The following is a 144,179-nucleotide window of genomic DNA, read 5'->3' on the forward strand; positions in this document are numbered from 1 at the left end:
AGAGCACCCGCTCTATCCCCTAGGCCACGCTCTCCCCATGTGTCTGCTGTGTCTTGGTTTGATGCATTTGCTGATGTACACACTTTTGCCCACATGTGTCTTATCCCAGCTGCAATAGGAGATAATCTTCTCCTCTCCCTGTATATCAACAGCTGCACCTCCATTCACCAGTCCGTCAAACTCCTTAAGTTCGTGGATGACACCACCCTCATTTGGCTCATCTCTGGTGGGGAAGAGTCTGCCTACAGGAGGGAGATTGACCATCTGGTGACCTGTTGTGATCAGAACAACCTGGAGCTCAATATTCTGAAAACAGTCGAGATGGTTGTGGACTTCAGAAGGAACCCAGCCCCACCCACCCCCATCACCCTGAGAGACGCCCCAGTCGTCACTGCGGAGTCCTTCAGTTTCCTGGGCACCATAATCTCCCAGGACCTCAAATGGGAGCTGAACATCAGCTCCCTCAGCAAAAGAGGTCAACAGAGGATGTACTTCTGCGGCAGTTGAAGAAATTCAACTTGCCAAAGACAATGATGGTGCACTTCTGCACCTGCATCAAGGAGTCCATCCTCACCTCCGGGGTCACAAACTCTTTGAGGTTCTTCCCTTGGGCAGGAGGCTGCGGTCCATCAGGACCAAAACTGCCCGCCACAAGACCAGCTTCTTCCCGGCTGCAATGGGCTTATCAACAAGGCCCGGGGCCAACACCTGACTCAGACTTTTATTCCGCACCCACACCTCAAGGATGTGTAAAATTAACACATTATATTATATTATATTATACTGCATTACATTGCATATTGCAATCTGACACTGTTCACTGTTTTGCATTTCACTTTTTATATCTTTTATCTTTTATATATTTTTATTTAGATATGTTTATGTCTAAATAAATGTTACTTATAAATATTAGAAAAAGTGAGTAAATAAGAAGTACATAGTGAGTAAATATATATTGTTTCTTTTTATTGCTTTTCCTATGTGTGTTGTATTTATTGTGTTTTTATGTTTCTATGTTCATTGTATGCACCAATAACCAGAGCAAATTCCTTGTAGGTGTAAACCTACTTGGCAATAAATACTTTCTGATTCTGATTCTGATTCTGATTCTGATGTGGTTTCAGATCTTTTTCTCGTTCGTTTTGATTTCTCATCATCAGCTAACAATGATCATCAAATTCCTATTATTGTTCATTCGCTGCTCCGGACTTAATGTGTGATTTAAAACAACACCTTTGTAGTAGCACACCAGTGATTTATTGATAACCTCCTACTCTCTGTTGGTTTGTGTGTTTGTGAACACAATTACACAAAAACAAATAACCAGATTTACACAAAACTCATTGAAATCTGTTGTGGATGCAGGATTGCAATGTACATGGACCATGAATCCTTTGATGCTGAGCCGTCAACACTCAACTCCACTCCTGCAGTGACGCTGTCTCTGATCATAGGAGCAATCTTTGATGTCTTGCGAAGGTGACATCGCTCTCTCTCTCGCTCTCTTTCTCTCGCTCAGAATTGGGACATTTCCTCAAACCGTGTAAATATTGAGGTACGGCGAAGGTTCTTCCTTCGCCAAAGGAGCCGATGTCGTCATAACTCCACTGTGCATTGTCCTATCACCACCAAACTTTTGTCTCATGATCAGAGTCCAAGCCTGAACAGCTCTATGTGTCAAAATTTCCTCAGGGTCATAGCGCCACCTACTGATTTGCCATGAAGATGAAAATACTTTGTAAATCCAATCGTTATCCAACCGGCCCCGAACTACTGACCTAGAATTGCAATCCTGACCTGTACAGCTCCATGTATTAATATTAGTGCAGGGTCATAGCGCCACCTACTGATCAGTTTGAAACTTAAGTTGTTGTAACATTGTCCAATTAACAAATAATTGCTTACGCTACATCAGAGCCCCTACTAGAAAATATCTATTGGTCTGTATGTAATAATACCTACTCGCAACAGGAAATAAGTTTTGTTTTACAACTATCATTCGATTTATATAAAATGTTCACAGTGTGATGTGCAATTGATAGCGTGGGCCGTAATGAGCAATTAGCAGGCAAGGATCGACATCACGTGACTGACGCAGGAAGTGAAGTGTTTATCCTAGCCGCAGTGCGCAAAACGCTTGCAACGCAGAGACGTGCGCTCTCTCAACTAACCGCAACAGGCTTAAAAATGCATTTGCTCTGGCCCGTTCAGCGCTCCTTTGCAGCCCTATTTATTGTTGTAACCCAAATGAATTGGCTTTTTGAGGGCTTTCATTTTAGCATTTTATTCTATTTATTATTTGTATTTTTTGAGAAGTGTATATTTGTTAATTATTTTAGTTTTTTGTGTTTTCACAACTTTTTCTACTCAGCTGAGAGTCAACTCTGCTTTAGACCTCCATTTCTTATAACAAATTAAGACTTGTTCATTTCAAACTTGAGACTGGGTGGATATTTTGTTCATTATTCAAATTCACCCTAGAACACTAACTTTTTTTTTTTTTACCCGAGCGAGTGTGGTCATGGGATTTTCATTGTGTCGATGCTGTCTGAGTGGTGTGGGTCCTTGGTTAGCTTCAGTCTGCTTACCGACGTCATGGAAGGTCGGCTAGTTTCCCTGCTCCCATCCCTGGTTTTTAATAGGCACGTGTTCGGGTGATTTTTAACCAACGTTAGTGATGGAAGGTAAAATATTTGTTGAATATGATCTAAGTTTAAATGATGCAGGGAGACTGTGCCTTCACCGGACCAGTCCCAGGAATGGGTGGACTGAGGGACAAGTTCCCAGCTCTCCAGCTCTATTATGTTTTTTTATTGGAGTTTTTCTTTAACGATTCCCTAATTTTTCACTAATTTTAGAGCCTCTTCATAGGGTCCCCCAAGGATACCTTTTTTTGGTTTTGTGAGATGTTGTATCGGGGAAAATAAAAGAAGGGTACTTCAAGTTGCCATGTATTGTTGTACATTAATATATTTTTATGAGAAGTTTTGCTTATCGGGTATGTTATATCGGGTTAAATGTACCTGACGTTAGTGATGGTGTAACTAATTTTACGTTAGTGTTCTAGGGTTAAAGGTCCAAATATACATTTATAAGAGCTGAAATAAAATGAAAGCTTATGGTTTTAGTAAACCGTCAGGAAAAATTAGGCCATTACTGGTTTTCTACATTTATTCTGTAATTTGTATTCGTTTCATTTTTTTGCTTTATTCATTGATGTCCTGTGTTGGAACTCTTTACTGTGTCCCTGTAAATTAGCAAAAATATTTAATGCAAGCTGAGTCCTTCTCATATCTAGAGGCATTTCTTCCATTTCTACCTGTAATGCTGCTTTTCATAATCTCATCCATTGACATTGAATTCTATCTCGTTTTTTATAAACTCTTATTAACTAATGCCAATGAATCTTACACAAAAGTGAGCTCTATGGTCGGCTCTGTATCTGTTTTCATTTTAAATCTTGTCCCACACCTTTATTTTATCCCCATTAATTCTTCAATCACCATTCCATTATCATCATTAATACTATCCCATAATTTGCTTAGCATTGAAATCTTCACAACATACCACTTTCCTTCTAAATGTATTGCAAGTTTGTCTTGTAATGCCATTGATATTCTATTGAACAATTAATATGAGTTAGCCATTCTGATAGTTCTTTCTCTTGTCCAATTTCAATGATCAAATACCCCTTCTCTGCTCCTTTCCCAAAACCTTTATAGTGTACTCCTCGTTTTACAAACCTCCACTGTGTTGATCGATAGAATTTATGACATATACGATAAATAGAATCATCTTATCCACTGTCAGAGCTGTGTAGGTTTTTTCTCTGACTGACCTGCCTCAGCTCTTAAAGATTGAAACGGTAAGGTGTTTTATCCCTTTCCTCTTGTCCTTCCGTCTTCTCAGCCTCTGCATAGCTTATGTTGTTAACTGCTTTGACCTGCTTCCAACAGCCCTCTTACTGACTTCACATAATCCAGATGTAACTGTCTTCTCCACCAAAATTGCAACATTTATCCCGTCCATGATCCTTACAATCCTCAAACCTATGATCCCATCTACACTTGGAATACCTCTGTTTCCCTTTGCAAACTGCTTCAATATGTCCATACCTCTGGCATTTAAAGTAGCAAAGTGGTGGCGGGATGTAATGCCTTACAAGAAAACTCATGCATCTGACTTTGACTCGTTCAGGTCACGTTGAATCCTGAAACTCAATTAGTACCGAAAGCAACCAACTCTTGCTCCATTAACAGTTTTAGCAATCTCTTCATTCGATTCACCTCGCACCCATTACAACTTTGTATAAGTTTTTCCAAGTCTTCATCTGTAGGAAACCCTGTTATCATTCCACGTGTCACTCGTTTCTCACCAAAAGTTCTTCTTTCACTTATCGTTTTTTTTTCTAATAGAAGGATACAATATTTCAAGATTATAGATAGAAGAAGACAAAAACTAATTGCTAATTTAGTGAAGTAACACCATACACCTGGGAAGGTCCTTTCTATGAGTGCCTTTTTAACCTATGCAAACTCTGAAACAGCAAAAGTAAGAGAACATTATATTTGTGCAGGACACAGGCTTTTTTCTGGCCCTCCCCTGGGTAATTTTGACTTCAGACATTCTAGTCTAATTCTAATCAGTTCACTTCAGTGGTCCCTATCGTGTCCAAGAAAAAGTAGGTGATAATGATGATCTTAATGCTACTCCGGGCAGAAGTTGTAGGAGTAGGCTGTGCCACAATAATATGTATAATGTGAAACTGTAACATGCACAGTAATCTGACTCTGTGGAATCTGTAGCTGTCACTCCTGTGCCCTCTGGGGAGCTGTCCAATGCTGAAATGGGTGAGCCTGTAACTGCCTGTGTGGTAGCGATCTCTGCTGATGATAGTGTCAGGCCTGTCAATCGTAGGAGGGACTGACACACAGAAGGAGGAAGAGGATATTATGGTGCTGTCAAAGAAAGAGAAGGTGTAGTTGAATAACTCTGGCCAGTTGGGCAGCGACCAAACCTGACTGTTAGCTTTTGCTCACAATGAAAGACTGTGTCGACTGGGTTAGCAGTGCTTCTTACTGAAAAATTTGCGTTGACTGCTTGCTAGCGTAGGTAGCATGCTTCGTAGCAAATTGAAGGCTGATGTTCTACTCCTTGAAAACAGGGACAGTTTCTCGGCATATCAGGCATACAACCTTCGATTGGACTTCAGTGAAAAAGTATTTTGTTGTCTACTTCGTGTTAAACACTCAGCACTCATTGTCCAATTTTCGTTCTCTTGATCTGCTCATTTTTACAGAAGGGCTCACAGGGCAAAGCGAAAAAGTGAAGGGACATCATGTGCCCTTTCGAGCCCTATACACCACACTACCGATCAAATTTAATTTAGCTGACGCTTTCATCCAAAGCGACTTACAATAAGTGCATTCAACACCGAGGGTTCAAAGCCAGAACAACAAGAAGCAAGAAAGTACAAATTCCTCAAAAATGAAGTAAAACTACAAAGTGCTATAAGTAAGAACCATTTAATTGCTACTAAATTATTAGTTAAAAAAAAAATATATTAGATATTATTGTATTCTTTACTTAAAACAATTAATATTTTTTTAAATAAAACAACATTTTAATATTTGAACAAGTTCGGCGGGCCGGATTAAATAGCCCAACGTATATGGCTTTGCCCATGTCTGGGTTAGTAGGTACCCTCACAGTATGAAAACAGTCAGTCAATTGACTTTTTCACTCAGTCCTTGAATAAGCTTTTTTCTGTAACTGAGTGATTAAACATTTACCATCTAATACAAGATTTCAGTTTTAGCCTGATTTGAATGTGTCAGGGACTTTATTTTCTTTGTGTAAGTCAGTGATTGAAAAAGTTACCATCTTAACCTACTCTGCAGTTTTGGTCTTTATTTGTAGTTTTGGTCTTTATTCCAGTATTCATTATTTCCCAGTTCTTTGTGGACCTGAGTGATAACAAATATTCAGCTTAATCAAAGCTGCAGTTTTCATGCTTATTTCCTGTTTAATACCATTAAGACAATGTCAACATAGCTCTGCAAACCATTCTGGGCCCTATTTTCTTGGTTCCCTCTCTTTTCCCTCTTGTGGCACATCACTCTCCTGCCCAAAAAGCTCAATCAATGCACGACCGCTACCTTAATTGATATGATTAAAATCATCTTATTAGTAACATATCATGTCAAGACAAAAGCAATTTGGTAGCTAGAAAATAAAATGAATGGGCAGAGCATGGGGGAAATGGTTAAGAGATTAGGGTTATGTGATGATGTCAATTGGTTATTGGAATTGAAATGAAAAATAGTTATCAGAATTATTATATTACTTGGGAAAATAATTTGTTAATTTAATGTAGTTAAATTAACATGATTTTCCCACTTTAAATGCACTGGCAAAAGTTGGAACTTTTGTTTGAGGAATAAATTATAAATTAGCATTCAACTAATACTGGATCTTAGTGACCACTTGAAGCTCTATGTGGACTGAATATGGAGAAGCAATACTTACTTTTCAACCCTGAGTAATGCATAATAAAGATATCCCCAAATGGACCATCTGACTATTTATAGCAAATTAACCATGTCCAAAACAAGACAATGAGAATACCAGAAAAGGTGAGGCTGGACTCACTTAAAATCACATTTGTAGAAATTTCTCAGATTGTTACCTTATAGCTTGTGAGAATCTAAATGGCAACAGGTGTAAAACTATTATATGTATTATATGTATGTATATGTATATGGGATTTAAGCAATTACTAAATCCACGGACTCTCAGTTAATAGCATTTGTATCCATGCGGATGGGTTCAGGTAGATCTACGATGCGTACATCATTTATGTAAATGGTGTGTTTGTCTACACTTTAAGCACCGACTCTGATGTGGCCTGTACATCATGTGATTAAGAGAAACATTTCATCCAAGAGGCTTCTTCAGTTCAATTCTTCAGGACTTGTTAGTAAAAAACAAATTAAGTGTCTTGTGGCCCTGTTTTATTTATCCCGTTCCCATGGGTGGGTGATTGGCATATGAGTCAAGCATACCTGTGGATGTCGTCAGAGTCAATCCGGGCATCTCTAGCAAGTACACATTTAAAGCCAACCCTCTACAAAATCACCTAATTTGGCCTCAGATTTAAAGGAGTTCAGGTTTTTTAGATCGAAAATCTTCAATATTAAATTCCCATGATTGTGTAATCAGTATATTTAGTTATTTTTTTCAAGATTGACATTGTATGAACATATTGGGGTTTGGTTATTATGGCAGAAAAAATACACAAATGTGAACATCTTTTAATGGAAAATAGCCTTTATATCAGTGCAAGACAAACCTTCAGGGCCTTGGAGTTGTTTGACTCAGTAGTTAGGGTAGTTGTGTACTGGTGAGGACAGGTGTGTGGTGTGAATATTTATAAGAAGACTTAAGCTTGTCTTCAGAAAATTGCATGAGATGATGATGTCAAAGAGTGAACATGGTGCAGTGTAAGGGCTTCGGATTAATCCTTTATTCCACACCTTTCATGAACTCCAGAAATTCTGTCAAAGAGAACAATGAGGGAACAATGACCCACAAAGTCAATTTAAAAATGACATATGTATATATGAATAGAGGACAAGCATATGAGCATTGTTTGTAAGACAGATGGTGACAATGACAGTTGTGCCCCTAATGTGCTTGTTAACGTACCGTCATAATCAATTTTGCCATCATTGTTTTTGTCTCCATCCTTCATCAGTTCCTCAATATCGTCTTCCGTGATGGTTTCTCCAGTAGACTCCAGCATGGTCTTCAGCTCCTCTAAGTCTATGTAGCCATCTCCATTCCTCAACAAAAAATAAAGGAATCAGCTAATACTCATTTGGAATGTTTGCTGAGTTGAACCCTGTTAACCCTGTGTACAGTGTGAACAATTTATTTCTAACATGGTAAACAACCTGATCCAGTGAAGTTTGGGTTGTTACCTGAAGTCAAGACAGTTCTGTTTGACTTAAGTTATATTTCAAACATCATCTGTAAATCTACTAATGGGCGTCAGCACAAATTTATTTTATATAGTAGAATTCCTATGAATTTTATGAAGGCTCTGCATGGTGCGAACAGACAATGAAGAGAAACTTACTTGTCAAACATGCGGAAAAGTTCAGCCAACTCCTCCTCTGATTTTCCTTTGCTCTCCTCCTTCATGCAGCGGACCATCATAACCAGGAACTCATCAAAATCAACTGTACCACTGCCTGTGAATATGCATGATATGATATGATTAAGACTGAAAATCTCAATATTGTATGTTTAGTGATTTAATCTCTCAAGATCCAGTTTTCCGCCTCCATGTGGTAAATCAAATTATTACAATCCATGAAACAAAAATGCTTCTGATGTATTTCGTGCTGTGTTGTGATTTATTGAAAGATGATGACATACCATCCTCATCCACCTCGTCAATCATCTCCTGTAATTCTTCAGGAGTGGGGTTCTGTCCCAACATTCTCATCACCTTCCCCAACTCTTTGGTGCTTATGCAGCCATCCTCTGCATCCTGGATGAAGATGTCAAATGCAGCCTTGAACTCTAGAAGAGACATAGCAAGTGTTAATCTCTGACAAGAGATATTTACTAATAACAACAAAAATGTACAAAAGTTTACATCTCTTCAGAGAAACAGGCTTTAGTAACCCATTGGACCGAAGTATCTAAACCCAGAGTTTAATTTTAAATAATACATTCACTCAAGCCTTTATTAGGAACATCTTTACACCTGAGGCGTGTACTACAGAGCAGGATATGCAGTTCTTGAAGTAACTTCAGATTCAACTCATGACAATACTGTCCAGTTAGATTACTAGAAAACCAAAGTCATTATTCCTACATGATTTGAGACGAATGAGTTTGAGGTTACAAGTGGCAAAGTGAGAACTGATAAAGATCAGCAGATAATTAAATGAATGGACCATTTTGCTTTTCCACGCTTTTAACGTGTGCCCTCAAAACAGAGGTTCTAATGTGTGAAGGGGGAATTTATCACAAAGAAGCCTATTTGATTTCCCGACAGAATCTCTGACAGTGATAATGCTTTTACTGCCTTATTCTCTCACTGCAGCTCGGGATACAGAATACCATAAGAAGACTGTGTGATGATAAAGATAAACTAGAAAATTCCCCCTGCCGAGAAATTTTGAATGGGTGCCTAGAATTTTGCTGGCTCGAAAAGAGATTTTTGAGAGAGAGAGAGAGAGAGAGAGAGAGAGAGAGAGAGAGAAAAAATTGACCAGTTTCAGAGAGAGACCCAGAGATAGAGAGAAATAGAGAGATAGATATCGAGACTGGTTTGAGAGCGAGAGAAACTTGATCAGCAAGTGGCGCTATCGCTTACACTGCATACACACTCAAAGATCTCTTCAGGACAGGGCACTGATCATGTGACAGGATTTTGGCGGCGATTGCTCAGACTTCATTTTCACACTGACCACTAGGTGGCGCTATCACTATCACTGCATATGCACTAACATATGTGATGAAGTGTGTTCAATTTGGGACAGAATGGACAAACTTTATTTTCACATCGACCACTAGGTGGCGCTATCACTACTAGTGTTTATACAGTAATAGTCTTGACTTGATCAGGTCAGGACTCTGATCATGTGGCCGGATTTTGGGTGTGATTGATAAAACTTCATTTTCACACTGACCACTAGGTGGCGCTATCACTATTAGTGTGTATGCAGTAATAGTCTTCTTGACTTCAACAGGACATGACTTTGATCGTGTGGCCTGATTTTCGACAAATTACATGTAATGTAATGTAATGTTCCTCCCTTAAAGACAAAGAAAAAAAGGCTGTTTAAGTACTGGGACTTGAACCCACCACCGCTGGGCCACTATCCCTCTGCCCTACTGACTGCACCACCTAAAAGAACAGTTTGGAAACGTACTTCTCGTTTCATAAATTCTCCTAAAATTGTCATTAGTTTTAATGGTAGAGACATTTTTTCACACACTTACGCCGTCATCAAACAAATACTTGTTACTCAAACACTATAAGTCCTATCTGGAAAATGAAAACATTTTGAGAATCACAAGGCTTGACACTACAACCAGATATATTTTTTTACTGGTTGTAGATTCAACGTAATTCCGCAGGTTTATTTATAGGTCTCGTTATTGTGCGACAAAATTTGTGGGAGGAGAAGCGCGCCGAAATAAAGATTGATTAGGAAGTAAGAATAAGAAGCACCACGGAATAATAATATGTAGTGCATTGCATGGCCCGTTGCGCATGACGTTGCGCCATGCAATGCAATGCCTAGTGGTGCCTGCAAACTCTCTGACACGTTTATAAGTTTAGAGATCATCCCAGCAGTAGGGGCATCATTTATAAAATGGTGTGTATGAATCATGCTAAAAGTGTACATGCGCATATAGTGAAAGTATAATGGCATGCGCAATGGCATGAAAGCAGTTTGGTCGGACAACTCACATTCAAACATATATTGCAACAGCAGAACAAGTTTAGTTTTTGGCATTTAGGCTCCAACTGAATCCCTCCCCCATATGATTACACAGGAATGATGGGAGTGATGAGCAAATCATTGTAACCCCCGTCTCAGCCTACAGGCCGATGCTGGGGTGGTGGAGGTGCTGAGGGAACTGGTAGCAATACTGCACCAGCAGTGCAAGCAAAGGGGATGATGGGAAATTTCTCTCTGCTTAAATAGATCACCTGATAAGGTGGGTGTGTATTATATATGGTTGTAGGGGGTGAGGTATATCACATGAGGTATGTCACATGATTGGAGAAGCCAAGCTCGAGTTGGATGCCTGAACTAGCTCCCTGGCGTCACTCCATTAAAACATTATGGTAATATCGTAAGATTACAACAAGACTGCTTGATTTACAATATGCCTACTAACATCTGCCATCACTGACAATAACTCAATTTTCATTGCTGCTACCTTCCTTTCTACTAGACATTTTTCGGTCAATACATTAAACAATGACACACCTTTCAATATGTAATAAATATTGTAATTATGTTGATGTGCTCAAATACACTTCTGTCCATCCTGAGAGCGGGATCCCTCAAATGTGACTCTCTAAGAGATCTTTACGTTTTTATCCCCTGTTAATATATACATTTTTGGGTATATTTTCTTTTATCTTGTGGAGAGGATGACGCACCTTGTTAAGCCCTATGAACACATTTTTTATCGGTGAGTATGGGATTTTTAGTTTTTGCCACTCCCCCATTCACACACAAATTCATACTTTGCATCTATGTATAGAACTTTTTTTTTCATAAAATATCACCCTTCACCCCTAGAACAGCCATCAGGGACAATAATGGATTCAGTAAGTAGCCCAAGAACACTTTGGGAGCACAGAACAGGGAAGACTTGGAACAAACCGCTCTACCTCCTCGGCCACAGCTTCCCATAGTGTTTGAGATGTATATGAAGAATATATTAATTTGAAGCCACAGCATTGGTATCACTGATAAAACCAAAGAAACCTTTTGCAGCTGCAATAAACACAGTGAGTGTGATAAAGAGGACAGTGCCTGAAATAATTAGGGGTCAGAGGCGAGGTAAAAAGTATTAATTTGTACCATCAGAATGTGAGGAAAGTTGATGTCTTAATCATTTTTGAATATGATGCAAAACTTTAGGCATTATTAAACTCAGGGACAACTGCAGCATCCGCAAACTATATCTTTTTGGATGTCACAAAGTGACCAAAGATCCACCGTAGTAACCATGGGGACGACTATGTGCTGTCTTTGTACAAGTAAGGCCTGATGGCACAGTGTGGGATGCATACAAGTGGAAGTCATACCTCCGGAGATGATGCCTTACTCTGCTAGTCTTTTAACTAAACAGCCCATACTCACCATGCACCGCTGCAGCCTGTCTCAATGGCTGATGGGTCATGGAAGAAAACTTGGTCTTAACATTGTTGGACCCTTTAACGCCCTACGCCGACTACAATTTGAAATAGTCTGATCTTGCCTTTTAACATAGTGCCACCCCTGAGGACTACACACTTCCTAGCTGTTGTCTTAACGTTTTGTCCCCTGCATGACTTAGGGATAACTCATGGGAGAATAGCAGATAACCTCCCAGCTGCTAAATTTTAGGTTCCATCGTGTTCTCTGTATTCAATCTGCAATCCAACAGTCACATCCATGGAGAGAGACTGTAATAAACTGGCTCCAGGTACCATGTACCATGTAACACCACATGCTACAACTTTTACCTCACCCTTTTTAACAGAAAAATGCATTCTTATGTCAAAAGTCTTCCCCAGTGCATGTGCACAAGCACACCCCAGATTTACTCCCCAGAAACTGTGAGAAAGAGAGTAGGCCCAAATACTTTCTTACTAAGCTTTTGAAAGAACTGGAGCACCTCCCACCTTGCTCACCTTCCCTCTCCAACCTGAACCCTAACTTCTGCAGGCCATAACTTCTACCATAATATAAGAAGCTGAGATAGTTGCAATGTAGTTGTTGTTGCTGTTAATTTGGTTAATACAGTTTGAAGTATTAATGGTAATGCACTTGAAAGTGAAGAAATTGCACATGTACATTGTTATATGTTTAATGTGTCTTATGTAAAGCTATTTTCGTCCATTGCTCTAGTTATGCTAATAGCCCCAAAAGAGAGTGTCCATTTCAATTAATTAGTTAAGACAATTATAGTCTTGCCTTGCTGTAATAAGATTTGATTTAAATCTGACCTTCTCTTTCCTACTAGCACCTGTTTGATCAGAGAGTGTAATCTTTTGCAGAGAGAAATGGATTTATAATTTAAATGTCTACTCCTTCATAGCGCTAGGAGGCACTGTCATAGAAGAAGAGAATAAGTACTAGTTGAGACCTAGAGAGAAAGAGAATGCCAGATGGCAACTGTTGAGTGTTCACTAAAGCTGTTTAATGTAACTTCAGCCTCTACTTGTTCTTGACACCACACTTAAGTCATACTTGTTGATAATGTTTTAATTTGTACAACAGAACAGATATTGGTAAATATAGATTAAAAAAACCCTATCAAATAGCAATAGCAGTTTCCTCACCATTTTTTTGTTCCTCTGTCAAATTTTCAACCTGAAAGAAAGAAGAATGACGATGAACATTGTATATATCAGTTATTATTTTACCACTTCACAGTAAATACAACTTCAACTCAGCAACTACACTGATCACTTCAATTCTGTACTATTCTCAGCGCAGTGGGACAGTAATGTTACACTACTATGGGAGTGGTTGGTATCGGGTGTCACCCATTTGTTTTAATAGCCATCAGCTGTCCCTTCTCTTTGCTCCCTGAACTGTTTGTTCTTATTGTCAGGCACAGCAATGTGACCTAAATAAAGCCGCCTGTTCCTGTGGTCACTGGGCTTTTCACAACTATAGTTTCAGTGACATAAAAGCTGTACAACTTGTAAAAACAGCAAATTTTGGGCTTTCAAACTTACTAATTATGCATTTTTTTTAATAAAAAAAATAAAAAGATATATATATCTTCTTATTTTTTACAATCTTGCTATTTGTGAATATATGTATAATACAATATTGCTATTTGTATATATATATATGTTAATGTTATAAGATAAGATACATATAAAAAGTAAGAATTAATTCCAGTTTGTTACTGTTGCAAATAATCACAAGCAATAGTTTTCTAGAAAATGTTGAGCATCACAATTTCAAAGCTCTCTTACACTAATAATAATATGATTCATAAAAAAAATTATAGAATAAGACAATATAACAATGAATCCTAATGTTGTTGTTTTTTCTAAAAAGTTTAGTTGAATGTAATCCTTAAGGGATTAGGAGGACCACAAGGATGTGACCTCTGTATTTTGAGCAACAACTACGAGGAAGAATATTCAAGGATATAATCATCCAACGGCTTAGTGATCATTGTATGCTTTAGAAATTACATAATCTAGAAAAATAATATTGCATATTACACTTGGCATATTGTGTACTCACCGCTGCTTTATAGACATCATCCATGGCTGCTGATCTGTTGTTGAGTCTGACACACCACTGAATGTACTGGTGCACTCAGATACAATACAAATGCTTGTATCTGGACTGTGGTTGACTGTGGTACTAAAAAAGCTCTTGACTCATCCCTCAAAATTTAAGGGGTGATAAAGAGAGAGACAGACAGAGAGGGAGAGATCTATAAATAGGTACAACGGAAGGCACCAGACAATAGGCTGTTCTTAGTCATTACTTCATACTGTTTGCGATGATACTTACATTTATTCATAGATTAAGATTGATGGCTTGTATGAAGGTAGACATGATTTAGGTTACTGTAAACCCTGACATCTCTCCTTGGGGAGTTAGTTTGACAAGGGCAGATGGTCCCTAACACAGAGCCCTGGTCACAATTAAGATCCTTGCATCTGTCTCCTCATATTCCACTGTGCCCATGTAGTGTGTTTACGTTTATAGGGGGTTTATAGGGGCTGTCATGATATATGGTGTAAATTACGCGGTTTTGAGTCAAATTTTAATATCGGGGTATTTTAGGTTTTTTTCTGTTGTTTTTTTCTGTTTGAAGAAGTGGCCGCCAGTTACTTAAATTGTTTTGGATTTGGCTGCAACACTGTTTACCTCTGAAACACCAAACGTTTTTTGTGGACTCAAACCCTTCATTGTCATAGTGGTGAGTACATTATCAGTGAAACATTTGTTGGGGGGAACCATCCCTTTAAGGTGATTTATGAGATTGTTGTTAGTATAGACTACGCACTTTTGGCCAAGCAGATGAACTTTTCATCCATCATAAAATATGGAAAATGCACCTCCTTATGAAAAGTTTTTTTTCATGTGCTCCTGTGGCAGCAACACAATCCAGGTGTTCATCTACTTTATAAGTACAAGTAAGGACTGACTGCTCTATCAATCACTGAAAAGTGTTTGACAGCTAAAATTGACATCAAAGCAAATTTTTCATCTTGTATATTTCTGCAATGGACACTTTTTTGTCCATGCAAGCCTAAGCCATGGACAAAAAAAACCTTGCACCGGACACTGTTCTCAAGGGATTCCTTGATCAAGTTAAAGGTATTCCAGGAGGCAGCACACAAGCATATACTTTCAAGAAAAGATAGTGAGGTTGCCTGCCTGACATTTCCAGGCATGGAGTTCCAAAGTTATGGTGTCAGCATAGCAAAGGCCTGGTCACCTTTAGTGACCAGTAGATATTTTGGAACTGTTAATAGGGCTCCGTTGGAGGATCTCAGGCAGTGTTCAGACTGATAGGGGCTTAGTAAGTCACGTGTATAGATAGACTGAAGTGGCCATTCAGGGCTTTTAAAACAAACAGTAAAATCTTTAAATCAATTCTATAACTCACTGGTAACCAATGAATGGCAGCATGGATTGGGACAATGTGGCCACTTCTCTTAGTGGACATTAAAAGCCTGGCAGCAGATTTTTTAATTAACTGTAGTATTTCAATATTTTGCTTACTGATGCTTACCAGAATAAAGTGCGTTGCAATAGACATGCCAAGAAGAAATAAAGCGTGGATGACCTTTTCTAAGTCTGTGGAGGACAGGAAAGAGGTGATCTTCTTCAACTTTCTCATTTGGACAAAGCAGAACAGCACCACTTCGGTCACCTGATTGCAGGCCTCTTTATAGACTTTATTAGATAAGGTACCCCACCTAGAGACTGGTAATGTACTGATGGGGGTATTATGATGACATCTGATTTGGAGAGAGTGTCACCAGCACAGAATCATTCCTGTAATAGGTTGGCCCACAAATAATCCACCCATTGAATCCCTGTTTGGGAATTAATGAATCAATCAATCAAATTATATTTGTATAGCCCATATTCACAATTCACAATTTGTTTCATAGGGCTTTAACAAGATGTAACATCCTCTGCCCTTCACCCTTAAGAGTAAGGACAAACTAAAACAAAAATGAATGAAAGGATGCATTTCTTAGCAGTTAGTCATGCTGCTGGGACCTGTCTTCTAATGCAGCCTCTAAAGGATAAATTCCATGACTTGCGACACAGATGCTATTTATGAGCTAACATTTAATAACAAACTTTTCTGATAGTGACCCCTGACATTTTGAAATCAAAGGATAGTGAACCCGATGCAATTTTAAAATTATCTTGTCGATGTAATTGCATGTAATGCCAATAATGTGTAACTGCACAAATTCTCTTAATCATATGTTTTGTACTGATACTTTCACTTAAATGGCATATATTGAAACTTAACATATCTGCATATAGCTATGCATCATCCAATGTATTCATCAGTCAAAATACATTCAGAACTAACAGGGCAACATGTCAGCAAATGGATGGCAAACAGAATGCTTGTTAGGTCACTCATATCCATTTCAGCTAAAACATATCTGCCCTCCATATTTGAGCATTTTAAAGGGCAGCATAGGTTGACAAATTGAAGGTAATACAAATTTTACATTTTCATAACTATAAATAATCTTTATTTATTTAATTTCTTATATGTGGAGTGGAGTCAGCTGTCTCTCAGCTGACAAAACACCGGCTATTTTGAACATCTGTCCTTGACTAGAAATACAAGACCTCTACCAGTAGAGAGGGTAAAAAAAGCACTGTGGTCATAAATCTGTTGCAAAGCTACATATTCAGGAGAGGTTGCACCTACTATTATGTGGCAGCTTTAGAAATTAGTTTGATCCATACATATACATAAACAAATAGGTAACTGGTGGGCAAAGTAAAGAAAATGGAAATTCCTTAAGATCCTAATTATACGAGTAGTCATCAGTAATAAATAAATAGTCAACAAAGACTAAAAATCATAAATATCCTCTGCAAGTCTGTGCAAGAGGGTCAGATTCTGTGGCTGGGTTCCAGCAGATGTCTGGTTCTCCGGCTTTCATGGTGCACAGGTCGGTGTCCTGTCTGGATTGAACCACCTCTGTTTGCGATTAACTGCTTTAGACACTAGCAGTTTCACTCCATCCAATTTCAAACCATCCTTGACCATAAGGGTCACTTCCTGGATGTTAATGTTCGCTTCCCTGGCTCTGATGCAAGGGTCCTTAGCTGCATCTGCATCTGCAGTTTATGTTCATAGGAGGATGCCTCATTGATGACGGAGCGTATCCCTGTTTGGCATAACACATTTGCCAGATGACTCCGTTCAGAATGGTGTTAAAGGGGACATATTATGCCCATTTCACCACATTTGATATGGTTCCTTGGGGTCTTAATGAAATGTCTGTAACATTTATTGGTAAAAATACCACAAGGATCATTTAAAACAGCACCTTTTTACTCTGTCTAAAACAGATCTCCTCAGATCGACCTGTTTTGAGGGCCCCGCCCCCCTCTCAGCCCGCCCCCATCTTACCCCACCCCCTTTCACCCCTCTCATCCCTCCCCCTCCTCACCCCTCCCCCTCTCTTGGAGGTGTAGGACATAACGTTTTTACCTCCATTAATTAGCCTGTGTGTTTGAATGTGTTTTCACTACAGAATGCATTCAACATCTATAGGGCAGATTATGAGCCTTTATGTCTAAGAGGAATAGAGCAGTAAGTTTTGTTTTTTTTATGCATGAGATATCAGTCATTTCTGCAATACAAATATGACTGAGGAATAAAATACATAAATTACTCTTCCCTCTGTATTACTTTGCTAACTGCTCATCTTACACGTGTCAATTGTTAACATGTTACATATCAAACATTAAACGCACACAACTGTTTCTATAAACTTTTATTGTCAGAAAGATTGCTAGAAGAATGCCACAGAGCTTTTTAAAAATAGTTATTAAATGTACTGGCTGGGACAGAGGTAACAAATACAAAAAATACCAAGTATAATGAAAACATTGATTACAAAAATACAATTTGTGCCATCAGTAGCCATACTGTAAACAAAGGAACACTTTATATTTGTGTGTCACCTTTATTCTCTAAATACAATGTCAACTTTGCTCAGCCGTTACAGGTATTTGTCGTAGAGAAGCTTTGTTAGCTGGTGTTGAGGCTATCTGGGCCGGAGAATCAGGGTGGTCCTGCCCTCCTGCTCGGTGCTCCAGATACGCAGAGTGTTCCCTGATGCTCAGGGAAGTTATACAGGGTTCAGACCTGCCCTTGATTGAAACTCGACACATAGCTGGCTATAACTTCCTGCTTGTCAGGTTTCTCATACTTGGCAGAGAGGTCCTCAGGTTTTGAGATCTTCAGCACCTCATTCACATACGGGGCCGGGTCCTGAAAAACCTCGCGAAAGATGAGGTCCAACAGGTTATCCACATAATCTGTAATACAAATTGAGGGGAAAAGTTGGACATTTTGCACTTTTTGTATTTATCATTTTCTTTTTATAATTATTTTATTCTATTTATCGTGAAGACGATAAATAAGTGGTCTTTAAATCGTGAAGATGATTTAAAGACAGCAGTTAATCGATATGTTATTTATGTTTCACATACTGTTTGTACATTGTTTGGCTTTTAAATAGAGCCTGTGAGAATCACGGAAGGTTGCATCTGCGTTCACCCGCTTTGCTGTGCACTCGCCCTTCTTATATATTACATCTGTCCCCCGCCGACACACAGGACACACCTCAAACAGCTCCAGGAGGCAGTTTTCATAGACAATATATGTGGGTGTCTTATGAACAGGGATACAAGGGCACATTTCCCCAACTAGGGCTAGTAATGAATAATCATTCTAGTCCCGCACATTATGACAACAACATACTCCGGTATCTTGAACGAGCGGCCGTAGCAGCAGCTGTAGCTGGAAGTTAGGTTTGTGAGTGTTGTGCTCTCCACGCTCTTTGCCTCCGTCCGCTCGCGTGTCCTCCCTGGTGTACTGTGCTGCCGATTTTTTCCCACGGCAGCACTGGGCTGGAAGTTAGCAACAGCGCCAGTAGCAACCTTAGCAGCTACTGAAGGCCGGCGCAGCTACTGGCGGCCGCGGGCTGTGGCAGCTACGGACGGCCGGCAACCTTAGCAGCTACTGACGGCCGGCGCAGCTACTGGCGGCCGGTGGCCGCACCAGCTACTGGCGGCCGGCGGCCGTGGCAGCCGTGGCAGCTTCAAAGTGGTGGCAGGAACGTTGCCATCATATATGAACTCAATCCATCTCAATCTTGTGTCTTCTGAAGCTGGAGTCACATGAAGACATTTGTGCTGATTTGTGCAGCCGACCACTGAGCATCTCGGTTGTCGAAATTGATTCATGCTGCTGTTAGCTTATCCAAGTGTTTCCAAGGCCAAGGCTTGCAAGAATGAAATGGCGGACACCCGGTGGACCGAGCTTCTATAAAGTGGGAGGGTCCATCTAGGGGTGGGTCGAGTGGTAGTGGGGGAGTGCATAGAGCTATGGGGGAATGTACTACATTTTTCGACTATGACGTCTATTTCGGGGGAAATTCCATTGGACACACTTTAGCACATAGTTTCTGAAATAGAGGAACCACAACAAATCGCGGGAGTGATTTTTTCCAGAGTTTTTGCGATGGTAGACATGCCAGATACCCAAACTAATGTGTAGAAGCACTACAAAAGTGGAATTTTCATAATATGTCCCCTTTAAGGCAAGATTAAATACAAGGTTTTCCAGGTCAAGGTGTTTGGTGAAGAGGGCATTTGAAGTGCAGCAGACCATATGGTACTCCATCTTTCTTAAGGCACCAGAGGTGAAGGAATTGAGTGTGTCATAATCAACCATCTTTTCCTCCTCTACATCTTCAACAGGGACATTTTGGAGCCTGACAAAGGTGCTGATCATGATTACTGGGATAGTGTGGAATATACTGTGACCATGCTAATGAGCCAGTCCAGCAGACTGGGGATACCCTCAGAAAAAAATAATACATTACATTTACCCTAGAAGTTGTAAATGCTCTTAAGTTCAGTATACAATATAAGTGGCCACAAGGTTATGAATCTGTAGTTTACTAACAAGACCTGGCAAACTGAACTGGAAAAGACTTTTGGATGGGTGATGTTTCACTAAACTGGATGTTGCCTTTAGTTTAGGGTTTTACTTAGATTTAGATTTTTACTTTTAATGATGTACTTTTTTACCCAAATTATTTTACAAAATATGTATGCATTTTTAGTAGATTAGCCCTTTAAAATGCCTGTTTCTTTTCTTTATTTTTATATTTCGAAATCACAATTTTTTTTTTATATTTTCCATATGGTACATGAAGACGAGATATCTTTTGGTGGGTTAACACAGCCTGGCACATGTCACTGAAAACATAATTACTTTTTGTGTAGTGTTACATAAAAAAAAAAAAAAGGACAAATACGCCACATCCCCAAAAAACTGATATAAAAATATTATGAATTAATATTACTTTCAATACTTATTCAATTATTTTCTGTATTTTAACCCTATGAATACCAGTTTATATGCTACCAACTTTGTTTCTAAACAAAGCATTTATTTTCCATGCCAAATAAAGCTGCTTAATGTATTTTTGCTCTAGCTCCACCTGCAGCTTATAAAGCTGCTTCAGCATTAATGATCTAGTCAAATAAATTAGAAAAATTATGTAAAATTCGTTCAAACGGGTACCTTTGATTTAAACTTTAATTTAACATCAAACTGTTTATGCAGATCCGCATCAGGAGAGAGATATTAGTCTCAGATTGATGTAGTGGTGAGTGTTTGTGGCTCATGCAACATAACCTGCAAACATAAAACATAGAACTGATACATTGGCACAAAAAAACATCACAAGAAATACATTACAAAAAAAAACAATAAAATGCACCATGGTGAAGAGCAAGGCACATATTGTAAAGTACAGATAGACCTGGGTACAATAATATGGTCATGATTGGGTATAATATTCAAGGTTTGACATCAGAAAATAGAAAGAGATATAGAGGAGGGTTTGAAGTTATAGTGTGGTGAGTTATGGTGTGTTTGTGTGAGTGCTTATTTATGTAATGGTATGGAAGATGGAAAGACCTTGGCATCCGTTCAGAAATTCCTGACAGTTAACGATGAGAGGTAAATATGTACAATGTCTTCCAGTGAAACATGTGGTAAAATTGGGCCTGGACAAGGGGAACTTGACAGAGGACTAAATACTCCATGTACTTTTAGACTAAATTGAAGGGGGAAAGGTCACTTTTCTCATATTGACTTCAAGTTGAGCAAGTTGATAAAACGTGACTATTCTTACTAAAACCACTAGAGGTCATGGTCAATTTGAGTCACCTATGATTTGCTAAGGAAACAACAGTGTTTGGTAACAAGAAGACAAGAAGGTAAATATCTGTTTAAACATGGCTGTTGGCATGAAATGAAATGATACAGCATGAGATGTGAGCAGGCAGTTGCGGTTCTACATGGAATGCGCCCCGGGCAAGACCCCCTCCGAGCGCCCCCACCCGAAAAAAAAAATCAATGCAAACAATTCTGCACAACGCAGTATAAGTTACAATGCCCAACTAAATTAAATAAAGTGAATTCAATACACTTCCGTATTCTTTTGTTGATTCTTTTTTTTTTTAACTTGCCATTGAAATAGGCCATCACTTCTCAAAATAACTTCATGACTTTAATGCTGTATCTAGACCCACATACATAAATCGATTTTGTCCTGTATTATTAAATGTTAGAATATCAAATTTATTCAGTAGGCTGTTATGTGGGGTGGAACTTGTAGCCCTAGGTCCAACCATCCTCCTTTGATGTGTGCTGCAAGATGATGTGCGCTGCAGGAGGATGTGAGCCTCAGGACGAAATGCGCTGCACGATGATGTGCGCCGCAGGATGAAGTGCGCCGCAGGACGATGTGCTCAGCAGGCCGATGTGCGCCCCAGGATGATGTGCACTGCAGGATGATGTGCACTGCAGGATGATGTGCGCGGAAGGATGATGTGCGCCGCTTGATGATGTGCGCTGCAGGACGATGTGCACAGCAGGACGATGTGCCCCGAAGTGTTCCCCAGGATGATGTGCGCTGCACGATGATGTGCAGTGATGATGATATGGCGGCAGGATGATGTGCGGCAGGAATATGTGCTCTGCAGGATGATGTGCTCTGCAGGATGATGTGCGCTGCACGATGATGTGCAGTGATGATGATATGCGCCGCAGGATGATGTGCGCAGCATGATGATGTGAGGTGATGATGATATGCGCCGCAGCATGATGTGCCGCACGATGATGTGCGGTGATGATATGCGCCGCAGAATGATGTGCGCGCATGATTATGTGCGGTGATGATGATATGTGCTGCAGGATGATGTGATGTGCACCGATGCACGCCCCAGGATGATGTGCGCTGCAGGATGATGTGTGCCGCACTGTTAAGGGGGGCGGCATTGCTATCTCTACGTCCAACCCTCCTCCTTTATCCAGGCTGGGACCATCAAAATGATCAAAAAGAGACACTCAGGCAGAGCAAGTTTTGTTTTTCATAAGTTCAGGGACCTGAAAGGGTTCAGTTTCACCACGTTCCACGCTAGAGGTCTGGAAATGTCTCGATTCTTAGGTGCATCACGATGTTGACACTGCATCGATGAAGAAACTTAACTCAATGACTCATGAGATGCTGTCATTTGCCAGCACCTCGGCACACAAAACACACTGAGGACGCTGCTTAGTCGTGCCAGTGACGGTGAAAAAAAACTGCAAATAGCTCTGGTCATATTTGCAAAGCTTTTGCTTCTTCGCAACTGGCGCATCGGTTGCCTGACTTTTACGAATCAGAAACTTGTCCATGGTTGTGTTTGTTTGCTGATACAGTGTGTGTGATGTTAATAAAGTTGTAATTGCAACGTCGTAGTCTTGTGAGTGTGTTTGTATGTGTGGCTGGAAGCGACTTGCACACGAATAATGAAGTGTGTGTCTTTGAGAGAGTGAGCGGAGCGGGGGGGCGGAGCTCCGGCGCCTGTGTGTGTTTTCTGTCCGCGACACACAAAACACTGTTCAGGAAGCCACTGCCAAGGGGCGGCTCTTCAGCTCTTAATCTGATTTAAATATATGTATTCTCAGAAACGGCTGAGAATCCCACCCATTACTTAGACAGCTTCTCTCTGATCACCCGTGATCAGTTTATCAAATTAATCTCAGGTTCTAAACCAACAACCTGTATCTTAGATCCCATTCCTACCAAATTACTTAGAGAAATTCTGCCCCTAATTGATAGTTCGTTACTTAACATTATCAATCTGTCATTATCATCAGGTTATGTACCACAGTCTTTTAAAATAGCTGTCATCAAACCCCTACTCAAAAAACCCACCCTAGACCCAGAGGTTTTAGCCAATTCCAGGCCAATATCTAATCTCCCCTTCATTTCTAAAATCTTAGAAAAAGTTGTTGCCAATCAGCTGTGTGAGTTTCTCCAGCAAAATAATATATATGAAGACTTTCAATCGGGGTTTAGAGCCAATCACAGTACAGAGACAGCCTTGGCAAACGTCACTAATGACCTTTTAATAGCCTCAGATCAGGGACTTGTGTCTGTCCTCGTTCTGTTAGATCTCAGTGCAGCATTCGACACAATTGACCATCAAATTTAATTACAAAGACTCAAACAGTTAATTACATTACATTACATTACATTTCATTTAGCTTTTATCCAAAGCGACTTACAATAAGTGCATTCAAACCCGAGGGTACATACCAAGGATGACAAGAATCAAGAAAATACAATTTCTTCAAATAAAGCAAAACTACAAAGTGCTATAAGTAAGTGCCATTTAAGTGCTACTAAAGTGTTAGTTTCAAAAAGTTTTTTTTTTTTTTTTTTTTTTTTATTTATTCAAGGTAAAGTCGGAAGAGGTATGTTTTTAGTTTTCGGCGGAAGATGTGTAGACTTTCTGATGTCTGGATGTCAATGGGGAGCTCATTCCACCATTTAGGAGCCAGGACGGAAAACAGTCGTTTTTTTGATGATTGTTTAGCTCGCAGTGAGGGAGCAACGAGCTGATTGGCCGAAGCAGAGCGGAGTGAACGGGGTGGGGTGTAACGTTTGATTTGTTCAGGCTTTATTGACAATTAATTAATTAATTAATTAACATTAATGGAACCGCCCTTAACTGGTGCACCAACTGTGCGCACCAAAGTTAACCATGGTGTTCCACAGGGCTCTGTGCTCTGCCCAATTTTATTCTCATTATATATGCTTCCACTAGGAAACATTATCAGGACACACTCGGTAAATTTCCACTGCTATGCGGATGACACCCAGTTATATTTGTCAATAAAACCTGAACAAAGTAATCAATTAACTAAACTTCGAACATGTCTCAAGGACATAAAAACCTGGATGACCCGCAATTTTCTCTTATTAAACTCAGACAAAACAGAGGTTATAATACTTGGCCCCAAACACCTTAGAGATGCATCATCTAATAATATAGCTGCGCTAGACGACATTGCCCTTGCTTCCAATGAAACAGTCAGGAACTTGGGAGTGATCTTCGATCCTGATTTATCCTTTAATAGTCACTTAAAACAAATTTCTAGGACCGCTTTTTTCCACTTGCGTAATATTTCAAAAATTAGACATGTCCTTTTACAAAAAGATGCAGAAAAACTAGTCCACGCCTTTGTTACATCGAGACTGGACTATTGTAATTCATTATTATCAGGCTCCAGCAGTAAGTCGTTAAAGACTCTACAGCTTGTCCAAAATTCCACAGCACGTGTCCTGACGAGAACAAAGAGAAGAGAGCACATTTCTCCAATATTAGCATCGCTACACTGGCTTCCAGTTAAATCTAGAATAGAATTTAAAATTCTCCTCCTCACCTTCAAGGCTCTTAATAATATAGCGCCTTTTTACCTTAAAGAGCTGTTAGTACCTTATAAACCAGCTAGAGCACTCCGCTCCCAGAATTCAAGCCTACTTGTCGTCCCTAAATTCTCTAAAAGTAGAGTAGGAGCCAGAGCTTTTAGCCATCATGCCCCTCGGCTGTGGAATAATCTACCACTTTCAGTTCGGGAGGCAGTCACCATCTTTTCGTTTAAAAGTAGGCTTAAAACCTTCCTTTTTGATAAAGCTTATAGTTAGAGCTAATTAGTGCGCCAGAACGTTACTTGTTCTATTTTATGACACATGACACACAGAGCTTCTCTTTCCAGCTTCTCCTTCCTCTTCTCCATCCCTATCCCCCTTCCCCGGAATCCCTTTGCTTTATCACCCGCAGATCCAGGGCCTCGGTGGCCGCACCATGGATTGCGGTTTGTGGATCGCGCACCGGGGGTCACGGTGTTGGATCCAGTGTGGCGGATTCTGAGTAATGTGGGCTGATCGTGGTGCTGGTGGAAGAGCCTGTGTCGCGTTGGCATTGGGCACGGGCGGTGGACCAGGACCGCGGTGGTGGCTTGTGATGGGTCCTGGTGGGCGGCGGTTGACGGTGACTGAGGACTGGAGTGGCGTCTGGTCTGGATGGTGGATCGTGGTCTAGATGGTTGCTGAGCATGGCTGTGCTTGCAGCGGGACTTCTTGGCATTTCATGTTGGGGTTGTCCTTCGGGATGTCTACCCTCATCAAATGCTGCTAGAGACTTTGATTATTGATGATGTTCTCCTGCACGTGGCATCGATTGCACTTCTGTCCGTCCTGGGAGAGGGATGCCTCACATGTGGCTCTCTCTGAGGTTTCTACATATTTTTACCCTGTTAAAAGGGTCTTTAGTAGTTTTTCCTTACTCTTGCTGAGGGTTAAGGACAGAGGATGTCACACCCTCCTGTTAAAGCCCTATGAGATGAATTGTAATTTGTGAATATGGGCTATTCAAATAAAATTTCATTGATCTTAATCTTAATCTTAATCTTAATCTTAATGTCAGCTAAGGAGGAGTGCATCTCATACTTAGTGTCCCAAATGTTGCTTAACCTACCCTACGAACCTGTTAAGCATAAAAGGATAAACTCTCAGCCCTGGTCATCAGAATGGCTTCAAACACCAAATGTGATACTGCATCATGGCAGACTAACTGGACCAAGTGTTGCCTCTGTCAAACAGAGGCTCAATGTGTGTTCAGTGGAGACCTCAGAGTCCACAATTCCAGTTCTGGGATCTGGTTTTGGACATGGAGCTGGTCGTGCTCCTGTTGATACTCTCCTTCAGGGAAGGAAACTTCGACCTTTACCGTGAAGCACTCTCAGAACTGATCCCCTACTTCTTCGCAAATAACAATGTAAATTATGCTTGGTGGCTTGGTGGCATCTTGATGCTGTTTCTCTTGAGAAACAGCATCGAGATGTAGTCAGAGAGTTTCACAAAGGAAACTTTGTTGTCCACAAGTCCAGAAGTGACTTCTCTGCCATGGCCATTGACCAAGCCCATGAACAGAACAACGCAGCCATCAAGGGTGATGGAGGAGCCATTGGACTAACAGAGGACCCAGGGGCACTTCGGAGATGGATGGTGGCTGGACCTGAAGTGAGCCATCTAGTCGGTGCATATGAGGCTATTTCTGGTGTGAAAGACGCAACCATCAGCACCAAACACCATGAACAGACATCTTCCCTTGACAGGGTGTAGGCACTGTTCAGAGTGATAAAAGAGATGGGCAACCCTTTCCAAAAAGAGTCTGCTGATTTGCTGGTGCGGGACACAAAGAACATTGCAGATCCAGATCAAGCTGAACTGGTTGGTAGTCATCATGAAAGAGGCAAGGAGAAGTTCCAGTCATTTATTGAGGCCTTGGAGAATATAGAAGAATGTACATTCTATCAGCCAATCAAGAATAACAAGGCTTCTTTCTTCAAGCACGAGCAGGCAGCCAGAAGCTCCAAGGAGAAAGTGCTTAAAGATGACTGTCACTTGTTCTCCCGGTTCTTCATCTCCTGCCAAAACAGACAGTGTGACTTGCAAGAATTCTTCAAGTATTTTTTTTATTTATTTATTAAGATGCACTTATTTGTCCCAAACACATGCACAGGCACACTCATGCAGGTAGGGAAATTTAACCTCTGCTTTTGACCCATCTGGTGCAGGACACACAGAGCAGTGAGCGACCATGTATGGCGCTTGGGGAGCAGATGTTGGGGGAGTAAGGTGCCTTCCTCAGGGGCACTAGACAGGGTAGGGAGACACTTGGATTTTTTGGACAGGTCAATCCAGGTTCCTCTTTTGTTGTCTCTCCATGGAGTCGAACCAGAGACGAACCAGAGACCTTCTCTGCCCATAGTCCAAGTTTCTGCCACTAGACCAACCGCCTGAGAACTAGTCAGCACCCGCATCTCTCAGTGACAATGGCAGGCTTCGTATATGCCAGAAGTCATAGCTAACTGAAATTCTTCAGGCACTGGTGACATTGCCTGACAGCGAACCAGAGGGAGACACCATCATCATAGATGGATCAGCCCTCATCAATTCCCTGCCTCCACGCAGCCCAAAGACTTTCGACTATGCAAAAGAAGACATCCTTCCAAAAGTGGAATCCTTTGCACCAAATTCAAGCGAGTCGATGTCATCTTTGATGTGTACAAGAAGACTAGTTTGAAATCTGAAACCAGGTAAAAAAGAGGTCAGGGGATCAGAAGAAGAGTGACTGGTACCAGGACCTCAATAAACTGGAGAAGCTTTCTGCGGGATGAAAACAACAAAACTGAGCTCCTTCACTTTCTCGCAGATAAAATATGTCAGGCTGGAACAACAAGTATGGCCATTGTGACAAAAGGAGAAGATGTCATCAGCAACACAAACAAATCCCTCGATGCTGTGGCCCCATGCTGTCATGAAAAAGCTGATACTCGTATATTTGTATATGGAACAGATGCAACTGCAGAGGGTAGCAAGTCACTTGTCATCTAAGCCAATGACACAGACGTGCTCATCATAGCAGAATCTAAGCTGTCATCCTTGCAGAGGCTTGGCTTTCAAAAAATGGAGGTAGATAGATAGAGGTGGCCGCCATTCAGTCCTGGAAAGTTAAATGATGCAGTTGAAAACTGATTCAGTGCAAGATTCACCAAAAATATGAGCACCTTCAATAAGTGGTTCTTTAAGCGTGTTCATGCCCAACACTGACCTCAGTAGTGGTACCACTAATAAGAGAAAATTAAACTTGGTGGTAACGTGTTGTTGCTGCTGTGGTCAATGCAAAGAACGAAAGAGATGACAGTGTCGTAAATTCAAAAAAATGGTTTTATTATGGCTGTATGTTATCCTGTACATTGTCCCTGCTCCCCTCCTGTCTCACCTGTAGATCCGTCCTGATTCAATTGTCATACACATATTGTACCTAAAAGACATTCAATAATAATTCGAATAATAATATTATTATTCAGCTAAATGTAAATTTCTCACAATGGTAAAGAAATTAAAAAAATCTACTAGATCCACCCCCTGATTTAGATCCATGCCAACATTTAGTTGCTTATTTCCTGACCCATACCACATTCTTTCAAGTTTCATGATGATCTGTTCTATAATTTTTACATAATCCTGTTAACTAACAGACAGAAAGCAGACAGACAGAAGAAAACATGACCTCCTTAGCAGAGGTACTGAAATATGTAAAAAAAAAAAAAAAAAGTTCAAGAAAATAAGGACTTTTTTGTAGTTTATTCCCTTCCCCCGAAAGTTGAAAGGAAAATGAAATATTCTTATATTAATAATTTAGTGGGAATAACTGCAGTCCCTCTTCGATAGTATGAAGAGCTGTCAAGAGTGAAGGAAGATACATACAGTGTTTCTTAAAATTCTATTGTTACTGGGTAAATTATTCATTTATACTTTAGGAGATATTTTGGGTCAACATAAACGATGTTTGATAGATTGGAAGAATTGTGTTTTTTTACTTTTTAAATAAACTTTTTATTAGATAGCTTCAAATTGATATGCTGTGCATAGAAGCCCTTTAATTATATCAATATTTATCAGATTTTTTTAACTGTTTTGTGCTCTTTATTATTTCGGTTCTTAACCTGGGGATGAAGATAAGAATGTTGCCTTGACCATTTACATTTGTCAACGTGAAAACAAATTCCAGCACCTTTCCGGTCACGAGACCGTTTCTTTTGGTGTATGCTGGGAAATGTATTTCTTGGTTCATAATTCTTCAACTGTTCTCATGAACACTAGGTCGAGAGGAAACACCACCTCCCAGAAACACCGCCGTGGTTCTCCCTTTTTTACTTCCTCCCACACGGAACAGGATCTGCGGTACCACTTGTGTCATGTTGGGAGCACAACTCAGCTTCAGTTCCAAAACTCTCACAAGTTTGTCTGTGGCAGGACAACTGTAACAGTCGCGAAGTGTCAGCGAAGTGAGGAGTGGGAGCCTCGCTAACGAGCTGGTAGCTAACAGAGGATGGGAGCCGGTTCTCAATCTTCGTCTCAGTAGAAGCGTATATGAGCTAACATAGTGTTTTTAAACCAGCCAAGCAGCGTCAGATGTTATCATATAATCCAGTCTGTTAGCTAGTTGTCTTCGGAGAAAATACATCCATGGAGGAGGTTGACAAAATTTTGATTCACGCCCTCAAACAAGTCGGCACGTAAGTGTTTTGTTGTTGTTGTGTACACAGCTAACCCAACATTCAGTTACTGGAATGACGGTAGCTGACTAATTTCAAGTCTGATAATTAGAGACATGGCTGCCTTGAACCATTAACATGGAATGACCACCATGCTATTTTTCTGTTGTTCACATGTGGGTTTAAGATCAAAAGGTGAGGATAATACAAATGCTCAGAATTTCCACCTTTCCTTTCTGCTGTTTACATCTAGATTTTTAACATGTTGCACAAAGTACAATTAGTATGTTAGGTGAGCAAAGTAAAGGCACAATATTCGGTTGCATAATCTTGTTTAAAGTAACTGTATCAAGCCTTTGACACACTTACATCACATAACTTGCATAACTTTCTTCATTTGTGAGGCTTTTCAACCAAAGCCTCTCAGGTTCTTGTCTTTCTCCCTTCAGTAACGTCTTTAGATACAATATTCTTCTCTTGGTTTAAGTTTCAGCGATTGACTTGGTCATTATTAAATCCTCCCCTCCCATTCAACTTCTTTGTTGTGTGGGTAGTTGGTGTGTAACAATTCCTGCGGCCTGCACTACAAAGCAAAGGTACTGGTAGTGTAACTTCAGGGCTAACTTGTGACATCCAGAGTATCTTCATTGTTAATCCTAACTACCAAATGGTGATTAGATTTATCCCAAGTTATGCCCCTGCCCATGAAGACCACCTCCTTTACTGGCTGGGTAGACAGCATCCTTGGCATTGCACTTTGTAGAAGGGTCCTACCCACTAATCTCACTGTTCTACATGAAAATAGTTGACAACTACCTTATTAATTGATTAGTCGGGTTTGTTATAATTCACGGCACAGACTGGCAGCGCCACTTTGGTTGAACTACAAAAACTAAGTTTAGTGCACATGGCGACGGTTTAATCCAGATGCTTGGAAAATAAAAAACAGTAATTTAAATAGATTTGAAACCTGCTTAACATTTTTAAGAAATTATGTTGTTAAAAATAAATTTACTGACGTGGTGACTTGGTTATCAAAGCTGACCCTTTTGTGTAAAATGTTCTCCATTTGAGAGCATTTTATCTGTATGTGTTTTTTCAGTAAAAATCTACAAAAGTATTTGAATTTCATGTGTATGTGAGTGGTCATTCTAAATAATATCCCTTATGATCCAATATATCAGAATTATACTGTCAACACATTTTCTTAGCGAAATGATCAACACCTTTTTAGAAATTAAACCCAAACACCCAAAACAAAACTAGTGGTTAGAATAATACTTCTTTTTTTTATCAACAATTTCACAATGAAAATTATCATAGTTCTTCAGAGTTTTTTTTACTATAGATGCAACCTTGCTACTCTGCAAAGGCCTCTGAAAATCATGGTTCAGTTAAGACCTTTTTGAGACACAGGTTGGTTTACAACGATTTTACCCCGAAGAGCCTATTGTTTTAACTTTGGTTTGTTATTATTAATTGTAGTATGCCTCCTCAGCTCAAAATGAGCTGGAATGAGCTAGAAACATGAAACTTTGCACAATAACTGGAATGCAACTTTCCCTGAAACATGATCTCATTCAACCACATGGTGGCATTGTAACACAATGCCTGTAGACTGGAGGTACGGGAGCGAACCAGCAAGCTTCTGGTTAGTGAATAACCTGCAACTTAATTGATTATAATTCAATAAAATAGTTGTATTATTTTCATATTTGACTCATGTTGATACCAGGAAATAAACTGTGAAAAATTTGGAACACTTATAATCTTCAATTCGAGGGGACCTCAAAATTGTCTTTTTTACCGACAGGGAGGTGAGTGAGGAGATTGACAGTGTCAGACAGTTCAGCAGTGAGCTGATCGTGCAGGCGGTGGTCCGATGTATCCAGGTGATTGATCAAGGCCTTGGCAGTTCGCTGCCCACCTCCCTTCCTCCAGGCATGTCTGCTCGTTTCAGAGTAGGAATGAGCCTGGCACAAGCCTGTCAGGTAACATGCTTCTTATTTATTTATTTTGATTGAAGTGAATTAGAACTCAAATGTATAACCTGAAAAACAAGGCTCAAATAATAATGATGAATAAATAATACAAATAGTTGTAGACAGCGTCTCGCTCTTCACACGACAACTATCAAAAGTGCTTGATTTGAGTCTGGTGATATTGTGCAACACAAACACCTCCAGCATTAACAGGAGCACAAACACTTTGTTTGCATCACTTAGAAGCAAATGGTGATAAGACACCTGGTAAAACTGCCAGAACGGTGAAGCTCACGTTGCAGCCATTGTCATGTTTAATCTATACTGCACATGTTAAAGATGCCCTCACTCGTTAGCTATTCCCATCAGCTATGGAATTTGTTTTAATTATATTTGTTATCAAATAACTCCCTAAGTTAGTAAGTAAGTATTTAGTGAAGAAAAAATGATAGAGCCATCTAAATTCCTTCTCATCTCTTTTTTGAGAGTTCCACTTCATAAGTGACAGCTCTTGCCTCATCTGATTGGCTCCTCTGATCAGTGTTTTGAAGATTCTAGCCATTTCAAATTTGAGCAATTCCTAAATATTTATCTTGTATACCAAATGCTAATTTCTCTGCACATCCACTGAATTGTGCTAAAAAAGATTTTCAATTTCATCAAATTCAACCTCACCCTAAATATTTGGCTTTAATGGAGTTTAATGGATATGCAACTTTTAGCATGAGTTTTAGCAGCAATATCTTTGACCGTTTTGGACCACAAATACAAAACATGGAAAACATAGGGACGAGAAATCAAAGGCAACAAGCTTGCACTGTAACACACAAAGTGATGTTATATATTTTAATGGAGAGTCCAAGCACATAGAAAATCGGTCTTTATTTTGAATACAAATATTAGTAACTTGAAGCAATCAAATAATATAAAATGTATGAATAGAGTACACCTCAGTTCAGTGTGAAAATTAATAATAAACATTATTGAAATACTATAACTACAAGGCTACCTCAAGAACATTTTTTGGATAGATGGCTAAACTTGATTTTACAGTGTTTTGATATTCCTCCAGAAAGTTACTTGGATTTTACTGAGGTTTTCAATGATTTTGTTGGACAGCTTAGTATAGATTGATATATTCCTTTAACTTGAATAAAAAGACAAGCTCTTGCACAGAATTAATTTTGCAGAGATATGGAACTGTAAGAGGAAAAATGCCTTGGAGTGCATACTTTGTTTGTTTTCAGATTTTTTTGTATTTAGGAGAAGATGATTAAATAAATATAAATGTATAAATTAAAATGTATATTGTTGATAAATGCATTATTATATAAATCAAGAAATAAAATATAATCGTTAGATTAATCGGAACAAAGTCAATAGGTGCAGCCCTAGTTCAATGCACAATATTTAGCTTTTCAGTTAAACAATGTTTTCTGCAGAGGAGCTACTACTGCAGCACATTTTCTTTTTTTTTACATTAGCTTTGCCTTGAATATGGCCAAACAAATGACTATTTCCATATATAAAAGTAGTCCTGTGTACTCAAATAAATACAAGTATTATACGGTATAAAGCCTGCATCTTCTGCTCCTGCAAATATTTCACAATAAAAAAAACTATTTGAAGAATGGATTCCTTCAACAGCAACGCTTGATAGTGATTAAAGGTAATCGTATTGAGCTCTGTAAAGATTGTTATACGCCCTCTTTCGGAAACTGTAAGTTGAAAAACTACCTCAGGAAGACTTGAGCATGCTAATGTGTCCGTCTCTTTGTGTCTGTTGATGCATCGTGTGTGTATTATTTTTGAATAATAGTTGAATATCATTATTTATAGTACAGTTCTGAATGTAATAGAATAAGATAATCTATATCCATCTGCCCATCTTTTAATACATTCATTAATTAATAAACTCATTAATTAATTTATTCATTCATTGACCTGCCATACTAAAGAGCAAATGTTCCCTTTGTCATTTTGGTACCCAGGAAATTGGTTATAAAGGAGAGATAGGCTATCAGACTTTTCTGTATAGTAACGAGCCGGAGATCCGCTCCCTGCTCATGTGCCTGGTGGAGAAGTTGCCCAGAGAGGGTGCTGAAACCTCAGACCAGCCAACAGGTACAGAGAACTCCATTCTATCATCCACACAGTTATAACTCAACATATTTGTAACCAGTTAGCCGACGGGATTGTGTCATGCTTGCTATCGCAACCCATCACTACTTTAAACCAAAGACTCCATGTTATGATACTGTATTATGTTGCTTGGCTCGCAAATGTTTTCAAGTCTATTTATAGGGAGTGTGTCAGCATTTATCAACCTTTAAATTGTTTATCCTGCTTGAGTTTTTGAACTTTGTTGTAACATTAACTGCTGTCACTAAAGAAATTTAAGGTTTATTAACTCCAGAAATCAACCAGAGAAATTTTTCTCACAAACAAAATGACTGAAATGTGAAAAAAATTTTAATGTCAGAAAATAATTATGTGTGAGTTGTGAGAGAAATCAACCTACTACATTGACTCAACTTGTTTGTCGCCACAATATCAACAGTGATGATCACATAACGATCGAGAAATTTTTGTTTAATCTTTGTAAAAGCAGCATATGCATTCATCAGACACTTGCTCACTCTTTTCCCCTCTCTCTCTCTTCCTGCGTCCTAACCAGGGACTGTTTATGTTTATTTATCACAAGTCAGATCTTCATAGCAATATTCAACAATGTTTCTTCTCCTCTTATATCCCAATCCCCCACTTTTTTCGTCTGTTTCTCTCCTTTTCTCTGCTTCACTCCTGTTTCTCCACTTTCTCCGTCTCTCTCCTCTGTTTCTCTCCCTTTCTCCGTCTCACTCCTCAGTTTCTCTAATTTTCTTCGTCTCACTCCTCTGTTTATCTCCCTTTCTCCGGCTCAGTCGTCTATAGCTCTCCCTTTGTTTTCTCTACCTTTAACGCTATCTTTCTTTTTCTTTCTACCATCTTTTCGTGTGTAACTGGCCTCTAACTCTCATCCTTCTGCACTGTAGAGTTGCAATGTTACCCACCTGGAATGCACAGACTTGATTGTCTGAGTAGTATCACGTGGGACGGCTTAACTCGCATGCAATCTGTCTGTGCGTTTCCTCATCCGCTAAACCACTACCGTAAAGACTACAAAAGCTACAACACTTACTAAGCGCCCCGTCAGGTTTTAAATCATAACCTTCTGTTTTGGCTTTAGGTCCGGGTCCGTACGGGACGGCTTCTAAGTCCGGATGCGGACCGCGGTCCGCTTGTTAGTGACCCCTGGTCTACAGTCTTTACTGTTACTAATACACATGCAAACATATATCAAATGACCTAACATGTATACTGGGCATGTGTATGCTGGTGTAAAAGGAGGCAGATTGTGGTGTAATGGTAGATGGTCTGTAGATAATATAGTGATTTTTTTCCTGGCTAAATGACCACTCAAAGCGCTTTACAGTATAGTTTTACATTCACCCGTTCACACGCACATTCATACAGTGCATCTATGTACAGCACTTTCTCTATGAGAAGGGGAAATTCAGGGTTCAGTATCTTGCCCAAGGACACTCTGGCATTCGGAATGGGGAACACTGGGATCGAAACGCCAGGGCTACTGCTCTCACTCCTGACCAACACCCGTACTAAGAGTAAAGTTAACTTTTGAATTTTTGGGATATAAAATTTCAGTCTCTAGTTTTTGGGCTGATTTTGTGGTATGGCATTTTGTCATCATGTATTTATTATTTGATGATTCATCCCAAGATGTGTTCTCTTTTTGCAGGTAAATCAGTGGTTCTCCAGAGAGGAATTGCTGCTGCAATCAAAGCCCAGCTGGCCGTTCCCTGGCTGCCTACGCACTGCCGACTACCACTGCACATCGAAACACAAGTAATCTCTTCAAAGATGTATTTAGTTAAAAAAGAAAATGCTGTAATATATGAGGATATCTCCAGTTGATCAGCAGAAGTGGGAGAATAGCCAAATCAAGCATATTTGAATGAATAAGACTGCTGACATATTGTTTATTGGTCATTGAATCCATCTTTGGATGTTTTTCTTTTGCCGATTGTTTGGCGCGCACTCACTTGTATACTAATTCATTCATTCAGTCTGCTCGCTCAACTTTCTCTCTTTCCTTCTCTCTTACGCTGAGGCGTCGATCCACACCGACACTGACTCAGCTGCCGTCTCCTGACACACTACAGTTAAAATGTTGATTTTTTTGTAACAACCTTTACAATATCATCACTGACTCCTTAAATAGTCAAATCTTTCATGCATTTATTCACAATCTCCTGACTCTGCTCGCTTTCTTCCTCTCTCATTCACTCACACACACATTCAGACACACTCACATCGGAAACATGTGTAAACTCAGACAAAGTAAAAACAACATAATTTGGTCTTCACCAACACAAATGATGAATGTGTTTATTCGCACACAGAGAGGTGAAGTGAGATCTGATCACGGCTCTTCCTGAATTGCACTCGCTGATGCTGACGTGCACAAATATATTCTCAATCAGTGGTTGCGGGCAGTCGATTGCAGATTCGAAAATGTTTGCATATTGCCCAATCCAAATGAACATAGAACTACTTCCAGTTCCCGGTTTATTTGACCTTTTGACATTTTGCATCTGACGTCACAATGTCTGTCCAGCCAAGGGCCAACCCTCTACCGGACTGCAAAAGGGACATGTAACTTGCTGGATGCCAGTGCAAAACTAATACTCTCATTCACACATTTCCCCAAGCCAACTGTGTAATCTAGGCCTATATTCAACCATGGTTATCTCCTCTTCAATGAATCATCAATCAAATTTGTTGTTGTGCAGTGGGCTGTACTAACAGGCCAGGCATGGATAATATAGCCCTAATCATATGCCAAAGTCATGAAAAGAAGGCAGAAGTGGCTCACAGCCATACATTTGAAGAATTGGCAACCATTCAAATACACAAAACTGTGTAGTGCACATTTTGTATGAGGTAAGTTATTGTTATTAGTGATCTTAATTAAAAAGATTGAAATGACAGTATTAGATACTTGCAAATAATTTTATGAAGCGGAAAGCACAGCATATTCCATAGCATCATCTCTTTTGCAACAGACTCACTGAATGAGCTAACGCTAGAAAATGCCACCAAATCCAGGAGGAATCACATATTTGTACACCATCTGAGGTAATCACTTTATGATTACAAATCAAACTTCTGCAAAGTAATATCCTTATTGCATTCTTTACCCATTTTCACATGCTTGTTTCTCTTTTGAATAATTTATGAAGTACACCACAACATACTACATATGAAAATAATCAGCAGAACCAAAGCTATCAATTGCTATGTTACTCTTTTATTTGTGTAATGCATCAGCTAATTCCGTTTTGAAATCAATCAGCGAATTTCTCCAATATAGAGCTGGCATTATCCAACATTTATTTCCATCTGGCACTAAGCACATATTTAATCAATCAATCAATCAAATTTTATTTGTATAGCCCATCTTCACAAATTACAATTCGTCTCATAGGGCTTTAACAGGGTGTGACATCCTCTGTCCTTAACCCTCAGCAAGAGTAAGGAAAAAACCCTTTTAACAGGGTAAAAATACGTAGAAACCTCAGAGAGAGCCACATGTGAGGGATCCCTCTCCCAGGACGGACAGAAGTGCAATAGATGCCACTTGTAGAAAAACATCATCCAGATTAAAGTTTTTAGCAGCATTGATGAGGGTAAACATCCTGAAGGATAACCCAAATATGACATGCCAAGCAGTTCCGCTGCAATCACAGTCCATGGTCAGCAACCAGCAGGACCACGATCCACCATCCAGACCAGACGCCACTCCAGTCCTCAGTCATCGTCCACCACCGCCCACCAGGACCCACCACGAGCCGCGGTCCTGGTCCACCGCCCGTACCCAATGCCAACGCGGATATGATCATGCCAAAGCAAGATCATATCTAATGATCGAATCTGTGGATAGTCTAGACTCTTCTAGCAGATAATATGATACCCTACCGACATAGGGTTAATATCTCAATTGGCCTTACAGTGGTTTCCATGGGGAAAAACTGATTTTAATGAAGACTATACCGACGGGGGTTATACCCCTGTCAGGTACTACCAAGCCAGGTTTTCAGTTCAGAGGCCAGTCTAAAAGCAGCTTGCCATCACCCATTGGCAGTAGGATTATTGGATGAAGATTGGGCCGATGTATTTGTCATATATATGAATGATTCTCCCTATGCAAAATAGGACATATTCAATAAGTGTATAGCTCATTTGCATATTCAAATTCATTTTCAAAGAAACTTGTAACAATTTTTTTTTAACTTTTCATGGGTACTTTCATTGTGTAAGGTTTCATTTTGATAGGAGTAAAGGAAAAAAATAGCCCCAATGAGGTGTATTGTTGCCTGGCCTTATTTGCACAAATCTCGGATTGATGAGAATTAAACATATTTCCTCAACTAGGATTTCTTAGGACTTTTAGTATGTTGTTCTGGACACCTCCATATCATTTTTTTTTACAATTAGTCGGTCGTAAAACGCTACTTTGCCTGGACTATTAGTGTAAATATAATCATTGATATACTCTCAGGGATTTATTTTATTCCATTTCTTTTTTTTTTACATTGTAAGTTAAATCAGTTGGATGGCTGCTCAGGGCGATGGGCAGTGTTGGGATTCCGCCACACATAGCGTTTTGCATTGAGGCCAAAAAGTTCAATTTTGGTCTCATCTGACCAGAGCACCTTCTTCCACAAGCTGGCTGTGACTCCCACGTGGCAAACTCCAAATGGGATTTATTATGGTTCCCTTTCAACAACAGCTTTCTTCTTGCCACCCTCCTTCCATAAAGGCCAGATTTGTGGAGTAGACTACTAATAGTTGTCCTTTAGACAGATTCTCCCACCTCAGCTGTGGATCTCTGCTGCTCCTCCAGAGTAACAATGAGCCTCTTGGTTGCTCCTCTGATCAATTTTCTCCTTGTCCGGCTTCTCAGTTTGAGTGGACGGCCTTGTCTTGGTAGGTTTGCGGTTGTGCCATATTCTTTCCATTTTCTGATGATGGATTTTATGGTGCTCCGTGAGATGTTCAAAGCTCTGGATATTTTTTTATAACCTAACCCTGCTTCATACTTCTCCACAACTTTATCCCTGACCTGTTTGGTGAGCTCCTTGGTCTTAATGATGCTGTTTGTTCAGAAATGATCTATAACAAACCCCTTCACAGAACAGGTGTATTTATACTGAGATTAAATTGCAGACATGTGGACCCTATTTACTAAGTATGTGACTTGCAAATGTGACTTGTGAAGGCAATTGGTCGCACCAGATTGTTTTAGGGGTTTCACATTAAAGGGGGTGAATACATATGCACTCAACACTTTTCAGATTTTTATTTGTAAATAATTTTGAAATCCATTTAATATTTCCCCCCACTTCCAAATGATGGACTATTTTGTTTTGGTCCATTACATAAAATCACGATGAAATAAATGTTAATCTGTGGTTATACCATGACAAAATGTAGAAAAGTACAAGGGGGGTGAATACTTATGCAAGGCACTGTATATATACAGATATGAGCTATTCCATTTTCTCAACGTTCAAGGCAGCAACTTTACTCTTCATATTTTGTGTCTGTGGACTGTGTATATGTTATAAAGTTTGTCTATCTGGGCATTTATACTTAGCCAACATTTCTGGTAACATTCCACACATGCAGAAGGCCTCAACATAATTGATTGCTGCTGTGAAATGGTCAGCATCAGGTATAAAAACCTGGTCCATACCAAAAAGTCACAGTATTTTTGTTAATTAGTAAGAGTCAGGGTGCTGCTATACAGTAGCTTAGTTTCCCCTGTGCTTAGTTTCCCCTGACTTATTTTTTTAGCCTTAGTCATTGAGTAGGCCTGTTTTAAGCTTGTCCTGTTTGTCAGTAAACAGCAACATATTCCTACAGAGAAAAACTGTGTGATTGCTACAATATGTTAGCACACTGCAATCTGACCTGGAATCACAAAGACTAGGTAACAGCAGACTGATGGCAGCAGGCTTCATTAAACACTTAAATAGAACATGTAGAATAGAATGGGTGCTCGTAATGGAACCACTGGCTACAAGTTCAAAAAAGCCAGGACTTATGCAAAGAGGCATTGTGAATATATATTACAGACATCTCTACACTGTCTAGATGAAGTACAGATATTATCAAAATTGTATCTTTATAATTCATTTTCTCACAGTAGAAGTAGCGAGCAGCCCTGCTAATGTTTATTCAAGAAAATTGCCCGGCAGATTCTGACAAGTTACATTTTCCCTGTCTAGAGTCCAGAAGCATTGCATAGCTTCCATGCGCTGCCCCTACGTTTATCACACTTCACTAATGGCCCAGAAAAGAAGCAGCTAAAAGGTAGGCGTCTATGACACATACAGGACTGTACGTGCTATATGATTTTCGTTGATCGCATGTATTTCAATGCACTGTCAATCTGCTCTATCAATCAGGTTGACCCAACTAGAAGAGTGGACCAAAAATGTTTGTTTATATCACTTGCTTTGGTAATTCCTATGGATGTAAAATTATCATTGATTGCAAAGCCTTTTATGTTAAGTATTTCTGTTTATTAAGAAATCTACTTTTTTGTGGAAATTATGTGATGGAAAAGCCCTTGTAAATATAGCATCATCACTGTGTTAACACGTTGTCGATAATATGCTACAGAATTGGAATAAGTGTGTATGTTTGTGCTGTAATTTCAGTTAAGAAGAACTACCAGCGAGACATTCTTCCGCCTGTAACCGCCCAGCTTTCCTATCATACCTCTTTGATGGCATCCTTACTTGAGAAGCACACCGATGAGTTAAGTGCTGCTCAGGAGTGGGACAATGAGTGGAACAGTCAGGGACTCCTTTCTCGCCTCAGTCCAAAGGTAAATCATCACACTTGCTACAGTTAGATATACATCTCGATCTGTAAACATGTTTATTATAACATTCCCTGGTAAATTTCTATGTTTCTTAAACAGGAGTATCGATCAAGAAAACTGACTCGACTGCGGAAACGTGTCAAGGAGCAGCTTCGTGCTGCTGAAGTACCTGCTTCTGAAAGTGCCTTTGGCGGTACTCGCTCAAACACTGACCTATTTGAGCTACTGCAGACCTTCAAGGGCTCTGCCCCGTCTGACCTCATCCTGACCAAAGGGACCCACTTCACCCACACTAAAAAGTTCACATTTGAACAGGTGAAAATCTTCACCAGCACAATGCTGCAAGATACTGTGTGCATTCTTTATCTCCTAAGTATCCATGCGGCTGTGCATTTGTTCTCCAGGAGTCAGCACCTGTAACCAACCCCATCCCATCTGGGCATCAGTCAGAGAGTGACCTCCAGGACCGTCAGCACATGGAGTTGGCTGCACTCCAGCACCAATTCCAGCAGCTTTGCAGTGATGGTGACCAGCTAACAGCGGACATGAAACACATTAGTGTCACTAATACACAGGTGAAACACTGAGCCAAATGCACAGATGTACGTTACCCACGTTTACCTGACTGTAAGCCAATGATGCCCATGTTCCCTTCAACAGTTGCTATTTTTAAAAAGTAATATATTGTGATCAAAGATATATGTGTAAGATTGACATCAATTTATATATCTTGAATTAGATTCTTGTTTCCAATTTTGAATCTGTACTTGGACTCAAACATACACTTGTTTGTCAAGATGTTTTGATAATTTGTCTGGGCTGCTAAACTAAACTAAACTAAAATGTTGTAGTTTTTTTCCTTCTCAAATGTGTAAATTCACATTCAAAGTTTCCACTATCTACATTAGTTTAATGGTGTCTATTTGCAAAAAGCACAAAAGGGTTTTATTTTAATATCTAAGTTCATGGGCTAAATCACATTGGTGAAAGTGCAAATAGGGCAGTATGTACAATTAATTGCCAGAAAAGGCTGTGTGGTTAAAAAAGGCTGTGCTTAGCCTAAAGTAATCTTCGTGTTTTGGATATAACATGCGATAAACCAACATGCCATCTACCATTTCCTTTAAATGCCAGGTGCACTTACACTTTGTTGGACTGCTGTTATAAGATCAAATTTGCAGAGGCAATAAATATGTTGGTGTGTAAAACTGCTTGGACAGACAGACCATGTACATCTGTAACAAGCAGTATAAAAATATCACCCTCTTGATAGAGCACCCTTTAAATAACACTAAGATACTGGACCATTGACTTCAGTCAAGCCGTTTTCTTGCTGGACAAGGAAAAAATGAATTTGCTGGTCTAAAACTATCAAAGACACATGAGTCACACTTTTGCAAGCTGTTAAATGGGTCCCAAGTTTTTTAACCTTAAAGTTATTTAACCTTAAAGGGAAAGGAGTGATGTATTAAGAGTAATATGGAATACAGCAGTCCCAATGTCCAAAAGAGGTTATTAATGATGCTCTATGTGTGTGATGTGTTTTGCTGTAGATGTTGACTGAGTTAAAGCAGAGCGAGCTGGGAATTTCTGAAAAAGAGAACAAGATGCAGGTGAAGAAGAAAACAATTGGCCTTTTGCCAGATGCAGATGACAACCTGCTGAAGCTTCAGGTAGGAGGGCTGAGAGAGATCACTTATAATTGCTGATTGGAGGCATGCCAAACTCAGGAACAATTTGGAAACCTGTGTGTTCTTCTCTAGGTTCTAGTAGAGGCCAGCACTAAGCGTTTGGTGAATCTGGCTTCTCAATGGGAGAAACACAGAGCTCCACATATGGATGAGTACCGTACACTCAAAGAAATCTGCAGCAACCATGATGTAAGTGGTGCCTTACCACAAATATTTATCTACATTATGATGTAAAGAGATTTAGATTCTGTTGATATTTGTCCATTTTCCTCAGCTGGAGTCATCAAGAATGATGTCTGAAATCAGGTCCCTGCATGACAAGATCCGTATCTCTACAGAGGAGGCCAGGAAAAAAGAAGAAATGTACAAACAATTGGTAACCCACTTAATTACAAGTCTTTTGAAAATTAAGTGTTTAACCTATGCTCATAGGTTAAATGTTATGTAAACATACTGTAGGTTAGTTTGAAATTTACAACTGAGTTAGTGGTTGTCTGCACAATTTGTGTTGAATATTCTTCATGTGTGTTCAACTGCACTATGCCTTTTCTTTTCCAATGTAGGTAACAGAGTTAGAAAATCTTCCTCAGGATGTGTCTCGGTCAGCATACACTCAGAGGATTCTAGAGATTGTCAGCAACATCAAAAAACAGAAGGAGGAAATTACAAAGGTAACATTAGAAGAGGGTGGATTCATGATGAGTAGAGTTGACCAGCAAGACCATTTGATGTTGGGGTAGGTTATGGGAAAACTGTCCATGGGACTTTCAGTTCATAACAAGAGTGCAGATAAAATAAAGTTCTCTGACCAGCACTATAATGGCCCAGAGTCACATCAACAACAAACACAGCCAAATGTAGGATTAATATCAGTTTTTTTTTTCAAGGAATCAAGTTGTCTTTACAAAATGAACGTAGTGGATAACTATGCTCTGTCACTTCAATCACTGGGATAGCACTTAAAGTAGACTCTGTATCTGTTGTAACATCATTAATACTGATTTGACTTTCCTTGACAGATATTGTCAGATACTAAGGAGCTCCAGAAAGAAATCAACAACCTGACAGGAAAACTAGACAGGACCTTTGCTGTGACTGATGAGCTGGTCTTCAAGGTTTTCTGTCTTTCTTTTTCAGTATTTGTGTGTTTACAAAAGATTATAATTGGAGAGGGTTATTTCTCAAAACTAGAACTCAAACAACAGCAAAATGAAGACTTCTGATGTAGTAGCTGCACCTATTTAAACAAACCTCAAATTCACAACATTCATTCTTAAGCCGTTAAAATGACCTTCATGTTAAATAGCAAAACAATAGAATACCAAAGCAAGTATACGAACAATTGAACACATATGAACACACAAACACTGACCTTTGTCTGAATTTAATGACACACTGCTTTGTATATGTGAAATATATATTTTTAAGTATATTTTTTGCTTCATCTTCACTGACTCATTTCAAGTTAATTTCACAAGATGTGAACAGGTTGGACTCCCTCAGAGAACAAGTGTGCTTTTGAATCGTGTGGCGCTGAAATTGTTTTCAACATTCACACTCAGATAAATAATTATGTGAACAGCTACACAGTTTTAATGATTTGAAATCTCACAATGGATTTGAAAAGAAGCCATCAAGATGTAGTTGAGGTGCAGTCTTTCAGCTTTAATTTAAGGGGTTTACCAAAACTATTACACTCACTATTTGGCACTACAGTCATTTGTATTCATATTCCAGAGGTCAGTGGCTTAAAGTAGTCAGACTAACATAATTATTAATATTAAGGATTTTTTCAGTTCTTTGCAGTCCACGACTGCCGTGTGTGACAAAGTATTAAAGATTTTCTTGTATGCATTAATTCTTCTTTGTTATGTGCAGGATGCCAAAAAAGATGAATCTGTCCGCAAATCCTATAAGTACCTTGCTGCCTTGCATGAAGTATGTTTCTCTGGATTCCTTATAATTCAACCTACCTGTCGTTCTTATTAGACAATGTGTACATGTGATGTTTTTGTGTTGCATTTTTCTAAAGAGCTGTAATCAGTTGATCCAAACCATCGAGGAGACAGGCACAATTTTGAGAGAGATTCGAGATCTAGAAGAACAGGTAGGATTTATTTAGTAGTGATGGTTCCATCATTACATTATACATTTTATTATCTTTTAAAGAAAGATTTAATTGCAGTTTGACAAACAGTGTGTGAACTAAAATACCGGTTCAACAAACACATAGAAATACAATAGTTTAATCTGTTTGGTCCGCATTTTGTTTAGACATGTTTCACATAACAACAGCACAGCTAATTGGTAGTTGTTATGGAGAAGAGGCTCAATTACAACTACCAAAGCTGTTGATGTCTGTTAGTTCCTCCAATCTGTAACAGTGATCCCTGCAGATAGCATCACACAACACAGAGAGAACAGACTGACTTCTCTCATGTTGCTTCTTTAGAAACCGTCTAGCCTGTTTTGATCACGTTTGTCCCAGTCACAGTATTTACATTTACATTTTTCATTTATCTGACGCTTTTATCCAAGGCGACTTACAATAAGTGCATTCAACCCCGAGGGTACAAACCCAGAACAACAAGAATCAAGAAAGTAAAATTTCTTCAAAAATAGAAAATAAAAGTGCTGCTAATAGATGCACTGTATGAATGTGTGTGTTAATGGCTGAATGGCAAGCTGTACTGTAAAGTGAGATGGGATGGGGGCAGGTGGGCGGGCGGGCGGAGGTTACCAAGGTAAGAACTTGATTGGGAGACAGGGGGTTGAAAAAGGAATGCGAAGGGGATGAAGATGAGGATGATGGAAAGGTAGTTATAGAAGGAGGATTAGAAAATGAGGAGGGTCTGCATTTATCTTTTTAATAAAGTAGTTGACAAAGTGGCTTGATAGAAGGGAGGGAGGAAGGAGGGGGGGACTGGGGGGGATCAAGGAGGTTGAAAAAGATGGAGAAGATTTATTTTGGGTTAGAAAATGAAGATTGAATTATAGTTTAGTAAAAAGTGCTTTTGGCTATGGAAATAGAGGCAGAGAAAGAGGAGAGAAGAGACTGATAAGCGAGCAGGTCATCCGAGTGTTTAGATTTCCGCCATTTCCTTTCTGATGCTCACATAACTTCAAATCAATATCTTGATTATTTCAAAATGTTACCTTGATTAAGATCACAGAACGATTATTTTATGCTAAACTCCAGAGCACATAAAACAAAAACGAAGTGAACCTAAATTCCTGTACGCTTCCTAATAACTTCTGATTAGTGTTTATTGTTAAAGTGTCAAGTGAGCGCAGATCAGTGGAGGAATGAGATCATGCGACATGCTAACACAGCAAAGTACAAGGTAGCCTGGCCGCCACTGCAAAATGAGCGTGGTGGAAACCCGACAGTTCGTGAATGCACACATGTGGGAAAGAATTAGCCGACAATTCTGTTGAAGGTTATAAATTATATTTTTCTATACATTTTCAGTTATTGCCCAGCCCTTGTAACAGCCAACATGTCAACATCTCAAAATGTCAAAACATTATTTTTAATATGCAGTATCAAGTGATTTGATGGACAATTAACAACATTTTTCACTGTTATTTAAAAATTGTCCATAGATTGAGACAGAAAATGGAAACAAAACTGTGTCAAACCTGGAGAGGATTCTGGATGACTACAAGTGTATTCGACAGGAGAACTCGGCGCTCGCTGCCAAAGTCCGAGAAGGCTGAGGGTCGATCTGGTTTCACTCTTCTGCCTCCTGAAGCTAAAGTTTTACCAAAACACCTGGATTGGACTGAAAGAGAACTCCCATAGGAGACATGCTTTTCTTTTGAGTCAATTATAATTTGCTACCATGAAAATAACGTGGATGGATAGAGAAGGCAATTCGATATAAAAACTTCAGCGTTCATTTCTGGATGCTTTCTTAAGGGGTCCTTGCTTGATTGATTTGTACACAAATGAAACATGACACTGGACAGCAGAGGAGACTGTCAGACCTCTTGTGTAAAGTATAATTATTCATATTGCTGTATGCAAAGTTTTAATTTCTTGATAATATTGACATTTTTAAATTTAAACTGTTAATACAGTAATAATTGATTGGCTGTTCCTTGTGTCATGATTATATCTGAACTGAATATGTTGAGTAGTATTTGAATGGAGTCCAATAATAATGCCCCAAATAGAAAAGTATTGATGTTGTTTACCAGCTTAAATAAAGATGCCTTCAAAATTCAAGGGTCATGATGAGTGAGTGATATCCTTCATATTTCACCCCAATGAACTGTCTTCAACATTTAAAATTAAGGTTTAAAAATAAGCAAAAGCAGGCAATGACACGAAGACAGGAAAAAAGACTTTCAGAATAAAACTAACAAACTTCTTGCGTTACTGAGACAAGTTGAATGTAGCCATTCAAATAAAGTAATCTGTTTCATTGTATAGTGTTCAATATTAGCCAGTTGTGTTTACAGACTTATTACCATTTGTCTTCATAAAAGCTTCAGGGCCACCAGAAATGTTAAACAACTGGGTTTAATGATTAAGTTGTTTAACATTACTTTCTGTATTAAAACCGAAGTTTGATCGGTCATAAGCTTGAGTTACATTGTAGCAGGTTCTTATCCTGTGGTTTAAATGTATTTTAAAACTGGGGTTACCTTGCATCTAAATAGATATGGAGTGTCTTTAACTTTCATCATATTTCTTTGTAAACACTTACTATGAAAATAATTAACCTTAATCTAGCAATAATAAACCATGTGATATCTTATTCCATTTGCTTTATTTTCAAATTACAATAATACATTTATCAACGTATGGGGCAGAGTAAGATGGCTCTATAGCTTTGGGTGGCTGTGGCCCAGGAGGTTAGATCCCGGCTCCTCTTGTCCTTGCAGTTACAGTGTCTTGCATAAGTATTCACCCCCTTTGGACTTTTCTACATTTTGTCATGGTATAACCACAGATTAAAATTTATTTCATCATGAGTTTATGTAATGGACCAACACAAAATAGTGCATCGTTTGGAAGTGGGGGGAAATATTAAATGGATTTCATAATTATTTACAAATAAAAATCTGAAAAGTGTTGAGTGCATATGTATTCACCCCCTTTACTGTGAAACCCCTAAAAACAATCACATTTGCAAGTCACGTAATTAGTAAATAGGGTCCACCTGTCTGCATTTTAATCTCAGTATAAATACACCTGTTCTGTGACGGACTCAGAGTTTGTTGGAGATCATTACTGAACAAACAGCATCATGAAGACCAAGGAGCTCACCAATCAGGTCAGGGATAATGTTGTGGAGAAATATGAAGCAGGGTTAGGTTATAAAAAAATATCCAGAGCTTTGAACATCTCTCTGAGCACCATAAAATCCATCATAAGAAAATGGAAAGAATATGGCACAACCGCAAACCTACCAAGAGGAGGCCGTCCACCAAAACTGAAGAGTCGGACAAGGAGAAAATGAATCAGAGAAGCAACCAGGAGGCCCATGGTTACTCTGGAGGAGTTGCAGAGATCCACAGCTGAGGTGGGAGAATCTGTCCACAGGACAACTATTAGTCGTCTACTCCACAAATCTGGCCTTTATGGAAGAGTGGCAAGAAGAAAGCCATTGTTGAAAGGGATCCATAAAAAATCCTGTTTGGAGTTTGCCAGAAGCCATGTGGGAGACACAGCAAACACGTGGAAGAAGGTGCTCTGGTCAGATGAGACCAAAATTGAACTTTTTGGCCTCAATGCAAAACGCTATGTGTGGCGAAAACCCAACACTGCCCATCACCCTGAGCACACCATCCCCAACAGTGAAACATGGTGGTGGTAGCATCATGCTGTGGGGATGCTTCTCTTCAGCAGGTACAGGGAAACTGGTCAGAATAGAGGGAAAGATGGATGGAGCCAAATACAGGGATATCCTTGAAGAAAATCTGATGCAGTCTGCAAAAGACTTGAGACTGGGGCGGAGGTTCATCTTCCAGCAGGACAATGACCCTAAACATACAGCCAGAGCTACAAAGGAATGGTTTGGATTAAAGAATGTTAATGTCTTAAAATGGCCCAGTCAAAGCCCAGACCTCAATCCAATAGAGAATCTATGGCAAGACTTGAAGATTGCGGTTCACAGACGGTCTCCATCAAATCTGACTGAGCTTCATCTTTTTTGCCAAGAAGAATGGACAAACCTTTCCATCTGTAGATGTGCAAAGCTGGTAGAGACATACCCAAAAGGCTTGCAGCTGTAATGGCAGCGAAAGGGGGTTCTACCAAGTATTGACACAGGGGGGTGAATACTTATGCACCCAACAGATGTCAACTTTTTTGTTCTCATTATTGTTTGTGTCACAATAAAATTTATTTTGCACCTCCAAAGTACTATGCATGTTTTGTTGATCAAACGGGAAAAAGTTTATTTAAGTCTATTTGAATTCCAGTTAGTAACATTACATAATTGGAAAAAGTCCAAGGGGGGTGAATACTTATGCAAGGCACTGTAAGTGTCCTTGGGCAAGACACTGAACTCTAAATGCCATGCTGTCCATGATTTGAATGATGTGTTATCGAAAAGGGCTGCATGTAGAACAATGTGTGGAGATGGCTGAATGTGACTTGTACTGTGTTTTGAGTCGTCATGAAGACAAGTTAAATAATATAGACTGACCATAGAATGTTAAGAAAAGAAGCTAAAACTAGGGCTACGTTGTAGCACTGACGTGCCTGAACACACGCATTTTGAAGCCTGTTGCGGTTAGTGGAGAGAGCGATCAATGAGCAAGCGCACGTCTCCGCATTGCATGCGTTTTGTGCACTGCGCCAAGGATAAACACTTCACTTCCTGCATCTGTCATGCACCGCTGGACCATGCTCACTAATCAGGCATTACGGTCCACCCCATCAAGTTAGACCCCATAGTGAAAACTTTATCTAAATCAAATTTAGTTTTAAAACGAGGCTTACCTCCTTTTGCCATTCTCTGGTGCTATCACTTAGCCTGACGTTGTCAGACTCACAATTCTTAGTCAGAATGTGAGCCTGAGACCGCTCCATTGGGCTGTGATTATGGGGCGTGTTTCAACTGACCAGGAAATAAAATTCCTCTTCGCTCAATTGGATAGACCTACAACCAATCAGAGCAACGTAGTATGTGACGTATGTTAAGCAACACATTGTGAGTTGTTTACTAATGCCGGGTTCACACCGGACGCTGAAGCGATGCCGAAGCGATGCCGAAGCGCCAAGCCTTAAATAACAGCGCCAAGCCTTAAATAACAGCTGGCTCACATCCACTCCCATGTTAAAACTTTGTGCGGGTCACACCGGAGGCTGAAGCACCACGCTGCGCCAAGGCTGCCTCGCGCCGTGCAGCAATTGTTTCGGCGTTGAGTCTATTTTTTGTGCTTGACACGAGTGTATCGCACCAGGAAACCCACTGAAAAACGATCTTAAACTATATTGATGACATATTTTATACGATATAAATGATCAAATATGCATACCATACTTTGAAGTCCCCTTCTGTTGTCCTGGAGTTTTAATTTGACCAATGACATTATTAAATGTCCCCCTCTGCCCATCCAATACAGAACACAAGCAGTGATACAGATAAAAAGAGAGAGAGAGGGGGCCACGTATTCTCCACATAGGCTTGAGTGGAGAATACGTAATTTACCCTCGACCCCCGACATTTAACGGAGCAAACAGCGAAGTTCTTCAACATGGATGACATTAAATTAATAATTGAAGTGGAGAAGTACAGTGAGTTGTATGATCCTCGGATCATGTTGTATAAAGACAACACCAAGAAAGACAAATGTTGGGACGCAGTTGCTTAATGTTGGAGCAACAAGTAAGTATATGCTTTTAATCTACTGGATCAACAGGTGATATTATTTGCGCTGCCCGGCAGTTCAGCGTCGCTTCAGTGTCCGGTGTGAACAGCCAAGTGCCGGCGCGATAGGGATGTTCTCTGTTCCTCTTTCAAAATGAATGCGCTGTCGATGTCTTCTAAAACAGACTCAATGGCAGCATATACAAATCTCAGCTCTCCAGCGGCAAGCATGTTTGTTGAAAACGAATTCAACCCAAGGGCAATTTGATGACGTGGTTGATTACGTTACCGTTGATCATCTGTCCATCATCGTATAAAGCCCGCCCTGACAATCTGATTGGCCCGGTCGGGCATAATTTCTCCCCAACGGAGCGACTCCAGACCGAACCTCCCGACCTCAAATGTTGTGGGCGGGGCTAAGTTTGTCTGGCATCCAGGCTAGCTATCGCTATCACTATACTAGACTAATAGATCTGTTCAGGTCAAAAAAAATATTTTCTCTCTTCAGATCGTATAAACCTTTCATCTTTGTATCAAAGACATAAAAATATTCTGACATCACTGAAACTGTTGCAAACTGACAACAATGAATTATTTGTTTAATGAATCATTTGAAGTGTTCTTTTAAAAATACAGCTCAAGCAGCCAAGAGCAGTTCATCAAGGTTTGAAACATGACACTTCCTGTAGCCAGCAGGTGGCGCTGTAATGATTAGTCAATATTGATATGGATCTGATCAGGGCGGGACTGTGAATGTTTGAAAGAGGTTTGAGGCTGAAAGAACAATGCACAAAAGAGTTATATTAAATCCCTCTTTTTTATCGAATCATCAAAATATCACGCCACGCCACATCACACTGTGTGATGAATTCATATTTACCAAGGTAGTTTATATCGCCATCTTGTTGAGATGACATTCACAGAAGTTGAAGTTGATCTAATGAAAGACTAAGGACAAGTTCATCAGACTTTTTTGTTTGTAGTGAAAAGAAAAATGTCCCTCTCGATTTTTGTACAGGTCGGCTGATCTTAGTGCCGGGGCTTCACTTTTGGGGACGCTAGTAAATTATTTTGTCACGCCCATGCATACAACCATATAAATATCTTCAGGAGGGTGCTGTTGTTACACAAATGTATTTTGAGGGAGACTGAAGCATGAACACTGAAGATACGGCAATATCGGCTTTAACGGCAAATTGAACTTTGACGCCATGCCACTATTATGGTGTTTGACGAAAAGTCACAGAAATCTTGTGCCATTATCAATCATCAATCAAATTTAATTTGTATAGCCCATATTCACAAATTACAATTAGTCTCATAGGGCTTTAACAGGGTTTGACATCCTCTGTCCTTAACCCTCAGCAAGAGTAAGGTACAAAAACCCTTTTAACAGGGTAAAAATACGTAGAAACCTCAGAGAGAGCCACATGTGAGGGATCCCTCTCACAGGACGGAAAGAAGTGCAATAGATGTCAAGTATAGGAAAACATCATCAAGATTAAAGTTTTTAGCAGCATTTGATGAGGGTTAACATCCCGAAGGACAACCCCAAATTGACATGCCAAGCAGTCCCGCTGCAATCACAGTCCATGGTCAGCAACCAGTAAGAATTTGAGCATGTCTAGGCCCTGAAAAAGCCCAAAAGGGATATACAAATCCTTCGAAATACAATAGGGCCTCCCACCGTAGGTACACAGGCCCTAATAAGAAGTTTCAGAATATGCGCAGAGTCAGCAATATAACCTGGTCCTAGCCCATACAGAGCCTTGTATAAAAGGATTTCTGAATGAGATGGAATCTCTTGTTTTCTTTGGGAGGCCAGTAAAACGTGCATTACAGTATTCTAGCTGGCTAGAAGTGAAGGCATCAATCAGCTTTTCAGCATATGTATGATTTATAAATGCATACCTTTGCTATGTTTTGGGAAATTTAGGTTTCGGCCATCGTGGGAAACTCAGATCAGAGTAGTAGACTACACCTAGATTGTCACTTCTGATTTAATGCATAGAGTTAGCTGACACATTTTATTTTCCAGTGTTTTTTCATTTTGATTTTTGACCTACTAAAAGGATTTCTGTTTTAGCCTAATTAAGCTTCAAGAAATTATTGCTCATCCTGAAATGCTGAAAGACCTTTTGTGATTGAGCGCAGAACGTCATCATCATTTGGCTCACCAGCAATGTACAGTTGTGTATCATCTGCATAACTATGGAAACAAACATTGTGCGCTCTGATGATGTCACCCAGTTGCCGCATATAGTGAGAATAATAAAGGCCTTTATTATTCTTCTGCTTCTGTTTAAAGGGATGTGTTTATAATGTGAAGGAAATTACTTAAAGGTTCCATATTGTGTAAAATAAATTTTCTGGGCTTTTACTATCTGTAATTACTTGAAGGGTGTCAATAGGTACCCTCAATGTATGAAAACAGTCACTCCGCTCTCTTTTTCAATCATTCCATTCTAAGAAATACGTTATTGAGCCCACTCTTTTAATATTTCAGCGTCCGTATGATGTCTTGTGGAAACCGCACTCTTCTCTCAGCCCCACTGAGCTGAGATTTATCACAAACCTTAAGCATGCTCATCAAGGAGTCTCTTTTCAAACTTAATATATATTTTGGTCTTTGCAATCAATCAATCAATGAATACAGTTTTATTTGTATAGCCCATATTCACAAATCACAATTGATCTCATAGGTCAAGGCGTGACATCCTCTGCCCTTAAAAAACTTTTAATAGGGTAAGAAGAACGTAGAAACCTCAGAGAGAAACATGTGAGGGATCCCTCTCCCAGGACAGACAGAAGTGCAAAATATGCCCTGTGTAATTGAGAACATCATAAAGATAAGGGTATTTGCAGCATAGATTAAAATAAACACTTTGTAGCATAATGGAAGGTCAATGAATTGATGGATTATTGTCAGAAATGGTCGAGTATCTGAGGAGAAATATTTTATATCGAGCAGTCTTCTTGTTATCATAGCCCATGCTTACTATATGATGGTTCGTGTGAAACCGCAAGATACAGAGTGATGATCAGAGATTGGTATTTCACATACTGAAACATTCTTCATGTTTTACCCTCCTGTTGTCACTTAGTTCCCTTGCCATGGGTGTCTTCCAGTACATGCTGGTTTGGCTGACAGGTTTGAAGTAAATTTATAACTTCCGTAACTTCGGGATCATTCTTGATATTAACATGAATATTCAAGTCTTCTTTCAGAATTAGCCTATCACATAAAGTGACACATTGCGATACCAGCTCTGAGAGTTCCTGCAGAAAAAGCGGTGAATACCTCTGTGGTAAACTGTGATAATTAATACTGATAATTTTGCTTTGAGCTCAACAGCTAGATATTCAAATGATTTAAATCCCCCAGGTCAATGTTTCTGCATACAAACTATGTAGAATAGATAACTGCAACCCCTCCTCCTTTTCTGTAATGTCTGATAAAACCCATAGTTTGGAGGACAGGTCTCTATCATTTTTGCTATGCCAGTAGTGCTGTTCAGCCAAGTTTCAAACAGGCTGCTGGCTCCATGTCAGCGGCTCGCTGCCGGTGGACGTGTCGGTGTTTTCTCAGGGGACGTGCCAGTGAGGGGACCATGTCTCTGCCGCTGTAGCCGTTTAGATAGCTCGTTGCTGCTACCCGTAAGACTAACGCTAGCTTGCTGCTAGTTTGTGTTTAAAGTTGCAGCACTTTCTGGAATGGTTGCTTGTGCACTTGTTTACAGCAGTGTTGCAGGAAAATGTGGCACCCCATCCGAGAAAGCATCGGACTGGGAGGTGGGGGGAGAGATCCCATTTCGGGTGGAGGAATAATGCTTTCGGAGGCTAACCCGAGTCGTAGCTTCTGTGTGTGTGTCGCCCCCGGTTGAAGCAGCAGGTATAAATAGAAAACAGCTGTTTGTGGGGAGCTTTGTTAGGAAAAAGCACCGGAACGTGTTCCAGAACCCCCCCCCCCCCCCCCGGTCTCCGGCTGCATTAACCCTAACCCTAACCCGTGCTTGGGCGCTCGCTCAGTGGACAGCCTCTCCTGTGATGCCCGGGCACTCAAAACAGGTCAGTCTCAGGAGGGCTGTTTTAGAAAGGGTGAAAAGGGTGCTGTTTTAAATGACCCTTGTGGTATAGGCGGCCCCTATCAAAGACTTTGGACCCCACAAACCACCAGAATGCAGGGCACAACATGGATACAACGCCAAATTAATTCAAATTCCCTGATATTTGAGCCACCAACGTGTGTGGCTGCGTGCGCTACAAAATTTTGGTCGACCCCGACAAAATCTCACTCCAAGCTTTTTTGAAAAAGTTGACAGCTCTGTAAAAACACTGCATACATCTCCTGCTTAAACAATTGTTACGAAGCTATTAATTAGATTAAATATGGAAAAGCAACATTTAAAATTTACTTTTCAATTTACTTTTCAAGGCAAAATAGCTGCCATACAAGATGCTTGGCAATGAGATTTAGTGTCCTTCAAAACGTATCCATCAATTGAAGTGAATTATCTGAATGCATTTAAGAATGTTATTTAATTCGGAGTTCTGAGGGTTCTTTATTTTAATGTTTTTCTATCAAACACCGTATAACTACAGAAGACATTGGCCCAATTTGCTTTGAATATTGCAGTTACAATACAACACATATAGCTCCTCTTGACTTCCATGGTCAACATGTTCATCAACTCCTCATACAGAACAGAGGGGCATCACATTTGATAACATCCTGGTGATATATATATATATATATATATATATATATATATATATATATATATATATATATCAACTTGATATGGTAACAGGACTATGTTGGGTTCCTTTTTACACTCTTGAGGAATTCACTGTCTATATCACTATTGAAGCCACGATCCTATCTGCGGTAGATTGAATCTTTCTTGGTCTCCAAAGGACTGCTCTTTAATGGCCACCGTGACTTCGGTTTTCTCCAATCAACCAGTCAATCCCGATGAATGTCAGACTCATGGTCATGAATATGAAACCCAGCGCTGTGAAACATGAAGCCTAAAAAACCCAAAGAGAATATGTTAATATTAATAACACTTTATTTGTAAAGCACTTACCTCACCTGCGGAGAGAAAAAACGTCCTGATTAGACCAGGAACATCACTTTTGAACTCTGTCGGCCTTGTTGTTATGATGAAAATCATATATCATAACCTTCAGTTATACCTTGGCGTAATCAGGTGTTTCAGCCTCTTATTTGGAAAAGCTGACCGTGAGGATAAGTTTAGGATAAAGGTAAATCTTACTGGCTACTGGCTTGTATGGCAGTGTTATAAAAAAGCAATGTGGCCAAATCAGTAGATCAGACGTCATTACCTCTATGCGTTTTTTACAGAATCACTCTTCTCTCTGATAGATTTGGGACTCATTCACCAATATGTTCTAAAGTTTTTCTTTAAAATTTGTTCTCAAGAAAGTTCCTAAGAAAACCAAAATTGTTCTTATATTAATTAATCAGATAAGGTGCGTTCGAGACTTGATCTGTCGGCAGCTACAGTGAAGTATAAAATAAGACAGCCGTTTATATATACATACATATACTTTCTTATGAAAATAAGATAGAGAGAATGGGAGGTGACATGCAGCAGAGGGCCACAAGCCGGATTCGAACCGAGGCCACTACAGAGGCGCAGAGGTGATTTAAGTTTCAATAAAAAAATAAATATAAAGGATAACCTACAACCTACAAGAGCATTACTTAACTTAGTCTTCCTTCTTTCTTTTTAACCTTTGTGTCGTGTTCGTTTCTCCCCCCTTACTTTGGTGCTCCCGGTCAAATTTGACCGGCCTGTTTTAACTGCCCTTACATTAACACAAAAACCATTGATCGTCACCAAATTGTATTTAACTCTCTTTTAACCTGTAAACAATGTCTCAGACTACTGGTTACATGAATAACTGCAGTGAATAATCACAGAAATTGAAAGTTGTATTCCAAAATTAACATTTATTGTAGAAAAATCAAAACAGAGACCAAATTCACAGAACATCAGAACATCAACATGAACACATTGTGTGTGTGTGTGCGTGTGTGTGTGTGTGTGTGTGTGTGTTCAGACACAGGAGTGGCATTTTGCAATCAGGTCACAGTGTGTCTTGCAAACGTAGGCATCACATTTGAAACATGTAAGACATCCTAATGATTTTTTCCCCTCTTGTTCTGCCTCCTCTCTCCTGGGGGGATGAATACCAGAGCAAGTTGCCATCCTTGGACTGGAATGTCACCTCAGGTGTGTCTTCCACAGGGGCCTCTTCCCCAGGTGCCTCTTCCTCAGGGGCCTCTTCCTCGCCATATGTTGACTGTTCGGTCTCATGATGGTCTGGATCAAAATCAGGATCGTTGTCTTCTATTTCTGAAACATCCTCCTCTATTTCTGGTTCAACTCCAATCCCGTCTTCATCAGTTTGAAAAAAAAGGTCAAGAGCCTCTCTGACAGAAAAACGTCTGATCGTCTGACTCATTGTGTTCAGAGTAAAATAAGAGCAATGCACAAGCAAGCTATATATAGGGGATCTGTGAGAAGATATCATACGTTTTGTATCGAAAGTGTGGTTCACGTGGGGGGATGGACACATTACCCCGGGAAAGAGCCAGGTTCCCATAACAAACACCTAATTGGTAACTTTGAAGTGTTACACGTTTAGTCTGGAAGGTGTTGTTCACGTAGGGGGACAGGCACATAAGCACGGGAAAGAGAGGACACATGGTCAGTCTGAAAGGGGTTCACGTGGGGTGGAGTGTGTGTGTGTGTGCGTGCGTGCGTGTATGTGCGTGCGTGCGTGTGTGTGTGTGTGTGTGTGTGTGCGTGTAGGTGTGTTTGTGTGTGTGTGTGTGTGTGTGTGTGCGTGTAGGTATGTTTGTGTGTGCGTGTGGTGGTGGTGGTGGATTTGTGGTTGTGTACTATCTGATGAATGAACACAATCTAGGGTCACCCATTCATTTCCTATGGCGGTCATTTTTGACCGGGAACACCACAGGTGTTACAAAGTTGACTAAACAACTCAAAATTCAATGAAAGTAGTGATCAGCAATTTTAAATGTTCAAATGCCTAGTGTGGAGGATATCATAAGCCCTTGAGACAATAAAATGTAAAACACAATATTTATGATTGATCGAAATGGAAATCGGTCAGATTTGACCCGAACACGACACAAAGGTTAAATAGTTCTTCATTTATTTTGTTCTTATAGTGTCTGTACACTATGGACACCAAGTCCATCGTGTTTTCTGAGCTCTTTATTCTGTTTTTTTGCTCTTATATGGACCATATCTGGTCAATATTCCCCTCGAGGTGAGAAGTGGAATCTTCGCTGGTGCCCGGTGCCATGCGATGAGGAAACCCTTGACCTGTCTTACCATCCATAGTTATCATAATAATAATAATGATGGCATAAATTTATAAAGCGCCTTTAACTGGACCCATGGAAGCTTTACATATGGGAAATGTAATGACTCTACCTAAGAAGATGGACGAGTTAGCGGTGTTGAGCCTGTATAAGAGGGATTACCGGCAGTGTAGGATTATGTTGTTAACAGAGACATGGCTAACCAGAGCAGCCCCGGATGTATTTTTATTGGGAAATATTTGCAGGAGTGATAGACGCACAGCTTCATACTGTATAGTACTTATAGTATTTATTTGAGTAGGGGAGAGCGGGTTAATGTGAGACATCGGATAATGTGAGACACTCCCTGTATATAGGCAACGGTACACATTTGTGGTCATGTGACCATTATGTTTTCAAGCCCCTCCCATTCCCCCCTTGCCATGAAGGAGAAATTGGTGCTGTGGTAATTGTTTTTTCATAAAAATGTGTTTTTTGCATGTAAAAGTAAATTTTCTTGCTTTGAACTTAATCAACTGTTGTGTCAAAACAAATTGATTCAGGTAGAAAAACTTATATCATACATGTTGATGAACTTCCAACATATAAAACCATGTGATTGATGCTAGCTGAAGCTTAGCCTGAATTGCTAAGAGATGTTGTTTTTTCTAAAACGGTGGCTGTGGGTTAAAGTGAGACAAATGCTGTGGGTTAAAGTGAGACATTAAGCACAAATTAAGTTTATTCTTGAACATAATTAATTGTAATATTACATTAAATATGTTTTATTTAGTGATGCACCGATTTATCGGCCGAACATCGGTAGCGGCCGATATTCGCCTCGTTTACTGATATCAGCTTATCGGTAATAAACCCTATCTTTCACCGATATTTGTGGCCAATGTTCATATTTGTGGTAAATCCGCTGGGCACGTGTCGCGGCTGGGGGAGCAGTCGTGACACGTAGACATGTAGTTAGTTTTTCTAACTACATGTCGGCATGGCGGAGAGCCCACGGATAGCCCTTGGCTGTGATTGGTCCGCTAATGCCAGCATTTCTGGACGACCTCATTTCCGCACCTCAAACTTCCTGTTTCATTCCCTAAATCACAACTACGACTCTATGATTAATGTGAAAAGTGTGTTAAGCCAGCGGTGTTGTCCGGCTGACGGTGGCTGGTTAGAGCACCTATATGGAAGTAAATCTGTGTCATCGGGATTTGAAACAAAAAAGACATTGAATTTCTAGCACTGAATATTTATGCATGGAAATTATGTATTTGAATGTTTTTCAACGTTTAAAATTCAACCGCAAAAAATTCAACCTCAAAAATTCAACCTCAAAAAATTCAACCTCAAAAAATTCAACTGCAACATCCGGGGATCCAAGGAGGAGCAATCGATTCCAGATTCAAGATCGGGAGCGTGCGTCAAGCAACGAGGTGCTTCGGTGAGTGTTTAAACTCTTCTATATGCCATCGGTGTAGTTTGTTTCTGTAAGATGTAGGAATAGACAGCTGACATGTGTACATTCACCGACTTTATTGGACATAAACTAAGTGGAACTTAAACGAGATGACGTTCAGATTTTTTTTTCCGAACGGGCCAGTGACTGGCATGGGTAACGCCAGGATTTCAATTTTGGATGGGCCACTATTTAATAGGAAAAATAATACATATTATATGATCCCTGCCTGACTGTTTATCTGCTGTAGACGAGCTTTAACAGCGCGGTGCGCCGCTCTCTCTCCCGTTAAAAGTGAATTTCGCTCACCCAGCTCTCTCTCTCTCTCTCTCGCTCCACTGTCTCTCTCTCCTGTTACTACATGTGTTAAACCAAATGCACGAAAAGCCAAATCAAATCAGAAATACGTAGACCACTTCTTTTTAACTCGCATACATATTTATTTTCATCAATGCTGCCTACCACACAATCAAATCCGAACATCCCTTCCTCTCTTTGGAAAAGACGGTCGCTCGGTGTCGACGTCGGGACACAATATTGCTCTGATGTTGCATGTCGAAGGTGAGTTAGCTTCAGCGTTGTCAGAGCTGTCAAAGCGTCTTGGTGTAACGTGTCTCCCACATACCTGGGACACCGTTCTCCACCGGCGGCGTGAGGGCGGAGGACGGGCACGGCTGGGCTGGGGAACTTTATTTTGAAAGGTTTCCCGGCCCTGTCAGCTGTTTTAAGATATAATATATTTAATTTTTTTGGCTCGGCGCAGTTTTTGGCGCCCCCCTCTGAGTGGCTCCCTAGGCAACCGCCTATGTCGCCTGTAGGAAAAACTGGCCCTGTCCTTACTGTTTCGGCTGTAGCTTCAGGGTTGTCAGAGCTGTCAAAGCGTCTTGGTGTGACGGGTCTTAAAACAGCTAAGGGTTACAGCTGACAGTGGAGCGAGAGAGAGAGAGAGAGAGAGAGAGCTGGGTGAGCGACATTCACTTTTAATGGGATAGAGAGCGGCGCACCGCGCTGTTAAAGCTCGTCTACAGCAGATAAACACAAACAAGTCAGGCAGGGATCATATAATAAGTATTATTTTTCCTATTAAATAGTGGCCCATCCAAAATTGAAATCCTGGCGTTACCCATGCCAGTCACTGGCCCGTTCGGAAAAAAAAAATCCGAACGTCATCTCGTTTAAGTTCCACTTAGTCTATGTCCAATAAAGTCCGTGAATGTACACATGTCAGCTGTCTATTACTACATCTTACAGAAACAAACTACACCGATTGCATATAGAAGAGTTTAAACACTCACCGAAGCACCTCGTTGCTTGACGCACGCTCCCGATCTTGAATCTGGAATCGATTGCTCCTCCTTGGATCCCCTGATGTTGCATTTAAATTTTTTGAGGTTGAATTTTTGAGGTTGAATTTTTTGCGGTTGAAGTTTTTGAGCTTGAATTTTTTGAGGTTGAATTTTTTGCGGTTGAATTTTAAACGTTGAAAAACATTCAAATACATAATTTCCATGCATAAATATTCAGTGCTAGAAATTCAATGTCTTTTTTGTTTCAAATCCCGATGACACAGATTTACTTCCATAACTTACGGCATGTGTGTACAGTCACATACGGTTATAACGAATTTTCATAATGGGGCTAGCGGGCTGTAGATGGCTGGTTGTGTGGCCCAGTAAAAATTGTGTGCTTCTCAGCGCAAAATGAGAGAGTGGTATGACTGCCGTACTAAGCGCCAGGAGTCCAGTCCAGGAGACAAGGTTATTGTACATATGCCTATTGTGGGTTCTCTATTCCAGGCTAAGTACAACCCTTACTACAGGCGTGTAGGTGAATCTGACTTTCCCCTGACATTTTCTCTTGAGATCAGTTGACGAATGAGGCCCATTGTTTCAAATTTGTGTCTCACCCCTTTAAATCCAACAAAGATTTGTACCCACCTGTATCTTTGGTCTGGAGTTCATAGGCTCAAGGTCAGAGGGGATGATGCGGATGTAGAACAGTCCAGGAAGGATAAAGATCAGACTGGGAGCAGTGGTGGCTCCTGAACACCCAGAGAAGTCACAATTAATCATTGCATTTTGAAATAAAATTTATCTCAGAGAAAGTTGTCACTTGGTGATACTGTAAATCTGTCTGTTTCTATCTTCAGGTTGATTTATTGGACTTCTTTGTATTGCTGCAGTATGCCTCTTTTACAAAGTTCCTTTTTACCTTTCTTGTAAGTCTAAAATCTCACCAATTATGCCAAAGATATATCGAATATTGGGAACAAAGATGACCAGCAGGTTGACAGAAAACAGCAGACACACTGCAATGGCAATATGACGAAGCCAGTGGAAGGGCTTCCCTGGAAACAGTATCTCCAGGAGGGCATGGCGGATCTGACAGAAACACAGACATAAGGGTACATTTACAACTCAGGCAAATCATAATCATCATATACAATGATGAGCTCAATAAAATCTGTAACTGAATCACTCTGTGAAACTGGTCCTGGCAACTGAGCTATAAGTCAATTTATTTTGTCTCAATTGGCCTCCCTCATTAATGTCTTAACTTTTTTACTTGAATTAGTTCTGAAGAAAGTTCTGGAGAAGACTGCGTCAGACTAACAGGTATTACTTCTTTTTATTCTATGTTTTCAATTGGCAAATTTCAGAGAGTGATGTCGTTTTCCTGTATGTTTTATTTCCACACAGGTTTCACTTATTTTGTATAATCCTGCCCCCTACTTTTAGATTTCATTTTTGTTAATGTTTGTAAAATGGAATGTCTGTATTAAGCCAAGATATGTTCTCACGGGAAACAAGACCACAGGTACAGTCAGCGTGACTGCCACCAGGACAGCCAATCGAACAGACAGGATCAGAGAGTCCAGGGGGTCCACCTTACTGTAGGTATGGAGGAGCTCTGCTTCAGTGTTCGCTGCATGCACGCCCGAGTGCACACACACACACACACACACACACACACACACACACATACAGGCACATAATCTATGACTTTTATCTGTCACTTAACAGAGCTATGCTTTGCAACTACATAAAGAAATGTTGCTCTCACCATAGAAGGTCAGATAGCCAAATATGGCAGTTAAGAAGTACATGATGAACATTCCCAGGATGGAAACATGGCCAATGTTCTGCATTCTTCTTTTGGTTGGGCTTTAAATGAACAAGATGACAGGTACTTTAGCAACACAGTTCATAATAAAGAAACAAAATAAAGAAGTTATAATTAAAACAAACCTTTTGGAACCTTCTTGCCAAATATTTCCAAATGTAATACTACACAAAACTTATCAAGCAAAAAATAATATGCTCATCAGTGTCATATGCAAGGCTCTGTTAACCCTCCAAAATTAATGTCATTACTATTTAGTTTTTAAAACAAAATTTATATTGGAGCATATGATAAGGACTTAAGCTGGTTAAATAAATGAACTTATTGAAAGTGAAAAATAATATCGATAAATATATTATGTGTTTGTTTTTATTTGTATTATTTTATTTGGAGAGGACAGAGAAAGAGTAAGCTGTGAAGGGGAGCAGACAGAGAGTGGGGTCGGCCTCGAATCCGGTTAAAACTAGTTGAAAAAGCAACTCTGGTCCAAGTTTTTAACCCTAGCCCTGTCCCAATTCCTATGAGATGAGATATGTAGTGCCCTTCGCTGGAAGTGTCCCCTGCCGTTATCAACCAACTTTTTAATAATTTAACCTGACAATTGTGAACAGACAGTACAGATTGGTATATTGATCTATACACAGCTAGTCAGCATGTTTACTTCAGTTATTTCAATGTTTCATGGTTATTTTTGCAAGATTTCATACTTACATTTATGAGCATTATACCCGCAGTGGTCACCAGGTTGATTTCGCTTCATCTGTTTGTAAAGCATTAGGGAATATTCGTGTACCCCTTTGTTTTAATGGGGGTCCTGAATACACAACGATTGAAGGGGTGATTGAAGGGGCTGGATGGCCACTAACCCTACATCACATGAAGAAATGGAACACACTACAATGAAGGGGACACGCACAAAGGGGATAGGGCAAAGTGGTAAGGCTAAGGGATGAATTACGAGACAAATGCCAAATGCCGCAAAGCTGGTCTAATGCTTTTTTAGTCTTGGTGACCACTCACAGCTCACTCTGCACTAGAGCTCTGACCATTCAAAGAGACTCCATTCTCTCTATGATTAGTTTGTATACCATCAATGATATCGACATTGTGTTGCTTTAAAGAAACAAACTGATAAAAGTCTAAACTGGCAAACCCTTACATTCAATAAATGCTCTTAAATAGTATTTGTATTAGATTAGACTCTAATCATTATTATAGAGAAACCCAACAGCACATCATGAGTAAGCGAATTAGTGTTTAACATAATCAAGTGACTCAGAGCAACTTTTCAAGTCAGTTTTGAACTACAAGCTCAATTTTGCAAACTAACTTTACACGTTCTAGATGTATACTAGTTATAAATAGTGACATTGGAGAACATTTTATGTTTTCAGTAACCGTCAAAAATATATCTATATATTTATATATATATGATAGTGCATCTTACTTGCTCAGTTCAGTGTAGATTGGAAGAACTTCAGGGTGACATACAAAAGCAAATGCCAGGATGGGGATGGTTTATGTGAAAATCACATAACAGTAACTTGCATTTCGGTAATATTCAAGAAAGTGCATGAGCTCTGAACACAGTCACCTATTTACCCAGTGAAATGATGCACCCACAAATAGTTTCTGACCACAAACATATTCAAAGCACACCTAAAGGCCAATGTATGCTACTCCGAGTCCGTTGCGGACTGACGGACGGACGGAGCGGACGGACCCTTTTGATTTATAATTCTACGAGCCTTTTTGTTCTGTTGTCAGTTAGCATGGTGGTTAGCCCGCTAGCCACGTTATGAAAGTTCGTTATAACAGTATGTTGGGCAAGAGTCCCTACAAACTAACCATGTGGTAGGATCCACACACAATGGGTCGTAAAAGCGTGGCCTTTGAGCCAAGATTAAGCCAGCTAAAGTCTCCCTCTAAGATCCAGCATGGAGATTGTAGCTTCTGGTGTTAACTTAATCCCTGGGGTCTCCCCAGAAACCCCTGCTCTGCTCCTGGCCCCTCCCACTCTCCTTTGACCTCTGACACTCAATTGGCTAAAAGCCAGCATCATCCCATGACCAGCACCTCAAGGAGGCAGAACCTCTCAGGTAGAATAAAACCACTGAGACATCAATGCTCGCTGCCATTTTTACCCTGCTCTGAAGACATCATGAGGCCCCTTCGGGGCCTCCCAGCTGTTTTAGTTGCTAAAGGGGGTAACCTTAACTTTTAGTTTATCAGCCATTTTTACCCTGCTCTGAAGACATCATGAGGCCCCTTCGGGGCCTCCCAGCTGTTTTAGTTGCTAAAGGGGTTAACCTTAACTTCTAGTTTATCAGCCATTTTTACCCTGCTCTGAAGACATCATGAGGCCCCTTCGGGGCCTCCCAGCTGTTTTAGTTGCTAAAGGGGGTAACCTTAATTATTTTCTTTCATTTCTTTCATTGTCTTTTATCTCAGTCGACGTTTTTATTTTCAAAAGGACTTTTGCTGTTTTAACTTGAAAAGACCAAACAGGAAATTGCACGCGGAACAATCTCAGACTGTTTCACTTTCCCCACGGACTTTACTTTCTTTTCCCAACAATCTACAAACGGCTTCCACAGCCGTCCCCTGCAGAAGCGCGAGATTCATTCCGCTGAGGAGCACGACCTCCACATCCCTGACGAAGGACGATGTTCATCCCGTTGAGGAGCAAGACGAATCTACTCCTATTCGGCCCAGCCGACGCCGCTGCGACAGAGGAACCAGCGCAGCAGAACTTGAGCGGCCACGATTATTCACTGGACTTCCGAAATATCCGCGCGACACGCGCATGCAACACCGTGAAGGTCACAGTAAGAGGCTTTATTGTCTGGGCAGATGTTAATCTAATACGTAGCGTATTGTTTAATACTTGAATGTATTTGTTTTGTATGAGACCGCAGAGTCTCTAGTGTTTTAGCGGCGATTCGCCACTTCCGGTTTCCGGTTACGGCCTTGTGCCATAGTTTTTAAGCGCCGTGAGCAGCGTCTCCAGCTCATTGTGACCGTTTGAACAACTTTAAAGATACTTTACCGGTCAAACCTCAGCACACAACGCCACTTGGGTGCTGAGTGGTAAAGTAAATGTAACTTGTCTCTGACGGTGCTTTTAAGAGCTTTGCTCTCTCCTTGTATTCTCTCTCTCTCTCTCTCTCTCTCCTTCTAAACCGACCTATACACACATCCGATCTGTATTTAGAATACAGTTCAGGTAACATAGTTAAATCTATATTCAGAGAGGCTGGACACATCTGGAAGCCATGCGGCCGAACGCCAAAGTAGAGACAAAGAATTCCCTTTGTCTGAAAATCCCTTTGTGTAATTCAGGTGACGACCACCAGTGTGAGCTCCGGCCACATGGTGTCATTAACATAGACTCCATTTTGAAGAACGCAAGTTAAACCACCATTTTGAGTCTATTATTGCCACGCCTCCTCTCTCACTCTCCTCCCATTCTGGCTCTAAATTCATAACGGCTCCGCCATCTTGTTTTGTAGTCAATTCGCCATTTTGAGAGTTTTTAGGCCTTGGTTCCACGAATCATGATCGGCCGCCAGCTTAGATGTGACGTGACTTCGTCATCGCCACGCCCCCCTTCTTTTTCTCTCTCTCTCTCTCTCTCTCTCGCTCTCTCACACACACACACACAGACACAGAGACACATTGATAGACACAGACAGATACACACACACAGATACACATAGATGAATACATGTGTTTTCTAAATTGTGATAAGCGGCTGCTGTTGTTATCTTTGAAATATGGGAGTTTGTTAAAATGATGAATCATTAATTAACACTAACTGTATTTCACATGCACACACATAGACACACACACACAGAGAGACACTTTGACACAGACACACACGCATACCATGACAGACATACATAGGTAGACCGCCGGTTTTACATGTACTTTCTGAATTGTGATAAGTGCTGCTGCTGTGTTTATCTTTGAAATATCGGAGTTTGTTAAAATGATGAAACATTAAATAACACTAACTTTATTTCCCCTTTTTAATAAATGCTTTTGTAATTAAAGTATCTGTAGTCTGTGATTATTTGTGCATATGTATGTGATTGCAGCTGGATTATGATTGCCTGTGCTCGAACTTAGAAGCCTTCACTGTTAATTAAATAATTATTAATATTAAATATTGAGATTATTGATTTGACATTTATCATTATGAGACTGATATTTAAAGATTGAATTGTTGGTCCCTGTAACCAGGGTGGTGCCCCGCGACAATAAGCAATGATTACAGATTTGTATTATTCTTAATTGATAATTTTATTGTTTTCATTAATTATTTTAACTATTATTAATGGATAACCGTATCATTTCTAATTAAATGTGTTACTGTTCTTAATTAATAGCTTTATCATTTTTGATTATTTTTAATAAATAATTGTTAATTTAATAATCATATTTCATGATTATTAATAATAAGCCAACGTCAATTCTACTCCTACTATTGCACAACAAGTATGTGACCGTACACACGTGCCGTAAGTGCTCTAACCAGCCACCGTCAGCCGGACAACGCCGCTGGCTTAACACACTTGTCACAATAATTATAGAGTCGTAGTTGTGATTTTGGTTTATTGTGATGTAGGGAATGGAACAGGAAGTTTCCATTCCGAAATGCTGGCGTTAGCGGACCAATCACAGCCAAGGGCTATCCGTGGGCTCTCCGCCATTTCGACGTGTAGTTAGAAAAAGGAGAGCTGCACGAAAAGCTCTCCGAGGAGCCGCGGAGAGGCATGGAGAGGGCGTTCCACGTTGGAGAAGGCGGTCCTATCTGTCCGTGTCCGTCAAAACGGAGAAGCATACATTGGCCTTAAGTCCTCTTAACAGAAGTCTCCTGTGATGCACTGAGCGTATTGTATCACATTAGGACACTGCAGAGTTGAGACCAGGAGGCAGAGTTGCAGTCTCACACTTCTCTTAACTTGATATAGGAATCGCCCCCCAATCAACCGAAACTATGTCTGCCCCCTGACCACCTAAATTATTAAATAAAAAGTAAGCAGGAGAGGTGCAACACAGCACATAAACCCTAATACAAATAAATACAAGCACTAAGTCAGAACCACAAAATAAAACAATAAAATGTGGACTGGAAAGGTCACTCAGATCCAAATCTCTAATTGTAAATGATCTGATATCAATTTGATATATTCTGTTTAACTGAAATCTGGCTGCAACAAGTTGAATATGTGAGTTTGAATGAGGTCACGCACCTCAACATTAACCCTCATATTCCTCGAAGCAAAGGCCTTGTACATCCAAGCGTAACATCACAAAAAACATTCTTTCTAGTTATTATATATTGTACACCTGACCCACCTGTGAAATAGATCACTTCACCCCCAAAACACAGGCTCTCTTGTGGTTCCTAGAAGAAGACTAGAATGGGAGGTAGAGGCTTCAGTTACCCGACTTCTCTCCAGTGGAACCAGCTCCCTCTCAGGGTTCAGGAGACAGACACTACCTCAACATTTAAGTTTAGACTTAAAACTTTCCTTTTTGATAAAGCTAATAGTAAGGGCTGGATCGATTAATCATGAACCATCCCTTAGTTATGCTGCTATAGGCCTTGACTTATGGGGTTCCTCCCATCATGCATTAAGCACTTGTCTCTGTCACTCTCTGTCTTTCTACCTCTGTCCCCCATGTTTTTATCATGTTACTTCTATTTTTCACTAACTTTCTGTTTCTCCTGTCCGATAGTATGTGCTTTTACCACCTTCAAATACAATAGATAATAGACATGTTTTTTGTTAGTGCTTAAAATTCAAGGAATTAGTGTCTGACCTCATGGTTGATGGTGAAGAATTTGGCGGTGCATGTGTCGTCTGGGAGAACACTTCCAGAGGACAGGAGATGTTGAATCTCTTGTAGATGACCTGATGGAATGGGAAAAGACAGTTTGAGGAAGTAAAAAAAGTGCAACCTTTACTGTCTTTGGTAACCATATAAACTACCTCTGGGTACTTATTGGAAACTTCACAAAACATATACTTTTTGTCTTGTATCTTATCTCTTAACTATTCTCTACCTTGTCTTTCTATCTATGGAACTGATAGATTGAATGCTGCTGCCTTGCCAAAAAAATCACACAGAAAAGGATTCAACCTGGAGATACATATAAAATGTCAAACAGACAACACTAGTTTTTTATTTTATTTTCAATGTATATAATTTTATCTTTTAATTTTGTTGCACATAACTCAACCATTAATTGAACCCTTGCCCTCCTTGTCTCCACTCGTGGCACCTGCCGCTTTCCCCACCTGGTCTCAATCAACAAATCAACAACTCTTCAAGAACCACAGTTTTCTCCCAACTGATAGCCAGATTGTTCAGTCACCTCAGTGGTATACTGTATCGGCCCCTCCATGTGAACCTAGTTTTTTCCTGTGCCTCAAGAGTTAAATTATCTGACTTATCTCAAGCTCGTCTTCAGCCAGCCTGTTACCTGCCCGCCCTGGCTCTCTTTAAACCGTCAATGCCAGCATCATCCAGCTCAGTCAATCGGGTTCAGGGAAAGGACGCAGCTAATCAAACATCAAGCCAACATCACCTGAAAAGCTATTCTCTCTCCACGTAAGGTAAATGCCCTAGATGGTAGATTGTTGGTCCTATTCTGTCAGGCAATCGCAGTGAGAAAATCAAATTACTTGTCATTCCCTCACCTCATGCCCCTATAGTGCTTGGTCAGCCCTGGCTTAAAGGGGACATATTATGAAAATTCCATTTTGGAGTGCTTCTACACATTAGTTTGGGTATCTGGCATGTCTACCGTCCCAAAAACTCTGGAAAAAAATCCCTCCCGCGATTTGTTGTGGTTCCTCTATTTCAGAAACTATGTGCTAAAGTGCGTCCAATGGAATTTCCCCCGAAATAGACGTCACAGTCAAAAAATGCCCATTTAGTACATTCCCCCATAGCTCTATGCACTCCCCCACTACCACTCGACCCACCCCTAGATGGACCCTCCCACTTTATAGAAGCTCGGTCCACCGGTGTCCGCCATTTCATTCTTGCAGGCCTTGGAAACACTTGGATTAGCTAACTAGCAGCATGAATCGGTGGTCGGCTGCAAACATGTCTTCATGTGACTCCAGCTTCAGAAGACACAAGATTGAGATGGATTGAGTTCATATATGATGGCAACGTTCCTGCCACCACTTTGAATCTGACTGTTTTATCAACCTGGGCCAATATAACGGTGGATTCTCTAAAAGGTTGTTATTGAAAGAGGGGTCGGTGCCATCTTTCCATGGCAATACTGAAGAAGAGGGAAATGTAATTTTTTTTTTTTAATAACTCTGGTATTTGCTGTCGGCTGTAGCGAACTTCCAGCCCAGTGCTGCCGTGGGAAAAAAATCAGCGGCACGGTACTAACGGGAGGACACGCGAGCGGGGGGGGGAGAGAGAGCGTGGAGAGAGCGTGGAGAGTAGTGATGGCGAGATGAAGCTTCATGAAGCTTTGAAGCTTTCCATCCAATTGGTTCGCTTATGGGCCGAAGCTTCATGGTGCTTCTGCTTTTGGTGTTCAGGCAAGCACATCTGTTCACGGTGCTAGGCTACATCACGTAGCATGCCAAACGGACCCACCACATATGCGCACACATGGAACGCAGCTTTCTATGAAAACACTGCGACCTCACTACAAAATACAGATTTGTTTACCCTCAGTTACTTCGTCATGTCATTGATTGTGTCTCCGTGTTAAAGTTGTAACAGCATCTCATTTGTTGTGACTCCATGGATATTGTGTCTGTTTTATCATAGGCACACAGAAAACTGTGCTGCACTGATGTCGGTGTTGGGACCTCAGCTGTAAGAGACCTTGCTTGGAGGAGGGAGAGGACAAGATGTGACGTGAGTGACTCAATATTTAATCTAAACATTTCAATGATCACAGATTACCATCCTACACTTTTTTAGCTGTTGCAGCCTTTTGGTGAAATCTTTGTCGTTCTAATAGAATGGAATGTTCCAACCCTGTTCATAAGACACCCACATATTGTCCATGAAAACTGCCTCCTGGAGCTGTTTGAGGTGTGTCCTGTGTGTCGGCTGGGGACAGATGTAATATATAAGAAGGGCGAGTGCACAGCAAAGCCGGTGAAAGCAGATGCAATCTTCCATGATTCTTACAGGCTCTATTTAAAAGCCAAACAATGTACAAACATTATGTGAAACATAAATAACATATCAATTAACTGCTGTCTTTAAATGGTCTTCACCATTTAAAAACCATTTATTTATCGTCTTCACGATAAATAGAAAAATATAATTATAAAAAGAAAATAATAAATACAAAAAAGTGCAAAATGTCCAACTTTTCCCCTCACTTTGTATTACAGATTACATGGATAACCTGTTGGACCTCATCTTTCACAAGGTTTTCAGGACCCGGCCCCATATGTGAATGAGGTGCTGAAGATCTCAAAACCTGAGGATCTCTCTGCCTAGTATGAGAAACCTGACAAGCAGGAAGTTATAGCCAGCTATGTGTCGAGTCTGAACCCTGTATAACTTCCCTTAGCATCAGGGAACACTCTGCGTATCTGGAGCACCGAGCAGGAGGGCAGGACCACCCTGATTCTCCGGCCCAGATAACCTCAACACCAGCTAAACAAGCTTCTGTACGTCAAATACCTGTAACGGCTTAGCAAAGTTCACATTGTATTTAGAGAATAAAAGGTGACACACAACTATAAAGTGTTCCTTTGTTTACAGTATAGCTACTGATGGCACAAATTGTATTTTTGTAATGAATGTATTTATTATACTTGGTATTTTTTGTATTTATTACCTCTGTCCCAGCCAGTACATTTAATAACTATTTTTAAAAAGCTCTGTGGCATTCTTTCTAGCAATCTTTCTGACAATAAAAGTTTATAGAAACAGTTGTGTGCTTTTAATGTTTGATATGTAACATGTCAACAATTGACACGTGTAAGATGAGCAGTTAGCAAAGTAATACAGAGGGAAGAGTAATTTATGTATTTTATTCCTCAGTCATAATTTTATTGCAGAAATGACTATCTCATGCATAAAAAAAAAAACGTACTGCTATTCCTTTTAGACATAAAGGCCCATAATCTGCCCTATAGATGTTGAATGCATTCTGTAGTGAGAACACGTTCAAACAGGCTAATTAATGGAGGTAAAAATGTCCTACACCTCCATGAGAGGGGGAGGGGTGAGAAGGGGGAGGGATGAGAGGGGTGAAAGGGGGTGGGGTAAGATGGGGGCGGGGTGAGAGGGGGGCGGGGCCCTCAAAACGGGTCGATCTGAGGAGGGCTGTTTTAGACAGACTAAAAAGGTGCTGTTTTAAATTATCCTTGTGGTAAAAATTTTACAGACATTTCATTAAGACCCCAAGGAACCATATCAACTGTGGTGAAATGGGCATAATATGTCCCCTTTAAAATACATAACCCCCACATTGACTGGTCCACCTGTACTGTGGTTAGCTGGGGTACTTTCTGTCATTCTCACTGCCTGCAGTCCGCTCTAGCTCAGTGTCTCAGTACCCCCACCTGTACCTCCAGACCTCACTCTCATTCCCCCAGAGTACCATGACTGAGATTTGTTATGGTTCCTCTATGTCAGAAACGATACGCTAGAGTGCGTCGAATGGGATTACGACCGAAATAAATGTCGTAGTCACACCATGCCCATGTAGGGAGTCTCGCTACATGGCCTTGGACGAGCAAGCTAATGCTAGCCGGGCTCCACCGGCCCAGTTAGCTCGCGAGCTAACGCTAGCCGGGGAGCCAGGTTTGCGAGCCCTAGCTCCCTAGGGGCTCCCCCCGGCTAGGTAGAAACTGCATTTAACACAAACAAGTGCACCTGTGTTAATGCATCCTGAGCCTAAACTGCAGTTTGTGGTTGAGGTGAATGCCTCAGTTACTGGCTTGGTGGCCTTCCTGTCCCAGGACTCCCCTCGGAGATCAAAAGCTGCACCAATGTGCTTTTTTTCCCCGTCTTCTCTCACCAGCAGAAGAAATTATGATGTGGTTAATTGAGAACTCCTGGTGGTGGTGTTGGCTCCGGAAGAGTGGCAGCACTGGCTGGAGGGGGGCTGAACAGCCTTCCATCATGTGGACTGACCACATAAACCTCTCCTACCTGCACTCTGCCAAGCGGCTGAACTTCACATACCTTTTTTTTATCATCATCATATCAGGCCATTATGTGAAATGCCAGGAGTGAGAGAAAAATGTGTGTGTTGGTGCTCCCAGACAGCGCACACACACCCACACACAGAGACCCCGGAGCTCAGCCCCCACTCACTCGATCAGAGCTACACACGCAGTGAGATCAGAGCTCGTTCACATGAAGCCGGTCAGTGACTTTGTAGAAGAAGAGTGGAAACAGTGAAACACAGAGTTTCTCTGGTCTCAGCTGCTCAGTGATCAGAGCAGAAGCTGCAGTTGGTTTGTACCAAGCTGGAGTTTCTGTGTCCTCCTCCACTCTGAACTGCTCTCACTAGAACTAATAAACACTCATCACTTATTATCAGGACCTCATCAGTACACAAGGTAACTTAATGTTTATTTGATCTGCTCCAGAGTTAATGAGACTTCACTCAGTGTTAAAATGAGTGGAGCGACACGCAGACATGATTCGACACCATCGATTAGCGAGAAACGGAGTAATGTGAGTGAATTAAGGTTAAAGACCAGTCGAGCTGCTGCATTCTGTCTGAAAGCCTGGACCAGAACCTGCGCCGCCTTCTGAGTGAGAAGGAGAGTTATTCACCTGATGTTGTGCAGCATGTATCTACAGGAACAGGTTGTTGCACAAACAAATCCCTTTTTGTGTTTGCTTCTCGGGTCTAAAACAAACAAAGACCGTAACACTTTTGTCCTACAACAATCATGTTTTAATAATAACAAGGACATTATGGAAGAACAATGAATATAACCATACACTCTCTACATCATACACATATGTGATCTCATAACTAACCTTTTGGAAGTAATCTTTAGTTTGTATTGCCACTGGTCTTCCTGAACATCTCCAAAACATCTCCAAGTGGCCAAATTATACCGAATGCTTTAACTGACTCCGGAAACTTTTGAGAACATTCTGAAGCATTTGGATGAACATAAACCTCTACCCAGCATTCAAACTTTGATCATAATTTTTCTCACATTAATAAATATGATTGGTTGCTGGAGGGATCCCCTCACATTTTGAAGATACAGATGAATCTGATACGAAAATAATAAACGTTGTTTTTTCAAAACAAGGATTTCCCACAAATACACACACACACACACACACGTGTATAGTAGAGGTATCAGTAGGATATTGACTTCTGCCAAAATACTGCCATATCTACTTCGAAAATCTCGTGAATTTACAATATATATATTGTTATTTTGTTGATTTGCTATGTTGCATGCAATATGGGTTTGTCCTTGGAGAGGGATCCCTCACATGTGGCTCTGTCTGAGAGCAGAGGATGTGGCACCTTGCACATTAAAACTGTATTTACTGAGATGTACTGCCTCTGCCAGCAGGGACCGCTGGCAGTTAAAAAAGCTCAGGAGTTTTTAACCCTATTCCCATAACAGAATAATAATCTCTGCAAAAACAATAGGTTCCTGGCATCTTTGCCCCGTCCTTACCTTTGCACAGACCATAAACTCACACAGTTTTAGACCCCACTTTAAGTTTGTTTAGCCCAACCTGTCACTACTGGATCAGGATAGACTGACAGTGCAGTGACAGACACCAAAAGAGGATATTTTCTGTCCTCAAACTAGATCATAAAAAGCATACAAATATTAACACGCACTCAAAAAGCCACTAAGGCACCTGAGGAGTTTTTCTCACACAAGGAATAATAAATCCATTGTCCAGGCAAGGGCGTCCAGTGCCTCTCTAGCCTCTCTTGATTACACTCAACTTTGGTAAACTTTGACCCGGAACAATAGCCTACATTTTGTTTAAACTATGCCATAACGGGGGTACCTGCAGACAGTGTAAAAGTAAATATGGTGTACTTGAGCTACCTGCAGTAACATTTATGATCAATTTGTTTCTACACATCATACATTTTAAACATGGTTTATATTTGTGGTTTTATGTTGTAAGTGAATTCTTTTCTCCAGCTGTGGTAAAGCCCCCCCAGAGATTTAAGTGAAAACATGTATGTTTCTGGGCAGTATATCCATTCCAGTTTGTGAGGAGGAGACATCCATCCTCCAGTGGTATTGGGGATAGAGCCATCCCCAATACCACTGACGCGTCAGAGGAAGACTCAAGACAGCTGGTGCACAATAGAAGAGAACCATTGAATGCAAAGTAGCAAACTAGCCATCTGGACACAACCTGGGGTCTGATCAGCCTTAGCTTGGTCGCCTGGAATAGAGTTCTATGATGTTAAAATATAGGAAATACCTGAGGATTCCAGCAACATCACTGAAACTGTCCAGAAGCATCAGCAGATGCAGTAGTACAACTTCGAGTCGATCACTGATGACCATGTGTAACCCAGGCTTTAAATGATTTAAAAGAAATCTAAAAATAATATAATAATATTTTCGATAACATAAATATGCAGATCAGGAGGGTCTCTTTCCCCTCTACCAAGGTGAGCAGCATGCAGCAACGTTCAGCACCAAACATCGACGTGAAAAAATCTCCGGTAAACTCTTACCTCGGTAAAATCAGCGGTGAGTTAATCTATGCTTGCATTATGTGTATGACCTTTACAATAGATCATATGTCTTAAACAGGGGGTCCGCGACCCTTAGGGGGTCAGCGGAGGTACTGCAGAGGGGTTGAACATTTTTTGGGTGATTCGACAATTTTTTCTATTTTTTACATATTTAATTTTTTTTCAAACAATCCCCCCCCCCTCCCAATTTAAATGTCTTTAAATAAACATTCACATTAATCCAGCATATTGTAGCGAACGGATTAATGGAGGCAGATTACGTTATCTTTGTGTCAGCAATGCACACACTGCAGCTCCTATACATGTTTAAAATAACAAATTTAAATAGCTTAGTATTGCCTACTAACAGGGTAGCTATGTTTATACATGGCACTAGGCCCATTTTAATATTAAACACCATTTTATACAATATATCTAGTAAGGAGTCCCTGCTCCATCTCTACATCAGTTTGGTGGTCCTTGGCCTGAAAAACGTTGAAGACCCCTGCTCTAGATGATTCCTGATATACCATAGTATGTGTTAAGGTTAACCTGTGAGCCTTGCCTCCTTTAGCTTATCTTAACTTCATGCTAACGACAATATAAAACCCCATCAGGAAATCCCTTATTTAGTGATGATGTTGGTGTTCATTTTTTACATGCATATATTCTGTAAGGCTTGTACCTAATATTTATTTCATAAATTAACATTTTAGCCTTAGCCAAATGTGTATATTGTATCTATAATCCTTACTTTTCTTTTCTTCTATGAGATTTTTAATTATTTGAACTGAAGCCACAAGGAGGAGGAGGAGCTCCCACTTATCTGGCATAAACTCTCAAACAAGCTTCTGCAGTCCTTTAACGAGCGGTTCGATAAGTTTGAACAGTTTCCAGAGTCTTCTGTCTGCCCAGCAAGTGCTCACGGAGAGGCTGTCTGCTACCGAGAATCAAGCTGCAGACCACGAGCAGCGCATCCAGGACGTGGAAACTTCAGTCACGGAGCTACAGCGGGACAACAAAACACTAAGGGCCAAGCTGTGTGATCTAGAAGGGTGGTCCAGGCGCCAAAACATAAAGATTGTTGGCATCCAAGAAGGTGAAGAGAAAGGGAGGCCAACAGAGTTTATCTCTAACCTAATCCCCAAATTGCTCGGGGACGACAACTTCCCGAAGCCGGTGGTCATCAACAGGGCGCACCGCACATCACAGCCCAGACCAGTGGAAGGATCCCGACCCTGCAGAAGTGCGCCTCGCACAGGAGAAGGAGAAGATTATACGGCTCGGGAGGCAGCAGTCAATGTAATTCGAAGGAAACCGAATCTTGATTTTCCCCGACTATGCAGCGGAGGTGATGGAGCAACAGCGGGGCTTCCGTGCAGTACAACAGGTGCTGAGAGAGAAGAACATCCGGCACTCACTGCGGTTCCCTGCCAAGCTCCACGTTCATCATCAGGGGCAAGTGAAGTATTTAACGACCCGGCTGAAGAGAAGAACTTCATTGAGCAAAAACTTTGAAAGGCTACTATGCGAAATGCAAACATAAAGACCTAACATAACACAAAAGAGTATGTTCCACGATCCCTGAAATGTTACCACCAACTGTTCACTTATAGCGTTATTATTATTTTGTTGGTCGCTATTCAATCACCTGTGTTTAAGGTATCATAAATGAGTAATATGCTTGATTCTATATCCTTGCTCTCCTGGAATGTCCGTGGGTTAGGTCACCCGGTTAAGCGTGGTAAAGTATTTGCACATTTAAAGGCAATGAAATCCAACATAATTTTCTTACAAGAAACGCACGTTAAAGCCACTCAGCACAAGAAACTGAGGGCTAACTGGATCTCACAGGTCTATCATTCTCTATTCACATCTAAGGCTAGAGGAGTGGCAATCCTTTTCCGTAAGAATATACCTTTCCGTTTTTTTAGTCATCCATAATTGATCCAAATGGCAGGTTTTTAATCCTAACTGGATATATAAATCTACTCCCCGTAACACTGGTTAATGTCTATGGGCCAAATACAGATGATCCCGCCTTCTTTCGTAAATTGTTCAATTTAATTCCTGATAATGACTTGAGCCGTATAATGATCGGAGGTGGCTTTAATTTTTATCTTGACCCATATCTGGACAGACTATCCTCAGCTCCTTCCCCAAGTATTGGGGCTGTTTAAATCTCTCAATAATTTGATGATGTCAAAGAAGGTGGTAGACTTTTGGCGACTGAAAAATCCATCTGATCATGATTATTCCTTTATCCTAATATACACAAGTTCTATACACGGATTGACTATTTTCTAGGCAACTCTAGACTGATCTCCAATACTGACAATGTCAAATATCACAATATAATAATATCAGACCATAGTCCGGTTGAGTTGAACCTCCGAATGTCCCTCCCCAGACAAGCCTATACCTGGCGATTCAAACCCCTCTTACTCCAAGACCAAGCATTTAAAAAATACATAACGAGTTTCTCTCAGTTTCTTGATGTCAATGACAACGGGGAGGTGAGTGACTCAACATTGTGGGAAACACTTTAAGCTTATATTAGAGCCTACATTATTTCTTATGAAGCTACATTGAAAAGGGCTAGGAGAAAGAGATTGGAGGAGATTAATGGAGAAATGCTGGTTGCTGAACAGGTTTATTAAACTCTTTGCTCGAATCAGATCATAAGAATAAACTTAAATTGAAATATGAATGCCATTCCATCCTGGGGGAACAGATTGGTAAAACACTTCTCAATCTTAAACAGAGACACTATGAGTTTGTCGACAAACCACAAAAGTTATTGGAAAGACAATTAAAGGGAGAACAAGCGAAATGAGCCATCTATCAAATTAAATCCAAATCTGGCCTTAGGCTTACTGACTTAAAGGTATATCAACAATCGATTTCAGGAGTTTTACTCAGATATTTACACATCCAAATCGACAGCTACACAGGAAGACACAAAAAAACGCTTCAACTCCCACAATTGGATGCTGCCTTAAGGGACAATTTGGACTTGGAATTCTCGTCATATGAGGTACAGAAGGCAATAAAAGCATTCCCTTCTGGAAGGGCAGCCGGGCCGGATGGGTTTGGACCAGAGTTTTACAAGGCTTTTCAAAACTCTTTGCTCTAACACCTATATTAATGAGAATGATTTGCGATACTTTTAAAAACAAGAGGCTCCCAGCCTCATTGAGTGAAGCAAACATTTGTGTACTATTAAAAAAGATAAAGATGAAACAGATCTTGGTAACTGCAGGCCCATTGCCCTGCTAAATTGTGATTTGAAAATAATATCAAAAGTATTGGCAAAAAGGCTTGGCAACCATATAGCAACCATTATCCACCCAGACCAAACAGGTTTTGTTCCAGACAGGTACTTCTTTTGTAATGTCCGCAAAATGTTAAATGTTATGTACGCTGTTTATGAGAAAGATGATAACCCTGCTATACTTTCTTTAGATGCTTACAAGGCGTTTGACATGATAGTGTGGCCCTATTTGGTTGAGACTCTCAGGAAGTTTGGATTTGGGGATATATTCATAGATAGGTCAACATATTATATAATGATCCAAAATCCTTCATCCTTACAAATGGGGACAGATCTAAACCGTTCTCTTTGCAATGTGGTGTTCGCCAAGGGGACCCATTGTCCCCATTGCTATTTAACCTGGCGGTATGGAACCCCTGGCGATTAGAATTAGAGGACATTAAGACATAAAAGGTATTAAACTGGGAGGTATTGAGACCTGTGTGACCCTGCATGCTGATGACCTTCTCGTCTGTCTCGGCGACCAAGCATCCTCCATTCCTATCCTTCTTGAATATATAAACTCCTTCGGGAATATTTCTGTTTACACTATAAATTGGAAAAAGAGCGAATTTATGCCTTTGGTGGATAAACTCACCAACAAATTTTTGGAAAAACTGCCTTTCCGTGTAGTGAAAGATTTTTTCACATATCTTGGCCTTAAGCTCATGAGAGATCCAAAACATATTTTTAAATTTACAGAATCAATAGAAAAACTCAAAGGAAATATTGAGTCCTGGAGAATATTGCCCTTATCCATGATAGGACAGGTAAACGCAATCAAAATGCTAAGCTTGCCTAGGCTTCTATACCTGCCCATATATTTAAATTCATCCTTTTTTAAGAAGCTTGATTCTATCATAGTCCCTTTCATATGGGGTTACAAATCACACAGGTTATCCAAGCCTCACCTACAGAAGCCCACTAAAAAGGGTTGTCAAAGATTGCCATTCTCAAAGACTACTACTGGGCAGCTAACTCCAGAGCTCTTACTTACGGGAATTGCAGCAGCAGAGGGGCGGAAAAGGACCGTTTGTGGCTACAACTTGAGGCCTCTGCTGTTAAAAATTCCTCACTTCCTGCACTTTTGTTCTCCAGCCCTACCCTCATAGACAAGTCAATCAGACAGAGCTTTACCCTAAAGAATTCTTTGCGAATACTAAACCAGATAAAAATAGCTTGCCAGGCCCCTAGTGTCTCTATACATGCCCCAATTTGCCAGAACCACACATTCAAGCCTGGACAACTGGATGCGGTCTTTGCAGTTTGGAGGGAGAGGGGAATAAGAACTTTCCTAGATATGTATATTGATGGCCAATTCCCTTCATAGAGTCAACTAAAAAATTAGTTTAATCTTCCAAACTCAAACCTTTTTAGATATCTTCAAGCCAGACACTACGTTCAGAAAGAGTGTCAAGACTTTAAGTCCCCCACCATCACTCACCCTCTCCTTGGGGTTTTCTTGCTCCCTCCTGACTCCTAGCATTTAATATCATTTATAGAAGGTTTGGCTGATCAGGTTCTTCTGACCTCATTAGGTAGGCCTGGACTAGGGACTTGAACTCAGATATATCAGCTGAGCTCTGGGAGGTGCCAATGTCTCGGATTAACTCTTCTATAATTCACGTTTTAGATTAATCCAATACAAGGTGTTGCATAGACTGCACTATTCAAAAAAAAAGCTAAACCACATTTTCCCATCCGTCTCCTTTCAATGTGACAAGTGTGGTGCTACTTGTTTTTATTTTGTTGTTTGTTTTTGGTGTGTGTTTTTACCCTATGTTTTGTTTTTGTTTCTGAGTTTGTATTATGTCTTGTCAACACTTTGTTATGTATCTGAAAATTGTAAATAAAGTATATAAAAAAAAAGGAGAAGATTAGAAGAAAGGTGCCAGAGGACCTCAGGTAAAGTATCAAAGAGAGGATAAAATTCACATCAGGGTTAGAGCAGCTGATGTTCATCACAGAAGACCAGTGTCCTTTAGAGAAGAGTGGCAATGAAAACACTCCTGGGAAAGAGGGAAATATATAAATATATATATATATACATGTTATATTAATTTAAGTTTAAGTTATAACAATATTTTTAATAATGCACCAAGTTAGAGGTTTCCTTTAACAAGGTTAAATAGGTCTATTATTGCATTCCAAAAAGACAGTGAAACATTTTGGGTTCAGTTTGGCGCACCAGTGCAACTCAAGTGAAGAGTTAGTGTTAGGCTATGTTATGATATTGTGTTAATGATAATCGATAATTTACTATGGCCATCAAAGGACGTTATGAAAATTTAAATGGCCCTTGATAGAAAAAAAGTTTTGTCACCCCTGTTTAAGATGATGAACTTGAAAAAATGCAAGTACAGGTCTAGGCTCACTGAAGCCCACCATGAAGGTGTACTCAACCTACGAACTTCATCAGGGCTGTGTGAGCAGAACTAGAGTCAGATGACTGGCAACACATGAATGTATTCAGGGATTTCATCTGTTATAAAGAGTGCACAGTTTTAAAGTTTATTTATAGTTTTGGTCGATGAAAACAAATTACATTATAGTCTAGGTTTAGTCACATTTAATAGCCACATTAAACCCCTGTTCTTCCCTTCTCAGGACCAGGGACCCCTGTGTTGTGTTAACAACTGCATAGTAGTCTAGCTTGCATTACATAGGTTGTCCATTAGATATCCCTCCTGGCATTGGTCTATAGCGGGGGTCGGCAACCTTGAGTATCAAAAGAGCCATTTGCCCCCTCTTCCCCAAAATAAAATTTGTCTGGAGCCGCAAAACATATTTGATAGCAAAGCTATTACAGTTTGATATAAAGTTATACTATGCTAAACTATAGTTTGTTGCATTTATGAAATTATAGAATGAAAACTGTTGACATTTCCTTGCTATTTTTACCTGTTACAACAAAGTAAAACATCTAACTCTTATGATAGGAGAAGAAAATACACAGGCAAGTGTAGGCCTACTTTGAAATAAATGAAACACAGAACGATATAGGGCTATTTGAGTCCTCCCGATATTTGTGGGAAATGTATGAAATACAAAGTACCCTATTTTGAAATAAATAAAAACATAAAGCTGCAGCCTAAAAGCTTAAAAAGATATATGTTAGTTGGCGAAATGTGAAAACAAAAAGTGAGAGCAGTTTCGACTGGAGTCTGACACAGAAACCAACGCCCGGTAGAAACCAACGTGAACGTCACGATTCACAAAATTATTGTGAGTTGGTCAACCACCAACATTTTCGTCTCGTCTCGCCAACGAAAGTTAAAATAGATTTAGTCATGGTTTTTTATTCTCAAAGATCCGTTTTCATAACGTCTTAGTCTCGTCTTAGTCATGGGGAAAAGGTCGTTAACGAATATTTTTCGTCAGTTTTTGTCAACGAAATTAACATTGACCCACAGACTCACCACAGAGAGAAAGAAGACCATGCAGCAAAGAGAGAATCCACTGCTCTAGCCAAGATACCCTGCCGAATTGAAGAATACAACCCTCAGTTAGTACATATCAAAAAAAATTATGTTCTCTCCTTTATAACTGTGTAAAAACACAACAAGCTTGAAGCAACATTTGTATGCCAGTCATCCAGAAATCCATGCAAAAGAAGGCCTGCTAATGCCAACATTATTTCATGAGCTACTAGTTTATGCAAAATCTAATTTTAAGGTACTAATGTGTTTTGTTTTTCTTAATGAGATATTAACTGCTGTTGTCAATGCTGAGAGAAAGCAGAGTTTATTTTTGGCACTTAATATTAGACAATTTTAGTTTGATGTTAAAATGCTGAAAAGGAGTAGTTACACTTCCTGATACTAACAGACTTTGAGGCATATGTTTTCAATCTTTGTAGACATTATTTCAGAGCTGCCAGCTCTCGTTTGACACAAGCTTTTGCAAGATTTCACACTCACTCACACCACACATCCAATTTCTCACGCCCCAAAAAAACGGATCTTTGAAAATAAAATCTATGACTAAATCTATTTTTTTTCTACTTTCGTTGACGAGACGAAAATGTTGGTGTTTGACTAAGTCACAATCATATTTTACCAACATTATCATATCAGGCCCTCATGAAGTACCAGGAGCGGGGGAGTGTGTGTGTCTGTGTGTGCTCCCAGATAGCGCACTGGTCCCGTGGCTCCGCCCCCCACCCCGCCCACTCACTCAGAGAGACACATTGACATCAGAGCTCGTTCACGTGAAGCAGCCGCTCAGTGACTGACTGCTTCCTAACTATGGAAACAGTGAAAACACAGAGTTTCTCTGGTCTCAGCTGCCCAGAGAACATCCCCTCAGCTTATTGATCAGAGCAGAAGCTGCAGTTGGTTTCCATCAAGCTTCAGTATCTGTGTTTGCCTCCAGTCTGACCTGCATTGCTTTTTGTTTTAATATTTCGCCAACTAAAAAAAAATTTTCAGGCTATTAGACTGCAGCTATATGTTTTTATTTATTTCAAAATAGGGTACTTATTATATCATACATTTTCCACAAATATGGGGGGGACTCAAATAGCCCTGCAAAGTTCACAGCACTTTTTTGTTTGATGGAAGGTACCATCAAACAAAAAAGTTTGTATAGCTTTGAATAATGAAAAATATTTCTCCCTACCTAATCTTGTGTCATTTTTTGCTGAACATAAATCATTAACTGCTCTACATAAATATAATTATTAACAATATATGTTAGGTTTCAGTTAAAGGGGACATATTATGCCCATTTTACCACAGTTGACATGGTTCCTTGGGGTCTTAATCAAATGTCTGTAACATATTTTGGTCACTATACCACTAGGATAATTTAAAACAGCACCCTTTTTACCCTGTCTAAAACAGCCCTCTTCAGATTGACCTGTTTTGAGTGCCCTGCCCCCCTCTCACCCCTCCCCCCTCTCCCCTCCTCCCTCCTTCACGAGATACAAGTGCCCAGATTTTTTGCTATCCATTACCTCTGTAGAAATATGGCTACTGGAGACGTAGATATAATCTTGCAACCATATTGTTTTGAACCAGAGTCAGATGGGCCGAAGCCTGGCTGCCAGAGCCCCAGCGCCCAAGTTCCCCAGCGCAGCTCCGCAGTGGGAGCAGTGGGAGCTGGAGCTGGCGCAGCAGCAGCATCCTTCCACACTGTTGAGTCAACGTTTAGAGGTGTCCCGGGGGTCTCCGCCTCGATGATCGGCATGTTTATGCGGCCACATAGATGTCTGACCGGTAGCATCAGCGTTAGCTAGCTAGCGTCAGCGTTAGCTAGCGTTATCTCGCTGCTGCTAGCCGTTCGATATCTAAGTGGCCGCATAAACATGCCGATCGTCGAGGAGGAGACCCCCAGGCGTCGGCATCATCTCCCCGGGAAAGGGGTGAGCGCGAGCCCGGAGCGCGCGCCCGAAGTGTGAATCGTAATCCCATGCGACAACGACTAGCGTATCGTTTCTGACATAGAGGAACTACAACAAATCGCGGGAGTTGTGTTTTTCCAGAGTTTTTGGGACGGTAGACATGCCAGATACCGAAATTAACGTGTAGAAGCACTACAAAAGTGTAATTTCCATAATATGTCCCCTTTACACCAAAATTTCCTGGGAGTGGACCTTCAGCTTATTCTTTGCTTCACAGAATGTAACAAATGTTGTCCATCTCCAGTAGGCCGCCCCTATCAACGACTTTGGGCCCCACAAACCACCAGAATGCAGGGCACTACATGGATACAACAGCAAATTAATTCCAATTCACTGATATTTGTTCAAATATTAAAAATATATATATATATATATATATATTAAGTTTATTTTTAAACTAAGGATTTAGTAGCACTTAAATGGCACTTAATTATAGCACTTTGTAGTTTTACTTCATTTTTGAGGAAATCGTACTTTCTTGCTTCTTGTTGTTCTGGGTTTGTACCCTCGTTGTTGAATGCACTTATTGTAAGTCGCTTTGGATGAAAGCGTCAGCTAAATTAAATTAGACCGGGAGTGTGGTGTATAGGACTCGAAAGGGCACATGATCTCCCTTCACATTTTCGCTTTGCCCTGTGAGCCCCTTCTGTAAAATGAGCAGATCAGGGAAAGGAAAAGTGGACAATAAGTGCAGAGTGTTTAACACGGAGTGGACAACAAAATACTTTCTCACTGAAGTCCAATCGAAGGCTGTATGCCTGATATGCCGAGAAACTGTCGCAGTTTTCAAAGAAGTACAACAACAGCCTTCACTTTGGTACGAAGCGTGCTAACTACGCTAGGAAGCAGTCAACGCAAGAATGGGCAGCTACGGCTCAGAGGTTGGCGGCTAATTTACAGACTCAGCTACATTTTTTTCACAGACAAACTGCGAGTCAACTACCAAGGCAAGTTTTTATGTGGCATTCGAACTAACAAAGGCTAGCAAGCCTTTCTCCAAAGCTTTGCAAATAAATGCTATATTATTAAGGGCCTTGAAGGTGAGGAGGAGAATTTTAAATTCTATTCTAGATTTAACTGGAAGCCAGTGTAGCGATGCTAATATTGGAGAAATGTGCTCTCTTCTCTTTGTTCTCGTCAGGACACGTGCTGCGGCATTTTGGACAAGCTGTAGAGTCTTTAACGACTTCCTGCTGGAGCCTGATAATAATGAATTACAATAGTCCAGTCTCGATGTAACAAAGGCGTGGACTAGTTTTTCTGCATCTTTTTGTGAAAGGACATGTCTAATTTTTGAAATATTACGCAAGTGGAAAAAAGCGGTCCTAGAAATTTGTTTTAAGTGACTATTAAAGGATAAATCAGGATCAAAGATCACTCCCAAGTTCCTGACTGTTTCATTGGAAGCAAGGGCAATGTCGTCTAGCGCAGCTATATCATTAGATAATGCATCTCTAAGGTGTTTGGGGCCAAGTATTATAACCTCTGTTTTGTCTGAGTTTAATAAGAGAAAATTGCGGGTCATCCAGGTTTTTATGTCCTTGAGACATGTTCGAAGTTTAGTTAATTGATTACTTTGTTCAGGTTTTATTGACAAATATAACTGGGTGTCATCCGCATACCAGTGGAAATTTACCGAGTGTGTCCTGATAATGTTTCCTAGTGGAAGCATATATAATGAGAATAAAATTGGGCCGAGCACAGAGCCCTGTGGAACACCATGATTAACTTTGGTGCGCACAGATGACTCATCATTAATTTGCACAAATTGGGAGCGATCAGAAAAATACGATTTAAACCAGTTAAGGGCGGTTCCATTAATGTTAATTAACTGTTTTAGTCTTTGTAATAAAATTTGATGGTCAATTGTGTTGAATGCTGCACTGAGATCTAACAGAACGAGGACAGACACAAGTCCCTGATTTGAGGCTATTAAAAGGTCATTAGTGACTTTTGCCAAGGCTGTCTCCGTACTGTGATTGGCTCTAAACCCCGATTGAAAGTCTTCATATATATTATTTTCCTGGAGAAACTCACACAGCTGATTGGCTACCACTTTTTCTAAGATTTTAGAAATGAAGGGGAGGTTAGATATTGGTCTGTAATTGGCTAAAACCTAAGATATTCAAATGATTTTAAGGAAGGGGCGTGGCAAAACAACTGACTAGCGCCCCCTAATGGGCAGCCCCGGCACTACGATTGGCCGACATGTACAAAAATCGTTTTGGGCATGTGTCTTTTCATAACAAACAAATAAGTCTCTTGGATAGATATGCTAGACCAAACAGGAAGCCCGCCATTTTGAATTTAGTGGCCATTTTAGCCATATTCCACATTTTTTCTTTGATGTACTTGTCGTAGAGCTTTCATCTGATCAACTTCAAATTCAGATGAGTGTCCTCAAAACAAGATTAAGAAAAAAAGCGATTAAGGGATTTTTTTTCCGTCACACCGTGTGACCGTGGCGTCGCGTCAAAGTTTGATGAAACGCCATCAAAACACGAGCATCTGTATCTCGAACATACATGGTCCAATCGAGTCCAAACTAGACATGTAAGACAAGAGTCCCGGCCTGATGACATCTACACAGAAATCATGATTTGAAATCACAGCGCCCCCTGGTGGCTACAGGAAGAGACACTTTTTTTATATTTTGATTAACTGCTCCTGGCTGCTTTACAATATACAGCTCAAATGACCACTGTGCATTGTCCTATTACTACCACACTTCTGTCACATGATAATAGTACAAGCCTGAACAGCTCTATGTGTCAATATTTCCTCAGTGTCATAGCGCCACCTACTGATTCGCCAGGAAAAAGGAAGTACTTTGTTAATCCACTCTGCCTTATCCAACCGGCTCCAAACTACTGACCTATATCACAATACTGATCTGAACAGCTCCACATATAAATATTAGTCCAGGGTCATAGCGCCACCTACTAATCAGTGTGAAAATTACGTTGTGGTAAAATTGTCCAATTGACACAAAATTGCTCACGCTATATCAGAGCGGCTACTTGAACAGATCTTTATGTCTGTGTGTAATAATAGTGATGGCGCCACCTACTGGCAAACCTACTGCCGCAGAGCGCAAAATGGATGCAACGCGGAGACATGCGCTTGGTCATTGATCGCTCTCTCCACCGACCGCAACAGGCTTCAACATGTGGGTGCTCGGGCCCGCCAGTGCTACAACGTAGGCCTAGTTGTAGCTTGCTTCTGTATTTGCAGCGCATGAAGATGTTTTCTTACTTTGGTTGTGTTTTGTACACTTGCATGTATTTTCTTAAGTCGCAGTGCATTGATCGCTCACGGCCTACATATCACTGTATTCTAGATATTTCCTATTGCTGTAGCATGTTGGCATGTCTGGGGCCAGCACTGGAAACGCAAACACATCTCTGTTCTATGTGACATTTTAGCTGTAGTCAATATCCTCAAAAAAGGACTCTCTTCTTCTAAGTGTAACTGGTTGGTAACAAGGAAATTCACTTTTTGTTCTTGTGTGCGTCAGGTAAATAATTATTCAATCACCGATGTGTCCCTGTCTCACACTGGTGTTAAATAGAGTGAAGTTGCTCTCCGCCCCCATTTCCGCTGCCTTTTCCGGTTCAGGTATGTGGCGTGCTCCGCAGTGCATTGTGTGGATGTTGCACTCTGTTAAATATCACTGTATTTCAGACCCCCGTTACCATTCCAGCCAGCCAGTCCAGGCTGGTTATGATAATTATGGCGGATCCTGTATTGTGCTAGCATCTAATTGTGGTGGTGGACCACGATCGAAGGGGCAGCTGATGGTGGATCCTGATGGCGGCAGTTGATAATGATTCTGGACTATAGTGGCATCCGATCTTGATGGTGGGTGATGATCGTGGTGGCTGCTGACCATAGACTATGATTACCACAAGACTGCTTGATATATAATATGTCTACTCAGATACTCGACCATTACTGAAAAAATCCATCTATTCATTAACCTTCACTTATGCAACCAAGTGTTCTAATTAATGATGTAAATACCCTTATCTTTCTGACGTTCTCCATTATATGGGACATCTATGGAACTTCTGTCCATCCTGGGAGAGGGATCCCTCACATGTGGCTCTCTCTGAAGTTTCTACCTTTTTTTTACCCTGTTAAAAGTTTTTTTTTGTCATTTTCCATAGTCTTGTTGAAGGTTAATGGCAGAGGATGTCACACCTTGTTAAAGCCCTATGAGACAAATTTTGATTCGTGAATATGGGTTATACAAATAACATTTGATTGATTGATTGATTAGAATGGACTGAGTGAAAAAGACCACAGACTGACTGTTTTCATATTTTGAGGGTCCCTACTGACCCCCTCCAAGTAGTTATGGATAGTAAAAGCCCAGAAAATGTATTTTACACAACATGGGCCCTTTAAGATCTTCACAGTTGGCCATTCTCAACACTTCATTTCATGTCTGATCTTTGTGACCTTATAAATCGCTCACTGTGTTTGCAATTTAGTATTCAGATTTGAATTACTGTTTATTAAACTTCTGTTCGTTTAACAGACCTTATTTCTGTTGGCTTTTTATTTAAAATTGGTTTCTTGCACTTTCATTTTCATTTTGAATTACTAACAAGATGGCTTTTGATTTGCAAAACGCAGTTTTCCGTTTCTGATGAATGATGCTCTTGGAAACTTAATTCTGTGCAGAGTAAATTCACCTTCAGTGGAAGGTGCCATATTAGACAGCATACAGAGAAAAAAGACAGAAGAAGAGTAAAAATTGAATGACAGTAATGAAAGCAGTTCTTTAGATACATTTTACCCCATGTCAGTATCAATGTAAACATCAAACAAAAAATGACTGGAGGAACTGTCAGTAAGGTTCATATGGTCCTGCAGGTTCACAGCATTTTATCAAATCAGGTTTCCTGCATGGAATCTCCATGGACAGCATTTTTGTATCTTGTACTTATTTAGTAATTAAAATCTGTCAATCAATTAAATTTGTATAGCACATATGAAAACAGTCAGTCTGTGGTCTTTTTCTCTCAGTCCATTCTAATCAATCAATCAATCAAATGTTATTTGTATAACCCATATTCACAAATCCCAATTTTTCTCATAGGTCTTTAACATGGTGTGACATCCTTTGCCCTTAACCCTCAACAAGAGTAAGGAAAAACTACAAAAAAAAAACTTTTAACAGCATAAAAATACATAGAAACCTCAGAGAGAGACACATGTGAGGGATCCCTCTCCCAGGACAGACTATACATATTTAAGAAAAAAGCAATGCAATTCAATGAATTAACATTTCCAGGTGTCCCATTCAGCTGAAATTGCATTTAAATTGTTTGTACAGTGCTCTTTGCTAATACAAATAATATGATTCGTTAACCAACCTATCCTTTGCCATATATTCAAATTCTGCTTTGTGGGCCAAACTATTTCTAAACTCCATGGAAATACAACAAAGCTCTATTGATAAGAGGTTAATGTGAACCCAGGTCTGCTCCAGTTCATGTCCATTCCATATGGGCCTCAGAAATAACAGAGAGATAACAGCTGAGAATGACCTCCTTGCACAAACATGACTGAGCGTTGACATTATGTACAGTACTTATCACATGGATTTTGTAAATACTATCTCAATGGAGAGGAACACTTTACTTAAAAAATTATGTATTTAACCATGGTAAAATAAAAGATAATTGTAATGAAATCACCCAGGCCATTTCAGACCAATCTGAACATCACAACAAAGACTAGTATGTACGTATATCATTGTCTTTACTGTCTCGAAATAAGTTATATTCAACAATTGTCATTCAGATCAAGATCAGGATCTGTCTGTCCATTCAAAGGCTATGGGTCATCAGTGGTCTTACTGGAATCTATTTAGACCTGAATGGGGCTCTAAATTCATAACGGAATGGAATCCCTGTCTGGTTTGTTGAACTTTGATGAATGATGCATATTTGTTTTTAGCAATCATGACATGATTGAATTGTTGTTTTAACCTACAATTCATCAAACACCTCTGTCAGTAATCTTCTCTGAAAGGAAAGTAAATAAAATTCAAAGTCTAACTTTACTGGACACTATTTGATTTATTGTGATGCAGATACACCCGCCCATCCTGAGCACCAATCACATTCAAGAGTTTCTTGCATTTTGCAATGCTTTTTAACCAAAGACACTTTCACAGCCATAAAAAAAAACTATATTAATGTCATTATCATAGATTATGAGATCAATATATAAATCTAAACTTCATATTTTTTAAGTGTTTGCAATTGGAACTGGAAATGAAAGAAAATAGGAGTTTGGATAATAACACTCAAAGAGATGCCCTTCTCTGCTCAGGTTGCAGTATAACTTCACATAGAAAATAGATGTTGGCTGCTCTATGAAATGTTTATCAAGACTCACAGTATCAGGTTACACAAATATTAACCCCAACACTAGCAGCATTTTTTGTTTTGTTTTTGTTATTTCCTAGTTTATGACTCATCAAAACGAAATGAGTGCATTACAGCATTCCCACACAAACATTTATTCCACTCATTTCTTATTCCAAATATATTTGAGTATTCAACATGAAATATTTCTACATCAAGACTCGTCATGTATCATTTCAAGTTTATATTGTTAAAAAAACAATTGTAGGGAAATAAATGAACAAAAACTGTCAAATTAATAGGGGGTAAACATTTATACATCAAAGTAACCTTAATGCTCCACAAAAAGACAATACTGTCCCCATACTTCTGCTCCTCTCCCACAGTCAAACACTTATCTTGAGGAGACCTTCTCAAAGAGTCAGCCCTCGTGTTAGCATGGTAGCTCCAACTCAGCCAGAAGAATGGAGTGACTTACCTCCAGAAACAGGCCAAGGTGACTCTCTGAAACGGAGGGAGAACCTGTGTGTTCGTCCTCCTTATGTCAGAGCTGTAGTTTGGTTAGGGTAGATGAACAACACTTATTTTTGAAGCCCAGCAGCAAAGCACGGAGTGTCTCAGGAACAGGTGGGGGAGAGGTGAGTAAATGTGGAAGCAGGCAGTGAGCAGGAGAGCTACTTAAAACAACATTTTCAAGGTTCTTGTGATGTTATATGTGACCTTTTCTACCAGTTGTCAGGTGATCAGTACAGGGTTGCATAAGAGCCTTGCTGCTGGTGGGCAGTACATTAGGAGTGAAATGGAAAAAGCTCACTATGTTGCATCACTTTCTACAGAGAGGTAAAATATATGAACTCAGCTCTGTTCATCAAAGTCATTCCCCAAATGCACTGGGTGCTGCAGCTGAACTGAGCTCTTTGAAACTACAGATGGTGAAGCATACACACATTACCATGGTTATTTTGATGTATTAACTCCCCACTTGAACATATTGTCAGCTGAGTGTGTGTGCTGATTAAGTCCATTAAAGGTACAGTGTATAGGATGAAAGGGATGTATGGGCAGAAATTGAATACAAAAGAATCCTAGAGATGTTTTCACTCGTGTCTCATCTCAATTGTATGAATTGTGGTTTTCTCAACCATTGAATGGGCTTTTATATCTAAATACTTGATATTTACATCAGGAGTGGGTCCTCTCTATGGAGGCCACCATGTTTTCTACAGTCGTCCAAACTGGACAAACTAAACACCTTTTAAAGTTTTAATGACAACTGAAGGCTACAACATTCAACGTTCTCTTTCACGTTTGGAAGAGGAGGGTGAAGTGAGGGGTATTCAGCTGCAACCTAAAACTTTACCACTAGAAGTCACTAAATTCTACACACTGAGCCTTCAAGTGAAAATGTGTTCACTTACTGTGTGTGTGTGTGTGTTCTTGCTGAGGTTGTGTTCATTTGTATTAGATGGTTTTGTGGAATTCTCCCTCTGTTAAAGTTTGATTTATCATTTAATAGGACTGGTAAGGGGGCAGACACAATCTTTATGGGGTTATGTGACTGATCTAAAGGGAGCACAGAGAAGTGTGTAGGACTGCAGTTCTGCCTCCTGATGAATGACCCATATGCGGCTAAACATGTCATCACTAGTTGTTTTAAGTAGAGGTCCAGAGAATATTACAGAGTCCGACATTGATTTTGCAAAAGCCCACACCGACTCCAGATTAACTTTAGTTACCTCCGACATACGAAGCCCGGAACTGTTACTGCCAACGTGAATTACAATCTTACTATATTTACGTTTAGCTTTAGCAAGCAGCTTCAGTTTGGAAGAAAATTAAGTTAACATTGCTAATAACTAGGTGATATATTATCGTATTCAAATAGATGCAGAAAAACTAGTCCACGCCTTTGTTACATTCAGACTTGATTATTTAAATTCCTCATTATCAGGCTCCAGCAGTAAGTCGTTAAAGACTCTGCAGCTCGTCAAAAATGCTGCAGCACGTGTCCTGACAAGAACCAAGAAAAGACAGCACAGTATTAGCATCGCTACACTGGCTTCCTGTTAAATCCATGATATAATTTAAAATTCTCCGATTCGCCTTCAAGGCCCTTAATAATATGGCACAATTATACCTCAAAGAGCTGATTGTACCATATCAACCCACTAGAGCACTGCGCTCCCAGAATTCAGCTATCATGTTGTCCCTAAAGTCTCTAAAAGTAGAGTAGGAGCCAGAGCTTTCAGCTATCAAGCTCCTCTCCTGTGGAATCATCTCCCACTTTCAGTTCCGGAGGAAGACACCATCTGTACGTTTAAGAGTAGCTTAAAACCTTCCTTAACGATAAAGCTTATAGTTAGAGCTGGTCCAGGCTTGTCTTAGACCTGCTCTTAGTTATGCTGCTATAGGTCTAGAATGTCAGGGGAAGAGCTTCTCTTTCCAGCTTCTCCTTCCTCTTCTCCATCGTTATCAAATCAAATCAAATCAAATTTTATTTTTATAGCCCATATTCACAAATTACAATTCATCTCATAGGGCTTTAACAGGGTGTGACATCCTCTGTCCTTAACCCTCAGCAAGAGTAAGGAAAAACTACAAAAAACCCTTTTAACAGGGTAAAAATATGTAGAAACCTCAGAGAGAGACACATGTGAGGGATCCCTCTCCCAGGACGGACAGAAGTGCAATAGATGCCACGTGCAGGAGAACATCATCAATAATCAAAGTCTCTAGCAGCATTGATGAAGCACAGTCCATGCTCAGCAACCATCTAGACCACGATCCACCATCCAGACCAGACGCCACTTCAGTCCTCAGTCACCGTCCACCGCCGCCCACCAGGAGGACCCATCACAAGCCACCACTGCGGTCCTGGTCCACCGCCCGTGCCCAATGCCAACGCGACACAGGGTCCGCCACCAGCACCACGATCAGCCCACATGACTCAGAATCCGCCACACTGGATCCAACACCGCGACCCCCGGTGCGCGATCCACAAACCGTAATCCATGGTGCGGCCACAGAGGCCCTGGATCTGCGGGTGATAAAGCAAAGGGATTCCGGGGAAGGGGGATAGGGATGGAGAAGAGGAAGGAGAAGCTGGAAAGAGAAGCTCCGTGTGTCATGTGTCATAAAATAGAACAAGTAACGTTCTGGCGCACTAATTAGCTCTAACTATAAGCTTTATCAAAAAGGAAGGTTTTGAGCCTACTTTTAAACGAACAGATGGTGACTGCCTCCCGAACTGAAAGTGGTAGATTATTCCACAGCCGAGGGGCTTGATGGCTAAAAGCTCTGGCTCCTACTCTACTTTTAGAGAATTTAGGGACGACAAGTAGGCTTGAATTCTGGGAGCGGAGTGCTCTAGTGGGTTTATAAGGTATTAACAGCTCTTTAAGGTATAAAGGCGCTATATTATTAAGGGCCTTGAAGGTGAGGAGGAGAATTTTAAATTCTATTCTAGATTTAACTGGAAGCCAGTGTAGCGATGCTAATATTGGAGAAATGTGCTCTCTTCTCTTTGTTCTCGTCAGGACACGTGCTGCAGCATTTTGGACAAGCTGTAGAGTCTTTAACGACTTCCTGCTGGAGCCTGATAATAATGAATTACAATAGTCCAGTCTCGATGTAACAAAGGCGTGGACTAGTTTTTCTGCATCTTTTTGTGAAAGGACATGTCTAATTTTTGAAATATTACGCAAGTGGAAAAAAGCGGTCCTAGAAATTTGTTTTAAGTGACTATTAAAGGATAAATCAGGATCGAAGATCACTCCCAAGTTCCTGACTGTTTCATTGGAAGCAAGGGCAATGTCGTCTAGCGCAGCTATATCATTAGATAATGCATCTCTAAGGTGTTTGGGGCCAAGTATTATAACCTCTGTTTTGTCTGAGTTTAATAAGAGAAAATTGCGGGTCATCCAGGTTTTTATGTCCTTGAGACATGTTCGAAGTTTAGTTAATTGATTATTTTGTTCAGGTTTTATTGACAAATATAACTGGGTGTCATCCGCATAGCAGTGGAAATTTACCGAGTGTGTCCTGATAATGTTTCCTAGTGGAAGCATATATAATGAGAATAAAATTGGGCCGAGCACAGAGCCCTGTGGAACACCATGATTAACTTTGGTGCGCACAGATGACTCATCATTAATTTGCACAAATTGGGAGCGATCAGAAAAATACGATTTAAACCAGTTAAGGGCGGTTCCATTAATGTTATTTAACTGTTTGAGTCTTTGTTATAAAATTTGATGGTCAATTGTGTCGAATGCTGCACTGAGATCTAACAGAACGAGGACAGACACAAGTCCCTGATCTGAGGCTATTAAAAGGTCATCAGTGACTTTTGCCAAGGCTGTCTCTGTACTGTGATTGGCTCTAAACCCCGATTGAAAGTCTTCATATATATTATTTTCCTGGAGAAACTCACACAGCTGATTGGCTACCACTTTTTCTAAGATTTTAGAAATGAAGGAGAGGTTAGATATTGGTCTGTAATTGTCTAAAACCTCTTGGTCTAGGGTGGGTTTTTTGAGTAGGGGTTTGATGACAGCTATTTTAAAAGACTGTGGTACATAACCTGATGATAATGACAGATTGATAATGTTAAGTAACGAACTATCAATTAGGGGCAGAATGTCTTTAAGTAAGTTGGTAGGAATGGGATCTAAGATACAGGTTGTTGGTTTAGAACCTGAGATTAATTTGGTAAACTGATCACGGGTGATCAGAGAGAAGCTGTCTAAGTAATGGGTAGGATTCTCAGCCGTTTCTGAGATCTCTGTTGTTGGGAGGGTATTAGTGCCAATTGAGGGCAGGAGATGGTTGATTTTATTTCTAATAGTTTGAATTTTATCATTAAAAAAGGTCATAAAGATATTGCTATTTAGGGATGGAGGAATACTGGGTTCGGTGGAGGTGTGACTCTCTGTCAGCCTGGCTACAGTGCAGAAGAGAAACCTGGGGTTATTTTTATTCTCTTCTATTAGTTTTGAATAGTAGGCGGCTCTTACTTTGTGGAGAGCCTTTTTATATTCTTTAACACTATTCTTCCAGTCTATGAGGTTTTCAACATTGTTGCTGGAGCGCCACTTCCTTTCTAGTTTTCTTGATAATTGTTTTAACTCATTTGTCTGGGAATTATACCACGGAGCTAATTTACTATGTTTGACATTTTTCTTTTTTAGAGGCGCTATTGAGTCTAATGTTAATCGTAATGAGTCTGCAGAGCTATCGACGAGGTGGTCGATCTCAATGGAGCTCAGGGTTTTAAAGAATTTGTTGTTTATATCTACTGCTAATACGGGTTTAAATGTAATTGGGATTATTTCCTTAAATTTAGCTACAGCACTATCAGGTAGACATCTAGAAAATGAATTTTTTATTAGTGGCATATATTCAGTTATTGAAAAATCAAAGGTTATTAAATTATGGTCTGATAGAACTGGATTGCGCGGAAGTACTGTTAAATTTTCAATTGCGACACCGTACGATAATACAAGGTCAAGTGTGTGGTTACCACAATGAGTAGGTTTGTGCACACACTGACTGAAACCAATAGAGTCTAGTATTGAAATAAATGCTACGCTAAGGCAATCTTTATTATTATCAACATGAATATTAAAGTCACCAACAATAATAATTTTATCGGTCTTTAGGACTAAGTTTGATAAAAACTCAGGGAATTCCTTTAAAAATTCAGTATAAGCCCTGGGAGCACGGTAAACTACGGCAAATATGATTGGCTGTTGGTGGTTCCTGGATTGGCGTGGAAGACTAAGAACCAGACATTCAAATGACTTGTAGCTGAGTTTAGGTTTAGGATTAATTGATAGACTGGAGTTAAAAATAGCAGCAACTCCACCTCCTCGCCCAATTTCTCTAGGAACCTGTGAATTGATATGACTGGGGGGAGTAGATTCATTTAGACTGACATAATCATCAGGATGCAGCCACGTCTCAGTGAGGGACAATAAATCTATGTTGTAATCAGAGACTATTTCATTAACTAAAAGAGCCTTTTTTTCCAGTGATCTAATGTTTAAAAGACCACATTTAAAAGTCTGGGTTTCCTGTATTGTTTCAGAGGTTGTTTTAATTTGTATTAAATTTTTGTGTGGAGTTCTCGCTCTATTATTGTTTAATTTCAATAATTTAATCGGACGGTGAACAGACACAATCTCTATTGGGTTTTGTGACTGATCCAGAGGGAGCGCAGAGAAGTGTTTAGCACTGCAGCTCTGCTTCCTGGTCCCAACTATGGGTTGTCATGTTATAGACTTAGTAATATTCCTAGATAAGAGAGCTGCTCCATCCCAAGTGGGATGAACGCCGTCTCTCCTAACAAGACCAGGTTTTCTCAAAAAAGTTAGCCAATTATCTATAAAGCCCACGCCGTTTACAGGACACCACCTCGACAGCCAGCGGTTAAAAGACAACATGCGGCTAAACATGTCATCACCTGTTGTATTAGGGAGCGGGCCAGAGAAAACTACTGTGTCCGACATCGTTTTAGCAAAAGCACACACCGACTCAACATTCAATTTAGTGACCTCCGACATACGAAGCCGGGAGTCGTTGCTGCCGACGTGAATTACGATTTTATTGTATTTACCTTTTTTAGATTTAGCCATTAACTTAAGTTTAGATTCGATGTCGCCGGCTCTGGCCCCTGGGATACAATTAACTATGGTCGCTGGTGTCGCTAACCTGACGTTTCTCAGAACCGAGTCGCCAATAATCAGAGTTTGTTTATCAGCGGGTGCCTCGCTGAGTGGAGAGAATCTATTTGAAACGTGAGCTGGTGGCTCTTTAATCGTGGGCTTTCTAAGTCTAGCACTATGGCCCCTCTGGAACGTCACCCATCTGCCCTGGGCTCCCGGCTGCACGGGACTAGTCTGGGGACTGCTCGTTAAGGCTAAGCTACGTGCTAAGCTAGGTGGCTCCGCGGCTAGCGGGAGCCGGCTAACTACAGCTAACGGAGTTTCTTAGCTGCTGAGCCGAGCTTCTAAGTCGCTAAGCCGAGCCTCCATCGCTATCAACACACTACATTTATTACATGTACCACTACTGTTAAGGGAGGCAGAGGAGTAGGTAAACATTAGACACTCGGAGCAAGAGAGAGCAGTAGAGCAACAGGGAGAGAGAGAAGACATCGCTGCTATATAGCTACGAAGGTGAGCTCATACAGAACACAGAATCACTAAGCACGATAGAATAAGGGTTGGTATGTGCGAGTGTTTAACTACAGACCGGTGATTTTAGCCGTAGTGCTACAGGGAAACAGTTGTGTTTAGCAGCGGAGCTAATTCGCAGAGCGACCACCACCAGTGGCAAGAAAACAGGAAATGACGCAGCACGCTTACCGTAATCCTGTTATCACATCAAAGAAATGAATACCTCATAAATACATGTTACTTACATGACTTCTTCCCCGGAGTCCATTTGCCTTATCATCCGCAGATCCAGGGCTGCTTGATATATAAAATGTCGCCTCAGATACTTGACCATTACTGACAATAATCAATCAATCATTGACCTTCCATTATGCTACAAAGTTGTTATTCTAATTAAAGCTGTAAATACCCTTATCTTTCTGATGTTCTCCATTACACATGGCATCTTTGCACTTCTGTCCATCCTGGGAGAGGGACCCCTAACATGTGGCTCCCTCTGAGGTTTCTACGTTCTTTTTACCCAATTAAAAGTTTTTTGGTGGGAGTTTTTCCTTACTGTTAGAAGATGTCCCACCATGTTAAAGCCCTATGAGAAAAATTGTGATTTGTGAATATGGGCCATATAAACACAATTTTATTGAGTTTGATTGTTGCTCTGAAGATACAAGTTGTGTTTTTCCCTCAGCTTATCTACACGATGATGTCCTTCTCCTCCTGAGGCTGCAGCCCATAATGATCCACTTAGTGGTGACGTCAGTAAGCTGCTTACTGCAGCAGGTGAATGGAAGAAGCAAAATATTTGTTTACACTGATGCTGGACTAAATGATACTCAATACAGCATCATGACTACATGTTGAAAGTAGGCATATTTGTTTAACAGATTATTAATGATCCGGATTTTGACAGTGTGAAGAAGTGAAGTCTGGAGTTTGTGAGTTTTCTTCGCAGCCAGTATGGAGTGTCACAACAAGGTAACCGCTTTATGATCAATACATATGTCATGTTTAATAAACCAATTTAAAATAGGCACAAGTAACTGTTTTGTGTCTCACAGCGCATACTCTATTTTAATGTTTTCAATTCTACAGTATCTCATACTAATGTTGTTATTTCATTTAATAGTGTATTGTAGGCTAGCTCTGTGTAAGAAATCAACAAGAAGTCAAGTTTTCAGTTTAGAAGGAAATAATACCTGTTCCACACAACATCATGAAAGCAGACAACCACTGCCAATTACAAAAAGAAAGTCTTTGAATGTATTTTCAAAATGTTGTGATCACATATAGTTTTCCAAACATATTTCACAAATGTCTGGTTGAATCTCACCAGCAGCAGGATGTCTTTTCTTTTTTTTTTTCATGTCTTAGCAGCTTCTTTGCCTTTGAGGATTGTGGTTTGAGTGTCAATCAACAGCACACTAACAAATCAAATTTTATTGTTGCTGTGATGACTGAAAAAAATCAACCTCTTTAGTTCATGAAAGCATCAATATATGACACAAAATGTTCTACATTAATACAAGACAGTTGATTTGAAGTGCTTTGTCTGTTTAACTCATTACAGATCAATATGAATAATACAATATAAATACAATAGATAAGTTAAGTAAAATATCCCTCAATACCAAGAGTTAATTACTTCAAAATTGTGCATTACTACTTGAGTAAATGTACTCTGTTAAATTTCATCACCTTCTGTAAGTGTGTTTAAATGTCCAAACCGGTTAAATTGAATTTGTTGTATGTATTATATTGTTGTAGCCACATAAGTTTAACTGAAGCACTAAACCAGAGCTGGAGGCCCAGTTGCCAGAACACTGAACCCTTCATTGCTAATTATAGGTACACAGCTATATGTGTAGCACTCAACTACTTTCAACCTCTGGGCTCCTTCAATCTCAATCAACAACATGGCTAATCTTCTAAGCCTGTTTGTTTTTGATTGTTCTGGGCAAATAGGAAGATTTACTGCAAATCCTATCTTGAATGGGTTCCAAACTATACTGTAAAATTTCACAAGTTGATCTTACTGAAAAAAAATGAGATTATATTAAATATAATCAACTTCTGTTTACTTTATATGTACTTGTCAATTTCCCTTAACACTGAGTTGTATTAACTTAATTTAGTCACATTTTTCCAGCTTTTAAATAGAAAATTTAAGTTGGTTGTTAGTCTGACATTGTCTCAAAGAGTTGTCTCGGAAATCTAGAAATATTCAAGCGAGGAAAATAGCTTGAGCAATACTTTCCTTATCATCTTGATGACATTAAATTCCAGTATGAGACTGTGATAACTCAGATTTAAAAAAGGCAAGAATTCAAGATGAGGGAGTGATCTCTCGAGAATTGCTTGGAGCAATTAGTTTGCACCGCTTTGCTCTCATTCACTCCAGGAGATCTAGTCTGGTTTAATCAAGCAAACACAATTACATGATGAATCACTGGATAGTGACAAATTAGTAAAGAACCCAAATCTAATGTAAGTTAACATAGAACACTTCTACAGTCTAAGCTAACAAGGGCCTCTGGTGCTTTAAACACAGAGAGGTTGAATAAACCTTCTCTTCTCTTTTGTCTCTTGAAAGGCGCTCTATAAATTCAAGCTATATATATAAGGATCAAAATGACTGGAGCCCCAGAGAAAAATGGTAACAGCAATCACTTTAATTAGAAACTCTGGCTTGGGGGCCTGGCATTTGTTACTTAATGTCAGTAATGTTAGCCAACTGCTGCCTCTGGTTTAAGCCCTGTATATGTTCGCAGTCTCCGACCTTGTCCATGGATTGGGCTGGAGGCAAGACTCTGAGAACATCAGGTTTCTCTCTACAGACATCTCGATGACCCCTCATTTATGCCATTAACTCTCTGCCACAGAGATTACCAGATTGCTGCTGGAGGAAACTGCAAAGAATGTTGGTAAAGATGAGGCATTCGACAGGAAAAATCTCTGCGATTGCAAAACTGTATCCTAGTGTTTGTCAGTGTCTGAATTGAAGAACCCACTAACTTAAGGAGTGCTGATAGATTTCATATATAACTCTATTTTGATCTGTTCTCATATGGATTTCTTGTGTTGTTGATTCAACAGGATAAAATGAAATGTTCTTGTTTGAATGATTTCAAACTTTGGGACCTTAATCACATGAATGGATCATTGAGCTTGTTAAATGTTGTCTTTTATCTGCCTTTCTCTTCTCTAACAACAGGTGACACCTCATCTGTTGATGGCTGTAGGGACAGCTGTGATTGGCTCTCTCCAATTTGGATACAACACAGGTGTCATCAATGCTCCTCAGAATGTGAGTTGTTTGTTGTTTGATCATTGTGATGCCAGATGTTCTTCAGCAACAACAGAAACAAACTTTATATTATATGTTTGACAAAAAATGTATAACAATTTCCAATTTTAACGATACATTATTAAAGTCAGTGAGAATGCAAAGTAAAATGAAAGTATTACTCTTGGTAGTAGCCTCTTTTAAATCCATATAAGGTGTTTCTTCAGCAGTGAGTGCTGCTGCTCCCGCTGCTGCTGCAGGTGGATTTCGCTCGCATTGAAGGAGGCAGGGTCTAATGTAACCTGTTCGCTTTGAATGTATCAGTGGACCAATTCCCCTCTTTTTATTGATATAAAAAATATACATATAAAAAAACAATGTGAACATGTCACATAATGCAATATATTAAAATGAAGTGGAGTATGAAATACAGATGCTGATATGTTGCGGAGAAAAAGTGAAACATACCCGAAAATAAATCTAATTTAATGAAGTACAGACACATTAAAAGTTTTTTTTAGTTCAGTATTGAAGTAAATATATTGTAGTGCATTCCACCACTGGGTGTAGATTAGAAGGATGATGCTATTATAGTGCTACAAGAATGTGAAGACACACAGAAAAGGAAACAGTTTGGCAGTAGAAACAGCAGGGCATCACTTTAGAAGTCAATGTGTCCATTGGAATAAGGGTGTATAACAGACTTGAGGCTGACAGTGGTCTCTATGACTCAGCAGAATTCTTTCCAGGACCAGGTGCGCTTAAAAAAGTCAGCTAGGGTCTCAAAGCAAATCAGATATGTTCTAGTATTAATTCTGTTTATTGTATTCCGGTTCATTAAATTATTGATTTAAAGAAAATTTGGATCAAGCGAGATTTTACATTAACATGTTTTATATTAAGGATAAGTTTTGAAAAAATATTTCTCAACCACATAATTTCCTCCAAAACATACATTTTTTTACCCATGTTTCTAACAGAAAAGGCCATAACAGGCTGATTTATTATGACATGATACATGGAATTTTAACCAATTAACACCATTATCCTCTAACCCCGGGACACACCAGAGGCAGAAGCGCCGTACTTTCTAATCCTGCGCTGTTCCACTGGAGTTTCATTTCCCTGATTTTTGCCCCCATTCGATGAAAATTGTTTTGTGTATCTGTACACAGTCCACAATTTCTTGAGGATGCATGACAATTTGACAGGCTATTTGATGCTCTGCCATGACAAGTACACTTAATCCACTTAACCCTTCTATCCTCTGAGGCTTGCAGTTAGTGTAAAGATGAAACAGAGCATGTTGCGTGCTTGGCTAGCTTAAACATATCCCTCCAGGTCAAGGTTGGAGGGGAAGACTACTTCAATAAACTTCCCCACTTGATATAATCTGCGGCTCTAATTCTGAACGGCTCTCTGATTCACATTTTCAGACCAACGCAGCACCTAAACAAACTAAATGCTTTTAATAGTTGGGCCTTTCTGCAATGGCCTCAACCCCAAATGTAAGTTTTCTTACTAGGACAAGATCCAATAGCACAACTCGCATACAGAGTTCAGTTGCCAAAAATAACTGGCCTTTATTACCAGGCAGGGAAAACGTGAGACAAGACAAGACTAGGTCAGATAGCTGAAAGCTGCGTGCAATACGAGACAAACTGGCCCTGGACAAGAGTGAGCACAGAGACTTGTATACAGAGAGAAAGCAGGGACTATTGAATATAGGCGGAACACATGAGACCTCATAGAACAAAAAAATGCTGCCTACTATATGAATGTGTGTGTGAATGTAAAACTGTACTGTAGAGCTTTGAGTGGTCATCAAGACTAGAAAAAGCGCTATATAAATACAAAACCATTTATCAAACCATGAGGACTGGTCAGGGCCCTGGCAATGTTGGCACCCTAGGATAGATTTCAGAATGGCGCCCCCCAAAACACAAGCGAATTGTCAAGCATCCCCAAGAACTTTTGGACTGTATACAGATGCACTCACAGGCAGACAAAAATTATGAAAATAATAAAAATACATAATAAAAAGGGTCTGAAATCAGCTTTACTGACAGCATATCATGTTATGTCAACAAAAATAAACATTAATGATGTCCACAATCGGGTTGATTCTTACCTCTATTTTGTTTTTTCTTCTCCTCTAATTTGCTGCGTATTCTGAATCGTGCACCTGATAATTGAATCATTTTTTTAATCATCTTTGACTGTTACCACAGTCAAACACCGCAGCATGTACGTCAGGGACACACCTGACGCGGAAGCGCAGATTCTGTGCGAGCAGCCGCCTGGCTGTTCACACAGGAAGCGCATTTCTCCCGCTGGTTCAGGGGTAAATGATGATGGTCTTCACAGGTTACTGACCTACGCAAGCCTGTAGCCCCACCCCCCCTCCACAAGAGAGTATGTGCTTGTGTGTGTCTGTCTGTTTATGTCAAGGTTTGAGGGAGGAGATGGACCCAGGATGCAGAGGTTATAACAAAAAGGGGATTTAATATGCAAAAACATCTCTAACAAGACAAAAACAAAACAAGAACACTAACAAAAGTAACACTGGCGACAAGGCGCACTGAGACCAAGGAATGAGGAAGCAGAAGGAGCTGGTCGAAACCGCAGGAACAAACAAACCATCTCTCTCGCCGTGTGGAGAAAACAACGAGTACAACCCGACACCAGACAAAGGGAAACAGAGGCTTAAATACACAGCAGGAAGGCCGGGGCAATTACACCAGGTGAAACACATGAGGATTGGAGAGCACAATCAAAAGACAGGAAGTGAGACACTGAGAAGCTGAAACAAGACAGTGAGAGCAAGGCTACAAAATAAAACAGGAAATAGAAAACACACAGACTGAAATTAACAAACTAAAATGACAGGACACCACAGTTTAGACACAACTGCCAAATGTGTGGATTAAGTACATAATTGAAGATGGGGAAATGTCATCAAATGGGGGCAAAAATCAGGGAAATGAAACTCCAGTGGAACAGCGCAGGATTCGAAAGTATGGAATGTATTTTTAATCATATATATAATATATCCTGATCAAAATTAAAAGCGATTTTCAGTGTGTTTTCCACCCCGATTTGCCTGCGGCGAGCGAAAGAATAGAACAGACCCCGATACCATTGCTGCAGATCGCGAGCCGGCCGCGGCGCTTCCTGGAGCTTCCCGGCACTACGTTGCCGATGCGATCACAGCCCAATTATTTACATGGGCGCGGAAATGAGGCGAACAGCTTTCGTGGTGCTTCGCGGCGCTTTTATCTCCGGTGCGTCCCCTGGTTTAGAAGATGATAATGTTATGTGAATGTATTGGTTTATATTGCATGTGTCATGTCATGATAAATCATTCTCTTGTGCTGCCCTCTCTGCATTTTGCGCCCTAGGCAACCGCATATGTCGCCTATGCCAGGAGCCACCCCTGGGACTGGTGCAGACAATCACACGGGCGGTAAACAGGACAAAGACAGGAAGTCAAGATGTAATACACACAAGGAGCAGAAACTACAAAATAAAACAGGAAACAGAACACAGAACACAGGGAGAAAACATAAATCTAAACATAGAATGAAACACAGAAAGAAAGAACGAGTGGGAAATCATGAACCGCAGGAACAGGTCAAATACAAACATAAGCACAGGGATAGACATGAAACATAAGGATGTAATATTCAAACTGAAAAGTCAGAATCATAGCCATGACAGAACCCCCCCCCCACACACACACACACATACACACACTGGAGAGGGCAGTGTGAAGGGTGAGGGAGATGGCATCTGCAGTCTACCTATTTAGCCTGTAGGCAAACTGAAGCGGGTCCATTGAGTTATAGAGGGAGTTGATGAAGGGTTGGACCAACCGCTCAAAACACTTCATGATGATGGAGGTGAGTGCTACTGGGCGGTAATCGTACAGGCAGAGGGTTTTTGTTTTCTTGAGAACAGGGACAATGATAATCTTCTTAAAAAGTGCGGGGACTACAGACTGGAGCAGTGACAGGTTGAAAATGTCTGAACACATGTGCCTGCTGATCTGCACACACCTTGACAGTTCGGCCAGGGGTTGCCATCAGGTCCTGGTGCCTTGCGTGTGATAATCCAGTTAAGTGATCTCCACACATCTGCCCTGGATATTACAGGGTGGCAGCGGTCCTCCTGAGCCTCTTGGATCTCCACAGCCGGGGAGTTGCTCTCAAAGCGAGCATAAAAGGTGTTCAGTTCCTCTTGGAGAGATACAGACACTACCTCAGCACTGCTTGTCTTTCTATTGCAGTCTGTGATGGTTTTTAGTCCAGCCCTCATGTTCCTTGTGTTGGAGCCCTTGTAATGGGACTCCACTTTGTCCCTGTAGAGTCACTTGGCGCTGATATTAGCACTCCGGAGCGCGTAACTTGACTTCCTGTACTCCTCCAGATCACCTGAAATGTAGGCATCAGTCCTTGAGTTTTGCATGTCTGTGTTGATGTTATTGTCCTGAAACACACACCACTACGTAGTGCTTAAGCAGTTCCGGATTGGTCAGTCAACCGCTGAACGGTCCAAGTCACCGGCCTGTCACATTTGAGTTTCTGCCTATTACAAGGCAGCAACAGAACTGAGACGTGACCTGATTTGCAGAGGGAGGGCTTTATATGCATCCCGTAAGGGAGTGTAAACATGGTCGAGTATGTTCCCACCATGTAAAGGGCAGCTGATGTGTTGATGATATCTCGGGAGGACATTATTCATCGTGGCGTTGTTAAAATAACCAGCCACAATAAACGCAGCCTCGGGCCTTGATGTCGCTGTCCTGTCGCTAACCACATGCAGCTCTTCCAGGGCCTGATTTGTGTCGGCATTTGGTGGAATATACACTGCTGCTATAAGAACCTTTGTTAAATCCCTCTGGATATGATAAGGCCGGAATCTGATCATGAGATGCTCCAGGTCCGGAGAACCGCCTGAAGAAATAATCTCCACATCCAAGCACCACAGATTGCTCGTCATGCAGAAGACACCTCCTCCCTTGCTCTTACCCAAGTTTATTTTCCGGTCCTGGCAGTGAATGGAGACCTCCTTGGGAATAATGATGAAGTCCGAGATCGAGGGGTCAAGAAAACTCTCCGTGAAAACCATAACGTTAGAAAACTTAATGTCCCGTTGAAAAGCCATCCTGCTCCCAAGTTCGTCAAGCTTGTTATCCAGAGATTGAAGATTAGCCAGAAGAAAACATGGTAGTAGAGGCCAGTTCTTACGTTTCCTCAGCCGGACTAGGATGTCTGCCTGTGGCCCTTGTTTCCTTCATCGCCTCTGTGCTCCAAGTAGAACAGGTAAACAGTGCCATGGGTATTCCCCTTTGTTTGCTGGTGGCGGTCAGAAAGTGTTTTTCAGCATAAACCTGATGTGCAGATGTTGTTCTCTATCATATTGTATGATTTGAAAAGACAGTGTTTAAGCTATTTAGAAAAAAGAAATCAGACAGACATGGAGCGAGCAGTAATGACCATTGTTATTGTAACCCACTTGACAGGTAAGTACACACTAGGTTCGCAGGGCAAAGTAATAAGAAGAGATTGGACACCGCAATGGGTAAGAGGAACACACAGGTAGATTTAAGCAAACACTGTATTAACATATATAGAAAATAAACAGTTTACATACACTGCCGACAGTTACTTTTGTTCTTATTTGAAGTGTCTTTTTTACCGGGTGCACCCTAAATAAAATAAAATGTTTTACCCAAAAGAAATAGTTCAATTCGAAAGTTCTTGGAAGTCCTTCCCCACAACCCTACCACTCTGGCAGGACAGAGAATGAAGAATGGAAAGGTTCCTCCTCAATCCAAAATGCTCACGCGGGTAGCTCGCCATCCCCCTCGTCAGGGAGAGAATCACTCCATCCACGGTCCAGGATCTCAGGGTATCCAAAAAACCCAGCCTGTATAATATAACAGACTGATATAAATCTATTCAACCTTTCTTAACTGTACAGTTTAATTTTATCAATATCAATGTATAATGCAACTTTTCACTGTTAACTTTTTAAAAGATAACTGCTGCATCGCAATATTAACACATGAAATGTCCACTTCACTGTTTTGTAGTGAGAAAACCATTAATATAAGACCACTCACAGTTCACCATTAAATGCTCAGATTACTGATACCTCGTACCTATACACACCACAGCACAGTAATATACAGAATATATAGCTTCATAACCCATGAAACTCAGCTAAATGATGTCTTTCTCTGTTCATACAATGTAAATAACATGCACGCATACTCAATTTACACACATATTCCCGTTTTCCTTTACTATCATTAGAAAAATACCACAACACTGTGACTTTATGTTTCCACTCGGTAGCTAACCCACCACGAGGCTAAGCTAATTCACAGAGCTATTTGCTAATACAGATAGTACTCACCGGGACAATAAAATAATAAAACAAACACAAGATGTTCCCAGGGTCGCTTCAGTGGTTAACCGGACTTTTCTCTGTTTACACAGTTCCTCCTTTTAACAATATAAAGTGTATTTTTTAAAGTTTCATCACTCCAAAACCTCTGTGTCTCAATTATCGTCCTGCTGCTCTCTGTGTATTTTTCACACACTACCGCAGCGTCTCTAACGTGAAGGAGGCGGGACATGCGTTGCCTTAACCAATAGCAACTCAGCTAAACTGAAATGAACCAATGAAATCAATTTGAAAAGTTTTTCTTCACAGGACCATCTACTGAATCAAAAAGACCTCTGAGATCAAATGAAATGATCAATGAAATGAAGAATAAAATAAAGAATGTAGTTATGAATTAAATAATAAATGTATAAATTAAATAAAAATAATTCTCAATGAAAGAACATATTTCTAACATATTTCTCATATTTGTAACACTTTCTTCCAACATATTTAGTAACAGTTGGGTTTCTTTTTCCAACAGGTTACATTATGATAGAGGTATTGATAAAAAATATAAACAAGGACTCAAGTCAATGATACGTGTTGATGGGACATACAGTGGGTACGGAATGTATTCAGAACCCTTTAAATTTCTCACTCTTGTTTCATTGCAGCCATTTGCTAAAATCAAAAAAGTTTGTTTTATTTCTCATTAATGTACCCAATCTTGACAGAAAAAAATTTCGAATTTTTTGCAAAATTGTTACAAAAGAAAAAATAAAATATCACATGGTCATAAGTATTCAGACCCTTTGCTGTGACACTAATATTTAACTCACATGCTGTCTATTTCTTCTGATCCTCCTTGAGATGGTTCATCTGAGTCCAGCTGTGTTTAATTAAACTGATTGGACTTGATTAGGAAAGGCGCACACCGGTCTATATAAAACCTTACAGCTCACAGTGCATGTCAAGGCAAATGAGAATCATGAGGTCGAAGGAACTGCCCAAGGAGCTCAGAGACAGAGTTGTGGCAAGGCACAGCCATAATCCTTAAATGGAAGAAGTTTGGGACGACCAGAACTTTTCCTAGACCTGGCCGTCCAGCCAAACTGAGCAATCGTGGGTGAAGAGGTAAAGAAGAATCCAAAGATCACTGTGGCTGAGCTCGCGAGATGCATTAGGGAGATGGGAGAAAGTTCCACAAAGTATTCTATCACTGAAGTTTCAACAAAGGAGTGGCTTCGGAAAAACTCTGTGACCATTCTTGACTGGCCCAGCCAGAGCCCTGACCTAAACCAAATTTAGATTCTCTGGAGAGACCTGTAAATGGCTGTCTACCAACATTCACCAGCCAACCTGACGGAACGGGAGAGGATCTGCAAGGAAGAATGGAAGAGGATCCCCAAATCCAGGTGTGAAAAACTTGTTGCATAATTCCCAAGAAGACTCATGTCTGTACTAGCTCAGCAGTGTAGATTAATGAGAAATAAAGTGAACTTTTTTGATTTTAGCAAATTGCTGCAATGAAACAAAGAGTGACAAATTTAAAGGGGTCTGAATACTTTCCCTCGACCAGTTGGGGATTTATGGCAGAGTGACCCGACGGAAATCTCTCCTCAGTACAAGACATATGAAAGCCTGCATAGAGTTTGCCTAAAAAAAACACATGAGGACTCCCAGACTATGAGAAATAAGATTCTCTGGTCTGATGAGACCAAGATTAAAGTTTTTTGGTGTTAATTCTAAGCGGTATATGTGGAGAAAACCAGGCACTGCTCATCACCTGTCCAATACAATCCTAACAGTGAAACATGGTGGTGGCAGCATCATGCTATTGGGATGTTTTTCAGCTGCAGGGACAGGACGACTGGTTGCAATTGAAGGAAAGATGAATGTGGCCAAGTACAGAGATATTCTGGAAGAAAACCTCTTTTAGAGTGCTCCGGACCTCAGACTGGGCCGAAGGTTCACCTTACAACAAGACAATGACCCTCAGAAAACAGATTAAATAACAAAGGAGTGGCTTCGGAACAACTCTGGGACCATTCTTGACTGGCCCAGCCAGAGCCCTGACCTAAACCAAATTTAGCATCTCTGGAGAGACCTGTAAATGGCTGTCTACCAACATTCACCAGCCAACCTGACGGAACGGGAGAGGATCTGCAAGGAAGAATGGCAGAGGATCCACAAATCCAGGTGTGAAAAACTTGTTGCATAATTCCCAAGAAGACTCATGTCTGTACTAGCTCAGCAGTGTAGAAATAAAGTGAACTTTTTTGATTTTAGCAAATTGCTGCAATGAAACAAAGAGTGGCAAATTTAAAGGGGTCTGAATACTTTCCGTACCCACTGTATATGTGATGAAGACAGAGATGTGTCATGTGTTCCCTGACAGTCTCAGCCTAGCAGCATAACTAAGAGGGGAGAGTATGGCCTAGGGGATAGAGCGGGTGTTCTGCAACAAGAAGGTTGCCGGTTCAAATCCCACTCTTTCCCATCTGCATGCCTAAGTGTCCTTGGCAAGATACTGAACCCCTAAAATGGCCCCTCATAAATGCTGAGTGTTCCTAAAATGTAAGTCGCTTTGGACAAAAGCGTCAGCTAAATGACATGTAATGTAATAATGTAAAAGATCATCATCATATCATACCTTAAAGAGCTCATCATACCAGGCTGACTTTTTGTCCCTTAGGTCTCTAAACGTAGAGTAGGAACCAGAGCTTTCGGCTATCAAGCTCCCTTTCCTATTTCCCATTTTCTGTTCGGTAATCTGATATCCTCTATAAAATTAAGAGTAGGCTTAAAGGGGATATATTATGCCCATTTCACCACAGTTGATATGTTTCCTTGGGGTCTTAATGAAATGTCTGTAATATTTTTTGGTAAAAATACCACAAGGATCATTTAAAACAGCACCCTTCTTACCCTGTCTAAAACAGACCTCCTCAGATTGACCTGTTTTGAGGGCCCCGCCCCCCTCTCACCCTGCCCCCATCTTACCCCATCCCCTTTCACCCCTCTCATCCCTCCCCCTTCTCACCCCTCCCCACTCTCATGGAGGTGTAGGACATGTGTTTGAATGTGTTCTCACTACAGAATGCATTCAACATCTATAGGGCAGATTATGTGCCTTTATGTCTAAGAGGAATATAGCAGTAAGTTTTGTTTTATTTTATGCATGAGATATCAGTCATTTCTGCAATGAAATTATGACTGAGGAATAAAATACATAAATTACTCTTCCCTCTGTATTACTTTGCTAACTGCTCATCTTACGCGTGTCAATTGTTGACATGTTACATATCAAACACTAAAAGCACACAACTGTTTCTATAAACTTTTATTGTCAGAAAGATTGCTAGAAAGAATGCCACAGAGCTTTTTAAACATAGTTATTAAATGTACTGGCTGGGACAGAGGTAATAAATACAAAAAATACCAAGTATAATAAAAACATTGATTATAAAAATACACTTTGTGCCATCAGTAGCCATACTGTAAAAAAAGGAACACTTTATATTTGTGTGTCACCTTTTATTCTCTAAATACAATTTGAACTTTGCTCAGCCATTACAGAGTGTTCGCTGATGCTCACATAGCTAGCTATAACTTCCTGCTTGTCAGGTTTCTCATACTTGGCAGAGAGATCCTCAGGTTTTGAGATCTTCAGCACCTCATTCACATATGGGGCCGGGTCCTGAAAAACCTTGTGAAAGATGAGGTCCAACAGGTTATCCACGTAATCTGTAATACAAATTGGGGGAAAAAGTTTGACATTTTGCACTTTTTGTATTTATTATTTTCTTTTTATAATTATTTTATTCTATTTATCGTGAAGACGATTAATAAATGGTCTTTAAATCGTGAAGACCATTTAGAGACAGCAGTTAATTGATATGTTATTTATGTTTCACATACTGTTTGTACATTGTTTGGATTTTAAATAGAGCCTGTGAGAATCACGGAAGGTTGCATCTGCGTTCACCGGCTTTGCTGTGCACTCGCCCTTCTTATATATTACATCTGTCCCCCGCCTACACACAGGACACACCTCAAACAGCTCCAGGAGGCAGTTTTCATAGACAATATATGTGGGTGTCTTATGAACAGGGTTGGAAGATTCCATTCTATTAGAAAGACAAAGATTTCACCAAAAGGCTGCAACAGCTAAAAAAGTGTAGGATGGTAATCCATCTGATTATTGAAATGTTTAGATTAAATATTGAGTCACTCACATCACATCTGCTGACTCAGTCAAGACTGTGATCGAGTCATCAGGATCATAGGTAGGATCCTGTGGTTCTCCCTAGTCCATACTTGAACAATTTGGGTTGTCCCTCCAAGCGAGGCCTCTTACAGCTGAGGTCCCAACACCGACATCAGTGCAGCACAGTTTTCTGTGTGGCTATGATAAAACAGACACAGTATCCATGGAGTCACAACAAATGAGATGCTGTTACAACTTTAAAACAGAGACACAATCAATAACATGACGAAGTAACTGAGGGTAAACAAACATGTACTTTTGTAGTGAGGTTGCATTGTTTTCATAGAAAGCTGCGTTCCATGTGTGCGCTTCTTTGGTGGGTCCGTCTGGCATGCTACGTGATGTAGCCTAGCACCATGAACAGATGTGCTTGCCTGAACACCAAAAGCGGCAATGTTATTCATGTTTGTACTACTGTCATGCATACAAGGATACAAGGATACATTTCTCCCAACTAGGGCGAAATGTTCTAGTCCCGCACATTATGACAACAACATCCTCCGGTATCTTGAACGAGCGCCCGTAGCAGCAGCTGTAGCCGTGAGTACTGTGCCGCTGATTTTTTCCCATGGCAGCACTGGGCTGGAAGTTAGCTACGGCAGCCGCTCGTGGCAACTACTACGGCCGCCGCTCGTGGCAGCTACTATGGCCGTCGCCCGTGGCAGCTGCCTGTAGCTAACTTCTAGCTACAGTAGCTACTACCGACGCTCATAGCAGCTACTACCGGGGCTCGTAGTAGCTGCTATGGGCCTCGGTAGTAGCAGATACGGGCACTGTAGCTAACTTCCAGCCCAGTGCTGCCTTGGAAAAAAATCAGCGGCACAGTACACACGGGAGGACACGCGAGCGGAGGGGGGGAAAGAGCGTGTAGAGCACAACACTCACGAACCTGCCGTGCGATCACCGTGCACTGTGGATTCCGACGCCGTCTTCTCGCTAAGACTCGCCAGCTGTCCTCAATTAATTGTTCAATAACGTTATTAATAGTCAAACATGTAAACTCCTGTAAAGTCTGTCCCTATCCCCCACCACTACATACTAGCCCCCCACCCCCTCACACACACGGCACAACATGCTAAAGGCACTAGCCTCCACACACAATTTCTAAAAGAAGCAAATTCCAGAATTATTTAAAAAAAATACTTACATTTCCCTCGTCTTCATACTGCAACGGAAAGATGGCACCGACCCCTCTTTCAATAACAACCTTTTCGAGAATCCGGCTTTATATTGGCCCAGGTTGATAAAACAGTCCGATTCAAAGAGGTGGCGGGAACGTTGCCATCATATATGAACTCAATCCAACTCAATCTTGTGTCTTCTGAAGCTGGAGTCACATGAAGACATTTGTGCAGCCGACCACTGAGCATCTCGGTTGTCGAAATCGATTCATGCTGCTAGTTAGCTTATCAAAGTGTTCCCAAGGCTTGCAAGAATGAAATGGCGGCCGGACACCGATGGACCGACCGTCTATGAAGTGGGAGGGTCCATCTAGGGGTGGATCCAGTGGTAGTGGGGGAGTGCATAGAGCTATGGGAGAATGTACTAAATTGGCATGTTGCGACTATGACATCTATTTCGGTCGCAACTCCATTGGACGCACTCTAACACATAGTTTCTGAAACAGAGAAACCACAACAAATCGCGGGAGTTGTTTTTTTTTATAGTTTTTGGGACGGTAGATATGCCAGATACCCAAAATAATGTGTAGAAGCACTACAAAAGTGGAATTTTCATAATATGTCCCCTTTAAAACTTTTTGATAATGATGTGGTTCTCTGAGGTTTTCATGTTTTTCCTCCCGGTTAAATGTTTTTTTTGGGTCGTTTTTCTACACTCTTGTTGAGGGTTTAGGACAGAGGATATCGCATCTTGTTAGGCCCTATGAGAAACTGTTGTTTGTGAATAAAGGCCAGTTTATGCAAATTAAAAATATTAAATAAAAATATTAATTAGGGCCCGAGCACCGAATGGTGAGAGGCCCTATTGAAATTGAAAGGATTATTCTTATTATTAGGGCCCGAGCACCGGAATCGGTGGGAGGCCCTATTGAAATTGTAAGGATTTTTCTTATTAGGGCCCGAGTACCAAAATAGGTGGGAGGCCCTGTTGAAATTGTAAGGATTTCTCATATTATTAGGGCGCGAGCACCAACGGTAAGAGGCCCTATTGAAATTGAAAGGATTATTCTTATTATTAGGGCCCGAGCACCGGAATCGGTGGGAGGCCCTATTGAAATTGTAAGGATTTTTCTTATTAGGGCCCGAGTACCGAAATAGGTGGGAGGCCCTGTTGAAATTGTAAGGATTTTTCATATTATTAGGGCGCGAGCACCAACGGTAAGAGGCCCTATTGAAATTGAAATGATTATTAGGGCCCGAGCACCGAAATCTGTGGGAGGCCCTATTGAAATTGAAAGGATTATTCTGAACGGTTTTCAACATGCTCAAATAGTTTTAAAGTTTGCAGTAAATTAGAAACTGGTGAAAATGTACATATTCTGGAGTATTTGGAAAAGGACGTGGCAAAATGGCTCAACAGCGCCACCTATGGAAAAGCTCCTCATTTAGCATTCACTGATCCTCACGAAAATGAGGATAGTTGTGTATCATGACCAGATGCACAAAAAAGCCTCAAGGAGCATTATGAAAAACGCAACAGGAAACCCGCCATTTTCAATTTAGTGGCCATTTTGGCCATATTCAAAATTTTTACTTTGACGTACTTGTCCCAGGGCTTTCTCCAGATCAACTTCAAATTAATATAAGTGTCATCAGAGCAAGATGGACATAAAAACTGATTTAGAGATCGATTTTTCGTCACACTGTATGACCGTGGCGTGGCGTCAAAGTTTGATTAAACGCCATCAAAACACAAGGTTGTATATCTCAGACATATTTGGTCCAATCAAGTCCAAACTTGACATGTAAGCCAAGAGTCCCGGCCTGATGACATCTACACAGAGATCATGACTTAAAATTCCAGCGCCTTCTGGTGGAAACAGGAAATGTTTTTTGTTTTGTGTGTCTTACACTTGGATGTATTCCTATTCATCCACTGACCTCAACCATGTCAAATTGTATTTAATGGCTCTCAAGAAATTGATAATGAAGAAATAAGATTACTCTGACTTTTCGTCAAACGCCATATTAATGGCGTGGCATTAAAGTTCATCAACTCGCCTTGAAACCCAAAATTGCTGTTACCTCAGTGTTCATGGTTCTATCTCACTCAAACTACATGTGTGTATTACATTACATGTCATTTAGCTGACGCTTTTGTCCTAACCCTAACCCTCAGCATTTATGAGGGGCCATTTTAGGGGTTCAGTATCTTGCCAAGGACACTTAGGCATGCAGATGGGAAAGAGTGGGATTCGAACCGGCAACCTTCTTGGTACAGAACACCCGCTCTATCCCCTAGGCCATGCTCTCCCTGAAGATATTCATATGGTTTTAAGGAATGGGCGTGGCAAAATGACTGACTACAACCCCTAAAGTACTGGGTGGCTGTAGCTGAGGGGTAGAGTGGTCGTCCTCCAACCTGAACGTCACTGAACGTCACTCCGCCTAGTGGCAGCCACTAGGCGGAGTGATTACCTGGCTGGAGTTATATTGAACACAGTGACCAATGATAGCTAGTTGGGTTCATGGGCAGACTTCATACCCACGTGTGAAAGGTGTAGGACTGATGGATAGTTCAATAACCCTCCTTTGTTTCTGGAAAAATCCAGAAATAATAACAATAACTTGAATTTATATAGCGACTTTCAGACCCAAGGACATTAAAGAAGAACATTTTTTACATTACAGTTTTTGCCATACAGCTCATCAGCTAGAGTTAGTCGATACAATTATCATCTGCTCTGGAGTCTAGAAATACAGCCAGCTCTGGGTACGATTTTGAGAATGTGACAGAGAGTAGAGAGGAATAGGGGAGGAAGTGGTTTGGCTCACCAGTAAACCTCTCTTTAAAGAGCCTTGCTTCTTACTGGCCAGAGATGTAGATGCATCACCCTTCCTCTGTCTGGCACTGCAGCTCCTTCTGGTCAGCTGTTTGTGCCCAGGAACTGAGACTGCCCCTGGCGGTCGCCACTGAATGGGAACTTTCTCCCTCGTTCTCTTAAACTGGCAAATATAACATCTGACAGTGTATAGTGGAAAATATCAATCTCAACAGAAAAGGCTACTGATAAAGTCTAATGGTGCAAGAGGAGTTTAATGTCCTTAGATAAACTATGCCAGAAGGTGTCCAAAAGTGAATGGCTTTGTCTGTCACTCAATTGCCTCAGTGCCAATAAACCCATTTGCAGCCTCTCTCACAGGAGTTTAAAGTACAAATAAGGGGTTATTTCTACCACATGGCTGTTGGCCATTTTTGTGCTCGTGAGGAAAAATGCAAAAACGCATCCACACACAGGTAACAATTATTATCTGACAGAAGATCAGGGCAGACTATTTTATTTCACAATGAAAACAGGAACTGTGCTATTGGTTTAATATATGTTAATATTTACTCACCTGTTTTATCTCAATTTCTAAGTAAGTGTGAATAGGTCAGTTAAATAAATTGCTAAATACCTCAAATAAATGAATACATGAAAGGAAATCTCGAGTGATCCATATCCAGCCCCCAGGTAGAGGGATAAGAGTGTGGTGAAGGAGGTGACACAGAATGTTAATCAACATATTTAATTGGAGTCAAACAATCTACAGACATGCTTGCAGATCTGTGAAGTTGTACTTTGCCTTTGATGCAGCTGTGCTTTGCGCTTAATCAGGGTAAGATAGTATCAGTCTGATATAAACTACTGACTGACAAGTTTGAAACTTGACAAAACAATGTTCAATCTGTTTTCAATTGATTCATCTCACACATTGATTTTACTTTGTCTGTTTGTGTCCTAGATCATTGAAAGCTTCTACAATGAGACGTGGAGCACCCGGTTTTCAGAGCCCATCTCTCAGAACATGTTAACAGCTCTTTGGTCGCTCTCTGTGGCCATCTTCTCTCTGGGGGGAATGTTCGGCTCCTTCTCTGTTGGCCTCTTCGTAAATCGCTTTGGCAGGTATGACTCTTCCTATCACCAGAATCATTTAAAAAGTTTTTCTCATATTAGTGACATATGAATGAATACTATTGTTTTTTTTAAAGGAAGAACTCCATGCTTATGGCCAATGTACTCACCTTTATTGCGGCTGTGTTTATGGGATTCTCCAAGCTGGCTGCATCCTTCGAGATGCTCATCATTGGCCGTTTCATAGTGGGTCTCTACTCTGGTCTTTCCACTGGCTTTGTGCCCATGTATGTAGAAGAAATCTCTCCCACATCTCTCCGCGGAGCATTAGGCACTCTGCATCAGCTCGGTGTAGTGATCGGCATTCTCATGGCACAGGTGAGATCTTTGAACCATAATCACATTCTTATTTTGTAGATAGCTATAGAATGAGAAAATAGATTTCCACATAAAATGATGTAATTTACAGCTACACAAGTACTCAAATCCATTTATTGCTGCTCCAGATAAAGATGTTTTCAAATAATGAACACATTTTGAGCAAAATGAAACTGCAAGGATAAAGGAAGAGTACAGATTACTCCAAAAATACACCATAAGTGATAATTACGGTGACCTTGAGGGTAAAAACACAAACATTTGGGGAAGACAGAGTTGAGCGTCAAGGCAAAGCTTTCAATGAATCAGTCGATCTGTGTTCTGACCCTCACCTAATGTCATGATTTCTGGGAAGTGACTAAAATATACTGAATACAAGGAACTAAAATTAGATTTAACGATCGGGTGGCTACTCAGCCTTAGAGATAGGGTGAGAAGTTCGAACTTCCAAAGGTAGGAGAACCATAGCTATCCATAGCTACTTAAATGTTACTTATGTCTGTTTTTTTTTGTTATGAAAAATGCCAAGTGATTATAGCTGCCAACCAATTTCCAACAGGGCGCAAGCAGCCGGAGTATTCTCCTAAATTGCTGGGGATCAGTTTCTGAATAATACAAACTAAACAAAAGAGAAACCAAACAATATAAATCTCATGGCACATCCAAATCAAGTTAATAAAGTAAAACAAATTGACCCTAGCTTTTAATTTGAATGGCTGTATAACCTCCCCTTTGTTGTTGTATTGCAGGTGATAAGCAAGAATAAATTCTGGAAATGTGTGGATCAGAAGTATTAGTTAGAAGGCTTTCCACAGATCCTACAATGCCTTCCTTTTGCTTGTTGATCCTCATAGCTCTGAGTTCACCGTGTCTGTCTGTTCTCCTTCACCCTGCATCACAAACCTGCCCCTGAGTGAATTTTTATTTCCTGTCATCAAAAGCATTGTAACTATATGGGACTTTTTCTTTGCAGGATCACCAATGAATGTGGTTCTCCTGCTTGAGTGAGATTTTAATTGTAATGGAAAAATAACCAGCTATGCCACCCTGGTTCAAGTACACATTTTCTGTTATATAATTTTACATTTCCTCTCAGATAGGCAAATTAAAACCCTCGGCTACACATAGAGCGGAAATCAGACCTCTGTGAAGAAATGGAGATAAAGAAAGAATATATGATCAATTGTATTGTTATTATTATTGCGATATTATGGACTAAGTGTCTAAGTTGGAGAAATGTAAAAAAGTAAGTAAAATAATTGAGCCAGCCGTTCTAAAATGCCATCTATCTATAAATCTTTTGATGCCCTTTAAGCACCAGGCTCTAAAGGTGGAATCAGCTAGAGAAGTTGGAAAGTTATGATTATTCTTGGTGGGAGAGAGAGCACAGAAGGTAGGTAGTCTGCAACTTGAATACAGAGACTGACTGGACCTACTACTGCAAGTGTCTTTTGCAGACTACACACATAGGCCTTATCACACACAAGATCATTCTGCCCAGCACTCCAATAAAATTGCACCATTACACTTCAATGAGAATTGAAATTTTAATAGTCAGCTTTTAATTGCCTTTATTTTCATTTGTCAGTATATTTTGTCTACTGCAACAATTTATCCATGCAAATATAAAAATACCCCAAATAGAAAATATGTCAAATATGTAATGAGCACATTACACTTAAAACGTAGGAATATAAAGCCATTATTACAAACATTACGTTATAAATCCAAGAGAAAAATACTTTTCTCATGTGGTGGGCTCTTGGCTGCTATATAATTTGATTGTCTGATGCTGGCGTGAAGATGCAGAAAATGAAAATCCTACTAATAAATGGAGTAATCTCTGTTATTCTGTCTATCTGTCTGTCCGTCTCTCGGCGTATAATTTTCTTTTACAAACATTCAACTGCTTGACTATGAACTTGGTGGGTTTCTTCAGAACCAAGGGCTTAATAAGAAGTTATTGAGACCCCAACCCTAAACTCAAACCTCAATTTGTTTAAAAAGAACTTCTGCTAAAATGGTACAACAACTCTTTGATGTCAGAATGTGGCTTTGATATTGTTAATAGAACCCATTGACGACATCAGGCTATTGAAACATGCATACGTGGTGCATATTTCAGCCTCATAATTGAAACAGCAGAAGGCCCGGGGGCACCACTGCCAGTTCCATTAAATGTATGTTGTATATAATATGTATAAGCAATATGTTGTGTTTTGTGTAGATCTTTGGAACTGCATCTATCATGGGGAATGCATCCTTGTGGCCCTTGCTGCTAGGTTGTACTCTGCTGCCAGCAGTGGTGCAGTGTGTCCTTCTGCCCCTCTGTCCTGAGAGCCCCCGATACCTCCTCATTAACTGCAATGAGGACAGCAAAGCCCGCAGCAGTGAGACACACACACACAAACACACAAACACACACACACACACTGACAAACAAACTGTGAGTCAAATAGTCAAAAGGTTCTCTTTCCTCATTGTTCTACGCAGACATTTTTTTAAAAACTACAAAAGATGATTCAAATAAATGTGCTTGCATTGTGATACTGCGGTTCACTTTTTTACGATTACTTTACTGGCAATGGAGAAAGATCATATCAATTGAACACTACAGCTAATTTCTAAAACCAGATTAACATTTTCCATTTTTAGTATGATTTAATCTGTATAATGTATTTAAATATTTACAATCTGAACCAATCCTGATTTGTTTGTTGCAGTACATCACAGCCTTTCATTTATACCCATTACTTAAGTCATAAAATCCTTGGGGATCAAACTTGTCAGCAATGCAAGTATCCTGGAAACCAGACCAATCAGAAAGCTAATTATTCACACTCGCAGATGGATCTGTTCCCCTTCCATACAGCTTTGCTGTCAGCAGTTGCTGCTGCCACAGGTTTCATTGCTCTGATTGGTTTGTCTGCTGGTCTATCCAATTGCATCCAGAACTAGAAATCTTGTCTACCCAGATACACTAATTTCCTTAATGTTTTCTCAAAGTAACTGTGATGAGCTGAACTTGGTAAAGTAGCTGCCTGAAAGTTTGAGTAATCCCTTGTCTTTTGAACACGTATTTATAAAAAATGTCCCATGCTGAATCAAAGTACTGTCTTTCAGTCTTGATGAAGCTGCGGGGCACTGACGACGTGAGTGACGACATGGAGGAGATGAGGGAAGAGAGCCAGCAGATGAAGAGGGAGAAGAGGGTGACCATACTAGAGCTGTTCCGCTCCCCTGTTTACCGGCAGCCCATCTTTGTTGCTATCATGCTGCATTTGTCGCAGCAGCTATCTGGAATCAATGCTGTAAGTCAATGGGCGTAGAGAGAACAGTTGTGTACCAAATAAGTGTCAGATGGATGAGGTCTGCCACACAATACAACCTACAGTCATTTATTGTTTGTGATCGCTCCCATTATAGATTTCTCTTCTTTTACTCTCTTTAACCCAGTGATACGATTTCACTGCCAACGCTGCAGGTTGAGGATGCCATCCTTCTTCATGGGATCATTTTTCCCACAATATGTAGATTAAGTAAATGGGTCTGTTTAACTACCCACTAATAAAAGAACGTGTTATTAAGCGTCAAGCAGTAAAAGTCAGAGGTTAGTTGTGGAAGAGCTGCTCTTTCTCTACCCACAACTATGATATAAGAAGTTGCTTATTTTGCGTTTTGGTGTTAACCAACAGTTTATAATACAGTATGTGAGTTACAATGTAATTTTATGTAAGATGTAATAGATAATAATTCCTTTTGGGTCCTATTGGAACCTAAATGTAGGTACAGTGGAAGATAACAGGAAGATGGGGAACAAAGGAGTAACAACTGCACATTTTAGGAGGAGAAATAAATGATACCAAGTATTCTGTAAATACAGGGTAATGTTTTTTCCCCCTTCATTTTGATGATAATGGACAAGGAGTATGACGATCTCAGGCAGCAGCTGAAGTCTTAGGCAGAAGAGTTTAATGTAGACTTTCTGCATCAAGGAGACAAGAATGTGGAGCCATATCAACATTAAGAGAGTAACATGAGCAATTGTCACCCATTAGTCTGAAGATGTCTCACCCAGCACACCAACTTATCTCCTTCCTTCCCCACCTCATGTCACCCATTCCAACATCACGTCAATGAAAGGCTAAAGATGCTGTCATTCTATATCTAACATTAACATGTTTGCATCTTATTGGAGTGTAGAACCTAAAGCATGCTTACATAAATCACGTTCTGTCCCTGAGCATATACATCATATATTAGCCACTGGTCTGCCCTTTATCTATGACCTGGCCTTGGGTATTGCAAGGAGAGAAGAGAATACGTGTGGAATGAGATGTGCTGTTATTGTAATGGTAAACGAATAGCTGATAAGATGTGTGAGGATGGTAAAAAATTGCTTCACATGATTAATCATTTAGATAATAACTATAACAAAATCACCATATTTAAAAATAAACACACAGCATGTAGGTTAAAGTAAAGCATTTAGTATAAAAAGAATAATAGCAAAAAACAAAAAAACTAAATGTTACTAAAAATGTTCTCACTTTGTACAGGTGTGTGTAAATGTGTGTGGTTTAAAACTGCTGTGGCTCATACACATACGAAATACAGTCAGACCATGTGCTGGCTGAGGTCATGGTCTGACTGTTAAGTTTGGGGGCAGGACATTGTATGAGTTAAGTGCACCAACTTAAATATGTGTTTTTTGAGCTTTGGGTGACGCACAAGATTTTGTTCTCCTCTAATTACTGTTGCACCGCTGTACCAAGTTCAGATAACATATCTTTTGTAAGTTGGATTGCTGTTCAGTTCACAGTACACAACTTGCTGATGTGTGATCGGGACTCTTGCTGTCATTGTGAGTTCCACTCTTTCATTAGCTTGTCCCGCCCATAGACTGTGTATAAGAAGCATAGATTTCCACAAGGACAGGGAAAAGTAGGCCCTGGACCATCCACGTTTCAATTTGTGAGGTGGAAAGGGAGAGGGGGGAGCTGTCTCATGAGCTTTTAAAGGAACAGGCACTCAAAACAGGTCATTCTGAGGAGGGGTGTTTTAGAAAGGTTAAAAAGGGTGCTGTTTTAAATGATCCTTGTGGTATTTTGACCAAAATATGCTCGAGACATTTCATTAAGACCCCAAGGAACCACATCAACTTGTGGTAAAATGGGCATAATATGTCACCTTTAACATGATGGGCTCAATGGTCATCAAGACTTGAAAATACTATATAATATGGATAGATGGACTGATTATTTTACCAAATCATTACAATCATTGATTTTCTATCACATTACAAACTAAGTCTAAGACAATCAAATATCAAGTAATTCATTCTTATAGCAGACAAGTCAATAGGCACTTCTCTTTGTAGTTCTGGGAAATCCACTTCCTTGTTCATAGAGAAAGACATACACACACAACACAAATTCAAAATAAACAAATTGTTGCCTGTTCTCTTTAGGTGTTTTATTACTCAACTGGGATCTTTCAACGAGCAGGTGTTTCCCAGCCTGTCTACGCAACCATTGGTGCAGGCGTGGTCAACACTGCCTTCACTTTGGTTTCCGTAAGTCACAAGAGAACTTTATGATAAATATGCATCCAAGTGTCTCCCTCCAAGATTCTGTACTAACATACTTTCTCTCTCGCAGTTGTTTATAGTTGAGCGAGTTGGTAGGAGACCGCTTCAGCTTATTGGATTGATGGGAATGGCAATTTCAGCTATTTTCTTAACTGTTGCCATGGCATTGCTGGTACGTTTTAGATATTACATTTACCTAATCTGTTATTTTTTTTTAATAAAGACACTGAATACAGTGCTCTGTTCCTCAGGACCAGTTCAGATGGATGTCCTATCTCAGCATAGCGGCCATATTCAGCTTTGTGGCATTTTTTGAAATTGGCCCTGGCCCTATCCCCTGGTTCATTGTTGCAGAGCTCTTCAACCAGGGGCCCCGGCCTGCTGCAATTGCAGTTGCTGGTTTCTCAAATTGGACTTCCAACTTCCTAGTGGGAATGAGCTTCCAATATATTGAGGTAAGATAATTTCAAAATGTAAAATCCTGTCAGCATTATACACATAATATTTCTGACTATAGTCGGTCGCACTGCATATAAACACTGATGCTTGTGCTCATGATCTAAACGAAATTTTGTCTTTGATGCAGCAACTCTGTGGTCCATATGTCTTCATCATCTTCACTGTACTTTTGCTCGGCTTCTTCGTCTTCACCTACTATAAGGTGCCGGAGACCAAGGGCCGCAGCTTTGATGAGATTGCTGCAGGATTTCGACAGTCAGCTGGTCAGGGTGCTGATAAATACTCGGTCCCTGAAGAGTTCAACACCCTCAGGGGGGATGACCCTGACCTTTAAAAGATGTAATAAATGACTCACATGCAGCAATGTTAACTGTTGCACTTGTGGTACACTGTAGGTGAATATTAATGTAAAATTTTAACAACACTAATCTTTGGGTTATTTTTACATAAAAGGGTTTAGACATGGAAAGTACTGTAACATAAAGATGGCTAGGTTGACTGAGGCCACTGTTAGTTGCTTTGGGCCCAGCCTGTAGCCAAGGAAGTCTGTTTTTGACATTTTCCTCATAGCCTGGCATCACTAGACATATTCAAATTTGCAAATTTGTCTGAAACCTCTCTGTTCATTTTAAGTGTCCAAGATTGTAGCTCAAAATGCCCCTCAACAAAATTGGATAGACATGGGGTCGGCAACCCGCGGCTCTGGAGCCACATCCGGCTCTTCAGCCTCTCTGCAGTGGCTCACTGTAAAGTGTTGTGCATGATTTATATTTTCCACGAAACAATGAACTGAACAAATCAGTTTTCATATGATGAACATGAATGAAGTTCACTCAAACGAGACAGAAAATGTGTCTGTGTGTGTTCCCAGACAGCGAACACACACACATGCAGGGAAGAAATTCCTGCATGAAATTCCTGCATTAAAATAATGTATCATGACAGTTTGGATGATTTGAAATGGTCATTTATTATCACACTAGCATTTAATTCAACCACGGCAAACAAATACGCTGCACTGAACTGTAAGGAAAGTACAAAAAAAGTTAAAATAATGAAACCTGTAATTATTACTTGTGAATGAATATCATTCACATCTTACTAAACAAATCCTTTCTGTTTCCTCTTCTGAGCCTATGCAGGTCACGTGAAAAATGATCCAAAGACTCGTACCCGGCAGATGAAAAAATCGTTGATTGAATCATTGATCTGAAGACCGTGTCTTCAGATCAATGTTTCGTTCTTCTGCCAACACCAGAGTTCATGAGACTGCATTTAAACATCATGAAAAATGACGTGTCAACATTTTGTGCTCAGTACAACATGAGTAGTGACTCTAAGAGTCAGGACTCAGTGTGAAAATGAATGGAGCGACACGCAGGCATGATCCGATAACATCGATTCATAACCACACATGACCGTATGTTTGTCACCTAAATCATCCCAATAAAAAAATGGAACAAATGAACGTGAACTAGTTCATTTTTGCAACCGTGAACTTAGTTCAAAATTTGCAGAATTTAACTACGAACTTGAACTGCCAGTTCATTTTAATCTGCATGATCTTAATTCTGAACTATTTCATTTAAGTGTGAACTGGCACAACTCTGAGTATAAATATGTATAAAATGTTATAAGCTCTGTTATCAAATATGTTTTGTGACCCTAGACAAATTGTATTTGGTGGAAGAGGGGGCCAAATGGCTCTTTTGATAGTAAAGGTTGCCAACCCCTGGTAAAGACCAACCAAAAAATTCATGAAAGCAATGAAATGTGTGACATATCAACAAATTGTGCAAGTGCACTTGTTTGTCTTTCCTAGAGAAAAGACAAACACCTTTACTAACAGTTAATATAACACCTCTTCTCATCAGAGCAAAGGCATCTTGTTGGTTAACAAAAATCCTTTAGCAGGGTCTGACTCATTTAAATATTTGGTTGTGATGACTGGAATTGACTAAGGACAGATGGAATTTTGTCTTCAAGAAGGAGGAGAGATCAAGCTGTGAGTAATCATGGACTTGCTGATTGGTTAGGTAAATTGCATCACTGAAAACGGTATCCCATAGGATTAAAGTAAAAACAAATATTTATATATATTTGGCAAGTATTACTATATGAAAATATTCTTATTCAAAATTTAAAATGAAAACATTTAGTACAAAATTTAAAATGTAATTGTTTTTCTATTTCTGATATGCACTTCCCTTTTTTAATTAAAATTGTGTACCTGAGCTTTTTAAAATGAAACAAGTGGCTAAATGAAGCAAAAGAGAGGCTGTGATGTACTGCAGCAGTAGAATTAGACTGTACATATTTAAGAAAATAATACAATTTATATTGACACATTTTTTTTCTTTTTTTCTAGTATCTGATATTAATTTCCTTTTTTTTTACTTTAAGTTAAATAAAAATACATTTGGAATTATGAGGTGTACTGTTTCAATTGATATGAACATACTCTGTTGTGGTTGTTGTAGTGGTCACCAATGAGACATTTCTTCCTAAATCCACTCACCCAGTTTTAAGGAAGACTGACGTCATCCAATATCTTCTTATCTGGAATTTGTTCTTATACAATAATAAAAATCAACGCAAACTCAAGAGCACTGTTATATATGTCTTAATATATACTTGACTATTAACAATAACAAAAAAGTATTTCTATAATTCCACAGCTGTATAATATTATAGGATGGCCTTCTTATTAAGCTTGTGTCCCTATGCAGCAAAAATGTGGGAATAAATGTAATTGGTGCAGCATGACTGGAGAAAACAGACAAAGGGTGCTGTGAAATTCCCTCTTCCACAGAACTTTGCTTCCAGGCATTTCTCCTATTAGATAATTTACCTCATCTTTTGGATTTTTTACAAATGCCTGTGGAAGAGTGCTTGTAGGAGTCAGAAGTTCATAGTTTAATATCTTGTTTAACCTACATTTTAGGTTTCAATGATTTCTATGTCCATCATAGAAATCAGGAGCTGTTATTATGATTAAGATTAAGATGCATTTATTAGTCCCAAACACATGCACAGACATGCAAAGGCACACTCATGCAGGTAGGGAAATTTAACCTCTGCTTTTCACCCATCTGGTGCAGGACACACAGAGCAGTGAGCGACCATGTACGACGCTCGGGGAGCAGATGTTGGGGGAGTAAGGTGCCTTGTGCTCAGGGGCACTAGACAGGGTAGGGACAATCCTCTTGGATTTTTGGACAGGTTCGTCTTTTGTTGTCTCTCCGTGGAGTCGAACCAGAGACAAACCAGAGACCTTTTCTGCCGATAGTCCAAGTTTCTGCCACTAGACCACCGCCTCTCCTGTTTAGGTGCTGAAGAAGAAATTACTGGCAGGAGTGAGCTATTGTAGGTTTCCAGGCCGCAAACAAACTCACATAGTGAGAACACTACTATGGAAAATCTTATAGAACTACAAGCAGGGGCGTAACACAAGATTCCTGGTCCAATAAACAAGCAGTCCCTGTGGGCATCCTTCCTTCTCTCACTTCATGATGTCCCTAATGCATATAAAAAAGAAATATCAGAGTCATCTGTACAAATTAATCTTTAGTGTTTGTTAGGGTAGTCACTAATGAACAGTACATACCAAATTAACATTATATCATTTAGTCTACGCTTTTATCCAAAGCGACTTACAAAGTGCATTCAACCGTGAGGGTACAAACCAAGAACAGCGTGGAGGTACAATTTGCTTCAAAAAAGCCAGACCACAGTGCTCCATGTAAGTGCCATATAAGTGCAAATAATTAGGGCCTGCGCACCGAAATCGGTGGGAGGCCCTATTGAAATTGAAATGATTATAATTAGGGCCCGAGCACCGAAATCGTTGGGAGGCCCTATTGAAATTGAAATGATTATTATTATTAGGGCCCAAGCACCGAAATCGGTGGGAGGCCCTATTGAAATTGAAATGATTATTATTATTAGGGCCCGAGCACCTCCAGTGGGAGGCCCTATTAGGGCCCGAGCACCTCCGGTGGGAGGCCCTATTGAAATTGAAAGGATTATTCTGAGAATTTTTAAACATGCTCAAAAAGTTTTAAAAGTTTGCAGTAAATTAGAAAGTGGTGTAAATTTACGTATTCTGGAGTATTTGTAAATGGGCGTGGCAAAATGGCTCAACAGCGCCACCTACGGAAAAGCCCCTCATTTAGCATTCACCGATCCTCTAAAAAATCAACACAGTTGTGTATCATGACCAGATGCACAAAAAAGCCTCAAGAACCATTGTGAAAAAATTAACAGGAAGCCCGCCATTTTGGATTAAGTGGCCATTTTGGTCATATTCCATATTTTTACTTTGATGTACTTCTCGTAGAGTTTTCACCATATCAACCTAAAATTAAGACGAGTGCCATCACAACAAAATGGAGATCAAAAGTTATTGAAAGATAAACTTTTCGTCATACCATCTGACCGTGGCATGGCGTCAAAGTTTGATGAAACGCCATTAAAACATGAGCTTCTGTATCTTGGACATATTTGGTCCAATCCAGTCCAAACCAGACATGTAAGACAAGAGTCGCGACCTGATGACATCTACAAAGACACCATGATTTAAAACGATAGCACCATATGCTGGCTACAGAAAGAGAAGCGCCTATCCTTGCTGCAGAGCTTAAAACGCACGCACGGCAGAGACGTGCGCTTGGTCATCGATCGCTCTCTCTTCCCCGACCGCAACAGACTTGAAATCGCCTGTGCTCGGGCCCGTTAGTGCTACAACCTAGCCCTAGTTAGGGCCCAAGCACCGAAATCGGTGGGAGGCCCTATTGAAATTGAAATGATTATTAGGGCCCGAACACCGAAATCGGTGGGAGGCCCTATTGAAATTGAAATGATTATTAGGGCCCGAGCACCGAAATCGGTGGGAGGCCCTATTGAAATTGAAATGATTATTATTAGGGCCCGAGCACCGAAATCGGTGGGAGGCCCTATTGAAATTGAAATGATTATTATTATTATTAGGGCCCGAGCACCGAAATCGGTGAGAGGACCTATTGAAATTGAAAAGATTATTAGGGCCCGAGCACCGAAATCGGTGGGAGGCCCTATTGAAATTGAAATGATTATTATTAGGGCCCGAGCACCGAAATCGGTGGGAGGCCCTATTGAAATTGAAATGATTATTATTATTAGGGCCCGAGCACCGAAATCGGTGGGAGGCCCTATTGAAATTGAAATGATTATTAGGGCCCGAGCACCGAAATCGGTGGGAGGCCCTATTGAAATTGAAATGATTATTATTATTATTAGGGCCCGAGCACCGAAATCGGTGGGAGGCCCTATTGAAATTGAAATGATTATTATTATTAGGGCCCGAGCACCGAAATCGGTGAGAGGACCTATTGAAATTGAAAAGATTATTATTAGGGCCCGAGCACCGAAATCGGTGAGAGGACCTATTGAAATTGAAAAGATTATTAGGGCCCGAGCACCGAAATCGGTGAGAGGACCTATTGAAATTGAAAAGATTATTATTAGGGCCCGAGCACCGAAATCGGTGGGAGGCCCTATTGAAATTGAAATGATTATTATTATTATTAGGGCCCGAGCACCGAAATCGGTGAGAGGACCTATTGAAATTGAAAAGATTATTATTAGGGCCCGAGCACCGAAATCGGTGGGAGGCCCTATTGAAATTGAAATGATTATTAGGGCCCGAGCACCGAAATCGGTGGGAGGCCCTATTGAAATTGAAATGATTATTATTATTATTATTATTATTTTTCTTAGCTTAAATGAATTGGCTTTTTGAGGGCTTTAATGTGCTCAAAAAGTTGTAGGAGTTTGCAGTAAATTCGAAGGCGGCGTAAAATTACGTATTCTGGAGTATTTTGAAAAGGGCGTGGCAAAATGGCTCAAGAGCGCCACCTACGGAAAAGCCCCTCATTTAGCATTCACCGATCCTCAAAAAAAACAAAGATTATTGTGTATCATGACTAGATGCACAAAAAAGTCCATCAGTGCATTATGAATAACGCAACAGGAAGCCCGCCAGTTTGACTTTAGTGGCCATTTTGGTCATATTCCATATTTTTTCTTTGATGTACTTGTCGTACAGCTTTCATCAGATCAACTTCAAATTTAGACGATCGTCATCACAACAAATTGGAGATCTAAAGTTATTGAAGGATTACGTTTTAGCAAAACTGTCTGACCGTGGTGTGGCGTTAAAGTTTGATGAAACGCCATCAAAACACAAGCTTCCATATTTCAGACATATTTTGTCCAATTGAGTCCAAACTAGACACATTCGACAAGAGTCGCCACCAGAAGACATGGGTGCAGAAATTGTGACTTACAATCACAGCGCCCCCTGGTGGTAACGCGAAATGTCTTGTTTTGGTACGTGTTATGTTTTTATGTACTACTCAGACAGCTTTCATCAGATCAACTTAAAAATTAGATGAGACTCTACAAAACAAGATGAAGATCTAAAGTTATCAGAATTTAAACTTTTCATCATACCGTGTGACCGTGGTGAGGTCTCAAAGTTCGACTAAACGCCAATATAAGCGAGCTTCTGTAACTTAGACATATTTTGTCCAATCGACTCCAAACTACACATATAAGACAAGAGTCGCGACCGGAAGACATCTACCTAGAAATCATGACTTAAAAGGAAAGCGCCCCCTGGTGGCATCAGGAAATGTCTTGTTTTGGTCATCTTACTCTTTGATGTATTTCCCTCCAGCCACTTTACTAAACCATGTCAAACTGTGTCAAATTGGTCTCAAGATATTGATAATGTAGGCATAACATTATTGTGACTTTTCATCATGCAGATTGTTAATGGCGTGGCATCAAAGTTCATCAGCTCACCATGACCAATGAAACCCATTTTAACAGAGTTACCCTGAACGCAGCATGAGACCGCTTTCGGTTTGTTACGTCTCACACTTGGATGTATTTCTCCTCATTCACTTTGCTAAACCATGTCAAACTGTGTCACATGGGTCTCAATATATTGATAATGTAGGCATAACATTGCTGTGAGTTTTCATCATGCGGATTATTCATAGCTTTGCAGCAGACTTCTTCAACTCGCCATGACAAACGAAGCTGCATTTAACACAGCTGCAAGTGAACGCCTCATGAGACTCTGAACAAAGTTACGTCGTCACAAGCTGCGGAGCTGTGTATCACGAAGAACCGGAGAACGGTTGGCGAGTCTGGATGAGAGGACGGCGGCGGAGCCACTGTGGACGTTGTTAGCTCAGCAGGTTAGAGTGTGGGACGCACTCAAAGCTTTTTTCCCCCGTCCGTCGTGTCTTTTCCTGTGTGAACTCTGCCGCTCTCAACAGCAGCACTGGCTATGAGCTAGCTCCTGCTAGCTCCAACGAAGCATCTCTCAACTGCTACGTAAGTTAAACGGACACTTCTGACTGACTGTGATGATAAGCAAAAGAGACACTGTGGATGTGTGATGTGTTGTACTGCATTTGTTTGATCTGTTTACTAATACTAGCTCTAATAAATACTGTATAAATTATATTTTGTTCCTGAATTGAACTGTGTTAAAGGGGTTCACATGGAAAATATATGTTCAATTATGTAAAGGGTGATTTTTGTTACTATTATACTAATGGAGATTTAGCACTTGCTACACATTGTAAGAGCAGCTGTTCAAAGGAGCACTACGTCTTTTAAGGCTCTTTATTCAGAGTCACGGTGTTGATGTCCTGTCACGTGTTACAGTGAAAAATAACCGTGTCTCCCACCTTCAGTATTTAAATCGTTAATCTCAGACAGACTTCACTGAATTCTTTTGTTAAATATGAGTAAGTCATAGCCTTGTAACTTTACTAGAACAGACAGTGTCATACAGAGTTGTGGGCTTATATGCACTACCTATTTCCTAATCTGAAATGATTATGCTCTGATTAACTTTGAACTAATATTTTATTTTTACCATTTAAAAGTCTGTTAATTACTTAACCTGGCCCATGTATGACTTTACATATCTGTGTATTGGTTTCATGTTCCTCTAGAAGGTCCAACTTGACACACAACTTGAATCCAACCAGACTGAACACTGACTCCAGGTACAGACCTGATTTCATTACTTAAAAACAATCAAAGTATTGCACATAATACATAATGTATTAAATTATAATGCAATACTTTTAATGTGAAATAGCTCCATTAAAAACATTCATTGTCATGGTAGTGCACGTTTTAATCCAAAAGCATATTCAAATACACAGTTGAATATCCACAGAAAATAAGATTACACACTTTGTTCATATGTAACTCTTCCTCTACAATAATGACGATCACTTTCATGTTTCCTATCATTTTATTAGGGACAGACGAGCCTGAAGGACACAGCTGTGATGACCATGTTCTGTCTCTTATGGCAAAGCAGAAATATAAAACACTGGGTTCTTATCTAAAGTGTATCAAATCAGATCTCCACCATGTTGCTGCTGAGGACATCAGGTGCTGCAGTTCTTCATCTATGAAGAGAAAAAACGCACTGTTAAAGAATGTTTTGTGTTGTGTATAAAGCACAACAGATTTCAGATAGAACTGTTGTACTGTGGTCTTGGTTTATATCCTCATGGTGAAATGTACATATTTTAAGTCCCTTCTGATAAAAGTGCTGAAAGAAATACAACATTGTACAAATACATAAAATGTCTTTCTACCTCATCAGTACTATTCAAGGTGATAATCTCCCACAGACCTATTGATAACAGTCCAAATCAAGTCTTTCCACTTCTCTCAGTGTGAAAACATAATTCTATAATTAATTTGAGAACTGTTTACAACACTGATGTGTGGAGATTAAAATCATACCTAAACTGTCTAATTCACTGTAAAACTCCATGACATTCGCAGGCCATCTGTAGTTAAGGGAGCAACGCATGGAGTGATGTGTAGATTACTAGTTTGATGATGCATGAGGAGAGGCGGTGGTCGAGTGGCAGAAACTTGGACTATGGGCAGAGAAGGTCTCTGGTTCGTCTTTGGTTCGACTCCATGGAGAGACAACAAAAGTCGAACCTGGATTGATCTGTCCAAAAATCCAAGAGTCTCCCTACCCTCTCTAGTGCCCATGAGCAAGGCACCTCACTCCCCCAACATCTGCTCCCCCGAGCGCCGTACATGGTCGCTCACTGCTCTGTGTGTCCTGCACCAGATGGGTAAAAAGCAGCGATTCAATTTCCCTACCTGCATGAGTGTGCCTTTGCATGTCTGTGCATGTGTTTGGGATGAATAAATGGATTTTAATCTTAATCTTTTAATCTTAATCAGTTGTCTTCCAGTTGACCAGCATGAAGCTGCAGATCTCCACCATGTTGCTGCTGGGGACATCAGGAGCTGCATTAATGAGGAGCAGAAGCGTACTGTTATGAATGTTTTGTGTTGTTTATGAAGCACTACTTATTTCAGCTAGAACCGATGTACTAGGGTCTGGGTTTGTATCCTAATGGTTAAATGCACATACTTTAAATCGCTTTTGATAAAACGTGACAAAGAAATACAACATTGTACACATAGATAAAATGTCTTTCTACCTCATCTGTAATATTCAAGGTGATGATCTCCCACAGAGCTGTTGATAACAGTCCACATCAAGTCTCTCCACTTCCCTCAGTGTGAAAACATAATTATATAATTAATTGGAGAAGTGTTTACAACACTGATGTGTGGACATTATAATGTTATCACTACTGTCTAATTCACTCTACAACTCCATGACAGACTAAATAAACGATGTGAAAATAGTAATGGCGGATATACCATCCTGTATCAGAATATTGGTGAAACAGTTACTATCACATGAAACGTACACGTGTAGCGTATTGATAGTAACTCATTAAAAAAATTAATGTCACAACCAAAACAAGACTGTCGAGTTATCTTGCTTCAATCTGTTCATTAGACGTGATAAATAAACGGTAACTTTTATAACAATTACATATTACAAAAAACTTGAGGAATGTAAGCATATGATGATAGATAAAGCAATAGGTTATGTTGGATAGTTTCAAGGTTACTTACCTCTAGTTCAGCACCAGCGGCTGGCCAGAAGAAGTGGAGCGATCTTCCTTGCCGCACAGGGCAAACGCAGGCAATGTGGAGACGAGCGCTTGGTCATCGAACGTTCTCTCTTCCCCGACCGCAACAGACTTGAAATTGCCTGTGCTCGGGCCCGTTAGTGCTACAACGTAGCCCTAGTTATTATTATTATTATTATTTTTCTTAGCTTAAATGAATTGGCTTTTTGAGGGCTTTAATGTGCTCAAAAAGTTGTAGGAGTTTGCAGTAAATTCGAAGGCGGCGTAAAATTACGTATTCTGGAGTATTTTGAAAAGGGCGTGGCAAAATGGCTCAAGAGCGCCACCTACGGAAAAGCCCCTCATTTAGCATTCACCGATCCTCAAAAAAAACAAAGATTATTGTGTATCATGACTAGATGCACAAAAAAGTCCATCAGTGCATTATGAATAACGCAACAGGAAGCCCGCCAGTTTGACTTTAGTGGCCATTTTGGTCATATTCCATATTTTTTCTTTGATGTACTTGTCGTACAGCTTTCATCAGATCAACTTCAAATTTAGACGATCGTCATCACAACAAATTGGAGATCTAAAGTTATTGAAGGATTACGTTTTAGCAAAACCGTCTGACCGTGGTGTGGCGTTAAAGTTTGATGAAACGCCATCAAAACACAAGCTTCCATATTTCAGACATATTTTGTCCAATTGAGTCCAAACTAGACACATTCGACAAGAGTCGCCACCAGAAGACATGGGTGCAGAAATTGTGACTTACAATCACAGCGCCCCCTGGTGGTAACACGAAATGTCTTGTTTTTGGTACGTGTTATGTTTTTATGTACTACTCAGACAGCTTTCATCAGATCAACTTAAAAATTAGATGAGACTCTACAAAACAAGATGAAGATGTAAAGTTATCAGAATTTAAACTTTTCATCAATCCATGTGACCGTAGTGAGGCTTCCAGTTTGAAGAATGAAAACACCTATAACTGGCAGATGTGCTGCAATATTTAGTCACTAGATGGCAGTGTCAGACAATGGTTTGTGTTATCTATGCATTAACAGACTGTGTTTACAGGGTGGCCAACTTCAGCGGAGAATTAAACCTTTTACAGCATTGCTCAAACTTTGGTTTTAGTCTCAATCGCTAAGTTCTTCCTTCATGACAACTCTGAGGGGGGTGTATTTTTTTTTAACTCCCTGGTTGAAGCGATATAGATGTTTGAAATTCACGTGACGTCACAGGGACGAGCGGTACTTCCTGGTGCCTGCGGTTTCAGCTCAATAGAGTGAGCAGCACACGCCTCATCAGACTGTGCGCGGCTTCCACTCCCATATCGTATGAGAAACATGGTTTGAAGTTCAGCTTGTTCTCCTGAGGGACACGTTAAAGACGTCTGCGCTGCTGTTTCTGTGGTAAGTCACGTAGAGTATTTTATTTCCATGTGTTCGCAGTGATTCGCAGGGTGCCTTTCAATCAGGCTTGCTAGCTTAGCAACGCTAATTCGTAAACTATATAACAGCTGCGATCGTGTTAGATGCAAATGGCAGCTGTCACTGACACACCACCATGAACGCAGGTCAACAAAGCAGAGACAAGCGTTAGTTTATAAGGATGAATCTGAGACAGGAGACTGTATGTCGGTTTGTTAGTTAGCTTAGCCCGGAGGCTAAATAGTTTCCGGGCTGAAACCTGAATCTGCCACCTACACTCTTTAAATCGTTAATCTCAGACAGACTTCACTGAATTCTTTTGTGAAATATGAGTAAATCATAGCCTTGTAACTTTACTAGAACAGACAGTGTCATACAGAATTGTAGGCTAATATGCACTACCTATTTCCTAAGCTGAATTGATTTAACTTTGAAGTAATATTTTATTTTTACCATGTAAAAGTCTGTTAAGCAGTTGACCTGGCACATGTATGACTTTACATATCTGTGTATTTGTGGTCAATGTTCCTCTAGGGTGTTCAGCCTGAGACACAACTTGAATCCAACCAGTTTGAACATTGACTCCAGGTACAGACCTGTTTCATTACTTACAAACAATCAAAGTATTGCACATAATACATAATGTATTTAATTATAATGCAATACTTTTAATGTGAAATAACTCCATACTGTACATTTATTGTCATGCTGGTGCACGTTTTAATCCTAAAGCATATTCAAATACATAGTTGAATATCATCAGAAAATGAGAATACACACTTGTTCAAAAGTAACACTTCCTGTACAATAATGATATATTTTGTGTTTCCAGTCATTTTTATTAGGGACAGACGAGCCTGAAGGACACAGCTGTGACGACCATGTTGTGTCTCTTATGGCAAAGCAGAAATATTAAACACAGGGTTCTTTTCGAAAGTGTATAAAATCAGAAAGCAAAAAATACACATTGTTCTAATAAATGTTTATTTTTTTAACCAACCATAATGAAGATAGACATTAACTCTTATACATGACACTTTGCAATGACCACCACCACTAAACAGTTGCAGGTCATATTTAGTTAAGGGAGGAATTTAGAAGTGTTGTGTAGATGACGATTCAGTCGTCCACGTGTTGACCAGCATGACGCTGCAGATCTCCACCATGTTGCTGCTGAGGACATCAGGTGCTGCAGTTTTTCATCTATGAAGACAAAAACAGCACTGTTAAAGAATGTTTTGTGTTGTGTATGAAGCACAACAGATTTCAGATAGAACCATTGTACTGTGTTCTTGGTTTGTATCGTCATGGTTAAATGTACATATTTGAAGTCACTTTATTATAAAAGTAGGGAAAGAAATACAACATTGTACAAATAGAGAAAATGTATTTTTACCTCATCTGTAATATTCAAGGTGATAATTTCCCACAGAGCTATTGATAACAGTCCACATCAAGTCTCTCCACTTCCCTCAGTATGAAAACATAATTATACAATTAATTGAAGAACTGTGTTTACACTGGTTGTCACATTAGTTATTTGTGGGATATTAAAATATTATCCCAATATATGTACAAAAATCAAACTAACCATGTCATTTGTCTAAATGGTTGCATTTAATGGACAAGTACTTCAACATTACATATGTAGTCTGCGATTGATATGAATTAGTTCAGTGGTGTTTCTACATTTGGAACACCAGATGTAGATGGCGCTGTTGTGAAGAAAGTCCAATACATCTGTCCTTTGTGGAAAACTATATTTATTGGATTTTATATGCAATATAGCATGAATGTGTGTGTGAATAAACTTGACTTACAAGCTTTACAGTCTTGTTTTGGAGTCTAATATTTTGTGTGGTTTCAATCAGTGTTCTTGCTCTGGGAAATGAGCATCTCTCTTGTCGTCCGTCTCTGCTCTGTCCCTCTATTCTGGGCGCAACTGCACAAACTCAAGCGTTTTGTCATGTAACCACAACTAGGCATGAATCACATTGTCCAAAGTGAACTTTGGCTTAGGGGGCAGAGCTGAGACACCTTCAAATTGCCGCATGAAATCTGCCTAGCAACTACAGTGCCATGATGGAAATGGGACTCCATCTGCGAGCCTATTGACTGCTGGGTTTCATCTGTGTCAACAGGCTAACACCAGTGAACAGTCAGCTGGTGTTGTCATCATAATGTCCACTTCATTAAGATGGCACTGAGTCCTGACATCAGAAGTTGTCAGATCCATTGACAACATCAGGAGCCACTATCAGGATGTATGCCATACACAAATATGAGAGCAAGGACAACGCTGTATTGTTTTAATGCATACAACATTTCATTTGAAGAGATTACATATATGACATTATAGGGACTTTGTATTTGCAATAATAAAAATCAGATGACACATGTCTTCGGATGTTGTAGTGAATGGACAAAAGATTAATATGTCTATGTAATATGGTGCTTGTTTATTGAAAAGACATTTATGTCTATAGAAATCAATTACATTTACTTGAATAACAGTGTGATTGAAATGCTATGACCGGTACACTGGGGTCATCATCATCAAGTCCTCTACAGTAAAATGCCATTGCGTTACCACAACATTGTAAGATCCACTGTCGGCATCTGAGAACACCATCTTGACAAGACAAAGAATATATGGTTAAAAAACACTTCAATATAGTTATTGATCGTACAGAGTTATTTTGCAATGCATAGAATTACAACATTGTACAGTGTTGTGTAGTAAATTAACTATTATGCCAGTTGAGTGACCGTGATGAGGCTTATAAGTTTGATAAACAAAATGAAAACACCATGTCTGTATTTCATTGTGTTACATTCTCAAAACTGTCTCGTTACTTGAGCAGCACAGGTTGGCGCAACGCGAGCCTGTATGCACGGCGCACCTCTCTCTCTTGCTCACTCGCGTGCCAGCTGCCTCGGGAGATGTGCAGGTCCAACGGCGTGGGGGGGGGGCGCGAGACCCCCCTCACGCGAGACCCCAGCGTCCACAGGTTGGTCGTGCTGCCTTGGTCGACTGGGGTCAAGCAGGCTGTACCGGTCATGATCCCTCCGCAGGTTCACCATCAGGAACCCTGTTACGAGATTGACTTCCTCTAGATTCCAGTTTGATCGTCTTCTCGACGCTCCGACTCTGGCAGGGCCGATCCGAGGACCTCACTAAACCATCCAATGAGGAATAGCGATGTGTGTACAAAGAGGAGGGACTTAATCAACACCAGCACATTCCCCATCCATTTATTCCCTTTATAATGATTTAGGTTCTCCTCCAGGAGCTCGGTTCAGTTCAGCTTTTATTATTCGGTCTGAAATTTGGCAGCAAAACGAGACTGTCCAGTGAGTTTTTCTTATTTGTACTAGCAAAGTGCAGCTGTTAACAAAAGAGAAACTATCTTAATTTGTGTGCCTAGAACTTGTTTCCGGTTACTGAGTTATCAGAAGGGGCATTGTGTATCACTCCTGCTACTTATGAAAGATCCAGGTTTTGTGATATTTACAGAATGTTTTAGTTGTTATACTGTGGTTTATTAATGTTCTTAGGCAGACACAAGAGGCACTTGTTTATTCTGTTGTGTTGATTCTTTGTTGTCTCTAGAAGTTCAGATGCACTGGTCCATTACTATTTGAACCTCAGTATCTAGGGTTCAAAATTTGTAAAATTATAGATTATATGCATATTGTTATAATTTTTCAGTCAGTTGAAATAAATCTTGAGGAGAAACATTTTTGGTAGTTTTCTGTCTGTATAGACTATAAAAAGTACTTTAGATTTGTAATTTTGGTACTTGTACTTTTGATACTTGAGTAAATTTCAACACCAGATACTTTTAATACTTAAGTACATTTAATATGAGCTAATTTAAGACTTTTACTCAAGTAATTTTCTGACGGGTGACTTTTACTTTTACCAAAGTCACTTTCAAGTAAGATATCTGTACTTTTACTCCAGTATGGCTTTCAAGAACTTTATACACTGGTTTTAAGGTAACTTACCTCTAATTCATAGAGCCACCTGCTGACTACAGGAAGTGAAGCGATATTGCCGCAATTCACAATCACAGGCAACGTGGAGACGAGCGCTAGGTCATCGAACGTTCTCTCTTCCCCGACCGCAACAGACTTGGAATTGCCTGTGCTCGGGCCCGTTAGTGCTACAACGTAGCCCTAGTTAGGGCCCGAGCACCGAAATCGGTGAGAGGACCTATTGAAATTGAAAAGATTATTATTATTATTATTTTTCTTCGCTCAGTGAATTGGCTTTTTGAGGGCTTTAACGTGCTCAAAAAGTTTCTAAAGTTTACAGTAAATTACAAATGTGCGCAAGTTTACGTTTTCTGAAGTATTTTGAAAAGGGCGTGGCAAAATGGCTCAAGAGCGCCACCTACGGAAAAGCCCCTCATTTAGCATTCACCGATCCTCAAAAAAAACAAAGATTATTGTGTATCATGACTAGATGCACAAAAAAGTCCATCAGTGCATTATGAATAACGCAACAGGAAGCCCGCCAGTTTGACTTTAGTGGCCATTTTGGTCATATTCCATATTTTTTCTTTGATGTACTTGTCGTACAGCTTTCATCAGATCAACTTCAAATTTAGACGATCGTCATCACAACAAATTGGAGATCTAAAGTTATTGAAGGATTACGTTTTAGCAAAACCGTCTGACCGTGGAGTGGCGTTAAAGTTTGATGAAACGCCATCAAAACACAAGCTTCCATATTTCAGACATATTTTGTCCAATTGAGTCCAAACTAGACACATTCGACAAGAGTCGCCACCAGAAGACATGGGTGCAGAAATTGTGACTTACAATCACAGCGCCCCCTGGTGGTAACACGAAATGTCTTGTTTTGGTACGTGTTATGTTTTTATGTACTACTCAGACAGCTTTCATCAGATCAACTTAAAAATTAGATGAGACTCTACAAAACAAGATGAAGATCTAAAGTTATCAGAATTTAAACTTTTCATCATACCGTGTGACCGTGGTGAGGTCTCAAAGTTCGACTAAACGCCAATATAAGCGAGCTTCTGTAACTTAGACATATTTTGTCCAATCGACTCCAAACTACACATATAAGACAAGAGTCGCGACCGGAAGACATCTACCTAGAAATCATGACTTAAAAGGAAAGCGCCCCCTGGTGGCATCAGGAAATGTCTTGTTTTGGTCATCTTACTCTTTGATGTATTTCCCTCCAGCCACTTTACTAAACCATGTCAAACTGTGTCAAATTGGTCTCAAGATATTGATAATGTAGGCATAACATTATTGTGACTTTTCATCATGCAGATTGTTAATGGCGTGGCATCAAAGTTCATTAGCTCACCATGACCAATGAAACCCATTTTAACAGAGTTACCCTGAACGCAGCATGAGACCGCTTTCGGTTTGTTACGTCTCACACTTGGATGTATTTCTCCTCATTCACTTTGCTAAACCATGTCAAACTGTGTCACATGGGTCTCAATATATTGATAATGTAGGCATAACATTGCTGTGAGTTTTCATCATGCGGATTATTCATAGCTTTGCAGCAGACTTCTTCAACTCGCCATGACAAACGAAGCTGCATTTAACACAGCTGCAAGTGAACGCCTCATGAGACTTTGAAAAAAGTTACGTCGTCACAAGCTGCGGAGCTGTGTATCACGAAGAACCGGAGAACGGTTGGCGAGTCTGGATGAGAGGACGGCGGCGGAGTCACTGTGGACGTTGTTAGCTCAGCAGGTTAGAGTGTGGGACGCACTCAAAGCTTTTTTCCCCCGTCCGTCGTGTCTTTTCCTGTGTGAACTCTGCCGCTCTCAACAGCAGCACTGGCTATGAGCTAGCTCCTGCTAGCTCCAACGAAGCATCTCTCAACTGCTACGTAAGTTAAACGGACACTTCTGACTGACTGTGATGATAAGCAAAAGAGACACTGTGGATATGTGATGTGTTGTACTGCATTTGTTTGATCTGTTTACTAATACTAGCTCTAATAAATACTGTATAAATTATATTTTGCTCCTGAATTGAACTGTGTTAAAGGGGTTCACATGGAAAATATATGTTCAATTATGTAAAGGGTGATTTTTGTTACTATTATACTAATGGAGATTTAGCACTTGCTACACATTGTAAGAGCAGCTGTTCAAAGGAGCACTACGTCTTTTAAGGCTCTTTATTCAGAGTCACGGTGTTGATGTCCTGTCACGTGTTACAGTGAAAAATAACCGTGTCTCCCACCTTCAGTATTTAAATCGTTAATCTCAGACAGACTTCACTGAATTCTTTTGTTAAATATGAGTAAGTCATAGCCTTGTAACTTTACTAGAACAGACAGTGTCATACAGAGTTGTGGGCTTATATGCACTACCTATTTCCTAATCTGAAATGATTATGCTCTGATTAACTTTGAACTAATATTTTATTTTTACCATTTAAAAGTCTGTTAATTACTTAACCTGGCCCATGTATGACTTTACATATCTGTGTATTGGTTTCATGTTCCTCTAGAAGGTCCAACTTGACACACAACTTGAATCCAACCAGACTGAACACTGACTCCAGGTACAGACCTGATTTCATTACTTAAAAACAATCAAAGTATTGCACATAATACATAATGTATTAAATTATAATGCAATACTTTTAATGTGAAATAGCTCCATTAAAAACATTCATTGTCATGGTAGTGCACGTTTTAATCCAAAAGCATATTCAAATACACAGTTGAATATCCACAGAAAATAAGATTACACACTTTGTTCATATGTAACTCTTCCTCTACAATAATGACGATCACTTTCATGTTTCCTATCATTTTATTAGGGACAGACGAGCCTGAAGGACACAGCTGTGATGACCATGTTCTGTCTCTTATGGCAAAGCAGAAATATAAAACACTGGGTTCTTATCTAAAGTGTATCAAATCAGATCTCCACCATGTTGCTGCTGAGGACATCAGGTGCTGCAGTTCTTCATCTATGAAGAGAAAAAACGCACTGTTAAAGAATGTTTTGTGTTGTGTATAAAGCACAACAGATTTCAGATAGAACTGTTGTACTGTGGTCTTGGTTTATATCCTCATGGTGAAATGTACATATTTTAAGTCCCTTCTGATAAAAGTGCTGAAAGAAATACAACATTGTACAAATACATAAAATGTCTTTCTACCTCATCAGTACTATTCAAGGTGATAATCTCCCACAGACCTATTGATAACAGTCCAAATCAAGTCTTTCCACTTCTCTCAGTGTGAAAACATAATTCTATAATTAATTTGAGAACTGTTTACAACACTGATGTGTGGAGATTAAAATCATACCTAAACTGTCTAATTCACTGTAAAACTCCATGACATTCGCAGGCCATCTGTAGTTAAGGGAGCAACGCATGGAGTGATGTGTAGATTACTAGTTTGATGATGCATGAGGAGAGGCGGTGGTCGAGTGGCAGAAACTTGGACTATGGGCAGAGAAGGTCTCTGGTTCGTCTTTGGTTCGACTCCATGGAGAGACAACAAAAGTCGAACCTGGATTGATCTGTCCAAAAATCCAAGAGTCTCCCTACCCTCTCTAGTGCCCATGAGCAAGGCACCTCACTCCCCCAACATCTGCTCCCCCGAGCGCCGTACATGGTCGCTCACTGCTCTGTGTGTCCTGCACCAGATGGGTAAAAAGCAGCGATTAAATTTCCCTACCTGCATGAGTGTGCCTTTGCATGTCTGTGCATGTGTTTGGGATGAATAAATGGATTTTAATCTTAATCTTTTAATCTTAATCAGTTGTCTTCCAGTTGACCAGCATGAAGCTGCAGATCTCCACCATGTTGCTGCTGGGGACATCAGGAGCTGCATTAATGAGGAGCAGAAGCGTACTGTTATGAATGTTTTGTGTTGTTTATGAAGCACTACTTATTTCAGCTAGAACCGATGTACTAGGGTCTGGGTTTGTATCCTAATGGTTAAATGCACATACTTTAAATCGCTTTTGATAAAACGTGACAAAGAAATACAACATTGTACACATAGATAAAATGTCTTTCTACCTCATCTGTAATATTCAAGGTGATGATCTCCCACAGAGCTGTTGATAACAGTCCACATCAAGTCTCTCCACTTCCCTCAGTGTGAAAACATAATTATATAATTAATTGGAGAAGTGTTTACAACACTGATGTGTGGACATTATAATGTTATCACTACTGTCTAATTCACTCTACAACTCCATGACAGACTAAATAAACGATGTGAAAATAGTAATGGCGGATATACCATCCTGTATCAGAATATTGGTGAAACAGTTACTATCACATGAAACGTACACGTGTAGCGTATTGATAGTAACTCATTAAAAAAAATAATGTCACAACCAAAACAAGACTGTCGAGTTATCTTGCTTCAATCTGTTCATTAGACGTGATAAATAAACGGTAACTTTTATAACAATTACATATTACAAAAAACTTGAGGCATGTAAGCATATGATGATAGATAAAGCAATAGGTTATGTTGGATAGTTTCAAGGTTACTTACCTCTAGTTCAGCACCAGCGGCTGGCCAGAAGAAGTGGAGCGATCTTCCTTGCCGCACAGGGCAAACGCAGGCAATGTGGAGACGAGCGCTTGGTCATCGAACGTTCTCTCTTCCCCGACCGCAACAGACTTGAAATTGCCTGTGCTCGGGCCCGTTAGTGCTACAACGTAGCCCTAGTTAGGGCCCGAGCACCGAAATCGGTGAGAGGACCTATTGAAATTGAAAAGATTATTATTATTAGGGCCCGAGCACCGAAATCGGTGGGAGGCCCTATTGAAATTGAAATGATTATTATTATTATTATTATTATTTTTCTTAGCTTAAATGAATTGGCTTTTTGAGGGCTTTAATGTGCTCAAAAAGTTGTAGGAGTTTGCAGTAAATTCGAAGGCGGCGTAAAATTACGTATTCTGGAGTATTTTGAAAAGGGCGTGGCAAAATGGCTCAAGAGCGCCACCTACGGAAAAGCCCCTCATTTAGCATTCACCGATCCTCAAAAAAAACAAAGATTATTGTGTATCATGACTAGATGCACAAAAAAGTCCATCAGTGCATTATGAATAACGCAACAGGAAGCCCGCCAGTTTGACTTTAGTGGCCATTTTGGTCATATTCCATATTTTTTCTTTGATGTACTTGTCGTACAGCTTTCATCAGATCAACTTCAAATTTAGACGATCGTCATCACAACAAATTGGAGATCTAAAGTTATTGAAGGATTACGTTTTAGCAAAACCGTCTGACCGTGGTGTGGCGTTAAAGTTTGATGAAACGCCATCAAAACACAAGCTTCCATATTTCAGACATATTTTGTCCAATTGAGTCCAAACTAGACACATTTGACAAGAGTCGCCACCAGAAGACATGGGTGCAGAAATTGTGACTTACAATAACAGCGCCCCCTGGTGGTAACGCGAAATGTCTTGTTTTGGTACGTGTTATGTTTTTATGTACTACTCAGACAGCTTTCATCAGATCAACTTAAAAATTAGATGAGACTCTACAAAACAAGATGAAGATCTAAAGTTATCAGAATTTAAACTTTTCATCATACCGTGTGACCGTGGTGAGGTCTTAAAGTTCGACTAAACGCCAATATAAGCGAGCTTCTGTAACTTAGACATATTTTGTCCAATCGACTCCAAACTACACATATAAGACAAGAGTCGCGACCGGAAGACATCTACCTAGAAATCATGACTTAAAAGGAAAGCGCCCCCTGGTGGCATCAGGAAATGTCTTGTTTTGGTCATCTTACTCTTTGATGTATTTCCCTCCAGCCACTGTACTAAACCATGTCAAACTGTGTCAAATTGGTCTCAAGATATTGATAATGTAGGCATAACATTATTGTGACTTTTCATCATGCAGATTGTTAATGGCGTGGCATCAAAGTTCATCAGCTCACCATGACCAATGAATCCCATTTTAACAGAGTTACCCTGAACGCAGCATGAGACCGCTTTCGGTTTGTTACGTCTCACACTTGGATGAATTTCTCCTCATTCACTTTGCTAAACCATGTCAAACTGTGTCACATGGGTCTCAATATATTGATAATGTAGGCATAACATTGCTGTGAGTTTTCATCATGCGGATTATTCATAGCTTTGCAGCAGACTTCTTCAACTCGCCATGACAAACGAAGCTGCATTTAACACAGCTGCAAGTGAACGCCTCATGAGAGTCTGAAAGAAGTTACGTCGTCACAAGCTGCGGAGCTGTGTATCACGAAGAACCGGAGAACGGTTGGCGAGTCTGGATGAGAGGACGGCGGCGGAGTCACTGTGGACGTTGTTCGCTCAGCAGGTTAGAGTGTGGGACTCAAAGGTTTTTGTCCCCTCTCCCGTTGTGTCTTTTCCTGTGTGAACTCTGCCGCTCTCAACAGCAGCACTGGCTATGAGCTAGC

At 40.2% G+C, this 144,179-nt stretch overlaps 4 protein-coding genes and 2 long non-coding RNA genes across 9 annotated transcripts; 3 read left to right on the plus strand and 3 right to left on the minus strand.

Moving 5' to 3' along the window:
• Positions 1-7,308: 7,308 nt before the first annotated feature.
• LOC133956214 (troponin C, slow skeletal and cardiac muscles-like) lies at positions 7,309-14,150 on the minus strand. The gene is made up of 6 exons (XM_062391101.1): positions 14,016-14,150; positions 13,091-13,121; positions 8,443-8,589; positions 8,141-8,255; positions 7,708-7,844; positions 7,309-7,556 (listed from the first exon to the last, which is right to left on the minus strand). Exons 1-6 carry the CDS (start codon positions 14,037-14,039, stop codon positions 7,525-7,527), a joined length of 486 nt encoding a protein of 161 aa, XP_062247085.1. The 5' UTR covers positions 14,040-14,150; the 3' UTR covers positions 7,309-7,524.
• A 14,985-nt stretch (positions 14,151-29,135) lies between these two features.
• Positions 29,136-46,338, plus strand: ccdc22 (coiled-coil domain containing 22). 2 transcript variants are annotated; one of them, XM_062391350.1, is made up of 16 exons: positions 29,137-29,502; positions 31,295-31,472; positions 33,455-33,587; positions 35,260-35,366; positions 39,815-39,899; positions 40,250-40,419; positions 40,516-40,731; positions 40,821-40,991; positions 41,970-42,089; positions 42,180-42,296; positions 42,382-42,483; positions 42,671-42,778; positions 43,127-43,222; positions 43,986-44,045; positions 44,140-44,214; positions 45,714-46,338. In XM_062391350.1, the coding sequence occupies exons 1-16, from the start codon at positions 29,453-29,455 to the stop codon at positions 45,825-45,827; spliced, it is 1,902 nt and encodes a 633-aa protein (XP_062247334.1). In that variant the 5' UTR covers positions 29,137-29,452; the 3' UTR covers positions 45,828-46,338. The 2 variants fall into 2 exon arrangements, with proteins under 2 accessions (XP_062247335.1, XP_062247334.1); XM_062391351.1 differs by lacking the exon at positions 42,671-42,778 and having other exon boundaries at positions 29,136-29,502.
• A 6,237-nt stretch (positions 46,339-52,575) lies between these two features.
• Positions 52,576-90,516, minus strand: LOC133956375 (sodium-coupled neutral amino acid transporter 3-like). 3 transcript variants are annotated; one of them, XM_062391353.1, is made up of 8 exons: positions 90,172-90,516; positions 81,326-81,384; positions 67,717-67,808; positions 61,825-61,925; positions 61,562-61,686; positions 60,998-61,142; positions 60,699-60,802; positions 52,576-54,967 (listed from the first exon to the last, which is right to left on the minus strand). In XM_062391353.1, exons 2-8 carry the CDS (start codon positions 81,344-81,346, stop codon positions 54,863-54,865), a joined length of 693 nt encoding a protein of 230 aa, XP_062247337.1. In that variant the 5' UTR covers positions 81,347-81,384; positions 90,172-90,516; the 3' UTR covers positions 52,576-54,862. The 3 variants fall into 3 exon arrangements, with proteins under 3 accessions (XP_062247337.1, XP_062247339.1, XP_062247338.1); XM_062391355.1 differs by lacking the exon at positions 81,326-81,384 and adding an exon at positions 67,249-67,308 and having other exon boundaries at positions 90,172-90,499; XM_062391354.1 differs by lacking the exon at positions 81,326-81,384 and having other exon boundaries at positions 90,172-90,489.
• Positions 90,517-96,815: 6,299 nt separating this feature from the next.
• On the plus strand, positions 96,816-123,203 carry LOC133956374 (solute carrier family 2, facilitated glucose transporter member 1-like). Its single transcript, XM_062391352.1, has 11 exons — positions 96,816-96,871; positions 97,557-97,843; positions 100,080-100,172; positions 115,725-115,885; positions 115,972-116,212; positions 118,440-118,602; positions 119,336-119,523; positions 121,683-121,787; positions 121,873-121,974; positions 122,054-122,257; positions 122,389-123,203. Exons 2-11 carry the CDS (start codon positions 97,826-97,828, stop codon positions 122,593-122,595), a joined length of 1,482 nt encoding a protein of 493 aa, XP_062247336.1. The 5' UTR covers positions 96,816-96,871; positions 97,557-97,825; the 3' UTR covers positions 122,596-123,203.
• Positions 105,637-107,023, minus strand: LOC133956376 (uncharacterized). Its single transcript, XR_009921139.1, has 2 exons — positions 106,575-107,023; positions 105,637-106,082 (listed from the first exon to the last, which is right to left on the minus strand). It is a non-coding gene; the product is annotated as an uncharacterized LOC133956376 (long non-coding RNA).
• A 10,354-nt stretch (positions 123,204-133,557) lies between the features above and the next one.
• Positions 133,558-135,559, plus strand: LOC133956987 (uncharacterized). Its single transcript, XR_009921183.1, has 3 exons — positions 133,558-133,713; positions 134,266-134,319; positions 134,564-135,559. It is a non-coding gene; the product is annotated as an uncharacterized LOC133956987 (long non-coding RNA).
• Positions 135,560-144,179: the final 8,620 nt, after the last annotated feature.

Source organism: Platichthys flesus, chromosome 7, assembly GCF_949316205.1.
Source record: "Platichthys flesus chromosome 7, fPlaFle2.1, whole genome shotgun sequence".
Taxonomy (NCBI): Eukaryota; Metazoa; Chordata; class Actinopteri; order Pleuronectiformes; family Pleuronectidae; genus Platichthys; species Platichthys flesus.

Bases quoted from the DNA above. Each gene is read 5' to 3' on its own strand.
- LOC133956214 (XM_062391101.1), bottom strand. From the start codon at position 14,039: ATGGATGATGTCTATAAAGCAGCG. The intron at 13,122-14,015 runs GTGAGTACACAA...TCTTTCTTTCAG, and splicing joins ATGATGTCTATAAAGCAGCG to GTTGAAAATTTGACAGAGGA. The intron at 7,557-7,707 runs GTACGTTAACAA...TCTCTTTGACAG, and splicing joins TGGCAAAATTGATTATGACG to AATTTCTGGAGTTCATGAAA.
- ccdc22 (XM_062391350.1), top strand. From the start codon at position 29,453: ATGGAGGAGGTTGACAAAATTTTGATTCACGCCCTCAAACAAGTCGGC. The intron at 31,473-33,454 runs GTAACATGCTTC...TTTGGTACCCAG, and splicing joins GCCTGGCACAAGCCTGTCAG to GAAATTGGTTATAAAGGAGA. The intron at 42,297-42,381 runs GTAAGTGGTGCC...CATTTTCCTCAG, and splicing joins AAATCTGCAGCAACCATGAT to CTGGAGTCATCAAGAATGAT.
- LOC133956375 (XM_062391353.1), bottom strand. From the start codon at position 81,346: ATGGTCTTCTTTCTCTCTGTG. The intron at 67,809-81,325 runs GTGAGTCTGTGG...CCATTCCATCAG, and splicing joins TGGTCTTCTTTCTCTCTGTG to GTCATCTACAAGAGATTCAA. The intron at 61,687-61,824 runs GTGAGAGCAACA...GCGTGCATGCAG, and splicing joins TGGCTATCTGACCTTCTATG to CGAACACTGAAGCAGAGCTC.
- LOC133956374 (XM_062391352.1), top strand. The intron at 119,524-121,682 runs GTAAGTCAATGG...TGTTCTCTTTAG, and splicing joins AGCTATCTGGAATCAATGCT to GTGTTTTATTACTCAACTGG. The intron at 121,975-122,053 runs GTACGTTTTAGA...TCTGTTCCTCAG, and splicing joins CTGTTGCCATGGCATTGCTG to GACCAGTTCAGATGGATGTC.